The 144179-nt window shown below is 41.7% G+C and overlaps 3 protein-coding genes across 13 annotated transcripts in view; 2 read left to right on the forward strand and 1 right to left on the reverse strand.

The window, feature by feature from the left end:
• The window catches only part of pnpt1 (polyribonucleotide nucleotidyltransferase 1, mitochondrial), an 87474-nt gene extending 75398 nt beyond the window's left edge, over positions 1-12076 (forward strand). For both annotated transcript variants that reach the window (XM_068044893.1, XM_068044894.1), the window contains exons 24-28: positions 3547-3653; positions 3751-3806; positions 5347-5425; positions 5593-5640; positions 7675-12076. In XM_068044893.1, the coding sequence (XP_067900994.1) occupies positions 3547-3653; positions 3751-3806; positions 5347-5425; positions 5593-5640; positions 7675-7830 (446 nt within the window). In that variant the 3' untranslated portion in view covers positions 7831-12076. The remainder of the gene's footprint in view (positions 1-3546; positions 3654-3750; positions 3807-5346; positions 5426-5592; positions 5641-7674) is intronic.
• A 10466-nt stretch (positions 12077-22542) lies between these two features.
• Positions 22543-102465, forward strand: LOC137376403 (serine/threonine-protein phosphatase 4 regulatory subunit 3). 5 transcript variants are annotated; one of them, XM_068044895.1, is made up of 17 exons: positions 22543-22631; positions 22786-23041; positions 23404-23459; positions 23815-23913; positions 42825-43448; positions 62287-62364; positions 62442-62558; positions 68230-68346; positions 72572-72703; positions 74695-74800; positions 80836-80880; positions 82839-82997; positions 89289-89458; positions 89619-89761; positions 92449-92636; positions 98558-98763; positions 99277-102463. In XM_068044895.1, exons 2-17 carry the CDS (start codon positions 22900-22902, stop codon positions 99370-99372), a joined length of 2478 nt encoding a protein of 825 aa, XP_067900996.1. In that variant the 5' UTR covers positions 22543-22631; positions 22786-22899; the 3' UTR covers positions 99373-102463. The 5 variants fall into 5 exon arrangements, with proteins under 5 accessions (XP_067900996.1, XP_067900999.1, XP_067900997.1 ...); XM_068044896.1 differs by lacking the exon at positions 23815-23913 and having other exon boundaries at positions 22566-23041; positions 99277-102464; XM_068044899.1 differs by lacking the exon at positions 42825-43448 and having other exon boundaries at positions 22567-23041; positions 99277-102465.
• Positions 102466-119735: 17270 nt separating this feature from the next.
• The window catches only part of cfap36 (cilia and flagella associated protein 36), a 134323-nt gene continuing 109879 nt past the window's right edge, over positions 119736-144179 (reverse strand). For all 6 annotated transcript variants that reach the window (XM_068044900.1, XM_068044903.1, XM_068044902.1 and 3 more), the window contains 4 exons: positions 137287-137389; positions 133180-133349; positions 125499-125657; positions 119736-122006 (listed from right to left, as the gene is read on the reverse strand). In XM_068044900.1, the coding sequence (XP_067901001.1) occupies positions 121923-122006; positions 125499-125657; positions 133180-133349; positions 137287-137389 (516 nt within the window). In that variant the 3' untranslated portion in view covers positions 119736-121922. The remainder of the gene's footprint in view (positions 122007-125498; positions 125658-133179; positions 133350-137286; positions 137390-144179) is intronic.

Here is a 144179-nt window from a genome sequence, read left to right on the forward strand (position 1 = left end):
AGGTATGTCCTCACAACTCAGCCTGCTTACTCAGTAGTGGTGCTACCGAGCCACTATTGGCGATGAACATTGAAATCCCCCCACCCAGGATATATTCTATGTCCTCAGTGCTTCTTCCAAGCGGTGTTCAACATGGAGAAGTACTGATTCATCAGCTGAGGGAGAGTAGTAGGTGGTAACCAGCAGGTTTCCCTGTCCATGTTTGACCTGATGCCATGAGTCTTCATGATGCCCAGAGTCAATGTTGAGGACTCCCAGGGCCACTCCCTCCTCACTGTATACCACTGTACCACCTCCTCTGGTTGGTCTGTCGTACAGGTAGGACAGGACATACCCAGGGATGGTGATGGAGGAGTCTGGGACATTGGCTGCAAGGTATGATTCTGTTGCTGACTAGTGTGTGGGATAGCACTTCCAATTTTGACACAAGGCTCCAGATGTTAGTGAGGAGGAGTGCAGGGTTGATTGGGCAGGGTGCGCCTTTGTTGTTTCCTGTGTCTAAGTCAATGCCGGGTGGTCTGTCCAGTTTTATTCTTCAGCTTTTCACTAGTGGTTTGATACAACTGAGTGGTTTGCTTGGCCATTTCAGAGTGCAGTTAAGAGTCAACCATGTTGCTGTGGGTCTGGAGTCACATGTAGTCCAGACCGGGTAAGGATGGCAGATTTTCTTCCCTGAAGGTCATTAGTGAATCAAATGAGTTTTTACAGCAATCCCAATAATTTCATGATTATTAATGAGACTTGCATGTTATTCCCGATTTATTCATTGATTTTAAATTTGCCCTGCTATCATGGTGGGACTTGAACTCGTGTCTCCAGAGCATTAGTCTGGGCCTCTGGATTACTAGTCCAGTAAAATTACCACAATACTACCGCCTCCCCTGTGGTGCAAGTAGTGTCGTGGGTAGTGCCTGCTGCGAGCTGCTCCCTTTTCTGCCTTCCAGCTGCAAGTTTCACAACACCAGGCTGCTGATGCTGGTCATATTGTTCCTTCTCTGGCATACAATCTAAGGCAGCCAAGGCACCGCCCATCCTGATGTGATTTAGAAAACCTCCCAAGTGTAGAAAGTAAATTCTCAGCAAAAATACTGTGAATAAACCCTTTCCCACTAGCAAATAAGAAAGCAGCTGTGAGTGCTGAGTGTTTATTTTAATAATTCCATGAGTTTTAATCAGCTTCCTCAATTACCATTGTATTCTCGCCTTGCTTTCACTGGCGAGTTTCAGGAGGCCTGGGAAACCTGTGGATGCACCATTAAATTTGAAAGTGAGTTGAAATCTTACTCCAGTTGAGCAACCTGCCTCTCCTGATGGGTTGCATGCAACCCGCTTAATGCACTTGAATTAACCACATAAGTCAGAAGGTTAGAGGCGGCTTCCCAGCACACTGGCAGTTTTGCCAGATTTTACCCCCCACCCGTTCCCCCAGGTGAAATTTCCCCCTGATGTTTCAGGGCAGGAAGGAGAAGCCATTGCTGGAGGTCCACTGACTGTATCTGAACAGGTAGAACTGGAACCAAGCAAGAGCAGTCCCCAGGAGTTGGACACTGAAGAAAAGGTATTGGAGAAGTGTAGCATAATCAACCATGTTGGATGCTATGGAGAGACTAGAAGTGTAGCGACCCCTTTAAATCAGGCACAGTACATGAGGTTTTAAAAAGGCACCTGAATAGCCTTGGCTAATGTCACTGCATATTTTGCTAAGTTTATCATGGTAGCAGGCTTCAGGAGGATGTTTCATACATGATTTTAAAATGTGATTGGTTTAGTCATGCATTTTTAAAATACAGTTGGAAGTTATCAATTTCGAACAAGCTTTAGCAACCTATCAGAGCCTAAAAGGAATAAACAAAATCAGCCTTGATATCAAGTTGAGTCAAACAAGCTGAAAGGCAGCTATATTTTAGCTAGCTCCCATAACTCAGACAATGAGTGGAACTGTGTGTATAACAGTTGTTTATAGAGAAATGGATTAGCATATGGATTCAATACACATTATTTTCGTTTTTGAGAAAAAGATGTTCTATTTTATATTCGCGTGCTTATTGTTGAAAATTTTGCTTAACAGTTTGAAATTAGACAAGTTTTGATGTGATGTTCAATCACTTATTGAAGGCATAAAAATTAGTATCCTGTTTGTTTTCCTGGGCACAGTTCTGAATGTTTTATCTAATTAGTAAGATTAATGAACTCGCAGGGAGCTGAAATTCACATTTGAGTGTGATTTACGAAAAGAGTCAAAGAAAAGTTATCTGAAGAAATTATTAGACAAGACCCAATAATGTAAAGTCCTCATCTATGCTTTTTTTTGACACCTTTTGGATTCAATTTCTCCACTGTCTTCTTTGCTGGCCTCCATCTTCTACTTTTCAGTAACCTCCAACTTGTCTGAAACTCAGAAACCTGTATTCTGTCCAGCTCACCCAACTCTGGCCTTTTGTTCATTTCCCCCCTCCATTTCCCCCACCATTAGCAAAACCTTTCAACCATTTTGGTCGTTCTTCACTGTTGCTGGGGCAAAATCCTAGAACTCCCTTCCTAACAGCAATGTGGGTATACCTACCCCACATGGCCTGCAGCGGTTCAAGAAGGCAGCTCACCACCGCCTTCTCAAGAGCAATTAGGGATGGGCAAAAAATGCTGTTGTAGCCAGCGACGCCCACATCTCATGAAACGAATTTTAAAAAACTAATTTCTGAAATTCCCTCCTTAAAACCCTTTGCCTCTCTTCTTCTTTCTACACATTTTAATAACCTTCTCAAAACCATCTTTTCAATCAGACTTTCAGTCACATCTCTTAATCTCTTCCTTGTGGCTCAGCATTCATTTCCTTTCTGTATTTTTTTTTCTCTTCTCTCTTCAAAGTACCTTGTGATGTTTTCTTCATCAGGTAATGATCAGGACTGGAACCTTGGTTAATGTTATTTTTCTTTGCCTATTCACTGGACACTGAAACCAGTTGTAATGGTCAGCACAGACTAATGATCAAACATGGTACTATCAACAACAGCAAGTATAGAGTGCCTTGAATGTAATAAAACATCCCAAGGCACTTCACAGGAGCGTTATAAAACCAAAATTTGACACCAAGCCACATAAGGAGATATAAGGGCACATGACCAAAAGCTGGTACAAAGAGATAGGCTTTAGGAAGCTTCTTAAAAGAGGAAAGAGATTTAGGTAGGGAATTCCAGAGCTTACGGCCTTGGCAGCTGAAGGAGCCTCCAACAAAGATGGAGCGATTTAAAATCAGGGATGCTCAAGAGGGCAGAGTTAAAGGAGTGCAGTTATCTGAGGGTTGTGGAGCAGGAGGTGATTACGATGATAGGGAGGGGTGAGGTCATGGACGGATTTGACAACAAGCATGACAATTTTAAAATCGAGGCATTACTTAAGTAAGAGCCAATGTAGGTCAGTGAGCATGGGAATAATGGATGAATGGCAAGTTAGGACACGGGCAGCAGAGCTTTGGATCTGAGAGCCTTCCGTAAATATCTTGAAGGTATTATTTATTAGACAAAGTTGTTTTTTCTGCTCCTTTCATAGGAGTCACAATATCTCAGGTAGATGAAGAAACATTCTCCGTATTTGCACCAACTCCAAGTGCTATGCATGAAGCAAGTGAGTTCATAAATGAACTCTGCAAGGATGATGTAAGTCTAAACATGAATTTCTATTTTATCCTATTTGTATGTTTTCTTTATTCTATATTAAAATAAATTGACCTTTTTCCATTGATTTGTTTCACAGCAAGAACAGCAACTTGAGTTTGGTGCAGTTTACACAGCCACCATAACTGAAATACGGTAAACTTATAATATAAAATTAGCATATTGTATCGTTATGAGTAGAGGCTATAACCTGTAGTGAACATAAAAACTCTAGATTTTGTATTTTACGTATATGTATGTCTGTTCCAGACAGTGTTGTTGCAAAAGATGATCCATTCGCAAAGGAATAAGAATTCCACGTTTATAAGCCATAAATAAATATGGCATAAATATAAACCTTGGATCTGTGTCTATTGAAGCCACCAGTCATGGATATGATGCATGTAATTGGTTTCTGCACACTTAGATTTACATGTTCTGTCACTGCCTGTGGCCCATTTTTGGCCAGGTCCCTAGTGATGGTGTCCTATGGTACTGGAATGCTGCTGTAGGAGGAGAAAAAGAACAACATTGCCATGCCAATGCGTGGCCCCTTTCAGGTATTCATAGAATAGCATAAGCAAAAGGCTGCATTTGCTGGCAACGCAACCAATAGCTGGCGCAGTACTGGCATATGCGCAAACAAGTCACTGTCTGTAATGTCTCAGGCAGCTGCCAGTAATAAAGATGGCACTGCTCAATTTGGCAAAAAAAACAAATTAAACCCAGACCCTCTCAATGGCTGCGATCGCCGCCTCCATCCCACCCCCAACAGTATCCCGCTCCCTCCTGCCATTGCGCTTCTCTTCGCCACACCCTCCTGCGCCCATCTGCTCGCCACTCACTCCCCGCCTTGCTGCTGCCTTGCCTCAGCCACTCGGTCCCGCTTCCCCCAACCCCACGCCCGGCCACTCGCTGCAGGCCTCACTGCTTCTCTCTCTCGGCCACTCGCTTCCGGGTTGCCCTGTCACTGCTCGGCCCCCACCTTGCCGCTCAGGACTCTTGTTCCCCGCCCCCGCCGCTCCTTTGGGTGGCGCGGCGGGGAGCGATGAGGGCAGGAGCAAGTGGCTGAAGGAAGGCAGTGGCGAGCGCAGGAGTGAGTGGCTGAGAAAAGGCAGCAACGAGGCGGGATGGAGCAGGAAATTGAAGGCCATTGAAGCGGGGATGGTGGGAGGGAGCGGAGTACTGTTGGGGGGAGTGGAGCTGGCGATCGCGGCTTTTGAGCGGTGAGGACATCATTGCGTGGTGACGTCAGTGCGCACATTCATACTGGCAAGTTGGCAAATGTTCGCACGCACTGATGACGTCCGTGATCACTCTGCATTGTGAGGAGTCACTGTGTAAGCAAAAATAATGGGTACAAACATCAACAGGTTGGAATGTCCAATCCTTCTGCTGCAGGAGGGATGTTGGCTGTAATGTGGCCAGATACAAAATAAAACTGTATCCCAGCGATGTGACTTAATCTGTACCCTCAGAAGAGCACTTTCTACTCCATTTTCCATTTCTTCTTCTGTAATAGTTTTATTGTGTGAGACTGCCAGTTCAGTGTTGAATTCCAGATAATTTGGCCTGTAGGTCTACACCCGCTGGGTCCTTTAAACCTGCCCCAACTAATCTCACCCTGGTATTTTACAGCAAGTAATGCCATTCTTGATTTAGCAAAGTTGACTATGTATAATTTTTGTTTATATAGGGATTTTGGAGTTATGGTCAAGCTGTATCCGAATATGACTGCAGTTTTACTACATAATTCACAACTTGACCACAGAAGGGTAAGAAAAGTCACAACTAATTACAATTCATATCATTGTAAAAATGGAGCATACGCATGACCGGACCAAGTATATAACCGTTCATGAATTCCATGAAAAACTCTTTGATTTGATAAAATGTCTGTTATCATAGGCTCCAAAGACTGTTTATTTGTTTCTTTTTACAGATAAAACATCCAAGTGCCATTGGACTGGAAGTTGGGCAGCAGATTCAGGTATTCTTTTCATATGTACATAAGAAATAGGAACAGGAGGTAGACTGTATGGCCCTTCAAGCCTGCTCTGCCATTCAATACAATCGTCTACCTCAACTCCACTTTCCCACACGCTCCCCATAATCCCTTGATTGCCTGAGACGCCAATAATCTGTCTATCTCACTCTTAAATATACGCAATAATAGAGCATTCACAACCCTCAGTGAAGAAATTTCTCCTCATCTCAGTCCTAAATAATCGACCCCTTATCCTGAGACTGTGCCCCCATGTTGTACATTCCCAGCCAGGGGAAATAACCTCTGGGTGTCTACCCTGTCAGGCCCCTTCAGAATCTTGTATGTTTCAATGAGATGTCATTTGGTAGAAGCTTCTCATTGAGACCAGAGTTCAATTTAGAACACTTTGATGTTTTAGAATGCCATAATTTGTATTGCAGATTGCTCTTGCTAGCAATATTTCCGAACCAAGTTTGCTAATCTATTACAAAGATTTAAAATGTAAATTACTTTTTAACGTGCATTGTCATATAGTTGATCTCCCATGGTATTATACATGAGAAGTCTAGACCAAGTGCAGCATTGAAGTCGAATGAGATTAGAAGATGGTGTGATAACTGGATCTAGGGGTGGGACAGGACCGAACTGGAGAGGAAGAAGGGAATGGAGGGACATCGGAGGTCCTCGAGCAGTTTGCAGTATGTCATAGATGGAAAGATTCCATGATGCTAGGAATGAAGTACTGTTCAGTGAGGGGTGGCAGACAGCTAAAGCAAATCTTTATCAACAATAAATGTAAAAATTGTATTGGTGAGCGGATGATTCGGAAGAACGTGAACTGGGGGCAATTGATTGTCTCACACGTGGAAACAGTCATAGCAGCAGCGGCACGTCTAACATCAAAAGCTGACAGAGAACTCATTCATAGATGGGAGAATGTTTCCAAGTCCTATGCCTTCAGGTGCACAAGAATTAACTGGTATAATTTTACGACTTTATTTAAGTTTTACATAGTAGAGCAAGAAATACTAATGACCCTACCAGCAGAATCAGTCCTGCACTATGGGATCCCAGAATGGGTGAGTTTATGACAGACAAGGTAGAACACTTTAGACATTTGAAAACTCCTTAAACAACATCACCTACAGATATAGCTGGTAATACAAACCATATAATGGGTTTGCCGACAGGGTTTCCATAAAAGTTTTCAATGATGTGCTGAATTTAATATATAATTGGATCTGAAGCTCTTTTTAATAACTAATAAATAAACCTGATATAAGAATGAAACCTGATATTACACCTCAAAAGCTGAATTCCAAAATTGCTTTAAATATACTTTTAAAAATTGGAAATGTCAATCTACTGTCGTTCAATTGTGACACATGCACTCACTTTACCTGTTCGGCACAGGGAGCACTTCACCTCTCAGTACAATTGGAAACATCGACCAGGCCCATTTTCAGCCATCTGTTATTTAGAGATGGCAAAATGAAGTTGCATGTGAGAACCGCTGCGGAGGATGCAGCTGAAGTACATAGAAACTTATTTTAGCATTATACTTCGTGTTGATAGTTTTATTTGTTCCTGAAGTTTTCTGATTGCATATATTATGGGGACGAGGGGGTGGTGTGGTGTGTTGTGGGAGGTGCTTACCTCAAAAAAGCAGATATTGCTTGCAGCTGACTGTCCGTCTGTTATGTTCCTTTCCCAAACTCGAAAAATAAAACTTTGAAAATCAGAAGGCCTATTTCTAAAGCTATTCAAGTGTATTCAAAGTTGTTCATTTATTTCAGTAAATGTTAATATTTAAAAGGATATGGAGTTGGCACTACTTTCACAATATTTCTGTCGGTTGACCAGGTGAAAGTTAGTACTCATAAGCAACCTAAACATTTAATTCATTTCTTGTTTAAACCTTTTTGCTTGCTGAAAACCTGAAAATTCGCAAACATGAAATCTAGGTGAAGAATGAATGAGTAAGTTGAAGTTCATGAAAGCATTAATATGAAGGAAAATATTTCCTTTGAAAAACAGGTGAAATATTTTGGTCGTGACCCCACAGATGGAAGGATGAGGCTTTCTCGCAAAGTGCTACAGTCTCCAGTTACAACAGTAGTTAAAAACCTGAGTGACAAAAATAGCATTGTAATCGGAGCAAGAGATTCTGCATCATCCAGTGCTTCCTCATAATCATGTTGAAACCATCAGAATCACATGTGGAAGCTTGAAAAACTCTTCAAGCTAAACAGACATTTATTTTAACATAACAAGCTAGAAATTATTGTAATATATATTTTCTATATATATATAGACCAGTACTATATAAATTCATTTTATATGTTCTTTTCCTCAATTGATATTGTAATTGTCAATAATGTTTTTGGTGTAATAAAATGTTGGTACTAGGAAGATTGAGCTGCTTTATGACAAGTATTTCCAAAATACCCAAGAAAATAGATTAAGATGAAGCAAAAAGATTTTAATTATTTTTATTCAGTATTATTTATATAATTTCAAAAACAGTTACTGGGGGCTGGAATTCTTCCCAGACATTTCTAGTTAATTCCACAAGTCAAAGCCCAAATTGGTGGGAGCGGCCCTAACTGGGCAAGCAGTAGGATCTGTATTAGTAATTTGTGTGATTTTTAGCTGAATAAACAACAGCAGAAACCAGTGCACACTTGGGGCAGGGTAGGGTTGGGAAGACAATCCTTAAGTATCTGGGCTTTGGATCTGCTGACCAGAACTCCTGCAGGTATAGATTTCTCTCTAGTTTGGTTTGAAGATTCTTAAACATAACAAGTTTTCACACATGTCCAAAAGAAACCGCTCACCCACCTGCCTATTCATAGTACTTCTTAACCAACCAGTTTGCCTGCCTGCTTGGCCCAAATCATTCCTGGCTCAGCTGCGCTCCCACCCAGAGTTTTTCCTCGCCTGCCTATTCGCTTGCTCACACACCCCTGCTGTTTCCCAGCAGCCAGCCCCAAGTTCTTCTTTTGAGCTGAGTTCTGATGAAAGATCACTGACCTGAAACGTTAACTTTGCTTCTCTCTCCACAGATGCTGCCAGACCTGCTGAGTATTTTCGGTGTTATTTCAGATTTCCAGCATCTACAGTATTTTGCTTTTATTACCCAAATTCTTCTCGTCTGTTTGGCTCTGTCCTTCTCGGCAGAAATGAATGTGAATGAGAAGTGGAGAAGAATGACTTTTTGCAGAATTGCCCATACAAATCTCTTCAGTGAGAAGAGGATGAGGGTTGAGTTTCTTTTTAGATTTAACCAAAATAAATAGAAAACTACTGAATTAGATTATATTTAGTAATAATTATTCTTGAGGATACATAAATGATGTATGACTTTAAACTTTCTGTGCTGCCCAGGTTCTAGTATGGAGTTATTAACCTTTTCAACTCATGTACAAACGGTTCCCATGCTAATGATCATTAATGAGTCACTGAATTAGCATGCAAGTGCAGATTGCCCAGCTGAAATTTTAAACCGTATGATTTGACTCCTGTTGCCTGACAGATTGTTTAGACCAGCAAACATGATGCCAATGTTTACATGAGGCTGACCCTGGAAATTTTCAGTTTTGCTGCTCATGGCAGTGGGTGGATGTGAACTGTGCTCCCCTGTACTTCTGATGGGGCTACAGTTGAATGGGCAATTCAGGCTTATATGTGTGTGTTTGTCTGTGTGTCTCCCTTTCTAACTGGCTGACCATTTGGTTTTTCTGTTCCTGTTTCTCTCACTATTTAAATGTCTCTTTCTAACTGAATAACTCTCTATATCTTTATCCCTTACTGTGTATATTGTTTTCCTAAGTCTATCTATCTCTTGCCCCCTTTCTGATAGTCTCTTCGCTAACCAGCTGTATGTGTATAACTGACTTTGCCTCCGTGTCATTATCTGCCTTTTTACTAGTCTCCCAGCCATTCTTTCTGTTTTTCTTGGTCTTCCATTCTTTTATAAACTGTGGCCAATTTCAGGAAAAGGTCTGAAAAATACTTCCCTGGTTCTTAAAGGCAATCCAAAAAGCTCTGGGAAGCAATGGCTACCCATGTTGTATCACTAGATATTTAACTAATGCTCCCCTCCCAGATATGTCCCAATTTCCAGATGAACATAAAACTGTACAGGATCTGAAAAAGGCACTTCTATCCATTAGACTAGACTCAAAGGTCACAGATTTGAAAGCAGGCCCTTATCTCCCATGCTTAAATAGCCCCATGTATCTATCACCCTCCTGATATTTATGATATCCTCCACTTCCATTGCATCTCTAGGTAGGTTTTTCCACACATCCATCACACTGAAGAATTTCCATCGTCATTGTTTGTTCATCTTTCTATACCTAAGATTGAATCCATGTTTCCTTGTCCTCGAGCTTGTTTAATGTTGAGAACCTATCTGGGATTTTATGAGATCCTTAACAGCTCAATAAGGTTACATCTAAGCTTCCTCTTATTTTTATTATTATTTAGAGATACAGCACTGAAACAGGCCCTTTGGCCCACCGAGTCTGTACCGACCATCAACCACCCATTTATACTAATCCTACATTAATCCCATTACCCTCTCACATCCCCACCTTCCCCCTACCTATACTAGGGGCAATTTATAATGGCAATTTATCTATCAACCTGCAAGTCTTTGGCTGTTGGAGGAAACCGGAGCACCCGGCAAAAACCCACGCGGTCACAGGGAGAACTTGCAAACTCCGCACAGGCAGTACCCAGAATCGAACCCGGGTCACTGGAGCTGTGAGGCTGCGGTGCTAACCACTGCGCCACTGTGCCGCCCATTGTAAACATCCCATAGTACAGTTGCCCAATTGCATTTATCAATTTAGTTACCATTCTTTGCACTTAAAATATATTCTATGATAATGCTTTGTTTGGTAAAAACGATTGATACAATAAACGGCTGTGATGATTCCTTGAATTGCATACACAATTTAAGACATATGCTTTCTTCCATTGCACGTTTTTCCCCATTTCCCTCCTGAAGGCAGTTATTTCAGGCCAGAGTACAGTTTCATTGGAGTCAGGCTGCTCTAGTACAGAGCTCAGTCAAGATCAATGTAGAGCTCTGAAATTACTTCAGATTTATTTCTGGAATTTCTTCTTATTAGCCGTTCATCAGTTGAGTATGTAGGCAGCAAGTGTCCTTCAATTATTTCACTGCTGGCAGGGCATCATGGCTAAATCCAATCTTGTTCACATCTGATATCAGCAGTCATGAATAGTGATCGAGAACAGGAGCCCTGGCAGGCTTTTTTTTTCCCCCTTCCTCCTACAATAGACTACTTAAAGGTTGCCTACAACCATCCTAGCTCAGCTAAGCTAATTCACGATTAAACCTAGAGCCTTTCTGGTTTGGATGGATTTATTCCAAAATTTTAAAATGAATCTTTTGAAAGAAATGTAGAATCACTTGCTTTTATATAGCACCTTTCATGACCTCATGACATCCCAAAGCACTTCAGTCAATTAAGTATTTTTGAAGTGTAGTCATTGTTGTAATGAGGAAAAATGGCAGCCAATTTGTGCACAGCAAACTCCCACAACAGCAATGAGATAATGACCAGATAATTTTTTTTAAGTGATGTAGTTGAGGGATAAATATTGACTAGATCTCTGGGAAGAATGCCTCTGTTCTTTGAAATAATGCCATGAGATCTTCTACGCCACCTGTGAGGGCAGAAGGGGCTTTGATTTAACGTCTCATCCAAAAGATTGCATCTCTGACAATGTATTGCACTCAGTATTGCACTGAATTGTCAGCCTAGTTTTGTGCTGGAGTCTCTGGAGTGGGGCTTTGGAGGAGGGTTTTTTCCTTGGCATGTTAGTCTCTGAGAAAGGCTGGTACACAAATGTTTGTGTAACAGCCCATTGTTAAGTTATGCACAATGTTGTGATGCAGCAGTCACATACTGGAATTGAGAGTTTTGGTTGGTTTTTATGATGGACTTTGCACTATGTGCCAGGGAAAGGCCCAAAACCCCTCGAGAAATCCCTCTAATTTTTAGTTAAAAGAAAAAGCAGATTGATCCCTTTATACAGCTGTCTGAAGGTGACACAATTGGGGTGTCCCTTTCTCTTTGGCAGCCAACAGTACCAAGTATCAAATCTCATGGGGCAAGTTGGGACCCAATGCACCATAATGGAACAGTTCCCACCATTTATAGTGGGTGCAATTGTGTGAACAATTTATCAGTGACATAAGATGGCCAGTATTATGTGATAGCACCAGCCTTACCCAGGATGCAGTCATCAGGAATCTGGAGGAGTAGAACTGTCATTTAAACAACCCAACCATCTAAATAGGGTAGTAAATTTCAGTTGTTGGGATTATTATGCATGAAGTTAAAATGTTTCATTTTGTTAAATGTAAATATATTTTATAAAGCATGCTTAAGTTTTTCATGTGTATTTCACTCATGCAATATTACAGGTGCCCAAAATAAATGGAGTACCTAAGACGTAATGTTCTAATTCTAATTCTAAAAAAAAAACCTGCAACTTTGAAATTAACATCAATGCAAATGGTTATCGCACTTTGGCCAGTATAGGCTTCTGCCCATTTTAAATGTGATAGTTTTTAATGGTGGGGAGTATCTGCTTGCCCTCCTACAAATCTGACTCTGCAGACACTGCAGGTTGCAATCCCAATGTAACTGCCAGGAGCATATCCTGAGAAATCTCAGAGCAGTTAAGTTTGGCTTGTGTGGTAAGAAGTTGTATTAAATGAGTTCACCATCAACTTAGTGGCTGTAGCTCAAGGTGTCAAATAATGCCAGACCATGCTCTGGTAGAGGTGGCCATCATTTCAGGGAGAAACCCTTGTATCCCCAGGAGGAGCATATTTTTGAATTTGTTCGACTAGGAGTAAGGGTTCCAAAATCATAGGCATGGGGTTTGGAATTTTCTGGTATGTGCCAGGACTGATGAAGCAGAACATTCCAGGCATTGTTTTTTAAAGTAAAGGAACACCCTGAACTCACTTTATGTGGTGTGTACTCTTTAAATGTTGTTCCTCAGCCTCTTCCTCCATCTCCACTTACCTGTGTATCGTTCTCTGAGGTATTGTGAATGTGTTGCAGCCAGAGAGATGCCCAGTGAAGAAGGTCTGCTCCTTCTGAAACAGGCCATACGATTGGTCCCTGTCAAGGACTACTAAGAGAATTTTGTTGCCCTAAGAACATAAGAACTAAGAAATAGGAGCACAAGTTGGTCATTCGGCCCCTGCAGCCTGCTCTGTCAGTCAATAAGATCATGGCTGATCTGATTGTGGCCTCAGCTCCACTTTCCTGCCTGCCCCCCATAATTCTTGACTCCCTTGTAGATCAAAAATCTGTCTAACTCAGCCTTGAATATATTCAATAACCCAGCCTCCACTGCTTTCTGGGGAAGAGAATTCCAAAGATTAATGACTATCTGAGAGAAGAAATGCCTTCTCATCTCCGTCTTAAAAGGGAGACCCCTTATTTTGGAACTGTGCCCACTAGTTCTAGATTCTCCCATGAGGGGAAATATCTCTCAGCACTTACCCTATCAAGTCCCCTTAGAATCTTATCTTTCAATAAGATCACCTCTCATTCTTCTAAAATCCAATGAGTAAAGGCCAAATCTGCTCAACCTTTCCTCATAAGCCCCTTCATCCCAGAAATCAGTCCAGTGAACCTTCTCTGAACCGATTCCAGTGCAAGTATATCCATCCTTAAGTAATGTACACAGTACTCTAAGTGTGGTCTTATCAGTGCCCTGTGCAAGATTTCCCTACTTTTATACTTCATTCCCCCCCACCCCCTTGCAATAAATGCCAACATCCATTTGCCTTCCTAATTACTTGCTGTACCTGCATGCTAATTTTTTGTGATTCATGTACAAAGACACCTAGATCCCTCAGTATCACAGCATTCTGCAGTCGACATGTAAATAAACTGCTTTTCTATTCTTACTGCCGAAGTGCACAATCTCACATTTTCCCACATTATACTCCATCTGCCAAATATTTGCCCGCTCATTTAATCTATCTATATCTCTCTGCAGACACTTTAGGCTGAATTTTACCAGCCCCTTAACATCGGGGGTCGTGTTGGAGGGGCCCACCATGACCCCCTTCGCTGAGAAGGCCCCGCCACATTTTACCGGCGGCAGAGAAGCCTCGGTGCGGCCCCCACTGCTGGGTGGCGAGGACTTCATTTACATATTTAAATAAATTAAAACAAGGCTAATTGCCTTTCCTGCTCTCGGCGGCCATCCCACGCCGATATTACAGGCGTCGACCGCAACTCACGTGCCTTTGGAACTCTGGAGTTCCGGGGCGAGACACTGGTGGGGAGGGGGTGGGGGAGGACTGAAATTATCAGGGCGGTGGTGGGGGGAAGGAGAAGGGAAAACTTCCTATTGGTTGCGGGGATGGTGGGAAGGGGTTGAGGGTCAAAGGTGCTGAAGTCCAGGAGGGGAAGTTCTGAATATCAGTGTTTTTTTGGGGGGGATAGGTCAATTTATTTATTGAGTACTCAGTGGGGGAGAGGGGATTCAATGTTAAATTAAACTTCATTGAAATTTTTATCAAAGCGGAACCTCTAAAAATGTAAATGTAACTGAAGGGCTTGAAGTCCTTTAAAAATGGCACCGGCGCCTGCGTGGTGGCGCCAGACCTGTTGCCTGGGACTCAGCGGCTGCCCCCTCTACGTCATCAGGGGTGGCCATTCTGCCCCCTCCATTTAAATAAGCCCAGTGCGTAATATTGGGGGGTCTCAGCGACGGCGCAACCGCGCAGGATGCACGCCACCATCAGAGTCCGTCACCGTGAATTGGGGCATACTCATAAAATTTGGTCCTTTGTGTCTTCCTCACAACTTGCTTTCCTACCTATCTTTGTATTGTCTGAAAATTTGGCTACAATACACACTCAAGTCGTTAATGTAAATCGTAAATAGTTGAGGTCTTAACACTGATCCCTCTGTCACTCCACTAATTACAGTTTGCCAACCTGAAAATGCCCCATTTATCCTGACTCTGTTTCCTGTTATTTGGCCAATCAACTCTCCATGCTAATATATTACCCCCAACACCATGAGCTCTTATCTTGTGTAGTAACCTTTTATGTGGCATCTAATCGAATGACTTTTGGAAATCAAAATACACTACATCTGCTGGTTCCCCTTTATCCACCCTGCTTGTTACATCCTCAAAGAACTCCAATAAATTTATCAAACACTATGGGCTAGATTTTAAGAGCCTGTCGCCGATCTCAGCGGCAAGCTCAAAAAATGGCGGCCCGACATGGGAACCGCATGCCAAAAAGCCACCGCAATCTCCTGCGCACTGACAAATAGCCAGGCAACCTGCACCCCCCCCCCCCCCCACTTCACGTGGAGGGGGCAGGCGGGCTGTCCGTCCCAGCAATGGCATCAGCTGCCTGTGCGCAGGCGCTGACGACATATTTAACGGGTAGTCAGCACTGCCGGCACATTTACATTTTTAAGAAGTAAACCCCCCAAAGTTAACTAAATAAATTTCTACCACTCCTTTCCCACACCCCCCCCCATAACAATTTGCCCTCCCCCCACTCCAAAACATTTACCTTTTACATCTGACCCTCCCTCCCCTGCAAACTGCACAAAGTTTAAAGTTCAATCCTTCCCACCATCTCCTACACCCATTACATGCATTTGACCCCATCCCCCGCACTGAAAATCTTACCTCCTCCCTATCTCCACCAGTGTGGCGCCAGATTTCCCCGGGCAAGGATTTGAAGGCGCAGTAGTGCCAGCGCTGAAGATCGCAGAGGGCCCTCGATTGCAGGTAAGTGTATGTTAATTCATTAATTTTATTGATTTGACTTTTTTAATTGTGGTCCCGTTACCCAGCGGCAGGGGGGCTGTCACTGAGCCTCGCCGCTGCTGGGAGGATTGGCCAGGGCCTCCTAGCTTCAAGGTCCATGGCGGACCCCCCCCCCCAACTCTGTCACGGAACCCGACCCCGGGGGTACAACAAGATCCAGCCCTATTTTTCATAAAACCATGTTGACTCTGCCTGACCGCAAATGGATTCTCTAAATGGCCTGCTACTACTTCCTTAATAATGGATTCTAGCATTTTCCCAGTGACAAATGTTAGGCTAACTGGCCTATAGTTTCCTGCCTTCTATCATTCTATCACCCCTTTCCCGGCCCCCACCCCCCCCCCCCCCCCCCCGCACTTTCCTGAATAGCGATGTTACATTTGCGGTTTCCCAAATCTAGGGAATTTTGGAAGATTACAACCAATACATCCACTATCTTTGTAGAAAGAGCACCTGTCCAAACCAAACAGTGACTCAGAACTCTCGACTGCTCAGAAGTGTCACAAGGTGCATGGCGTCCATGGAGAGGAACAGACAAGCGATGTCTGGCAGTATGTTTCAGGTCTTCCATAACAGTAGGCACTGGAGGGACTAGTCTGTAGCCCAACACGGCCAACAACCTTTTGATTTAATTTGCTGAGTTTCTTTTTTTGTTTTAATTATACGTTTGTGGTTATTGTTTATGCTGCTTTAAAATTGGGCAATTTCTGTTAAATTGAGAGCTGATTGATGACATCGTCATCTTAGTTGACAATTAAAAAGAGAAGTGTCACTAATCACAACATCCTGTGCATGGGTATTACTTTGCAATTCTGAACAGAAATTTGAACAGTATCAGCAAAGACCTTTGCTGCTGGACCAGCTCCTGTATTCCTTCCAAGGCTCCCTGGTTTCTCCCCAAGAGTAGAAACTGGCCTTGTTATGGTTCACAATATCAAAGCAGCTGTTAATGCAGGCTCTAAGCTTGTATGTGCTACATTTGATTCAGTGCATAACATGTCAGCAAGCATTTTGCAGAACCTCTCCATGGTACTAATCGGTTGGCTTGACTGGTCATGCACTCCTACATAGCAACTAGCCTTCATTCAAACTGTGTTCCATGGAGTTGAGTGACCTTTAATGCCCATAAATAATGTTCCAGCATCTCCATTTCAAGGAATCTTCTCTCAGTTCTTCATCCCCTAGCAATATAGGAGTGGCAGCAAGTAATGTAGACTTAAGTAGTGATAGAATGTGCCTTTGGGTTAAACTGCAGAACAGCATCATCATTGCAAATGACTGGCAGAATGTACATTTATTGCCTAATGAATATTGCAACAATACGTGTATATTTTAGAGAAAAGAGTATTAATTTGTGCATATTATCAATTATTAAATAGTGCTGAACTTGAAAGCATCTTCCCTAAATCATGTATGTTTCCAATTTAATGTTACTGAAATTTAAATACATTTCATTATGGATTGGAAGAAAACTAATTTTGAGGGGATGAGAAAGGAACTAGAGAAAGTAAGCTGAAAACAAAAATTGACAACAGCAATGGCACCCCCCCCCCCCACCCAACCTCCCACTCCAATTTATGCCCCCCCCCCCCTTGCCTCTCATCCTGCTGATGGGTGGGGTGGTGGGGGGCCGTGGGAGCGTAAAATTTCAGCCCATGCCTGGCATCAGGGAAGCAACTTATTTTCTACGATCCCACCTCATTCTGTAATATTTCTAATTCTGTTTCTCCGCCTCCTGTGCACCTAGTTTCTATATTTTAATACAACATCTTGGTGCTCAAACCCCTGCCAAATTAGTTTAAACTCTCCCCCACAGCACTAGTTAACCTACCCACAAGGATATTGGTCCCAGCTCTGTTCAGGTGCAACCCATCCATCTTGCTGCATTACTGGTCCTAGTGTCCCAGGAATCTGGAGTCCTCCTTCCTGCACCATGTTGCTAGCTATGCATTAACCTATCATGTCCCCGTATTTCTACTCCCACTAGCACGTGGCACTGGCAGTAATCCAGAGATTGAGATCTTTGCTTCTCAGCTTCCTCCCTAACTCATTAAACTGCAACTCCAGGACTTCAACCCTCTTTCTCCCATGGGTTCTGCGAATTCTGGATCTTCCACTTCCCCCACAGAATGTTCTACAACCCCTTTGTGATGTTCCGTATCCTGGCACCAGGGAGGCGGCATACCATATGGGACAAATGCAAAATACTACAGATACTGGAAATCTGAAATAAAGACAGAAAATACTGGAAATACTCAGATTTGGCAGCATGTTTGAAGAGAGAAACAGGGATAATGGCCGGGATTTTATGCTGGCAATGGGGGTCTCGACATCCGGAACAAGCGATGCCGAGATCCTCACGTCACCTCTTCCCCAGACGGCCCGCCGAATCTAGTGCCAAGCAGGCACTTAAGTGGACAGCGGCAGGCCTTCCACAGGATCAAGGACCCTGTCGCCAGAAGTCCTGCCCTTGGAGAGCTGCCAATCAGAAGCTGGCAGCTCTTCCACTGAGCAACGCCACCACAAAGGTGTGGCTGCTGCCAAAGGAGCACCAACGGGAGGTGCAGGAGTGGCACTAGACCCAGGCCACAAGTAGGTCAGGGTGGGAGGGGTCTCGTGGGGTGGGGGTTGCTAGCAAGGGTAGGAGGGTAGTTCTCAGCAGGCCCCCTCCGCCCCCCCCCCCCCTCCCCTCCCCCAGTTCCCAATGCCAGGTCCCTCGTTCAGGCACTAAGTGCCTTTTAATGAGGGATTCCCCCCGCCCCACACCACCTCCACAACCCCCCACCCCAGGAAGCAACCCACACGGTTTTTCGTGCCGTGCTTCTCGTGCGGCGACAGGGCAACCTGCCGCATGGCTAGTTGCAGCCATGGTGGGATGAAACCCTTAATTGGTGTTAATTGCCTAGATAAAGGCCTCCATTGGTGGCAGCGTGGGAAGGACGTTCACAGGCCTTCCGCTGCGGACTAAATTTTGGTGGAGGCGGGATGGTGGTGAAGTCCCCCTCCGCCACCATTCCACATGATTTTATGCTCTCCCCGCCTCCAAAACTGCTGCAGGGGACAGCATAAAATTCCCCCAACGTTTTAGGTTGTTCTGATGATGGGTCATTGACCTGAAATGTTCACACTGTTGCTCTCTCCCTAAATGGTAATATACCATTCAGGACTCATGTCAATGGTAGCAGAACTTCCTGTCTGTCCCCCGACTATCAAATCCCCAACTACTACTGCGTTCCTACACTTTGCTGTACTCCACTGTGTAGTCCTTTGCCTCGTGGTGCCAGGTTTGGGATTGCACTCCTTCAAGAGGCTGTCACTCTCACCAATGCTGAATACTGGTTTGAGAGTGCAACACTTCCAGAGGACTGCTGCATTGTCTGCCTTTTCCCACTCTTCTGCGTGGCTTCCCACTTGCAATTCTGAACTCTAGCTGGCCGTGGGGTGATCACCTTCTGGAACCTGCAATCCAGGAAACATTCAGCCATCTGTATGCCCTGCAGTGAATCCTGCAGCCCCTCAGCTTGAGTTTTAGTTCTGGAGGCACTTTTTGCAAACATGGGCCTCCAGAACACATTAACTGCCCTGAAGTTCCCACATGGTTCAGTAAGTGCAGGCTACCATTGCAACTTTCCCTCCCTTCTATATATAAACTTAAAAATACTCTTGAGATATATTCATATAATTGCAGTTCGCCAAATCTAAACTATTTTAATGTATTCAACTAAACTGCTTTTTTTTCTGTTCGCTCCTCAAAGCGAACTAACCAAAGACTAATTATTCAAACTTAACAAGAACCACTAGATCACTAAACACAAAGAAACTAAATGAGATCTCTAGGTACTTAGCCTAGATTCTTACCTTAGAATGCTTGAGTTCTGAGGCTCCATTCCTCCTTTTGAGTTGGGTGTGAGAAACTGTTTTCCTCCTCTCCACCGAATTCTTACGATCACCAAATTCTTAGAGTTCTCTTCTACTCTGATTATGATTCACCCTTCTCTCTCCAAGCTCTGTGCTTCTACAAATGGTGAACAACTCTGATCTCTCTTGTAGTCAGCTTTCTATCCATTTTCTACTTGTCTTTGGGAAGGAACTATAGACCAGTTTTCTTAATGTCAGTGGTAGGAAAGATAATTCAATCATTTCTCGATAATGTATTAGAAAAAGATCTAGAAACTAAAAATACAATAAAGAATAGTCAGTATGCATTTCAAAAGGGAAGGTTAATCTTGACCAACCTTGAATTCTTTGAAGTAATGGAGAATGTAGATAAGGGTAATGTAGATGTAATGTACTTGGATTTTCAAAAAGTATTACATAACATCATGATTAAGGTCAGAGCAGGCAGTCAGGGGACAAGTCGAAAATGGATAGCAAGCCAGGTGCAAAACAGAAAACAGAGAGTAGGGTTTAAAGGTATTTACTCAAACTGGAGGATGGTGGGAAGCAGTGTTCCCTCTAAGTTGTCCGATTGCACAGTCATGCAGGGAACAAACAGGCCATACATAAGCAACATTCCCTTTAAGATGGGCACATAGGTAATGATTTTAAAGGGAATGTTCAGTACAACAAGTTGGCCACATACAGCAACCAGCAATGCGAGGGAACATTGGGAAATAGCGTTCCACAGCGAATAGTGCTGGGATTATTCTTGTTTCCTGAAACCAAATCATTTATGTAAATAGTAATCAGAGGTACAATTTCAAAATTTGCAAATGACACCAATTTGGGGGAAGCCTGAGAGAAGGACTGCAACAAAATACAAGTTAATAAACTTGCAGAATGTGCATGTAAATAACACATGAATTTCAATATAAATAGAAGTGTATTTACATACTGTCAGGTAAGCCCCCCATCTACCAAGACTGAGGCACATATTATTTCACCACATGAACATTAAAACTTGAAATTACAAACCCTGACTGGAAGGTCATTTGCATAGTACTAGCAATGTTGGAACAATGGGGACCCAGTCGTTACTTCCCCAATACACAGAAGAAATGGTCAGACCAGTTTTAGTCACATAACTAACTGGCTGGTGCAGAGAATTTGGACTTCCACAAAGGATTCGAACTCCGAAAGCTCCTGGCTGCTGGTTTGATAAGGCTTCTCTCCTGTCTGCCCTCATCTCGCTCTCACCAGCTTCGAAAACCATTGAAGACACAAACTCAAAGAGAGAAAAAGTCTCCAACGTGAACAAGGTTTAGAAGGAACACTGGGCCCCAACGAAACGCAAGACCATATCTTCAATCAAGGACTACAGCGAGCTCAAAGCACAGTAACAAGAGATTGCCTCAAACTGTTCTACTTTTCTTCTGCTCTTTTCTGTCCTATTTGCATGTGTGTATCGCGTGGTACATGCTGGGCGTGAACTATATTAGAGTTTAAGGTTTAATAAATTTCATCTTAAAACCAGGATGCAAATAAAGATTTACCAGGATGATACCAGAACTGAGAGGTTATAACTATTGGGCACGACTGAACAGGTTGGGGCTTTCTCTAGAAAAGAGAGGGCTGAGAGATGACCTAATAGAGGTCTTTAAAATTATGAAGTGTTTTTAAGGGTAGATGTAGAGAAAATGTTTCCATTTGTGGGAAGTTCAAAACTTGGGGTCATAAATAAAGGATAGTCACCAAAAAATCCAATAAGGAATTCTGGAGAAACTTCTTTACCCAATGAGTGATTAGAGTACGGAACTTGCTATCACAAAGAATAATTGAGCCAAATAGGATAGATGCATTTAAAGGTAAGTTAGATAAGTATATAAGGGAGAAAAAAAAAAGAATATGCTGATCCTGGGGTTGGCATCCTTCCATCTGTGAAAGATGATGGACACTCAGCAAACAATCTATTTAGATGTGTCTTTTCTTGGTGCACCTTTGCTGATGGCCAATCCTTGAGAGGCAGGTTCTGCCAGAAATGCTGTATGAAGCTGTCAAGTGACGCTGTGAGTTGTTGTTTTTAACATTGGTACCTGTTTCCAAGCTGCTGTAATTGGTCATCGTGGGACTGCACACCAGTCCACAGGATATGTCACCATTTCCCTCTTTTACCAGCTAGTGAATCCCAAATGCGATAGTCGACATTTAGGACCTTCATGTCATGCTTGCAAGCATCCTTGAAGCCGGAGCTTTGGGTGCCCCACTGGTCATCTGTCCTCGGCTACCTTCCCGTACAGAAGGTCCTTGGGTATGTGACCGTCTTCCATCCTGCAGATATGTCCGATCCACCGAAGCCGCCTCAGTTGATTAGTGCCAAAACACTTGGGAGGACTGCTACATTTGTGATTTTGTCCTGCCAGGATATACCCATAATGCGCCAGACAGCGAAGATGGAAATTATTGAGCTTCTTTTCCTGGTAGCTGTAAGTCGCCCATGTTTCACAGCCATATAGCAAGGGTATGCTGATAGGATTAATTGAATTATGGTGAGCGGAGGCTCGTGTGGAGCATTAACACTGGTATAGACCAGCTGGGCCGAGTGTCCTGTTTCTGCTATTTAACTTCTATGGAATACACATATTTCTCTTTTGAAGTTTGAAACTAAGAATAGAGTTTACAACTTTGAGAAACGCTGAAATATGAAACAAAGCCAGGAAAATATTGGAAATACAGAGCTTTGCCAGCATCTGAAAAAAACACCGGTTCGCACTTCAGGTATAAACCCTTTATTTGTCAAACGTTAAACAGTCTTTTTATTTTCAGGTGTTGAGGTAAACTCAGCTTCACCCTTATCCTCGATGCCTATTGTAAATCCATGTTTACATGCTTCGGTGGGTCAAATTAGTGAATTATGAAAATGTAAAAATAAACTGTATAGAGGTTACTCTACAACATTTGAAGATTGTAAAGAAAAATTGAGAGATTTGGAATGTTTCTAACGGAAATATATGAACAATCCAAAAACCACCGACTCATAAACCGGGAGAAAAATGCCCATGAAACTAATTGGAAGGCTGAAGTGCGGTCTCTTTAAAAATGCAAATAAGGAACAAGGCCGCTGCCTCTTTAACCGCTGGTGACGTCAGTATTTTATAGTAGTGGAGCTGTGGCCCTGCTTTTGAGAACAGGAAGCCCCGTGCGCTGATTGAATCGCCCGGATCGGGTTACAAGATGGCGGATGTTGTGCTGTGGTGAGGGGAATTGTTGAGGGGAAAAGGAAGGAAGGAAGGCAGGCCGGCCTGGCCTACCTAACCCATACTACATTAACCACTTGTATTTAATTTCTTTTTCTTCCTTGTATTCCTTTATTTATTTGCAATAACATGTCGCACGACTCTTTACTAGCGTTTTTCACCATTGTAAAATCACGGCGGTAACGGTGTAGCAGAAGAAAAGCGAAAGAGGAGAACGACGGCAGCCCCCCGAAAAATAGTGATAAAGAAGGGGAAGGAAATAAATATGTCGGATACGCGGAGGCGGGTGAAAGTGTACACGCTGAACGAGGACCGACAATGGGACGACCGGGGCACGGGGCATGTGTCTTCGACCTATGTCGATCGCCTGAATGGAATGTCCTTGTTGGTGCGGGCCGAGTCCGACGGTAAGAACCAGGGCGAGAAAGAGGGAAACCGCCTCGGGCCGACCCGCTTCACCTATACATTGTATATGTAGTTATATCCCCTTTGTAAAAGGAGCTACCAGCTGGTTTTAAAAATAAAATCTTCGCTTTTTGATATACTCCGAGGCGTTTTTTTGTTTTACACAGTAATTGCGAGTTTTTAAATGACCCGAGTGAAAGATGAGCCAGATGTTGGAATTCTGGAGAGGCCAGGAAAGTGTATAAATGTGACGTGCGGGGGAGGAGGGAGTAGATTTAAATGATATTTACAATAGAAACGTAGTGTGTTCAAGGCATATGTTTTTTTTTAAATTGTGTTCATTCTTTGTGTTTCATCCTTCCAGGTTCGCTTCTATTGGAATCGAAAATCAACCCAAATACTGCGTACCAGAAGCAGCAAGTAAGTCATGTAAAATGTTGCTCACATTTGTAAAGTGTTTTTTTTATGCATAAAGGAAGATACGATTCATGGGAGCCACAAGAAGGCAATATTCATTTTGTAATTTGGAAGTCACGTGCAGAGGTTATACTAACTCAGTTAATTCAGTCACTTGGAGTTTTTGTTCATTTTAAATTGTACAATAAAAGGTTCCAAGTGTGTTCAGTTTACTTCATTATTTAAAAATGTGGCAATGCAGAAATCAGTAGCTGCCAGGTTACTCACTGCCTTTTGGTTTGATTTAATTTATGAAAAATTAGCTAAAATACCTTGCAGGTGAACAATCAGTTGTGACCTCTATCTTATTGTAAAACAGGATACATTGATTGTTTGGTCAGAAGCAGACAATTACGATTTGGCACTCAGTTTCCAAGAAAAGGCTGGATGTGATGAAATCTGGGAGAAAATTTGTCAGGTACTGTATACACTGCTAAATGAACTGGTACTGAATAGATAGAATTTATATCATTCCAATTTATGCTTTCTTTAAGAGATAAACTGGAAGTTTACAAGCAGCTTTTAGACTGATGAAATTGTGTTGGGTTCTTTCTAACCCAATGCATAAAATCAAACGTAAAGGGAAATACGAAATAAAAACAAAGTGCTGGAAAATACTCAGCAGGTCTGGCAGCATCTGTGGAGAGAGAAGCAAAGTTAACGTTTCAGGTCAGTGACTTTTCGTCAGTAAAGGGAAATACATCTGTTCTCTGCTATCTTTTTCATTCACCTTTGCAAAAAGATTCCTTTTGTGAATAATCTGTTGCATGAGCAAATGTTTCCAATCAATGTCTATAGTTTAGCGTACCAATTGTATTTTGACATCGAGACTGAAATTGAAAGCAGTTTATAAGCTTATCAAATTTATAGCTGTATCCATTCCTTATTAAGTGTTTTACTCCAAGTCTGTTCTTGTATCTGTTTTAAGAAGTCGCAAACTTCAGGGTTTTTCAGTGGCACAGCTTATGTCCTCAGTTGGTCAATTCAGGTTGATTCTCCTTTATTTATGAACACAATAGTGCAGTGGTTATGTTAATGAAATAATAGTCCACAGGCCTGGATTAATAATAGAGAACATGAACTGAAATCCCATGATGGCAGTTTGAGAATTTGAATTGTTTCTAAAATTTGGAAATTAAAAGCTGATATCAGTAATCATAGTCTGGCTTATGTGACTTAGTCCCACACCAATGTGGTGGCCCAGCAAGCCACTCAGTTGTACCAAATCTTGAACGGCTGCAGATTGTTAATGAATGCCGGTCTTGCCAGTAACACCCATATCCTGAGAGTGAATGACTTCTTTCAAATGTCAAACATTGCCATTTTTTAAATTTGGGTGATATTTAATTGAGGCTTAGACAATTGATCAGAACTTTTAATACTTCTGTACAGCATCTAACTAGTCTTGATTCCAACATTGCAACACTGACTATACTTCAAAAGTACTTCACTGGCTGTAATAAGCTTTGAGATATCCGGTGGTCGTGAAAAATACTATATAAGTGCAAGTGTTTTTTTTTATTGTCAGTACAACACTTAGCATAATCTTCTTACCTGCAGCTAATTGAAAGCTTTATTTATTCTCATATATGCCGAATAATTTGTAATCACGTAATGTTAGACCTTTAAGATATTTCCCGTTAGCTATGCAGCATCAGTTCAAAAGATTTATTCTGAGTGAATTAACTGAAGAGTTTGAATTTTATTTTCATTGGCATTCTATTGGTATGACAAAGAACCCATGCAAATTCCTTGGAGTTCTGTACTGGAAATGTCTTAATTGTGTACATACTCTTAATCTCCCATGCTATTGGATATGGTAAGTTAGAGAATATGGTCTCGGCTATTTTTGTTGTCGACACTCCAGTTTTTCTCTCTGCACTACCATCTTCCTCAACTTTTCCTATTTGGGTGGGAGGTGGTGGCTGGTGTGTTTGTATAAGGAGCCCCAGTTCAGAGCAATTTGTGGGAACCTGATGGTTAGATTGTTCAATGGCAGAATGATTTTATATCGGAGTATTGTGTGTAGTTCTGGTCTCCTTACCTGAGGAAAGGTATGCTTGCCATAGAGGGAGGGCAACAAAGGTTCACCAAGCTAATTCCTGGAATGGAAAGATTGTCCTTTGAGGAAAGATTAAATAGACTGGGCCTTTATTCTCTGGAGTTTAAAAGAATGAGAGGTGATCTCATTCAAACATACAAAATTCTTACAGGGCTCGACAGGGTAGAAGCAGGAAGAATGTTTCCCCTAGCTGGGAGTCTTGAGCCGGGGACACAGTCGTAGAATAAGGGGTCGGCCATTTAGGACTTAGATGAGGGATTTCTTCACTCAGTGGTGACTCTTTGGAATTCTCTACCCCAGAGGGCTGAAGAGGCTCTGTTGTTGAGTATGTTCAAGACTGAGATCGATAGGTTTCTGCATATTAAAATCAAGAAATACGGTGATAGTGCAGGAAAATGGTGTTGAAGTAGAGGATTAGCCATGATCAAATTGAATGGCAGAGCAGGCTCGATGGGCTGAATGGCCTACTCCTGTTCCTATTATGTTCTCGTGATTCCCATTAGAAATGAGTACATAGGAGTTTATGTTTGGGTGCTGAGGGAAAGAGTTAGAAAAATTTGGGCTTCTAACCTCCCTATTTTGTCCTTTAGTACTAAATTTTATGTTCCTTTTTTCTGACCGATTCATTGACTGACTAGTGAAAATCCACTTTCCTCTTTCAAACCTTTTCAGCCTCTTAATTGCTGTTCCAGTCAATGCAGCTTCAGTTTTTCAGGTTTCTCATCTAGGAAATAACCTGTCATCTCTGGTATAATGTGAGTAAATCTACATTGCACCTTTTTCATTAGTTCAATACTCTATAAGGGGAGGAAAAAGAGTGGGAAAGCTATAGTGATCGAATTCCCTAGTCATAAGGGGTACAGATAGATATTTCTGTGGCTGCAAACATGACTCTGGGATGGTATGTTGCCTCCCTGGTGCTAGGGTCAAGGATGTCACGGAGTGGCTGCAGGGTATTCTGAAGGGGGAGGGTGAATAGTCAGAGATCATGGTTCACATTGGTACCAATGACCTAGATAGAAAGAGGGATGAGGTCCTGCAACAAGAATTTAGGGAGCAGATTAAAAATCAGGACCTCAAAGGTTGTAATCTCTGGATTACTCCTGGTGCCAGGTGCTAGTGAGTATAGGAATAAGAGGATAGAGCAGATGAATGTGTGGCTGAAGACACTGTGCAGAAGGGAGAGCTTTAGTTTCCTGCATCACTGCGTCTGTTTCTGGCGAAGGTGGGACCTATACAAGTTGGACGGGTTGCACCTGACCCGGGGAATGGGACCAATATCCTTGCTGGGAGGTTTGCTAGTGCGGCGGGGGGTGGGGTTAAACTAATTAGGCAGGGGGATGGGATACAGAGTGGAGGTACAGTAGTGGGTCTTGCACAGCCAAATATAGAAGAGAAATTAAGTCAGTCTGGAAGGCAGCGCAATTATCGATCTGTTAAGGCACAAGCGAATAATGCAAGGCTGGATTGCATCTATTTTAACGCAAGAAGTCTTAAAAGTAAGGCAAATGAATTGAGGGTGTTGATTAACACATGGGAATATGATCTTGCTATCATGGTTGAGGGAAGGGCAGGACTGGCAGCTCAATATTCCAGGATATAGAATCTTCAAGCGTGACTGGGGGAAGGGAGGATGTAAAAGAGGAGGTGTCATTGCACTTGATCAAGGGGTCAATTGCTGCAGTAAGAAGGGGTGATATCTTAGATGGTTCATCAAATGAGGCCATATGGGTAGAACTTGAAAACAAAAAGGGGGTAAGCACTTGGCTGGGAGTGTACAACAGGCCTCCAAACAGTCAGGGAGAGATGGAGCAGATATGTAGGCAAATCTGAGAGTTGTAAACATAATGGGGTAATAGGGGATTTCAACTTCCCCAATATTAACTGGGATAGTCCTAGTGCAAAAGGCTTAAAGGTGGTGGAATTTTTCAAGTGCATACAGGAAAGCCTTTTGAGCCAACACTTAAAGTCCTACAAGAGAAGGGGTGGTACTGGACCTAGTCCTAGGGAATGAAGCCAGACAAGTGGTAGAAGTGTCAGTGGGGGAGCATTTTGGTGATCCTGATCTTAAGTCTGTAAGCTTTAAGGTAGGTATGGAAATGGACAAAGATGGACCAGTAATAAAAAGGTACTGAATTGGGGGAAGGCCGATTTCAATATGATAAAACAGGATCAGGCCGAAGTGGACTAGGAGCAGCTACTTGTAGGAAAGTCTACATCAGACCAGTGAGCGACTTTCAAAAAGGAAATAGTAAGAGTTCAGGGCCAACATGTCACCATTAAGGTGAAGGGTGGGTCCAACAAGTCCAGGGAACCCTGGATGTCAAGGGATATAGAGGATTGGATAAGGAAAAAAAGGAGGCTTATGGCAGATTCAGAGCACTGAAAACAGCAGAGGCCCTAGAGGAGTATAGAAAGTGTAAGGGGCGGGGTGGGGGGGGGGTACTTAAAGTAATTAGGAGAGCGAAGAGGGGGCATGAAAGAACACTGGCAGGCAAGATGAAGGAAAATCCCACGGCATTTTATAAGCATGTTAAGGGCAAGAGGATAACCAGGGAAAGAGTAGGGCCTATTGGGGACCAAAGTGGCAATCTGTGTGTGGAGCCGGAGGACGTAGGTGAGGTTTTAAATGATTACTTTTCATGTGTGTTCACTATGGAGAAGGATGATGTAGGTGTAGAGATCAAGGAAGGGGATTGTGATATACTCGAACAAATTAGCATTGAAAGGTAGGGTTAAAAGTGGATAAATCCCCAGGCCCAGATGAGATATATCCCAGGCTGTTATGTGAATTAAGGGAGGAGATAGCTGGGGCTCTGACACATTTTCAAATCCTCCCTGGCCACAGGAGAGGTGCTGAAGGACAGTGAATGTGGTACTATTATTCAAGAAGGGTAGCAAGGATAAACCAGGTAATTACAGGCTGGTGAGTCTAACATCGGTGGTAGGGAAAGTATTGGGAACATTTCTGAGGGACAGGATTAATCTCCACTTGGAGAGGCAGGGATTAATCGAGGATAGTCAGCATGGCTTTGTGGGGGAGATCATGTCTAACAAACTTGATTGAATTTTTCATGGAAGTGACTAAGTGTGTAGATGAGGGTAAAGCAGTTGATGTAGTCTATATGGACTTCAGTAAGACTTTTGGTAAGGTCCTGCATGGGAGATTGGTGAAGGTAAGAGCCCATGGGATTCAGGGCAATTTGGCAAATAGGATCCAAAATTGGCTTAGTGGCAGGAAGCAGAGGTCGATAGTTCAGGGTTGTTTTTGCGATTGGAAGCTTGTGACCAGTGGTGTGCCGCAGGGGTCGGTGCTGGGTCCCTTGCTGTTTGTAGTGTACATTAATGATTTAGACGTGAACATAGGTATGATCAGTAAGTTTGCAGATGACACGAAAATTGGTGTCGTAAATAGTGAGGCAAGCCTTAGATTACAGGACGATGTAGATGGGCTGGTAAGATGGGAAGAGCAGTGGCAAATGGAATTTAATGCTGAGAAGTGTGAGGTGATGCATTTTGGGAGGACTAACAAAGCAAGGGAATATGCAGTGGGTGGTAGGACCATAGGAAGTACAGAGGGTCAGAGGGACCTTGGTGTACTTGTCCAAAGATCACTGAAAGCAGCAGCACAGGTAGATAAGGTGGTTAGGAAGGCATATGGGATACTTGCCTTTATCAGCCGAGGCATAGAATATAAGGGCAGGGAGGTTATGATGGAGCTGTATAAAATGCTAGTTAGGCCACAGCTGGAGTACTGTGTACAGTTCTGATCGCCACACTATAGGAAGGATGTGATTGCACTGGAGAGGGTGCAGAGGAGATTCGCGAGGGTGTTGCCTGGACTGGAGCATTTCAGTTATGAAGAGAGACTGGATAGGTTAGGGTTGCTTTCATTAGAGCAGAGAAGGCTGAAGCGGGACCTGATTGAGGTATACAAAATTATGAGGGGGGTAGATAGGAAGAAACTTTTTCCCTTTAGCGGGGGTGTCAGTAAGCAGGGGGCATAGATTTAAGGTAAGAGGCAGGAGGTGTAGAGAGGATTTCAGGAAAAAACTTTCACCCAGTGGGTGTTTGGAATCTGGAACACACTGCCTGAAGGGGTGGTCAAGGCAGAAACCCTCAACATTTAAGTAGTATTTAGATGAGCACTTGAAATGCCATAGCATACAAGGCTCCGGGCCAAGTGCTGGAAAATGGGTTTCGAATAGATAGGTGCTTGATGGCCGGCATGGACACGGTGGGCTGAAGCGCCTGTTTCTGTGCTCTATAACTATAATGGAGTGTCCAAAACTCCTTGTTGTATTCAGATTGTGACCTATCCATTGTTTTCTACAGATTTATCACCACCAATACTGTTGTATTCGATGGCCCATGTATAAAACCAGTCAGGAGTGTGACGACAAAAGTACAATTCTGTAGATGATTTTGCACAGGTCAATTTTTTTTAATGGATAGAGATGTATATATTTGAAGTGCTAATGCAATCCAACAGTACTGTACCTCTTTGCCTTGCAACTTAGTTTTTGCTGTTTCAAGACTGCCAGGTTATGGTTCAGTTTCATTTGCACCACACCATTAGAGGATAGCAGGAATGCAGGAGCTGGCCATTCAGCCCATTGAGCCTGCTCTGCCATTCAGTACGATCATGGCTGATCATCCACTTCAATGCCTTTTTCCCACACTATCCCCATTGCCCTTTGTCATTGGTATTTAGAAATCTGTCAGTCTCTGCTTTAAACATACTCAATGACTGAGCTTCCACAACTCTTTGGGGTAGAGAATTCCAAAGATTCACAACCCTCTGAGTCAAGAAATTTCTCCTCCTCTCAGTCCTAAGTGGCTTCCTCCTTATTTTGAAATTGTGTCCCCTGGTTCTAAACTCCCCAACCAGGGGAAACATCTTGCTTGCATCTAACCTGTCTCTTCCTTTTATGTATTTTGTCGGTTTCAATTAGATCACCTTTCATTCTTTGAAACTCATGAGAATACAGGCCCAGTTTCCCCAATCTCTCTCCATAGGACAGTCCTGTCATCCCAGGAACAAGTCTGGTGAACCTTCGTTGCACTCCCTCTATGGCAATAATATCCTTCCTAAGCTAAGGCGATCAAAACTGCACACAGTACTCCAGGTGCGGTCTACCCAAGGTTCTATACAATTGAAGCAAGACTTCACTACTCCTGTACTCAAATCCTCTTGTGATAAAGGCCAATATACCATTAGCCTTCCTAATTGCTTGCTGCATCTGCATAATAGCTTTGTGACTTATTGTCAAGTAGCCCCAAATCCCTTTGTGTATCTACATTCTTACCATTTAAGAAATACTCTGCACATCTGTTCCTGCCAAAATGGATAATCTCTAATTTTTCCACATTATATTCCATCTGCCACGTTCTTGCCCACTCACCAAGTCTGTCCAAATCCCCTTGAAGCCGCTTTGCATCTTCCTCACAGCATACATTCCCACCAAGTTTTGTGTCATCTGCGAACTTCGTAATATTGGCCCGTTTATTCCTACTCTCTGCTTTCTACCTGTTAACCAATCCTTAATCCATGCCAGCATATTCTCTCCTGTCCCATGTGCTTTAATTTTGCTAACCTACCTCCTGTGGGGGACTTTATCAAAAGCCTTCTGGAAATCCAACTATACTACGTCCACTGACTTGGAGGCCTGCTATCCGACCTGGACCTGACGACACGTGTCGGGTTTGGGTCGGGTCAGGCCCATCTTCTGGGGCCGGCTTTCAGGCTCGGGTCGGGCTGGACACTCACGCTAAGTGCTCTGCTGGTAAGTATTAAAAATAAAAAAACTTAACCTGAGCTGGGAGTCCGGGACTAAACTGAGTCTGCGCAGTGAGCGAGTGACGTCACTATGACATCTCGCGCATGCGCTGCAGCTTCTTGCAGGTTCAATGTTTGGAGCGTAGGTAAAGGGATGGTCGGGCCGACTAGTGGCGGGGTCAGGCCGGGCTCTGGCAAAATTGGAGGGACGCGGGTCGGGCTCGGGCCCGCTGTGGGTCAGGTCGCGTTCTTTTTCCTGACCTAAAGCAGGCCTTGACCCCGACTCCCTTTTATTAGATCTGTTACTAGCATCCTCAAAACTCCAGGTTTGTCGAACATGATTTCCCATTCATAAATCCATGTTGACTATGCCAAGTCAGATTGTTATTATCCAAGTATCCATTGATCACATTCTTTAAAATAGGTTCTCACATTTTCCCTACAACTGATGTAAGGCTAAGAGGTCTGTAGTTCCCTGTTTTCTCTCTCTCTCCCTCCTGTAAATAGTGGGGTAACATTTACTACCTTCCAATCTGCAGGAACCGTTCCAACATTCTATTGATTCTGGAAGATCACCAATGCATCAACTATCTCCATAGCTACCCCTCAACACTCTGGGATGTAGAATATCAGGTCCTGGGGACTTGGCAACCTTCAGCCCCATTAATTTCTCCAATGCAACCTCTTACTAATACTAATTTCCTTCAGTTCCTCATTCTCCCTAGTCCTTTGCATCTCTAATTCTGGGAGATTTCTTGCATCTTCATCGGTGAAGACAGACACACAGCAATCATTTAGCTTCTCTGCCATTTCTCTGTTCCCCATTATAAATTCTCCTGACTCTGCCTGTAATGGACCCACATTTGTCTTGGCCGAACATTTCCTTTTTGCGTACCTGTAGAAGCTTTTACAATTTGTTTTTATGTTTGCTAGCTTACATTCATATTCTATTCTCCCTTTCTTTATCAGTTTCTTGGCCCTCCTTTGCTGTATTCTAAAATCCTCCCAATCCTCAGGTTTACTACTATTTCTGGCAACTTTATAGGCTCTTTTAATCTTATACAATCCTTAATTTCCTTTGTTAGCCATGGTTGACTGCTTTACCTTTGGGGTTTGTGTGCCTTGAAGGATGTATGGTTGCTGTAAATTATTTAGTAATTCTTTAAAGACTATACATTGTCTATGTGCTGTCATATCTTTTAATGTAGTTTCCCAATCCACCTCAGCCAATTTGAACCTCATAACATAATTTCCTTTGTTCAAATTTAACTCCGTCTTCAGATTGAACTACCTCACTTTCAAACATAACGTAAAGTTCTATCATATTGTCACTCATCCGTAAAGGTTCTTTTACAACAAGATTCTTAATTAGCCCTTTCTATTGCATAATACGAGATTTAAAATAGCCTGTTCTCTATAAAATAGCCGGTTCCTCAACATACTGCTCTAGAAAACCATCCCTAACATACTCCAGAAACTAGTGCTCATTAGTTCTACCCAGTCTATGTGCAGATTGAAGTCACCCCATAATTACTGTATTACCCATATTACATGCTTCTCTAATCTCCTGAGTAATACCATGCCCCACACTACCACTACTGTTTGGCCTATAAACAACTCCTACCAGTGTTTGCTGCCCCTTACTGTTTCTTAGCTCCACCCAAACAGATTCCACATTTTGTTCCGATCTGAGATCCTACCTTACTAATGTACTGATCCCATCCCTTATTAACACACCATCTCTTTTTTTTTTTTTCCTTTTTTCCTGTCCTTCCTAAATGTCATCAGATTGCTCAACTCTTGCCTGTAGGAGATCCAGATGCTTAAAAGTTATGAAATCCTCCTTTTTCTACGCAACAAGAAATTAGCCATTGTTCAATATTACATTTCACAGTCAAAGTTATGCTTCTGTCTAATGTTGCCAAATGTCATTTGTGCAATCAGTTATTGTCTATCTTAGATGTATTTTAGTGGTAACTTATTCAGGCTACTTTTTTAAAGTCCCGTGCTGAACATCAAATAGGACTATTCTAATTCAACTCTAGTCTCATTCAGCTGTTAATGGTTCGTTAGTTGCTAAAGCTGGATATGTCAGCACTGCTTTATTTGTACTAATACTGTTAACTAGAAACTCTTGCAAGGATATTTTGTATCCTGTCTTGTGTATAACTCAGATGTGGAGGATGTTTTGGGTGTCTGACCACTTCTGTTAGATGTGTGTTGGCACAGAAACCTCAATGTATACAGTAGTTATCAACAAAGTAAATGCTTTCAAACCCAAGTAATTGAAGATTATTCAAAAAAACTTGGTTATGTTTCTAGCTGTTATCTATAGTCTTTAGAACTGAGAATTTTAGCACAGGGCATTTACTTGGCCTGTTCACCCCTGTGCCATTGCTAGCCCTACATCTGCTCTGATCACATTTGCTTGTCCTTTTTTTAGTTATGTTCCAAGTGTTCTAATTTCTTGAATGTTTAATTCTGCTTTAGTAGCCACTGAATTTTCTGTCCCCTTGTTAGTGAGTCATTGATCAGTGGAAATATTTCACTGCTCATTTCGAACACTTATTTCCCCTTTTAATCTCTTCCAGTGGACATAGCTTTTTTTTTTAAAAAGTCTCTCATCCCGGCAATATCCTCTCTTCTTGGTATAATCCTAGTAAATCTACATTGTAGTTCTTTCCATGGCTTTAGTGCCCTTTCTATAATGTATCTAAAACTCTACAATTTTCCAATTGTGGCTTGCCTGCTGTCATAGATTTATCGCTACCATTACTGTTGCCTTCAATGCCCCAAGTATAAAACTAGTAGATTGTGCCCTTTATTATAGCCTTTTCAACCTGCAGTCTTGCTTTCAAGATCTGTGTATCTAGTCACATCACTGTTCCTGCACTGCATTGAGAATTTTATCATGTAGGGTACATTTCCATTATCTTTTAATAAAATGTGCTAATTCACATTTTTCTGAAGTCAGTCATTTAGCTAACTTGTATACTAAAAGACTAACATTGTGGCTTTTATAATGGCTTTTTCTTTATGTTGAAGGCACTGATTATGCTCCATGTGTGCTGATTTTAAAAAAAAATGTAAACTGACTTGGAATTGTGCATCTGATTACATCCATTTTTTTTGGGGGGGGGGGGGGAGAAATAGGAAAAGAAACTAACTTATCACATTTCAGAAAATCTGGTATTTAGTATTTTTCACTTAAGACTCTTGCACTTGAGGGGTAGTGAATTGTGTTTTTGAAGTTTTCCATGTAGGTAATACTGGCTGACCTTGGTGCAGTGCAAATCTGATAGCTAAATACAATAACGCAGTATTTCATTAAATGAGTATCTTGAAGTTTGGTTTATAATGTTTCAAAAAAGTACTCTAGGAATCTGTTGGAACCTATTTTATTTCATGTAGATTAATTTGGTGGCAGGATTATATACTTAAAATGTTCTTGAGACCATCTGTCAGACTTCATATGTCATATTGTCCACATTTTGTATTTATCCAAATCTCTTCCAAAAGAGGAAGAAAGGCAGTCATTACCTGTGGTTTTGTCTGGTTGAGAACCTGAAGTGGTTGTTGAAATGACAAGAGGAGTTATGCAGTTGCTTATCCAAAAGTTTCTACAATAATGGACTTGCCAGTAAAGTTGAAGCCCATTGAATAAACAGGATAGTGGCAGCAGGGATATGGAGTTGGCTGAGTGACAGGAAACAGTGGTGAACGGTTGTTTTCAGACTAGAGGAAGGTATACCAGGACCCCAGGGGTTGGTACTAGGACTGCTGCTTTTCTTAATGTATATTAACCCAGACTTGGGGGTACAGGGCACAATTTCAAAATTTGGAGATGACACAAAACTTGGAAATATTGTGAACTGTGAGGAGGTTAGTGAAAGACTTCATGAGGACATAGACAAGCTGGTGGAATAGGCTGATATGTGCCAATTGAAATTTAATGCAGAGGTGTGAAATGATTCATTTTGATAGAAGGAGCAGAGGCAATAAAAAATAAATGATACAATTTTGAAGGGGATGCAGAAGCAGAGGGACCTGGGGGGGTTATATGTGCACAAATCATTGAAGGTGGCATGGCAAGTTGAGAAAGTGGTTAGTAAAGCATACAGGATCCTGGGCATTATAATTCGAGGCATGGAGTACAAAAACAAGGAAGTTATGATCTTTTTATAATATTCAACTGGAATATTGTCCAAATCTGGGCACTACATTTTAGGAAGGATGTGAAGGCTTTAGAGAGTTTGCAGAAAAGATTTGTGAGAATGGTTCCAGGTATGTGGATAGATTGCAGACAGAAGATAGAGATACTGTTCCCATTGGCAGAAAGGTCGAGAACCAGAGGACACTGATTTAAGGTGATTGGTAAAAGATCCAAAGGTGACATGAGGCATGAGAAAACTTTTACACAGCGAGCGGTTAAGGTCTAGAATGCACTGCCTGAGTGTGGTGGAGGCAGATTCAGCCATGGCTTTCAAAAGGGAATTGGATAAGCACCTGAAGAGAAATTTGTAGGGCTATGGGTGAAAGGCAGGAAGTGGGTAGCTGAGTTGTTCATGCAGAGAGCCAACACAGATGTGAATGGCTGAATTGCTGCATTCTGTGCTGTAACCATTCTATGATTCTGACAGCCTCTAATTGGCCATAGTAAGAGATTGATAAGTTAAGGGAATAGGCAGATATGTGGCAAATGCAGTTCAATGTATACGCTACCGTGAGGTAGTAAACTTTTTGGGAGGTAAGAACAGAGATTGAAATATGTTCTGAATAGTAATGTGCATAATGGAGCTGTAGAACTACTGGATCTTTAAAAAGATGATTACAATTGCAAAAGGACATACGATATTCCGTTTTACACATGGGGCTTCTAATACAACAGTAGAAGAATATTGCTATATAGATAAATGTAGATTCGCTAGACTAATTGGGGAAATAAATTGAGACTTTAGAACAGGGCCTCGGGTTTGAGGATAAGTATTGAAAAATTTACGGTCTGCGAAGAACCATAAACTCATTTTAGTATTTGAAGCATGGAGATTTAGTAGGAATTTACCTATAATTATTGGGCTGTGTGGTGCTTTAGTATGAGGTAGACTTGATGGCAATACTTTCAGCAGGAAATAAATATTTGAAAAATAAATGTCTTTCCCAGTACTCAAAACAAGAGAAATAGGATTAAAGGAGGTAGCTCTGGGGTTTTCCACCTAATTTCAACCTAATGAATATGTACTTTAGCATTCAATGATTTTTGTCTACCAAGTCCGTTGTTATAACTAATAATAAATGCCACTCTGTAGTAAGGACTAAAACATGACGGTGGTTCTGTGGGTTAGATTTTTTTCTAAAAAGTTGGTCAGTTAATAAAGATAAATTGGAATTCCAAGGCTTTTTAACCTACTTTGAAATTTGTCATTTGCATGACTAGCTATGACTTTGAGGCGGCTGTGCTCTGGCAATAAGGGAAACAGCAGAATAACAATACTGCACCAAGTATACATGTAATGGATTTACGCTTGCAAGAATTTGCATTAGGAAAAGTCATATGCGTGATTTTCTGGTATCTGTAGGATCAGTTTAATGGGGGTGGGGCGCAATTATTTGGAAGGTCAGAAAGACTCTAAGTTCAAGATCAGAAAATCTTGCAAAGAATAAAGTTAAGAGGAAAGGGACAAGTACACCCAGGGCAGAACTTTCCTGTATAAAAGATGGAGAGAATAAATAAATGAAATCCCTTGCCTTACAAGGAAGTTGCAGCATTCTGAGGTTGATTGTACTTTAGCTTCTCGAGGTCTACAAGAATAGCTTATTTCTTTGACAGGGAGTGGTGCAAAAATTAATCAGCTTATATTAAATAAAGACTGCTGGTAGTTTCTTGGTATTAATAAAGTATATGTTGTGGGAAATACTTTACCAATTGTCTGCATTATCTATTAAATGTTCAGGTGCAGAGGATGTATTTTAGTAACCTTTTAAGCAACAAATTTTCTCACTTGTTAGAATTCACCTCATTTATTTATCATGTCCCTGTAATTCTCTTTCTATCACTTAATACAAAATTTCAAAGCAATTTTGCAATTAATGTTTTCTCCTATTAGTTCACATTAACAAATGGTACTGCTTATAAAATCTTATTGGTGAAGCTTAATTATCCCAAAATATAATTTAAAATTGAGGATTTGTGTATTTTGCAAAAATATAAAGATTATTTTGCTTGGTCCATGTATTCAACTTTTGTGTGTAATACTTGAGGTAATTAATATCTCAAAACATGTTGCCAAGGACAATGGTTGATGCAAAGATATTGTATATTTTTAAGCACTAACTAGATGCTTTAATATGAAGACTGTAGAATTGGTATTCTGATGAAGTGAAATCAGAGGCCACCACCATTGTACCCAATCTTGTAGAGAAAAATGAAATTCCTTGAAGTATAACAAATCACTAAGCTAGGACTGTGTTAGTACCAATGTGAAACGGGTCCACATTCATCTCCAATTGCCAGTGTCATTGAGACTGATGCTGACATGGGTATGGTCCATTTAAATCTACATATCAGTTGTCAACAGTTGTAATGTTTCCATGATTATGCCTTGTATAAAACATTTAGAAGCCATTTTTCTTTTCAAATTGATTGGATGCAAGGGTCTGTGATTCCGTTTTTCCCACACAAAGGTACTAGTCTCCGAGTTGCTGTGGAGAGAAAGATGTGGAACTGTGCTCCACAGAGTGAAAAGTCAAATTGATCACCCTTTCTGTAACACCTGGCTGTTTTATTTTGCTGTTTGTAGGACCTTGCTTTGTGCAAATTGCCTGCTACACTTTCTATTTTACAATAGTGACTACTTTTCAGAAGTACTTTATTAGCTGTAATGCACTTTGCAGTGTCCTGAGATTGTGAAAGGTGCTATATAAAAGCAAGTTCTTTCATTCATTATTTTTATAGATTCATATGATTTTAGGTTTGGAAGCATTACTAGCTGATCCCCTCTGGTATGTGACTTGGGAGAAAGCTTGAAAGGGAAAACACTTTAATAAATGGAGCTGTGTAGAATTGTCAAGTTTTCTTAAGCTGATTTGTGATTGTCTAATTCTTTTGAAGTGAACTCAACTTTAAAGTTCTGATAGGAAATGTAATTCTCTCATTAATGTCTGGTTAAGTTATAGTTTTTAAAACAGTTTGTCTAACTGGAATCAGTAAGCAACTCTTCTGGCAGGAAGGACAAGCAGATGACTCAGCACAAGGCCTGTAAGTGTGGATTTCTATCTCATGGGGAAAAGGAGAAGATTGGCCTGGGGTGATATATTTTCCTGTCATCTTCACAGGAAGTGCCTGGCCTTAGACTTCACACTTGTCAGCAGTAATACAGCTGCTTTCAGTTATTTGCCAAATTAGTAATTTTGGGCACAAACCTAAATACTATTACTCTGGGACAGTGTATTAGAGCTATATGTATAGCACCAGTTTTTATTATTGCAGTTTGCTTCTGTCCTGATCTTGCAGGACTGTTACCATTAATATTGTTCGTACAATCCTCCATCCTCTTTTAATTCATGTCCGGCTGTCGACAAGAACTCTACAAATCAGGAATTGAAGAAATGGGTCCATGTCATAATTGTTCATTCAATGACTGCCCTTCAGGAAATTTTATTTAATACATCTTAATGTTGCTACACAATGATGTTTCCAAATTATTTTGGCCCCAATAATTACCCAGGTATTGCAAACTGTTTGTAAAGTGGTCAAAAGTGGCAGTGTGTGTTCACTCAGCATACTTTCCATTGTCAACCACAATGTCCTAAATCTCTAACTTAAATCTTGCAAGTGAAAAAACTTAAAGCTTTGCTTACAAATATTCAAAAGAACATTCCCTTTGGGGAAAATATTTTAAATGTACATGCATGTGCACACACCCAAACCCCTTTTTGATTCTTGGTTCTGGCATGCGTCGAAATGTATTTCAGTGTGAGGTATTACTTTGGCCAGGGAAGAAGCTTTAGGGTATTTCTTTTCTTAGGCTTCTCAAATAGGATTCTATTCTTTTTAGCGTTACTTAATGGATGTTTCCATTGTTTTGGGTAACTGAGTCTGACGCACTGGACTGGATTCAAATAATTGCATGTTTGAAAATGATACGTTTGGACAAAAGATACTTTCTTTTGGCTATTACTTCTATGCAAAACTTTTATATTTGTGAGTGCATGTTGAGCAGTTAGATGATTGTCTCTATTTTGCACATGAAAAACCATGTTTGGTAATTGAGCAGACTTGTCAAAAGAAAAAGCATAATGTGATTTTTGATTTTTATCCCCTTTCTATCTTGTGCTCTGCACGTAGCTAACTAATTGAAGTGGGCAGCACCTTTTTCAGTATATGGTTACTGCCAATATTGACCAACTCTGGCTGCTTAAAATTTGATCCAAAAGTTGCACTTCAGACATTTTTTGTACTCTGAAGCAGAAGCTTTCAAACTTGCAAACAATGGTACTTCAGCCTATCCTTCCCCTTTGCCCCCTCTAGTCCTAATTTCCAAAAGATTCAGTTACTCAAGGAAAACCCCATTATTATAGAAAGTTTTTTAATTTGTCTATGATGCCAGTGATGCGCAGTGGTTAGCACTGCAGCCTCACAGCTCCAGGGACCCGGGTTCAATTCTGGGTACTGCCTGTGCGGAGTTTGCAAGTTCTCCCTGTGACCGCGTGGGTTTTCGCTGGGTGCTCTGGTTTCCTCCCACCGCCAAAGACTTGCAGGTGATAGGTAAATTGGCCATTGTAAATTGCCCCAAGTGTAGGTAGGTGGTAGGGAATATGGGATTACTGTAGGGTTAGTATAAATGGATGGTTCTTGGTCGGCACAGACTCGGTGGGCCGAAGGGCCTGTTTCAGTGCTGTATCTCTAAATAAAATAAAATAAACTATTGGCACATACAGAATACAAATCTGGTGACCTCCAATCTTGTGGCTCTCTAGAAACTTAGTTAATTGTCATGTTACAAATTTGGGCATTTTGTCATCTTAGAGATCGAATTTGGTCTCCATACCACAGTTCCCTCTTTTTGGAGAGTGTGGTCCCTTTAAATTTTGTGACCTTGCACACACAACTTAAAGGACTTGTGCGTGACCTGCACGGGAACTTTTAGGTTGCTGCGCAGCCGCGATACTTGAGGGGAACCATTGCTCCAGACTCACTCGATGATCAGCTGACCTCTTAGAGCACCCATCAGCAGGCAACCCATATCGAGCAAATTTCACATTCCTGCAGTCTGTGAAGAAATGTTGCTAGCAGCTGACTTAAAAAGCAGTGGAGTTGCTCTGGTGAATTTGGAGGCTTTGAATGATGGTCTCCACTGAAGTACAGAGATAATTTGATGCTTTTTTTTTTTAGCCTACTTTTGTAGTTTGCCAGAGTATAGAAGTAATGAAAATCAGTTTGAAGGTCTATCAACTCCTTACCTCTGCTATTGGGAGGTATGGGGTAAGAGATTATTACTCAAAATTAGGACTTATAGGATTGGGTAATATATTAGCATGGGTTGAGGATTGGTTAATGGGCAAAAGACAGCAGGAATAAACTAGTTATTTTGGGTAGATAGGCTGTAACTGGTGGGTTATCACAAGGATCAATTCTTGGGTCTTAACTACTTCCAATCTGTCAGTGACTTGGACTAAGTTTACCGTATACAAATTTGCTGATACAATTATGTGAGAAAGTAAACTTGAGACACAGGCTGCAAAATAATTTACACAGGTTAAGTGGGTAAGAGCATGGCAGATGGACTATGATGTGGGAAAATGTGAAGTTATCTACTTTGACAGGAAAATAGAGAAGAGGGATATTTTTAAAATGGTGAGAGACCTTGGATATGTTGTTCAGAAGGACCTTGGTGTCCTTGTGCATGAGTCACAAAGCTAACATGCAGGTACAGCAATTAGGAAAGCAGATGGTATATTAGCCTTCGTTACAAAGGGATTGAGTGTGAGTAAAGAAGTCTTAGTCCAATTATATAAGGCCTTTAGTAAGACCGCACCTGGAATACTGTGTATTGTTTTGGTTTCCTGACCAAAGGATATATTTGCCTTGGAGGGAGTGCAACAAAAGTTCACTGGACTGATTCCTGGGTTGAGAGGATTGTCCTATGAGGAGATATTGAGTAGAATGGGCCTATTTTCCCTGGTGTTTAGAAGAATGAGAGGTAAAACATATAACATTTTAAAAAGGCTTGACAGGATAGATGCTGGGAGGATGTTTCCCCTGGCTGGGGAATCTAGAACTAGGGGTTAACAGTTTGAATAAGAAGTCGGCCATTTAGGACTGAGATGAGAAATACTTTTCACTCAAATTTTTGTAATTCTCTACCCCAGAAAGCTCTGGATGATCAGTTTTTGAATATGTTAAAGATAAGGATCAATAGATTTTTGGATACTAAGAATCAAGGACAGGAAAATAAATTTGAAGCAGAAGATAGCTATAATCTTGAATGGCAGAGCAGGTTGGAAGGGTCAAATGGGCCTACTCTAAATTTCTTGTTTTGTGTGCTTCCCTAAAGGTAATGCTGCTGCTCTTACCCTGATGATTGAGTGTTGCATTTTAATAGTGTGGGAGATTATGGGTGTGGTCATATTGATCTGCAATTCAGTTCTCCAGTGCACTGCATCATCCCTGTTCTGCCAGTTCTTTTCTCCCCAGCCCAAGCACTTGTTTTAAGATTTAGAGTAAAATTATATTGAGCTTTGTCAAGAAACTGAGTTTTGATAGGTTAGGTGAACTTTGAAGTAATCAAGCCATTCCTGTTAGTTAAATTGAGGTTGTTATTAGAAGTATATGAGGACATGCTGAGTATTGAGGCAGTAATAGTGCTGTGCAATAGGAGGATATGGGGTGCAATCCTCCTCATTCCAGTTGGCTCTTGATCGGAGCAATATCGTGCAGGTCTTGAAGCTCATGGAGGGGCAACGTGCACATTGCATAATAGTAACCTAATAATGACCACTTCTGAGGAGTAGATAGAAGACTCCGTGCTACCTTGGGTGGGGGGGCGGGGTGTAACAAGGTTATATATTAACTGTCATGATGTTGCACACTCTGATCAATCAGCTTTTGTGGAACACATTTCTGAAGTGACACCCAATTCTTTTGCCAAACTTGTATTCATTGACCATGGATGACACCGCAGGCAATTTTACTAGTTATTTTGTGTAAATGCGTAGGATATCTAGCTTTTGTCATCTGGTTAATATAAATCATTTGAAATTGTACATAGCAACAGAATGTAGCACTGTATTTGTATTTTGAGATATTAACTCCCTATATTTAAAAACCTAAATGCTAAATATATTAAAATCCATACACAATTAAGACTAATTGTTTAGGCATTCTTTCCAGCAAGTTTGCAGTGAACAGTACATAAATATTAAATGCATTTAACTTGCAGGTTGCAGTAGCAGAATAAGTTTCAAATGAACCCTTTATTGGCATTTGCAGGTGCAGGGCCGAGACCCGTCACTAGATATCACTCAGGACATCATTGATGAGTCTGAAGAGGAGCGATTTGAAGAAATGCCTGAAACTACTCATACAGTTGATCTTCCACCATGTGAACTAAACAAACTGGAAGAGATTGCTGACTTGGTAACCTCAGTTCTCTCCTCGCCTATCCGCAGAGAGAAGTTAGCACTGGCTTTGGAAAATGAGGGCTACATTAAAAAACTTTTGCAACTATTTCAAGTTTGTGAGGACCTAGAGAACACAGAAGGTCTACATCACTTGTATGAAATTATCAGAGGCATTTTGTTCCTCAATAAAGCAGCACTGTTTGAGGTGATGTTTTCAGATGAGTGCATTATGAATGTGGTAGGGTGTCTGGAGTATGATCCTTCCTTACCTCATCCCAGAAAGCACAGAGAATTTTTGACCAAAACAGCCAAATTTAAAGAGGTTATACCTATCACAGACACTGAACTGAAGCAAAAAATTCACCAAACGTATCGGGTGCAATACATTCAGGATATCATTTTGCCCACACCATCTGTATTTGAGGAGAACTTTCTATCCACGCTGACGTCATTTATATTCTTCAACAAAGTGGAGATTGTTAGTATGTTGCAGGTGAGTTAATTTGCGAAGATTGTTAACATTAATTTGATTTTTGCAGATTTGGTTGTGGAAAACTTGACAAAGGTTGGACCTTGCTCTCCCATTCAGCCTGAGAATCTTGGGTTCTCTCTTGTGCAAAGAACGATCTACACTTTAGCAATAACAAATGATCGTATCATATAGGAACTTGTTTTTGCTTTATATTTTTGGTGTTTTTATGCTTTTTATACCTTCGATAAGTTTCCATTAGTTTTCCCCAATCAGTTGTGAGGGGTTTTTTGTGCTGTGGACCTGTATGAGAAATTGATTTTGTCCAAATGTATTGATGGTAAAGATTTTACATTGGAGAATGGAAACTTTTGTTCCAGCATCCTGACTTGAGCTGAATTTGCATTGCACCCTACTGGGGTGACACCAGTAGCTGCAGTTTTGGTTTAAGGAAGGCTGTTTGCACCAAAATGTAGATAGTAGCATGAAAGTTCTGTTCGACCGAGTCCTACGCGACAGAATGCTTAACTCAGGAAATTTGGCAAATGTGAGAATTCAGTACATTGAGGGAGGAGATGCTGTTCTGGTCTTTTACAGAACAGAGTGATTTGAGAGAGGGAGCTGGAGGCAGTGAGGGTTGAAGTCGAGGCGTTAGAGGTAAGCAGTTAGGTGATGGTAGCCATTTTAAGGTTTTTTCTTTACTAGGGTAGTGTTTAAACAAGTACTGGGGTGATACAAGTATGGTATTAAATTTTTAGCTTAACTAGTTAAACCACTTAATATAACTACCAATTATCAGTATTTCTCAACTTCAAACCTAATTAGTTAAATAAAACACAATAGAGATGGCAGGACAAGTGATGTGTTGCAGCTGTAGCACGTGAGAGCTGGTGGACATCAGTGTAATCCACTGCACCACATCTGCAGTGAGTGTCTGCAGCTTGAAGAACTTTGGCTCAAGAGTTGATGCGCTGGAGTCCAAGACTCTGACACTACAATGTATCAGGGAGGGGGAAAGTTATCTGGACACTTTATTCCAAGAGGCAGTCACCCCCACCCCCCCCTGCCTTAGGCTAGGTACTTCAGATTTGGTCTGTGTCTGGGGCAGGAGGGTGTGAATACAAGTGAGGCAGGCATGGGGATCCAGAAGGTAGAATGGAGGAGCCTCCGCCCTTGCACTTGTACAGCAGATTTGAGGTGCTTGCAGCTTATGTGGACGAGAGCAGGAGTTGCAGGGAGGATTAGCAAACTGACCACAGCACAATGGTATGGCGCCCATTCAAGTGGGAGAGTAGAAAGGAATGTAGTAGTAGGCGACAGTATCGTTAAACAGATCAATATTGTTTGTTGCACTGACAATGTGAGTCCCAAAGGCTGTGTTGCCTGCCTGGTGCCAGGGTTAAGGACATCTCGGGGCTGGAGAGGAACTGGGGTAGGGGTGAGAGAGTGATCCAGATGTGGCTCACGTGGGTACCAATGACATAGGTAAGACTAGGAAAAGAGTTCTGCTGAGGGAGTATGAGCATTTAGGTGCTAAATTAAAAAGCAGAACCCCAAAGGTAATTTCTGGATTGCTACCAGAGCCACGAGCAAATTGGCATAGGATAAACAAAATAAGTGTTGAATGCGTGGCTCACAGACAGGTATGGGAGAAATGGTTTTCGATTCATGGGGCACTGGCACCAGTACTGGGGAAAAAGGGAGCTGTACCGTTGGGGTGGCCTTCACCTGAACTGCACTGGATCCAGTGTCCTGGCGAACCGTATAACTTGGGCTGTAGAGAGGGATTTAAACTAAATGGGGTAGAGTGTTCAGGTGAGGGAAACTTAGAAAGTTAACGAGAAAGGATAAGGCAATAGCGCAGCGTAGCGATTATGGGTAACAATAACCAGAGTGTGATAGGAAGGGAAGGAATGTACAAAAGAGTACACAAGCAAATAGTAAGACCGAATTAAAGGCTGTTTATCTGACGTATGCAGCATTCATAACAAGATGGATGAATTGATAGCACAAATAGAAATAAATGGGTATGATGGCCTTAGAGACGTGGCTGCAAGGTGACCAAGGTTGGAAACTAAATATTCAAGGGTATTTGACATTTCGGAAGGATAGGAAGAAAGGCAAAGTAGGTGGTGTAGCTCTGTTTATAAAAAAAAAAAGGACGAGATCAGTAAAGTAGTGAGAAATGATCTTGGCTGGAAAGATCAAGATTTAGAATCTGTTCGGGTGGAGATGAGAAATAGCAAGGGAAAGAAGTCACTGGGAGTAATTTATAGGCCTCCTAACAGTAGCTGCACTGTAGGACAGAATATAAATCGAGCAATAATGGGGGCTTGTGGGAAAGATACTGCAATAATTGAGGGCAATTTTAGTCATATAGATTGGACAAATCAAATTGGCAAAGGTAACCTGGAAGATGAGTACATCGAGTATATTAGGGGGTTTTTCTGCGAACAAGACATTCTGAAACTAACCCAGGAGCAGGCTATTTTAGAACTGGTAATGTGTAATGAGACAGGATTAATAAATAACCTCCATAGTAAAGGATTCTCCAGGCAAGAGTGATCCTAACACGATGGAATTTCATATTCAGTTTGAGGGTGAGAAGTTTGGGTCTGAAGCTAGTGTCGCATAAGTTAAATGAAAGCAATTACACAGGTATGAAAACAGAATTGGTTAAAACGGACTGAGGAAAAGGTAAGACAGGAGAGAAGCAGTGGCAGCCGTTTAAGGAGATATTTCATATCTCGCGACAAAGATATATCCCATTGAGAAAGAAAGACTTTAGAAGGATGTACCACCATGGCTAACTAAGGAAATTGAAAGAAAAAGCATATAATGCTGCAAAGATTAGTGGTAAGCCAGAATATTGGGAAAAGTTTAGAAACGAGAAGAGGGTGACTTTTAAAAAAGGAAGAAATTAGCACGAGTAAACTAGCAAATATAAAAACAGTAAAATCTTCTACAAATATATAAAAAAAGACAGTAGCAAAATAACTGTTGGTCCCTTTGAAGATGAGACTGGAGAATTAATAATGGGAAACAAGGAATTGGCAGAGACTTTGAACAAGTATTTGTATCCATCTTCACAGTAGAAGACACAAAAAGCATCCCAAGAATAGTAGAAAGTCAAGAGGCAAACAGGAGGGAGCAACTTGTATTATCATTAGAGGAAAAAGTACTAGGAAAAACTGGTAGGATTAAAGGCTGACAACTCCCATGGACCTGATGGCCTGCATCCTAGGGTCTTAATAGAGGCTGTAGAAGGATACATTAATTGTAACCTTCCAAAATTTCCTAGATTCTGGAAAGGTCCCAGCGGTTTGGAATACCACAAATGTAACACCTCTATTCAAGAAAGGGGGGGCAACAGAAAGTGGGAAACTATATAGGCTGGCTAGCCGAGCATCTGTCATTGGGAAAATGCTAGAATCCATTTATTAAGGAAACAGAAGGACATTTAGAAAATGATGGGTAAGGTGCCACATAAAAGGTTACTACACAAGATTAGAGTTCATGGTGTTGGGGGTGATACATTGGCATGGAAAGAGGATTGTTTAACAGGAAATGGTTGGGATAAATGGGGCATTTTCAAGTTGGCAAACTAGTGGAGTGCCACAGGCATCAGTGCTGGGGCCTCAACTATTAACGGTGTATATTAATGACTTGGTTGAAGGGACCAAGTGTTTTGTAACCAAATTTGCTGCTGATACAAAGATAGGTGGGAAAGCTAATTGTGAGGACGACCGTCTGTCAAGGGATATAATGATGGGGGACCTCAGCACAATTGCTGAGTGGATGATCCATCTCGGCCTCCTCCTGAAGTCTTCAGCATCACAGTTGCCAGTCTTCAACCAGTTAGATACACTCCACGTGATATCAAGAAACGACTGAAAGCACTGGATACTGCAAAGGCTGCGGGCCTTGCCAACATTCTGGCGATAGTACTGAAGACCTGTGCTCCAGAACTTGCCGTGCCCCTAGCCAAGCTGTTCTAGTACAGCTACAACATTGGCATCAAATGGCAATGTGGAAAATTGCCCAGGTCTGTCCTGTACACAAAAAGCAGGACAAATCCAACCCGGCCAATTACTGTCCCGTCAGGCTACTTTCAGTCATCAGTAAAGTGATGAAAGGTGTCATTGACACTGCTATCAAGCGGCACTTGCTAAGCAATAACCTGCTCAGTGATGCACTGTTTGGGTTCCACCAGGGCCACTCGGTTCCTGACCTCATTACAGCCTTGGTTCAAACATGGACAAAAAAGCAAAAATCAAGGAGGTGAGAGTGACTGCCCTTGACATCAAGCATTTGACCGAGTATAGCATCAAGGGACCCGAGCAAAACTGGAGTTTTTGGGAATTCTGGAAAACTCTCCGCTGGTTAGAATCGTACCAAGCGCAAAGGAAGATAGTTGTGGTTGTTGGTCCGTCATCCCATCTCCAGCACATCACTGCAGGAGTTCCTCAAGGTAGTGTGCTATGCCCAACAATCTTCAGCTGCTTCATCAATGATCTTCCTTCAATCATAAGGTCAGAAGTGGGGATGTTAGCTGATGTGTTCAGCACCATTCACGACTCTTGTGATACTGAAATCCTGGAACTGCCTTCCTAATAGCACTGTGGATGCAGAAATGTAGCAAGACCTGGACAATAGCCAGGCTTGGGCTGGTATGTGGCAAGTAACATATGCGCCACACAAGTGCCAGGCGAAGACCATCTCCAACAGGAGAGAATCCAACCATCTCCCCTTGACATTTAATGGCATTACGATTGCTGAATCCTCCACTATCAACATCCTGGGGACTACCATTGACCAGAAACTGAACTGGAGTAGCCATATAAATACTGTGGCTACAACAGCAAGTCAGAGGCTAGGAATCCTGTGGTGAGTAACTCTCCTCCTGACTCCCCAAAGCTTGTTCACCATCTACAAGGCACCAGTCAGGAGTGTGATGGAATACTCTCCACTTGACCGGATGGGTGCAGCTCTAACAACACTCCAGAAGCTCGACACCATTCAGGACAAAGCAGCCCACTTGATTGGCACCCGTCCACAAATATTCACTCCCTCCATCACTGACGCACAGCGGTAGCAGTATGTACCATCTACAAGATGCACTGCAGCAACGCACCACGGCTACTCGGGCAGCACCTTCCAAACGCAACCTCTATCACCTAGAAGGACAAGGGCAGCAGATGCATGGCAACACCACCACCTGCAAGCTCCCCTCCAAGCCCCACACCATCCTGACTTGAAACTAGGCCGAATGGCCTACTCCTCCTATTTTCTATGTTTCAATTATCGCCGTTGCTTCACTGTCGCTAGGTGAAAATTCTGGAACTCCCTTCCTAATAGCACTATGGATGTACCTACCCCATAGGGTGGCGCAGTGGTTAGCACCGCAGCCTCACAGTTCCAGTGACCTGGGTTCAATTCTGGGTACTGCCTGTGTCTGCGTGGGTTTCCTCCCACATGCCAAAGACTTGCAGGTTGATAGGTAAATTGGCCATTAGCAATTGCCCCTAGTATAGGTAGGTGGTAGGGAAATATAGGGACAGGTGGGGATGTGGTAGGAATATGGAATCAGTGTAGGATTAGTATAAATGGGTGGTTGATGGTCGGCACAGACTCGGTGGGCCGGAGGGCCTGTTTCAGTGCTGTATCTCTAAACTAAACTAAAACAATCGAAACAATATGGACTGCAGCATTTCAAGAAGGCAGCTCACTACTACCTGATGGGTAATAAATGCTGGCCTGGCCAGCAACGCCGACATCCCATGAATATAAAAAAAAGTTAATTGGGCGGGCAAAAATTTGACCGATGGAGTATAATTGGGAAAATGAGAGGTTGTCCACTTTGGCTTGAATAGAAAAGCAGAATATTATTTACATGGAGAGAGACTGCAGAATGCTGCGGTACAGAGGGATCTTGTTGTCGTACATGAATCTTTCAAAGTTAGCATGCAGGTACAGCAAGTAATTAGGAAGGCAGATGGGAAGTTGGCATTTATTGCAAGGGGGCTGAAGTATGCGAGTAGGGAAGTCTTGTTACAACTGTATAGGGCATTGGTGAGACTGCACCTAAAGTACTGCGAATAGTTTTGGTTTTCTTATTTAAGGAGGGACATACTTGCATTGGAGGCAGTTCAGATAAGGTTCACTAAGCTGATTCCTGGGATGAAGGGGCTGTCTTGTGAGGAAAGGTTGAGCAGGTTTGGCCTATACTCATTGGAGTTTAGAAGGAGGGGTGATATTATTGAAAGATAAGATTCCGAGGGGGCTTGACAGGGTAGATGCTGAGAGGATGTTTACCCTCATGGGGGAACCTTGAACTAGGGGACACCGTTTCAAAATAAGAGGTTTCTCTTTTAAGATGGAGATGAGGAATTTCTGAGACGTGTTAATCTTTTGGGATTCTCTTCCCCAGAGAGCAGTAGAGGCTGGATCATTGAATATATTCAAGGCTGAGTTTTAGATTTTTAATCTACAAGGGACTCAAGTTATGGGGAGGACAGGCAGGAAAGTGGAGTTAAGGCCACAATCCGATCAGCCACAATCTTATTGAATGGTGGAGCAGGTTCGAGGGGCCAAGCGGCTTACTCGTGCTCCGATTACTTTTTTTTTATATAGCTGAAATGTTAAACTTTTCCTTTCTCTTTAGAGGCTGACCTGACCTCTAGTTTGTTTTTATTTCAGATTTCCAGCAATTGCTTTTTTATTTCACTTTGTTTACATTGCCTGGATGAAACTTGAGTTTTCTTTTCCAGGAAGAAATTTACTTGTGGCCTTAAGTTTTAACTAAAGGGAGAAGTTAAGTTTATTTAATGCTGATGCCAATGTCTGGCCTGTCTATTTGGTTGCAGGTAGGTTTAAAAGTGTACAGGTTGTCTAAGGAACCTCCAACTGCTTTTAAACCTAGTTTGTTTGAATTTGCACTCCATAGAGTGTCAAATGGAAGTCATGAGATTCCCTCTTTCCATCTTAATGCTGTTACTAGTCTGACCCTGATTCTGTATTTGCACTGGAGTTTTAGTGTTGACACAAAGTGGAAACTGATAGTGTAGCTTAATGAGGATGAGCAGGCAGGACTTGGTGGCAGACTGGATGCAGGCAGCTGCATCTTGGATAAGTTCAGTTTGCAGAGGATGCAAGGACAGCCAGAAAGCTAAGCAAATCTATGGTAATGAGCATAACTAACAGTTTCATGGGTGAAGTAAGACCATGCTTCAATCTGAGCACATGGTCAAAAAGTAGAGAGGAATCCATGGCAAGGGAGCAGAGTCTGTTGGACACAATTTTCCATAACTTGGTGTCTGACAGATTGCCTGGCAATAGAAGTTGTAGCAGGATCGAGGTAATGGAAAGGAAATTGAGGTGGTGTCAGCATACATATAGAGCACTGTAGATGCATTCAACAGTAAACAGGGTGAACCAGACCACATGAAACCTTGGTGTGCTGTTCAACTTGAACTTTATTGTCACGCCTCACTCTACCCATCAGACTACCTGCTACCATCTGCACACTGTTGCATGCTTCCATCCCTGCCTGATCCCCATTGCCACTGAAACCCTTATTTGCACATTGTCACTCCTGGACTCTTGTGCCAATGCCCTCCCATTCTCTACAAACCGCAACTTGTCCAAATCTGTATCTCGTCCCACTTGCTCATCCTCACTGATGTACGCTGACTGAAGGCTGAACCTGGGAAATGATGCCTGTTGGGATGGCAAATCTTTCAAAATGGATTGATTTCCTGGGGCCAGCTGTGGAGCAGCTGTAAGGCTAGTCAGAAGCCACAACCACCTTGTCCGCAGTGGGGCTACTTTGGATGTACAGTGTCTTAGGGTGAACCTACTCTGTTTTCCATGATAGTTATTTTTGATTTTTTTTTAAATGTTGGAAGCAATGGTCATGGTAGCAGTAGGAACATTTTGAGGTGATTGCTTAAGAGTATTTGACGAGAACTAAACTCCACATTTTAAATGGTATGGTGATTTTCTTTCCCCACACACCTGCTAAACCTGTTGACAATGCAGCAAGGAACATTTATTAACCACTGAGAATTGATTGACTCACAAAAGAAAGTTAATCTGTTAAAACATGATTTTTTTTTTGTTATTATTGAATTACAGTTTTAAATAAGTGTCAGATTTGTGATTTGACAGTAATGTTTTTAAACATGGTGGAATTATCAACGCTGTAATTCTTGGCAATGCATCTTAGTGTCTGTCTCGAGAAAGTTTGTTTATAAGCTCCCTTTATCCTTCTCTCTTCTTACCAAAGAAGTATTTTTTTTTAAAAAGGAAGGACTGTAAAGTGGGTTTACTTTTGTAGCCCATGAATCATTAGAGAACTGTTGGTTGACTTCCATAGTCTGTCTCTTGTGCTATGGGCTATCATAAATTTGAGGTATTAATGTTTGTGTAGTTGCTGTTCTTGCATTTTGAAGCTACAGTGTGCAATTAGGAATAAGATAGAATACCTTTTAAAAGACAGCTCCTTCCAAAAAATAAATTTTTTTTAGGATTGAAGCTACATGAATGGTTCTTTTGAATAGTAAAATGAGTCATTCTGGAAGAAAAATTACAACAATTGGCCTCAAAGTAGATCCTCTAAGTTTCAGATCCTGAAACCTGTATGTAAAGGGGCTGTGCATATCATTATTTACTTGCATTGCATGATATTGCCATTATAAGTTAACATTTTTGTGTTTGGCAATATTAGGTCGGTGCATCGGTGCAGACCCGATGGGCCGAAGGGCCTCTTCTGCACTGTATTATTTGATTCTGTGATAAGTGCAGGTTATTTAGTTGTAGATCCCCCCCCCCCCCCTTTTTTTAAAACCTATATTTTAAAGTATGCCTCATGATTCATTGCAATATCTGCATTATTTGTTTTTATATATTAGTGAAAGATAACCCCTTTGAAAAAACGGATTGGAGGAGCAGTTGAACTGAATTATTGGCCATATTTTGGTTAGCTGTTAGTTAGAACATAGAACAGTACAGCACAGTACATGCCCTTCGGCCCACGATGTTGTGCCGAACCTTTAACCTACTTTAAGATCAAACTAACTACCTACCCTTCATTCTACTATCATCCATGTACCTATCCAAGAGTCGCTTAAATGCCCCTAATGTATCTGCTTCTACTACTACCGCTGGCAGCGCATTCCACGCACCCACCACTCTGTAAAGAACCTACCTCTGACATCTCCCCGAAACCTTCCTCCAATCACCTTAAAATTATGCTCCCTGGTGATGGCCCTTTCCACCCTGGGGAAAAAGTCTCTGGCTATCCACTCTATTTATGCCTATCATCATCTTGTACCCCTCTATCAAGTCACCTCTCATCCTTCTTCACTCCAATGAGAAAAGCCCTAGCTCTCTCAATCTTTCTTCGTAAGACATGCCCTCCAGTCCAGGCAGCATCCTGGTAAATCTCCTCTGCACCCTCTCTAAAGCTTCCACATCCTTCCTATAATGAGGCGACCAGAACTGAACACAATATTCCAAGTGTGGTCGAACCAGGGCCTTATAGAGTTGCAGCATAACCTCGTGGCTCTTAAACTCAATCCCCCTGTTAATGAAAGCCAACACACCATACGCCGCCTTAACCCTATCAACTTGGGTGGCAACTTTGAGCGATCTATGGACATGGACCCCAAGATCCCTCTGTTCCTCCACACTACCAAGAATCCTGTCTTTAAGCCTGTATTCTGCATTCAAATTCGACCTTCACACTTTTCCAGGTTGAACTCCATCTGCCATTTCTCAGCCCAGCTCTGCATCCTGTCAATGTCCCGTTGCAACCTACAACAGCCTTCCACACTATCCACAACTCCAGCAACCTTCGTGTCATCGGCAAACTTGCTAACCCAGCCTTCCACTTCCTCATCCAAGTCATTTATAAAAATTTCAAAGAGCAGAGGTCCCAGAACAGATCCTTGTGGAACACCACTGGTCACCGAGCTCCATGCTGAATACTTTACATCTACTACCACCCTCTGACTTCTATGGGCCAGCCAATTTTGTATCCAGACAGTCAACTTTCCCTGAATCTCATGCCTCCTTACTTTCTGAATGAGCCTACCATGGGGAACCTTGTCAAACGCCTTGCTAAAATCCATATACACCACATCCACTGCTCTTCCTTCATCAATGTGTTTTGTCACATCTTCAAAGAATTCAATAAGGCTTGTGAGGCATGACCTGCCCCTTACAAAGCCATGCTGACTGTCTCTAATCAAACCATGCTTTTTCCAAATCATAAATCCTGTCTCTCAGAATCCTCTCCAATAATTTGCCCACTACCGACGTAAGACTGACTGGTCTATAATTCCCAGGGTTATCCCTATTCCCTTTCTTGGACAAGGGAATAACATTTGCCACCCTCCAATCATCTGGTACTACTCCAGTGGACAGTGAAGACGCAAAGATCATCACCAAAGGCACGGCAATCTCTTCCCTCGCTTCCCGTAATATCCTTGGGTATATCCCGTCTGGCCCCAGGGACTTATCTGTCCTCATATCATTCAAAATTTCCAACACATCCTCCCTCTTAACCTGTTCGAGCACATCAGCCTGTTCCACGCTGTCCTCACAAACGACCAGGTCCCCCTCACTACTGAATACTGAAGCAAAGTATTCATTTAGGACCTCCCCTACCTCCTCTGACTCCAGGCACAAGTTCCCTCCACTATCCCTGATCGGCCCTACCCTCACTCTGGCCATCTTCTTGTTCCTCACATAAGTGTAGAACGCCTTGGGATTTTCCTTAATCCTACCCGCCAAGACTTTTTCATGTCCCCTTCGAGCTCTCCTAAGTCCATTCTTCAGTTCCTTCCTGGCTACCTTGTAACCCTCTAGAGCCCTGTCTGATCCTTGCTTCCTCAACCTTAAGTAAGCTTCCTTCTTCCTCTTGACTAGCTGTTCCACATCTCTTGTCATCCAAGGTTCCTTCACCCTACCATCCCTTCCCTGCCTCATCGGGACAAACCTATCCAGCAGTCGCAGCAAGTGCTCCCTAAACAACCTCCACATTTCTTCGTGCATTTCCCTGAACATCTGTTCCCAATTTATGCTCCCCAGTTCCTGCCTAATAGCATTGTAATTCCCCCTCCCCCAATTAAATATTTTCCCATCCCGTCTGCTCCTGTACCTCTCCATGACTATAGTAAAGGTCAGGGAGTTGTGATCACTATCACCGAAATGCTCTCCCACCGAGAGATCTGCCACCTGGCCTGGTTCGTTGCCAAGCACCAAGTCCAACATAGGCTCCCCTCTAGTCGGCCTATCTATATATTGAGTCAGGAAACCTTTCTGGACACACCTGACAAAAACTGCTCCATCCAAACTATTTGCACGAAGGAAGTTCCGATCAATATTGGGGAAGTTGAAGTCACCCATGACAACAACCCTGTTACTTCTGCACCTTTCCAAAATCTGCCTCCCAATCTGTTCCTCCATGTCTCTGTTGCTATTGGGGGGGTCTATAGAAAACTCCCAACAAAGTGACTGCTCCTTTCCTGTTTCTGACTTCCACCCATAATGACTCAGTAGACAAACCCTCCTCGACGACCTCCCTTTCTGCAGCTGTGATACTATCCCTGATTAGCAATGCCACTCCCCCACCTCTTTTACCTCCCTCCCTATTCCTTTTGAAACATCTAAACCCTGGAACATCCAACATCCATTCCTGCCCATGTGATATCCACGTCTCCGTAATGGCCACAACATCGTAGCTCCAAGTACTTATCCATGCTCTAAGTTCATCACCCTTATTCCTGACACTTCTTGCGTTAAAATAGACACACTTCAACCCATCATACTGGCTGCAACTTTGCTCTGTCTAACTTTCCTCACAGACTCTCTGCACTCGGTATCTGCCTGTTCAACAGCTACCCCATCCACTGATCCGTAGCTCCGGTTCCCATCCCCCTGCCAAACTAGTTTAAACCCTCCCGAAGAGCTCTTGCAAACCTCCCGCCCAGGATATTGGTGCCCCTCCAGTTCAGATGCAACCCGTCCTTCTTGTACAGGTCCCACCTTCCCCAGAAGGTATCCCAATGATCTACATATCTGAATCCCTCCCTCCTGCACCAGTTCTGTAGCCACGTGTTCAGCTGCACTCGCTCCCTGTTTCTAGCCTCACTAGCACGTGGCACCGGTAACAATCCTGCGAATACTACTCTGCTCGTCCTGCCTTTCGGCTTCCAACCTAACTCCCTATATTCGCTTTTCAGGTCCTCATCCCTTTTCCTAGCTATGTCATTGGTACCGATATGTACCACGACCTATGGCTGCTCCCCCTCCCCCTTAAGAATCCTGTAGACTCGATCCGAGACATCCCTGACCCTGGCACCCGGGAGGCAACATACCATCCGGGAGTCTCGTTCGCGACCACTGCATCTCCTATCACTATCGCTCTCCTATTCTCCCTCCTTCCCTTCTGAGCCACTGGGCCAGGCTCAGTGCCAGAAACCTGGCCAATGTGGCTTTCCCCTGGTAGGTCATCCCCCTCAACCGTATCCAAAACAGTATACTTATTATTGAGGGGGACGGCCACAGGGGATCCCTGCACTGTGCGCCTATTCCCTTTCCCTGCTCATTGTTGGGCTCGGTTACTCCAAAGTTGCTTTTTCTCCCCCCATTCTTCAGACCAACTTAGTAATTATAACCTGGTTTCTCCTAGCCTTACGTAATTAGCATTCAGAATTTAAATGAAAACAAAATTGATGGATAAATAGCTAAAATTAATCACTTTAGATAATTGGCGATGGCAGTCTTGAGATTTCATTAACTGTAAATCAATGAAAATGAACTGGTGGCCATCTTCCATAGTTTATCTTGTTAGCCAGTCTGTATGACCAATTTGAGGTATTAATATTTGTCATTATTAACATGGTTTTAGCTTTGAAGTTTGCAGTCTGCAACTATGAACGTAATTGTCTTGGTTTTTTTTTCTCCTGTTGAAAAGGTCTTTGTGGCTGAAGCTGCATATCTTGGATTACTTAACAGTACATTACTTGAATGGTGTTAAAACTTGGCTGTTTTAAAGGGTTTTTTGGTATACTCAAATGAAAACCCATGTAAATTGATTATAGTTATTGCTTTTTTTAATGTTTGCTAAATTGCTGGTGAAAGGCAACCTAGGAGCAAACAATGGAACATTTTCGCTGCCCAATTTTGAATCTTGAACTCTTATTTCAATGCCATCCTGAATTTATGATGCCAGCTGCTCCATTTATGTGCTACGGGTGCATCCAAATTGGGGTCTTCCTGGGCATTGAATTTCTTAGAAAAATTAAGATAATTAGAAGCTTATAACATGCAACATCTCCTTAAGGGATTGCTTCTAATTGGACTGGTCACTAGTGAGGTAGACATGGTAGCAGTTTGGAATAATTTTGAGCATATAACAAGATATGTATTTGTGCAGCATTGAAGCATATTGGCTTAAATGTACGTTTTGCTGTACTGCATCAGTAAATAAGCCTAGTGACAAAGGTATTCATTTGCTTCATGCAGAGAATAAAGGAAAGATTTGCGCTTATAGCTTTCACATCTTCTGGATGTCCCAAAGTGCTCCTCCACCAATTAATTAATTTTTGAAAGTATGAAGTATAGCCACCCTTTTTTTGTAGGCAGCCAATTTCTGCACAACTAGGTCCCATAAACAGTTGAAATTAATAACCAGTTAGCTTGTTTTGTGCTATAATAAAAACAAAAAATGCTGGAAATTCTCCACAGACGCTGCCAGACCTGGAGTGAGAAGCAGAGTTAATGTTTCAGATCAGTAACCTTTCAGAACAAGCATCTGCAGTATTTTGCTTTTATTTTAGTTTGTTTTCTGCAGTTGGTAAAGAGATGAATATTTGGGACAGCAGTAAACTCCCTGGTGTGGGATCTTCATGCCTACCTGAACAGCGTGAACTTAATGCTCGGATTGTGGAGTGGCAGTTGAACCCACAGCATGTTGACTGAAGTGATACTGCTATTACTGAACCAAGCTGACACTTGAATCTATGCTGAGCATTTCACTACTTTTGGCATTCCAGTGTTTGTTTTTCTTTTCAAAATAGTGCTTGAAATTGTCTATGACACAAACTTGTCTAAGAGTGCCAGTTGCTTCAATTTGATTTGAACTGTTCTAATTTTGAAAATTAAATTTGGTGATCGGAAGGAAAGCATTTCCCTTGCCAAATAATTGCACTTTTTTGTCTTTCCCCTCTCCTCTTCCTCTCCCCTCAACTTGTCCTTTAGTGTGATGTGAATAATTTTACTTGGTTGAGCTCCTGTTCGAATTGGGGACTGCCTTGCGCACAGTCAGTAGAGGGTATCCCATTCCTGTTTAAGCACAGTGTGGGGGAAGGAGTGGAAATTTGCACGGTCACATCATAGATCTTCAAATGTTTGGGGGCAAAATGTAGGCAGATTTGAGATATACTCGCTATTTCCAGCATTGCAACAGTGACTACATTTTCAAGATGTTCTGTTGGCTGCATAGTGCTTTGAGACACCGAGGTTGTTACAGGTACTATATAAAGGTCTTCCATAAAAATGGGTGATTGCAGGGATTCAAAATAATAGAATATATATACATACATACACATGCATACATGACATTCTTGCCCACTCAACATTCATTTTTAAAATACTTGTTCACCCATAGCACCACCCACGAAGGTCAGAGAACCATCGCACACCCATCTCTGTGTCATTAGTCTCTTTTAAAGGTTCCCTTCCATTCACTATCCCTTTCACAGATTGAAATGGAGGCAAGGGCGCAAATGGGGTGGGAAGTAGTGGTTCAATATACTCGGGGCAAGTTTTAAAAAAAAAAATTTAATTTTCTAAATTTATGAAGTTTAAAAGGAGGCAGCGTTTACCTGCAAACTTGCATAGGGGAAAAGCAAGATGGCTGACAGCAAATTTTAAATACTGCCAGCACATTCAGTGAACAGAACCTGCAACTTCTATCTGAGTCAAAGTAGTTCTTTTCATATTGCAACTTGTCAAACTGGAATACTTTAATTGTAGGTTCTATTTGAAAACTTGAGAGGAATTATGTTATATTTCAATCCCATAGAGGTGTTTACATTGAATTTTCAAGGGAAGGCAAAAGAGGAGTAATTTTGGAAAAACATGCCTTTTGATAGAAAAAGTTTTTGCTGAAAGCCAACTGTTTAATAGCAAAGTCCTCAAGATTGACCAGTTCACATCTACAGCATGCTGAAGGTCAAACATCATAAATTATAGACCTTATAGCACAGGGGGAGGCCATTCAGCCCTTTCTGTCTGTGGCAACTCTTTGAAAGAGCTATCCAATTAGTCCCACTACCCTCCTGTAGCGCTATAAATTTCTCCTTTTCAAGTATATGATCCAATTCCCTTTTGAAGGTTACTATTGAATCTTGTGCATTCCAGTTCATAACTCATTAAAAATGTAGCATGCGGTTAGATATCTTCAAACATCTTTTGAAATAGGTAAACAATTAGTACAGTTGCTGTGCATTTCTAAACATAGTACTTGAATACCAACATGTCACCTCTGAGTTGGCTAGTTTGGTTTTGCCATTAAACTGCTGGTTCCTTTCATAGTGAAGTAGAGCGGACACTATAAGGTGCATACAATGCATCCGTACAAAAGTGTGACTTGCATTCATCCTTCTGAATTTTAAAGTTTTTAATTGAAGCTCCTTATTTGCAGAACTGGAAGCCTCAGTCAAATTTAGAAAATCTGAATACAGTATATATTTAAGTTAAGTTCAATCAATCGGGGAGGTACTGGTGTAGTGGTATTGTCACTGGACCAATAATCGAGACCCAGGGTATTGCTCTGGGGACATGGGCTGGAATCCCACCACGGTAGAAGGTGGAATTTGAACTCAATTAATAAATCTGGAATTGTAAAGCTAGTCCATGGTGACCATGAAACCATTGTCGATTTGCTGTAAAAACCCATCTGTTTCACTAATGTCCTTTTAGGGAAGGAATTCTCCATCGTGTTGTGTGGCACTACCAAAATGGGATAGATTTTGAATAGATCTAGCAATGCAAAACAGGGCATCCATGAGGCGCTGTGGGTCATCAGCAGCAGCAGAATTGTATTCAACCACAATTGTAACCTTATGGTCTGGCATATCCTCCACTCTACCATTACCAACAAGCTGGGGGACCAACCCTGGTTCAATGAAGAGGACAGGAGGGCATGCCAGGAGTAGCACCAGGCATACCTCAAAATAAGTTGTCAGCCCGGTGAAGCAACACCCCAGGATTGCACGCATGCCAAACAGTGTAAGCAGCATGCGATAGAGCTAAGCGATCCTATAACCAACGGATCAGATCTAACCTCTGCAGTCCTGCCACATCCAGTTGTTAATGGTAGGCAATTAAACAACTAATGGGAGGAAGTGGCTCCACAAATATCCCCATCCTTAATGATGGGGGAGCCTAGCACATCAGTGCAAAAAACAAGGCTGAAGCATTTGCAACAATCTTCAGTCAGAAGTGCTGAGTGGATGATCCATCTCGGCCTCCTCCTGAGGTCCCCAGCATCACAGATACCAGTCTTCAGCCAATTCGATTCACTCCACGTGATATCAAGAAACGATTGAAGGCACTGGATACTGCAAAGGCTAGGGCCCCTGACAACATTCCGGCAATAGTACTGAAGACCTATGCTCCTGAACTTGCCATGCCGCTAGCCAAGCTATTCCAGTACAGCTACAACACTGGCATCTACCCGGCAATGTGGAAAGTTGCCCAGATATGTCCTGTACACAAAACAGGACAAGACCAACCCAGCTAAGTACTGTCCCATAAGTCTACTGTCATCAGTAAAGTGATGGAAGGTGTCATTGACAGTGCTATCAAGCGGTATTTGCTTAGCAGTACCTGTTCAGTGACACTCAGTTTGGGTTCCGTCAGGGCCACTCAGCTCCTGACCTCATTACAGCCTTGGTTCAAACATGGACAAAAGAACTGAACTCAAGGTGAAGTGGGAGTGACTGCCCTTGACATCAAGGCAGCATTTGGCTGAGTATGGTATTAAGCAGCCCTAGCAAAACTGGAGTCAATGGGAATCGGGGAAAACTCTCTGCGCTAGGTACGACTCCAACCAGCAAAGGAAGATGGTTATGGTTGTTGAAGGTCAATCATCTCGGCTCCAGGATGTCACTGCAAAAGTTTCTCAGGGTAGTGTCCTAGGCCCAACCATCTTCAGCTGCTTCATCAATGACCTTCCTTCAGTCATAAGGTCAGAAGTGGGGATGTTCGCGGATGAGTTCAGCACCATTCATGACTCGTGATACTGAAGCAGTCAGTGTAGAAATGCAGCAAGACCTGGACAATATCCAGGCTTGGGCTGATGTGTGGTGCGATTGTTAATTGCCACTTAAGTGCCAGGCAATGGCCATCTCCAACAAGAGAGAATCTAACCATCTCCCCTTTAACATTCAATGATATTGCGATCGCTGAATCCCCCACAATCAACATTTTGGGGTTACAATTGATCAGAAACTGAGCGGGTTGGAACGTGCTGTCTAAGTAGCCATATAAATACCGTGGCTGCAAGAGCAGGTCAGAAGCTAGGAATCCTGTGGCAAGTAATTCACCACCTGACTCCCCAAAGCCTGTCCATCTACAAGGCACAAGTCAGGAGTATGGTTGAATACTCTCCACTTGTCTGGATGGGTGCGGCTCCAACAACACTTTGAAGCTCGATACCGTCCAGGACAAAGCAGCCCACTTGATTGGCATCCCATTCACAAACATTCACTCCCTCCACCATCGGACTGTGGCAGCAGTGTATACCATCTATAAGACGCACTGCAGCAATGCACCAAGGCTCCTTAGACAGCACCTTCCAACCCATGACCTCTACTACCTAGAAGGGCAAGGGCAGCAAATGCATGGGAACACCACCACCTGCAAGTTCCCTCCAAGCCGCACACCATCCTGATTTAGAACTGTATTGTCGTTCCTTCTCTGTCGTGGGTCAAAATCCTGGAACTCCCTTCCTAACAGCACTGTGGGTGTACCTACCCCACAAGGACTGCAGCGGTTCAAGAAGGCAGCTCACCACCACCTTCTCGAGGGCAATTAGGTATAGGCAATAAATGCTGTCCTAGCCAGCAACGCCACCATCCCATAAACGAATAATAAAAATTTCATGCTCCCATTAACTTGAAACCCTATTATCTTGAAACGGCAAAAAATTTTAAAACAATGTCTGCAAAGAATTTCAGTTCTATGGAGCATTGAGAGGGAAGTCTGTAGACAGATCTAGGAGATGAGTTGGAATAAGAAAATGTTCCTAAGATTTTAATTACTCACTCATTGACTGGAATTGGGAAGGAGTAAATTTGAAAAAAGGAAGTGAATTCCTAAAATATGTGCAACATTCTTTCCTCAAACATGCTATGCCCCCTCGAAGGCCAATATATTTTTCCTGAGATGCAGTGTCCAAAATTGAACACTCTACTCCAGATGGGGTCTAACCAAGGTTTTGTATGACTGAAGCATAGTTTCCTCTTATTTCAGGTTCCATAGTCCATTACGTTTTGTACTTGTGCACTAACTTTGTGATTTGCGACATGAACGGTCAAATCCCTTTACTTTTCCACAGTTCCTAATCTCTTGCATTGAAACAAATGAAGAGGTGCTGTGAGATTGATACGGTGGTAAAAGTATTTGAAATTAAAATACAATGTTCTCTTGATCTGTAAATGGAGCTATAATCGACATCCTTTTCTGAAACTCCAGTTTAAAAATATGTCAATCACATGCGTGCAAATTATACAAATTGTAACTGGTGAAATTGAAATACTGAAACTTTCTATTTATTTTCATACAGGAAGATGAGAAATTTTTGACTGAACTCTTTGCACAGTTAACAGATGAAGCAACAGATGATGACAAGAGACGTGAATTAGTAAGTTAACTGTTGCTTAAAGTTGTACGTTAGCATATAATAATATATTTCACGCATACTTTTTCTGAAACACACAGGTGAACTTCTTTAAGGAATTCTGTGCATTTTCTCAAACACTGCAACCTCAGAACCGCGATGCATTTTTCAAGACTCTGGCAAATTTAGGAATTCTTCCTGCCCTTGAAATAGTTCTGGTAAGAGTGGACCTTTTTTTGTCTTTTTAGTAGTAATGATTTAGTTTACATTTGTGTCTGAGCATTCTGCATACCAGGTTCTGATATCACTTGAGTTTTATTTCCCCACTTCTGAAAATTGAATCTGCGCACTCACACTTCTCAGGTGATATCTGATCACAGATGACAGACAGTTCTGTGGCTGTTTAGCAAAGCAGCCATGATGCTTTCATTATGTGACATTCCATGGTACCCATATGAAGAAACATTAGGTGAATGCCTCTGAAAGAGAACCGAACTGACCACTGCATCCATAGCTGCTAAACTCTGATTGAATATCTTTGCATTCTTTTGCTTATCCTTAGCTGTCACCTCCACCTTTTGAGAAAAGAGAGCCATGCATGAAGGAAATAAACTTCGAATCATAGAAAGTTTAAGGCACAGAAAGAGGCCACTTCGTCCATTGTGTCTCTGCCGGCCGAAAAATGATCCACCTACTGTAATCCCACCTTCCAGCATTTGGTCCGTAGCCCAGCAGTTTACGGCACTTGAGGTGCATATCCAGACTTCTTTTGAATGAGTTGAGTTCTGAGAGTTCCAGACTCCCACCATCCTCTGGGTGAAAAAGTTTTTCCTCATCTCCCCTCTAATTTTTCTACCAATCACTTTAAATATATGCCCCCTAGTCACTGACTCCTCTGCTAAGGTGAATAGGCCCTTCACCTCCACTCTATCCAGGCCCCTCAAAATCTTGTACATTTCAATCAGATCTCCCCTCAGCCTTCTCTGTTCCAAGGAGAACAACCCCAGCCTATCCAGTCTTTCCTCATAGTTGCATTTTTCCAGTCCTGGCAGCATCCTTGTAAATCTCCTCTATACCCCCTCTCTAGTGCAATTACATCCTTTCTGTAATGGGGTGACTAGAACTGCGCACACTACTCCAAGTTGTGGCCTAACCAATGAGTTATACAGTTGCAGAATAACCTCTCTGCTAATACCTCAGCTAATAAAGGAGAGGATTCCTTATGCCTTTTTAACCATCTTATCGACCTGTCCTGCTACCTTCGGGGATCTGTGGACATACACTCCAAGGTCCCTCACTTCCTCTACACTTCTCAGTATTTTCCCATTAATCGTGTATTCCTTTGCCTTGTTCGACCTCCCCAAATGCATCACCTCACATTTCTCCAGGTTGAACTCCATTTGCAGGGCTGTGGGATCAAGCAGGGGAATGGGACTGAGTGGATTTCTCTGGAGTCGGCATGGACTTGATGGGCCAAATGGCGGCCTCCTGTGCTATAATTGACTCTCTAGGACTCTATAATGAAAGAGTATGTGCAAAAAGGAAATATTTGTTTACAGAACTTCACATGGTACCTCGCGGGGCGGTGGGGTGGGGGGGTGTGTGGTGGCAGGAACAGCTGAAGCTTATCCCTTAGTTGGTGAGATCCCACAAGTTTGCTCTTCCTCTTTGCATGTACATACTTTCAATTTGCTACTGATATGAGTCTTCCAACAGCCAGGTACAGGGAAACTGGGTGATCAATGCTGACTATTTACTGGAGGGTAGCTTTACAGCTTCCAATATGGTCTCCCTCCTTTTGGTGCACTTACAACTTTACAACATCAAAGGGAGGGAGAATAATTAAACCAACAATCTGCTTGCTTCCATGACTACTTTTTATGGGAGCTGCAGTCCTTAACAACTGCATCCTTTATGGATTTACCCCAAAAATCACAGAATACAGCACAGCCTTCTTGACTTCCAGCATGTTGCGTGTGTGCCAGCTCAAGCCTTTTCAGCACTCCCTCGAAGTATTCCTGTGCTGTCTCTGTCTTTCCACCAAGAACAATTAGTTTGATCTCAAAATTAATTGTTCCTCCATTTTTCTTGCATGGTGTTCACCTCTGAGTTTTTAGTGTTGATTTTTCAACATTTGACAGGTAATTTGTTTGACTTGAAGCTTTGGTCAATGCACGCATCAAGCTTCAGTTTCTACAATGTTGGGCTTTACCAGTAAGTTGCATTTACCAACTGTCCTCCGTGGAAGCTAAGAATTTGAATATTACTTTTGACAGGCCATATTGAAAGACTAAAGTGCTAGAAAGTGATTAGTAAGGAAATTATGTTTTTGCTTAGTGTACATTCTCTCAATGGTGTAAACAGACTTGGAAATGTGATCTGCACGTTTTAAATGTTCAAAGTAGTTTCCCCAGTTCTGAGATGCATTTGGTTTAATCATGGTGCAGGAGACCATGAAGGTTGAAAAGAGAAGTAGTAGAGTAGAAAGAAATGATTAGGTGATGCCAAACTTTGTTTTGAAAGCTTGAATAGTTCAGGATAAAGGAAATAAAATTTTGTCACGAGTCATCCTTCTGTTCAGGAGAGAGCAACTGCCATTGGGATGGAAGAGGATTGGGAAATGCGGTTATAAGAGTTTTGATGAGATCAGAAGGAGCATGTGCCAGAAGGCAGGAAGTCAGTAGCTTATGCATTGCATATCTTCTGCAATTTGCATGAATTTCTGCTCTTAAACTCCCCGCTAATTGTGTATGTAAACTGTAACTGCACTGTTCAGTGGCACTATTTTCAATTTATACCACACTAATACTGATCAGATCAATTTGCTTGACTCAACCCAACAAATAACCTTCGCAAAAAGTGCTATGTTCTACTTTTGTAGTACTTATTTGCCATTCCAACCATTATTGGGGCCTCGAGAGTGAGATTTCCAATTTGTGCTAAATTATGAGTACTTTTGTGTTCATTTGTGGCAATTAAATCACATGCACAAATGCGGGTTAATTAAGGAAAGCCAGCATGGATTTGTTAAAGGAAAATATTGTATAACTAACTTGCTGGAGATTTTTGAAGAGGTAGATGAGAGCAATGCTGTTGTGGTGTACATGGGCTTCCAAAAGGTATTTGATACAGTGCCACAGACTTGTGAGCAAAGTTATAGCTCATGGGATAAAAGGAACAGTAGCAACATGGATACAAAATTGGCTGAGTGACCGGAAACAGTAGTGGTTAATGGATGTTTTTCGGGCTGGAGGAAGTTCCCCAGGGTTCAATGTTGGGACCCTTGCTGTTCCTGATGTATGTTAATGACATCGACCTTGGTGTACAGGGCACAATTTCAAAACCTGCGGATGATATGCAAATTGGAGGCATTGTGAACTGTGAGGAGGCTAGTTTAGAACTTCAAAAGGACATGGACAAGTTGGTGGAATGGGTGGACATCTGACAGATGAAGTTCGATGCAGAGAAATGTGAATTGATTTATTTTGGTAGGAAGAATGTGAGAGGTAATATAAAATAAAGGGCAGAACTCTAAAGAGGGTGCAGGAACAGAGGGACTTGGGTGTATATGTGCATAAGTCATTGAAGGTGGCAGGACAGGTTGAGAGTCAATAAAGCATACAGTATCCTAGGTTTTACTAATAGCATACAGTACAAGAGCAAGGAAGTTATGTTGAACTTGTTTAAGACACTAGTTCGGCCAGTTTTGCACAGGTGCCGCATTTAAGGAAAGATGTGAAGGCATTGGAGAGTGCAGAAAAGATTCATGAGAATGATTCCAGGGATAAGGAAAATCAGTTATGGAGATAGATTGGAGAAGTTGGGACTGTTTTCCTTGGAGACGAGAAGGTTGAGAGAAAATTTGATTAGAGATATTCAAAATCATGAGAGATCTGGACAGAATAGATGGGGAGAAACTGTTCCCACTCGTGAAAAGATCAAGAACGAGAGGGCACAGATTTAAGGTAATTGGCAAAAGAAGCAATGGCTTCTTTTTCGCGCAGTGAGTGGTTGAGACCTGGAATACATTGCCAGAGAGTGCGGTGGAGGCAGGTTCAATTGAGGCATTCAGAAGGGAATTAGTTACCTGAAAAGGAAGAATGTACAGTGTTATGGGGAGAAGGCGGGGAAATGGCAAAAGTGAGTTACTCGCTCAGCCGCTGCAGACATGATAGGCTGAGTGGCCTCCTGTGCTGTAACAATTCAGATTCTGTAATTCTTAAGAACTGCATTGAGTCAACCTGAACTCATTTCATAAGATCCTTAAAATTGAAGAGACTTTTATCCCGTTGGTCTGGGCTGAGTAAGAAGAATGTGCAAGCCACTGTCATCCACTTACTTCCCTTAACCATTTTTGTTGCATTAATTTTTTTGTCCTTGCAAAGTCCACTATTCTAAAGTGCATTCTGTACTCTGCATTTGTGTACATTTTTAAATCCAATTTGATTCGGTTAATGTACAGAATATTTGATCTAGATGTGCGCTATAGTAAGCATTTTTTCATTGTCAAAACTTTTGAAACCATGTCAAATTAATTGTTTTCAGCATAATATTCATTAGAAGTTTCAGCAAGTCTCGCTTTGTTCAGATATGTTCAATATTTAGAAACAGTTAGCAGTAGTAATAAGCCCTTGATCATTTTGCATGCTATTCCTTTTCTATTTTAGCAGAGTTGTTAACATCGTGTATGTTCTAGCAGTGACCCATGAGCCCTCGAGCAGTGTGGTCAAGGAACATTCATTACTGTGGAAATTATTTACCTCTTTGCACATTTCTTATTAGTCTGCCTGTTTGAATTTTGTGGGCTTGGAAGTTTGAAAAGCATTCATACTGGTATTGGCTTATTGGTGGATAAATGTTCAATAACACCACCAAGATCTGTAACAGCTTAAGAAATTTGCAAATTAATGGAATAATTTAAATGTTATATCATGTTTGTAGAATACATCGAACCACCCAGAAAAGTGCAAAGCTTTAAAGTTTTCATCCTTTTTTTAAAAAAAACTTCTGAAAAATTGTTAAGACAGTGGACTGAAGAATGTCAAATGTGCATTAAGTTAATACCACAAAATGTAGTTTCTGCACTAATGTGACGTCGCTGTTGCACTGCACTATTCATGAATTTATATAGTATACAATACATTTTCTGCAGTCTCATTCAGATGAGCAAATGATGTATATCAAAATGCTCCTCATTGAGACCAGATCAGTAAGAATTCCTGATAGGTATTGTTGCAAATACAATCAGAATTGAGTCCCCTGTTAATGTCTGTCAATATGGAAAAACTTTTTAAAATCTACCTTTATTATAAGTAATTTTGCCGCAGGAACTTTACGTCAAGTTTCTTTTGAGTTTTTAATGCTCTCTTTCTTCTGTCACTTATCCTGCCATGCCATTACCTGGTTCAGAAGCAGACAGAGAACCTATCCTTGAAGCTGTGCCAATCCTCTTTTGAGCTGGTTGCTAGAAGGATGGTTTACCTCATGCTGCACTTGCAATGTTCATTTTTATTTGCTGTTGCAATGTTTGTTTTATTTGTGTGCGGAAGAGTCTGGCCCTCCATTGATGGCATGGCAGAAATTGCAATTTTAGTTTGTGGGAAACGCCAGAGCAACTGTGTATCCTACATCTCTGGAATTGTGTATGGAAGTGGCATAGTCTAGTGGTTCATTGCTTTTCTTTAATGGGTGGGGAGCTGTGATGCACACTCTGAAATGTTTCATTGGTAAGTTAGTTGTGTTTTGTAGCCCTTACTGATAGAGTAAACGATAGAAGCCAATTGCAAAGTTCAGCCATTAGTTTTTGGGAGACTAGAACTCCTATTTATAACCACTAGGTATGCATTTGCAATTTTAATTAAAGCTTGCATTTATCTTGCTACTTTACAGGGTATGGATGACGTGCAGGTGCGAGCTGCCGCAACAGACATATTCTCTTATCTGGTAGAATATAGCCCATCAATGGTACGTGAATTTGTAATGCAGGAAGCTCAGCAGAGTGATGATGTAAGTATTTGTCCTTTTGTAGTGAATAAATTCTCTCTCTCAAAAATAAGAGCTAGAACAGGATTAGTTAGGACTGTTGATTTTTTTTCCTTTAGGCTACTAAATGTTTTAACAGACTGTTTGTTAACTTCAGTGTACTCTTCGTACATAAGTGATCTCAAAAGTCTCCCAAAAAATTTTGAGGGTAAGAAAGTCTGTTCAGAAAATAAGGCTTGTAAATATTTCATTGGCATTGTAGAAAAGCATCTACTCTTGAAATCTAATGGCAAGTGCTTCAAGTTAACGGACAAGATGATGTAATATTTGGTTCTGGTTACATACTTGCTCAGATTTTGTTATCCATTTTGTTGCGGATTCACGTCTATGATTTGTGCATCAGATATTGGGTGAGAAATTAATTTGGAGAGTTTCTGGCTTCACAAAATGTGCCTGAGAAATTCAGCTATATGGGAAATTGGTCTGGATTTTAATGTCTGCACACATAGAAGACGGTAGGGTTTCTATTTTTGTAAAATGAGGCCAAATAGGCTCATACGTTTTTACCTTGTGATATACTACTAACTGCATCTGATTTCTTTAGATCTTGTATTGCATTTTGTACATTTGCTTATGACGCCTGCCTTTTGGGTTTTCATGCTTCTGTAGTGGTATAATGGAAATACTTGAAATCATGAAGTGCCACTATGCACCAAATTTTTGCTGTCGTACTGTGTCCCTATACAATGATGGTGTTTTGGTCCAGACAAAGCTAGAGCAACCAACGTGTACCTGTTTGATATCCGTTCCTCTTAAATTCTTCTTGCATTGACCAAGGTTGGACTTATGCTGCTTGTTACATTAACGCCATGATTCAGAAGTACTTCAAATGGGGCCTGATCACATTAAGACCAGTTCAAAGCTTAGAAAAAGGCTTGCATTTATATAGTGCCTTTCACAATCATGAATGTCTCAAAGTGCTTTATAGTCAGTGAAGTACTTTTGAAGTGTAGTCACTGTTTTCATTTAGGAAATGTGGCAGCTGATTTGCACACCGTTGTCTCTCTCAAACAGCAATGTGATGATGACCAGATAATCTGTTCTTGTGGTGATTTAAGGGATTAAGTATTGGCCAGGAGTCTGGGGTTAACTCACCTGCTTTTGGAAAAGTGCCATGGGACCTTTTACTTCCACCTGAGAGGGCAGGTGGGATCTGGGTTTAATGTCTCATCTGAAAGACGTCCTCTCCGACAGTGCTGCACTGGAGTGTCAGCCTTGATTTTTTTTATGATCAAGTCCTGGAGTGGACTTGAATCCAGAAGCATCTGACTCAAAGGCAAGAGTGTTACCAACTGAGCCACAGCTGACCACTTGAAATTGGGTCTTCCTTCCTTGACAAATCTTGGTGAAATTTTAACTTCATTGGAAAATCAGTTTATATGTAGATTCCCTATAGTTCCATAAATTAGAACCACGAACAGCTAGCAAAATAGGCATTTGTTTCACTGTAAAATGCTGCCTAAACCAAATATTATGAATCACTTGCAGTGGAATTTGTATTTGAGCTTCTGAGATTCAACAAAAGAACAATGTTCATTTTGCTTTTATAAGCCCATTTGCAAAAGGGTTTCCATGCCATTGTCTGGAAGCTGAGGGTAAATTTCTTTTTCCTAAAGCACTGTCTTGAGCCTGTCAAGCTGAGGTTCATATATAGAATTACACAGAACCTCCAGCACAGAAACAGGCCATTCAGTCTAAGAGGCTCATGGGCCAGTATTTAAGCACCATGTAAATCTCCTCCCACCCTACTTCATCTAACCCTATCAGCTAGTCTTTTCTCCCTCATGTACTGATCTAACTTCCCCTTAAATACATCTAAAGATTTGACCAAATTCAAACATTTGTGAGTGTAATAATGAAAAGATGCTGGATTATTTTTGTTAAATCCATTCGGCTTAAATGCCCAGAGCACATGATTAAATGAAAAACTGTAGCCAAGCCATACCTGGAGTGCTGCGTGCATTCATGGTTATCATTAATTTAGGGGCTCATCAAGCCCTAATGAAGCTGATTTGCTTGTGAAAGAGGGATGAGCTAAGAGGCGTAGCAACATAGAAAATAGGAGCAGGTATAGGCTATTCGGCCCTTCGAGCCTGCTGTGCCATTCATTATGATCATGGTTGATCCAACTCAGTAACCTGTTCCCACTTTCACCCCATATCCTTTGATCCCTTTAAATCCAAGAGCTATATCTAACTCCTTCTTGAAAACATACAATGTTTTGGCCTCAACTGCATTCTGTGGTAGAGAATTCCACAGGTTCACCACTCTCTGGGTGAAGAAATTTCTCCTCATCTCAGTCCTGAATGGTTTACCCCGTATCATTAGACCATGACCCCTGGTTCTGGACTCCCCCACCATCGGGAACATCCTTCCTGCATTTACCCTGTCAAGTCCTGTTAGAATTTTATAGGTTTCTATGAGATCCCCCTCACTCTTCTGAACTCCAGTGAATATAATCCTAATAGACTCGATCTCTCATACGTCAGTCCTGCCATCCCAGGAATCAGTGTGGTAAACCTTCGTTGCATTCCCTCTATAGCAAGAACATCTTTCCTCAGATAAGGAGACCAAAACTGCGCGCACTATTCTAGGTGTGGCCTCACCAAGGCCCTGTATAATTGCAGCAAGACATCCTTGCTCTTTACTCAAATCCTCTCGCTATGAAGGCCAACATTTATTTATTTATTTAGAGATACAGCACTGAAACAGGCCCTTCGGCCCACCGAGTCTGTGCTGACCAACAACCACCCATTTTATACTAATCCTACATTAACCCCATATTCCATACCACATCCCCACCATTCTCCTACCACCTACCTACACTGAGGGCAATTTACAATGACCAATTTACCTATCAACCTGCAAGTCTTTGGCTGTGGGAGGAAACCGGAGCACCTGGCGGAAACCCACGCGATCACAGGGAGAACTTGCAAACTCCGCACAGGCGGTACCCAGAACTGAACCCAGGTCGCTGGAGCTGCATACCATTTGCCTATTTTACTGCCTGTTGGACCTGCACGCTTACCTTCAGCAACAGGGCGGCGCAGTGGTTAGCACCGCAGCCTCACATCTCCAGCAACCCGGGTTCAATTCTGGGTACTGCCTGTGTGGAGTTTGCAAGTTCTCCCTGTGTCTGTGTGGGTTTCCTCTGGGTGCTCTGGTTTCCTCCCACAGCCAAAAGACTTGCAGGTTGATAGGTAAATTGGCCGTTATAAATTGCCCCTAGTATAGGTAGGTGGTAGGGGAATATAGGGACAGGTGAGGATGTGATAGGAATATGGGACTAGTGTAGGATTAGTATAAATGGGTGGTTAATGGTCGGCACAGACTCGGTGGGCCGAAGGGCCTGTTTCAGTGCTGTATCTCTAAATCTAAATCAAATCAAAACTGGTGTACAAGAACACCCAGGTCTCGTTATAGCCTTTCAGATAATCTGTCTTCCTGTTTTTGCTACCAAAGTGGATAACCTTACATTTATCCACATTATACTGCATCTGCCAGGCATTTACCCACTCACTCAACTTGTCCAAATCACCATGAAGCCTCTCTGCATCCTCACAACTCGCCCTACCACCCAGTTTTGTGTCGTCTGCAAATTTGGAGATATTACATTTAGTTCCCTCATCTAAATCACTAATGTATATTGTTAATAGCTGGGGTCCTAGCACCGATTCCTGCGGTACCCCACTAGTCACTGCCTGCCATTTGGAAAAAGACCCATTCATCCCTACTCTTTTGTTTCCTGTCTGCCAACCAGTTTTCTATCTAGCATGACTAAGCTGGGGCCTATCTGAGATTACAAAGGATGAACCTTACAGCTTTTATTTGTATTGGGATAGAAAAGTAAACTCCAAACAAGACTTTAATATTCAAGGGCAGCATGACAAAAGGGCACTGACTAGGATTGTGAAGGTTATGCTTAGGATAAAACTTATTAAAGATGAGCCGGTCAGCCGATGGTATTGGCTGACAGGAAGGTCCGCATCCTTTAAGAATCAACTAGATCTAGCAATGGAAAAATGTTATGGTTGGTATTTTAAAGGGATGCAATCAGATGGGCTTAAAGGTTTGGATGAAGAATGTTTGTGATAGTACAAACTAATCAGTGCTTTATTTTGAAACTAGCTACCATTTTATGGCAGCTATTAATTTAAGTCTTACTTTTTTAAAATTTGTTTTTGTACAGGACATTCTCCTAATCAACGTAATCATTGAACAGATGATCTGCGATGCTGATCCTGAACTTGGTGGAGCAGTTCAGCTAATGGGGCTACTCCGAACCTTAATTGACCCTGAGAATATGTTGGCTACAGCAAATGTAAGGCACTTTATAAAAAAAAAAATTTGAACATTTAAAAAAAAAAGCAAGATTGCATTGTGTATAGCTGTTGGCTTAATTTGATTTTCAATTAATGATCTTGTGCCTTCATTCCTGTTTTTAAAGTGACATCTGAGTGGATTTACTACCAAGTTGATTTTGATTGTAATAGCACCCAAATATTGACTAAAATTGACTTATTCCACTAACTTGTGTAATATATTGAAATTTGTATTTTGTGAAGTATTAATTAGTCTAAAGACTGTGTAGAGGGTTGTGATTGGGAGTCCTTTCAAGTCTTAAATCCTTGACTAAATTACCTCTCCTTGGCCCATGCTTGTTGGCATTATTAATTACTCCCTTTGCTTAAACCCCATCCTTCCCCTTTCCAAAACCATCCCACTGCACAAAACGCTCAACTTCAACCTGTCCACCTATTTCAGCTACCACCTGCTTCTGACTTTCCTCTGCTCCTCGAACAAGTTATCCTCTCTCAACTTTGTACTAATCTCTCCCAAATTGTCCTCTTTTTAAATCCCTTTAGTTCAGTTTCTGCCTTGCTCATCAAAACTGCCCTGGACAAAGTTAGAAATGACCACAATATGTTATCCCTCCTTGACCACCTCAACCTTTGCACTGTCTTTGATATAGGTGGCTATGGCATACTGTTCTATTCTCATTTTTCTATCTCCTTATGATTACCCTTGCATGGTTCCTCTTTGTCACAAAGCAGCCAATACATCTCCAGCAGCAGCTTCTCTATGTCCCCAATTCTCTATCCTCTTCCTCATCTGTGTGCTGCCTCTCCAATCATTCACAGTTATGGAGTTTGTTTCCATACGTATGCTGACATCCGATCTCTCCTCCACTTCCCTAAACCTCAAAAACAATGTCAGACTCCCATCTGACAGTCAGCATTTCCTCTAACTGAACATTAAGATCAAAGGTATTGTTTTCAATCTCCACCATTCATTCAGCTCCCTTATTTTTATCCCTTTATTGGCCATTGCTCAGATTTGAGAAACTTGTAATGCTAACGCCTGTTGGATCCAGAGCAGAGGTTCAAACCTCTCGTCCTGTGTGTCAACCCGAACACTTACTTCTGCTTCCATTCCTACCCCACCTCCCCACTGGGAAAAACCCTTAGTCATATTTTTCTCACCTCAGAACTTATGCCATGTTACCCTTGATGGCCTCTCATTCGCTCTCCCCCATAAATTCTAATGTCCAAAATTCAGCTGCTCTTACCTAACCATACTAAACCCTGTTTACTTTCCACCCTGTCCTTGCTTCTAAAGCAGAGTTTAAAGTGTTTATCACCTGCAAATTTCTTCACAGCCTTGCTCCACCCTGTTTCTTTCACCTCCTCAAGCCTGCCACCCCTTCCTGCCTTGTCCAGCCCTCTGGCTATCTCCTTTGTGCCCCTTGCCGTTCTGGCATTGATGGCAGAATCTCCAACTGTCTCATCCCTGCTCTGGGACTTCTCTAACCCCTTCTTGCTCGACCTTCAATCTCAACTTGGTTGCACTGACTTTATTACTCAAATATATAATTGTCATCCTCATGGCATCAATAATTTTGGTTTTATACTCTGGGAGGAGCGACAACTTGCATTTATGCCGCACCTTTTAACATAGCAAAACATGTTAAAATACAACACTGGCATTTGTTGTTGAAGGCAGTTTTATTAAAGAATAATTTGTTGCATGGAGTCATTTGTTTTTTTTTTGTTGAGCTCTTTAGTGCAGATTACTGGATTTCTTTGTGAAAAACACGAAAGACTGTCTAATTTTTTTCAATTTCCCCAACATTTGACATTGAAACCTTTATTAAGATTTATCTATTTGTATGCCGAAACCTGATGTGGATTAAAGTTTGGATTTTGTTGCATAATCGCAAAGTCTGCAAGTAAAAAAAAAAAATTAGAATTTGTGATCAAACAGTTAAGGAACTGATTAATTACCAATATGTATTCTTGTCATCTTTCTCAGAAAACTGAGAAGACAGAATTCCTCAGCTTTTTTTACAAGCATTGCATGCATGTTCTGAGTGCTCCTTTACTGGCTAATACCACAGGTGAAAAACACAGTAGTAAAGGTGAGTTTCAAACTCATCTATATTAAAATCCATGTGTCTTGTCATCTGTAAATGCTTATGTACTTTCAATGTTAATTGTGTCTATACCCCATGACATTTGTAATTCCCTGTGCTATTTGTAGGTGACGCTGTCATTTTTTCCGCTTGGAGTACTTTAACCCTGAGACGCAATTTCTTTGACAGCCCAGTGACTGCAATTTCCTTATTAAAACTGGAGTATTCACAGAAGCCACTGTTGGCCAATGAGTTGTAGGCAGGGTGGGACTTGAGGCTGGCAGTGTATTTTACCAAAAAAGTAAAGCAATCCAAACTTTACTCAGTGAACAGTCTTTGAAGAGACGCCACAGGCTGCAGCAAATAGAACTCAGACTGCTGCCAATAAAAGCAGTGTGATTTCTGCAAGCTACAGTGACTGGAGGATAGTCACACACAAATGGTGTGTAAAATCAATCCCAGTAACAGTGTGGCCTGCAGACATGATTGGGGGAATTATTCAGTCGTCTCCATTCAGACCGGGAATAGTGGTGACACTATATGCAGCTGTTAAAAGCACTTGGATAGAATTTCCACTTGGGTGCAATTGGCGATCTAGACTCATTATGCTTTCTTTGAGGAGTGTGTTCCCCTCTACAATTTCTGCTCACTCATTTGTATATCGCATGCAAAATCTGCCATAAATCAGTGCAGTCAGGCAGTTTTCAGCTGTGATTTTTAAAAGAAATTTGCTTTTTAAAATGTCCTTGATTTGAGTGCTAATTGGTGCAGTTTGATTATACAGTTGAAAATGGGTTTATCTCTCAACAGGCATCTTTAATCAGTATCAATCCACGAAGTGCAAGTAACCGATTTTAAAATTAATGAAAATGGCTTGTTAAAATATACAGAACCATTTTCTAGTTATATTGGGGTACAGTAGTTTTATTTAATTTATTTATGAAAGCTTCTAAAACAGAACCAGCTTAATTTATAGCTTCCTCAAAGGCCTGCAGTCAAGTGTAGTTAGTGGAAATTCCCAACAGTGATTAACTCATCCTGAGGGCTTGGCTAGTTTTGTAGCTGGGGCCAGCCTCCTGCACAGTGTGTTTTTTTAAACTAGCTTAAAGATTGCAGAAACTCTTTTTGTGTTGAATGTGATTTGCTTAATTCTGTTATCTTTTGCACTGGTTATGCTGATTTTGGATTAATTAAGCCAAATAAACCAGTACAACGGAACGTAAACCCGACCCCTTGGTTTCAGTTTGTGTATACTTGCGTGCCCTCGGCACAAGGCAGTGTAGTAGAGCAGATTTATCGACTCCCCCTCATTTGAGAATTTTACAACCATTTTGTTTCAGTATTGGAAATTTTTAGTGTCTAAATATGGATTTAAACAAAATAAATTAAATATGTTTCACAACATTAAATTTATCCTTTGAATTGTCTTGTTATAATGTCGTCTTTAGCATTTTAATTAAGTCTCAGCATCTCAAAGTCTGACTGGCTAGATATTTTGTTGAGCTTTGACACTTGGCAATCACTGATTTTTAGGGATACTTTATGCCAATCTTTGAGCCTGCAACTTTGCTTCCCACCTGCCAAAATCCCTGAAAATATGGCCCCATGCCTATTCCTGTACCCAGAATATTGGATGTGAAGCTTTTGTTGTGTATCTCTGCCTGCTCTTGGAGACCAGTGACCTCTTTAGCCTGCTTGGTATTTCTTGTTCAAAGGCAGTTGTTACTGTTATCTCCAGCTCACTGTTCATAGGAACAGTGCCCTGAGCCTAGGCCTAGGGGTTCATTACACAACTCTGTGCAGTCTATTAAGGATTTTTTTGTCGTGGTTTTGTACAACTGAGTGGCTTGCTAGGCCATTTCAGAGGTCACTTAAGAGTCGCCCGCATTGCTCAGGGTTTGGAGTCACATCTGGGCAGGCCAGATAAGGACAGCATATTTCCTTCCCTAAAGGCCATCTGTGAACCTGATGATGGTTTTGTGATGGTTGTTACTGAGACGAGCTGTCATTTCCAGATTTCTATTGAATTTATGAATTGAATTTATTGAACTTCTACCAGCTGGCGTCGTGGGATTTGAATGTCCTCAGAGTATTAGCTTGGGTCTCTATTGCTAGTCCAGTGACATTACCACTACGCCACTGTCTTTCCCTCTTCTGAATGGAACACCCGACATTGATCTAGGCACTGGAAATGACGGCAAACCCAGCCCTGTCGACCCTGCAAAGTCCTCCTTACTAACATCTGGGGGCTTGTGCCAAAATTGGGAGAGCTGTCCTGCAGACTAGTCAAGCAACAGCCTGACAGTCATGCCCATGGAAACATACCTTCTATCCAATGTCCTAGACACCACCATCACCATTCCTGGGTTTGTCCTGTCCCAAAGGCAGGACAGACTCAGCAGAAGTGGTGGCAGAGTGGTATGCAGTCAGGAAGGAGTTGTCCTAGGAGTTTTCGATATTGACTGTGGACTCTATGAAGTCTCATGGCATCAGGTCAAACATGGGCAAGGAAACCGCCTGCTGATTACCAACTACTACCCTTCGTCAGCTGATTAATCAGTACTCCATCTTTTTTTTTAGATTAGAGATACAGCACTGAAACAGGCCCTTCGGCCCACCGAGTCTGTGCCGAACATCAACCACCCATTTATACTAATCCTACACTAATCCCATATTCCTACCAAACATCCCCACCTGTCCCTATATTTCCCTACCACCTACCTATACTAGGGGCAATTTATAATGGCCAATTTACCTATCAACTTGCAAGTCTTTTTGGCTTGTGGGAGGAAACCGGAGCACCCGGAGAAAACCCACGCAGACACAGGGAGAACTTGCAAACTCCACACAGGCAGTACCCGGAATTGAACCCGGGTCCCTGGAGCTGTGAGGCTGCGGTGCTAACCACTGCGCCACTGTGCCGCCCTAAATAAATTCTTGAAATCACTTGGAAGAAGTACTGAGGGTGGCACGGGCACAATGTACTCTGGGTGGGGCATTCAATGTCCATTACCAAGAGTGACTCAGTAGCACCACTGCTGACAGAGCTGGCCGAGTCCTGAAGGACATATCTGACAGACTGGGCCTGCGGCAGGTGGTGAGAGAACCAACAAGAGGGAAAAAACCTACTTGAACTTGCCCTCACCAATCTACCTGTTGCAGATGCATCTGTCCATGACAGTATTGATGGGAGTAACCCCTGCACAATCCTTGTTAAAACGAGGTTTCGTCTTCACACTGAGCATACCGTCCATCGAATTGTGTGGCATTTCCACCATGCTAGTTGGAATAGGTTCAGAACAGACCTAGCAGCTCAAAACTGGGCATCCATGAGGTGCTGTGGCCCATCAGCAGCAGAATTGTATTCAACCACAATCTGTAACTCATGACCCAGCATATCCCTCACTGTACCAATAACATCAAGCAAAAGGATCAACCCTGGTTCAATGGAGTTCAGGAGAGCATGCCAGGAGCAGCACCAGGCATACCTAAAAATAGTGTCAACCTGGTGAAGCTACAACACAGGGCTACTTGGATGCATGCAATAGACAGAACTAAGTGATCCCAACAGTCCTGCCACATTCAGGTGAATGGTGGTGGACAATTAAAGAACTAACCGGAGGAAAAGGCTCCACAAATAGCCCCATCCTCAATGATTGGGGAGCCCATTACCTCAGTGCGAAAGAAAAGGCTGAAACATTTGCAGTCATCTTCAGCTAGAATGCCAAGTGGATGATCCATCTTGGCCTCTTCCTGAGGTCCCCAGCATCACAGATACCAGTCTTCAGCCAATTAGATTCACTCCACGTGATATCAAGAAACGATTGAAGGCACTGGATAGTGCAAAGGCTAGGGCCGCTGACAACATTCCGGCAATAGTACTGAAGACTTGTGCTCCAGAACTTGCCATGCCGCTAGCCAAGCTATTCCAGTACAGCTACAACACTGGATACTGAAAAGGCGATGGGTCCTGACAACATTCGGCAATAGTACTGTGCTGCAGAATAACAGCATCACTAGCCAAGTTGTTCCAGCTCAGCTAAAACACTGGTGTGTACCTGACAATGTGGAAAATTGCTAGGTATGTCCTGTCCACAAAAGGACTAATCCAGTCTGGCCAATTACTGCCCCATCAGCCTGCTCGCGGTCATCAAAGTGATGGAAGGTGTTGTCAAGAATGCTATCAAGTGGCACTTGCATAGCAATAACCTGCTCATTGATGCTCCGTTTGGGTTCCACCTGAGCTGTTTTGCTCCTGGCCTCATTATAGCCTTGGTCCAAACATGGACAAAAGAACTGAATTCAAGAAGTGAGGTAAAAGTAGTTGCCCTTGATATCAAGGCAGCATTTAACCGAGTGTGGCATCAAAGAGCCCGAGCCAAATTGAAATCAATGCGAATCGGGGTGGGGGGAAATTCTCGTCTGGTTGGAATCATACCTAGCACAAAAAGGAAGATGGTTGCGGTTATTGAAGGCCAACCATCACAGCCCCAGGACATTAATACAGGAGTTCTTCAGGGTAGTGCCGTTAGCCCAACCATCTTCAGCTGCTTCATCAGTGACCTTCCCTCCATCATAAGGTCAGAAGTGGGGATGTTCGCTGATTGTATGATGTTCAGTACCACTTGCAACTCCCCAGATACTGAAACAATTCGTGTCCAGATGCAGCAAGACCTGGACAACATTCAGGCTTGGGCTGATAAGTGGCAAGTCACATTTGTGCCACGCAAGTGCCAGGTAATCTCTATTGCCAACAAGAGAGATCTAACCATCTCCCCATGACATTCAATGGCATTACCATCACTGAATCCCCTTACATCCTGGGGGTTACCATTGACCAGCAACTGATCTGGAGCAGCCATATAAACACTGGCTGCTGGAGCAGGTCAGAGGCTGGGGATTCTGTGGCGAGTAATCCACCACCTGACTCCCCAAAGCCTGTCCACCATCTACAAGGTGCAAGTCAGGAGTGTGATGGAATACTCTCCACTTGCACTCAAGAAACTCAACACTATCTAGGACAAAGCAGCCTGCTTGATCACACCCCATCTACCACCTTAAACATTCACTCCCTTCACCGCCCATGCACAGTGCAGCAATGTGTACCATATATAACATGGACTGCAGCAACTTCCCATGATTCCTTCAATAGAACCTTCCAAACCCGTGACCTCTTGCACCTAGAAGGATAAGGGCAGCAGATCCATGAACAACATCTGCAAGTTCTCCAAGCCAGACACCATCCTGACTTTGAAATCAAAATCCTGGAACACTCTCCCTAACAGCACCGTGGGTGCAACCACAGCAGATGGTCTGCAGCGGTTCAAGAAGGCAGCTCACCACCACCTTCTCCAGGGCAGTTAAGGATGGGCATGAAATGCTGGCCTTGTCAGCAATGCCCACATCCTGTGAAACAAAAAAAATGAGTTCCATATCTGGGAATGGACTAGTAAACTATATGCCCATTATAGAACTTTCATAAGTAGGTTGGATTAATGTCTGAAATCTTGAGTCTTCATAAATTTGAATTATTGCTGCCTTTTCCAGGTTCACTTTCTCTATACTACTCTGAGGGAGGGGCAAAAATGTAAAGACAAATTGACTTGACATCTTTTAGTCTTGTTGACAGTTGCCAACAAAGTTAGCATAAGCATCAATGGCACATGATTTAGGGATTGAACCATTTGCATGCAGATTGATCATAGAGCCCATTACAATCCTAGTCTAATGTCAATGATGCTTTACTACTAATAGAAGTTTTTGTTCGTTTTCCTAATATGGTGTTTCCTTGAGATGAAATGTAAAATTTAATAAAATATAAATTTAGAGCCAATATCAAGTTTATTGTGATCAGTATATGACCAGGATTGGGTAGAGTAGTGAAAGTGAAAATACTAGGATAACAAACAATATGTGCTACAATACGGATTACTTGCTGAATGTATGAACTAAGATTGGCTGAGTGGCTTCCTAATTTAATCTTAAACTATATTAGCAATGTGTGCCTTTAACATTACCTTTGCATTTGATTTGTTTATTAGATGCAGTAATAGATGGATCCAACAGGAATAGTGCTTTTTGTTCTGGTGAGTTGCATGTTATTCATTCAGCTTGGGGTTGGTAGATTTTATGTAGATGGAATAACCTCTTCATTTAGTAATATGTCCATTGTGGATTTTAAATACTAAAATTGCAGCAATTCATGACTGGTCACTTTGTTTCTGAAGAAGCCAGTTGTGTCCCTAAATGGCTATTGACGTAGTGGGTTAACAATTGCAATTCTTAACCATCTGTATAAAACGTCCATATATCCTGCAAGATCATTTTCTATTGCTGGGTGATTTTTGTACAAAGTTGCTTCCAGTAATTTTTCCAAGTAACGCATTGACTTGTATAGCTGGTATTGATTTCAAAGCAGGCGAGTTCTGTTTTGCATTTTGTACTTGAGTGGCAAGGACTGGTATGCCCCATAAAGACCTCTCGTATTCCATACTTTTAAGATATTAACTTTATTTCATGTGGACTCTTTGAAATTGACTTTTCCTTTTTTTTAAAGTGGACAGTGTGCTGCAAAGATGCCCTGGCCTGTGCATTCAAAAACTGTCTCTGTTTCTTAATGGACAAAAGGATACATTCCAGACTGAGGTGTCAACTGCACCCATCCTGAAACCATCAGGAGACATTCTTGGATTGAATGGGTTTCTTAGTGGAAGAAGGTGTAAAGTAGCCACATCATAACAGAGTGGCACCCATCCATATGTCAATAGGATAGCAGTGGGTTCCAGGTCCATTTTGTGTTGGAGGCCCATTATACCTGTACTAGCTCTTTAGTAGAGCTATTCAATTCATCCCACTTCCCTGTTCTTTCCTAATAGCCCTGTAAATTTTTTCCCTTTAGTATTTAATTCTCTTCCAAATGTTACTATTGAATCTGCTTCCATCCACCTTTTCGGACAGTGCATTTCAGATCACCGCAATGATTTTTTTTTTGGAAAAGGTTTCTTCATGTCACCTCTGGTTCTTCCAATTCCTGAAATCTCTGCCCTGCAGTTAAATGACCCTTCTACCACTGGAAACTGTCATCTTATTAATGTATCAAATCTCCTCTGAACCTTATCTGTTCTTGAGCAGAACAACCGCAGCTTCGCCAGTCTCTCCACATAACTGAAGTCCTTCATCCCTGGTACCGTTATAGTAAATCTCTTCACCTATCCTAAGCCTTGACATTTTTCTTAAAAGTGTGTCCAGAATTAAACATGATACTCCAACTGAAGCCTAACCAGTGTATTATAATTTAGCATAACTGCCTTGCTTTTATACTCTGTTCCTCCAATTAATAAAGCCAAGGGTCCCATATCTTGTTAACAGCCTTTTCAACTTGTCTTGCCACCTTCAAAGGTCTCTACTATTCCTGCACTCCCTTCAAAATTCAATCAAGTAGTCTGCCCATATTTCCTAATCAAACTCGTGAAGGAAGATGTATTGGAGAGCAGCCAGTATTTGTGGAACTGTACCCCTGCATGAGTGATGTCTTGGGAAAGTGGAGGAGGGGGAACTTAATTGTGGCATCTATCGTGGGAATATAACTTTATTCTTTGTTGTTGCATGCAGTGCCTCGTGGTCACATTAAGGATAAGTAAAGGTGAAACTCCATATGCAGTTTCCCAATACATTCTTTAATCAGATAAAATGTATCTCCTACTGCATCTACATAAAGCTTATTTGGAAGGCAGGTGTCCTTCAGCTTGTTGAGAGTGCCAAACCAAATGTGTGACGTTAAATTATGGTCTGTTCCTATTTTGTGACTGCCCACTGATTCCCCACTGAGATTGAGACTAGACAGACTATTTTTTGGGAGCCTGACTTATATGAAAGAAAGACATAAATTCTATCAGCGTGGCTTGATTTTGAACTTAGGTGCCAGAGGCTAAAATGCAGTTTACTAGCACACTTTAACACTCTGTCCCCCTGTTTCAGACTAGTTTTCAAAAAGAAACCAAAAATGTTGGTTACAAATGCATAACAAAGCTTTATTTTTTTTTAGATAACTTCCAGACAGCACAGCTATTGGCCTTGATTCTAGAGTTGCTCACTTTCTGTGTAGAGCATCACACATATCATATCAAGAACTACATCATGAACAAGGATTTGCTGCGAAGGGTTTTGGTACTGATGAATTCAAAACATACTTTTCTAGCCTTATGTAAGTTAACACTTGTAAAACTAATGACTGAATCTACATATGTCTTTTGCTGCCATGTTCTTTAACAGTTAATTCAGGATTTTATCACCTTTTATTAGAATTGAATAGCAGACATAAAGCCGTACAATAAACCCAGGCAACCCAGCTAAAACTAGGATTGGAAATCTCCTAGGGTAACGTCCTTTACTGTAGAACAGCAGTTTTCACACTTAGTTCTGGTGGAGTGGAGCTGGCAAATATCTCTAGTAGAGATATTTGATAACACCACTGAGTGCCATAAAGAGTGAAAAATGAGGTGGAAAGTGAGAAATGTGCCTCATCTAGGACTATACTGAGGAATTAGGATGAGGGTCTGACGAGCAGGGTGAGATGCTTCATAAAGCTGGTGGATTCTGAGACTTAGTTGAAAGACTGTATGTAGTTTAAATAGGCAGTTCTACTTGACTGTGCACTTCCATACTTTGTCTTTGGGCAATCCAGGCTATTGTGTCTCAAAACAGGAACATTCACCCAAACAGCAACATCATCCCTTGTTCTCTATAACAAACCAGCACCTTGAACTTCAGAGAGAAGTCTGATAAAAGTACAAATAATGGGGATGTGTATTTCTTTTAATCTAAAGTTTTGTAAGTTTGGTGTCCCGCAAGGATCTGTGTTGGGGCTTCAACCATTCACTGTATTTATTAATGACCTAGATGGAATAGAAAGCCACATATCCAAATTTGCTGATAACACAAGGATGGGTGACATTGTAAACGGTCTGGATGGAAGTATAAAACTACAAGGCTATATTGATAGATTAAGTGAGCAAAACTGTAGCAAATGGATTTCAGTGTAGGCAAATATGGGGTTTGCACTGAGTACCTAAAAAGGATAGAACAAGGTACTTTCTAAATGGTGAAAAGCTAGAGACAGTGGAGTGCAAAGAAACTTGGGGGTCCAGGTACATGGAGCATTAAAATGTCATCATTGGGAGCAGAACATTATCAAAAAGGCTGATAGAATGCTGGCCTTTATATCTGGACGACAATAATACAAGGGACAAGAAGTCAGGCTACAGCTGTACAAAGCCATGGTTAAACCACATCTGAAATGCTGAGAAGTTCTGGGCACAACACCTTTGGAAGGATATATTGGCCTTGGAGGGATTAGAGACCAAAAAGGTAACGCTTGTAGGTGAGGGTGGAGGATGTGGACCTGGCTCTTGAGTATCTTAAATCCATTTCCACAAAAGAGGGGAATGACGCAGATGTTCTAGTTAAGGGAGGAGTGAAATATTGGATGGTATAAGCATCGTGAGAGGAAATATTCAGGAGTTTTGCATTTCTGAAAGTGGATAAATCATGCTCTGATGAAATGTATCGCAGGCTGCCAAGAGAAGCAAGGGAGGAAATACAGGATCAGACCATCATTTCCCAATCCTCTCCAACTGCAGGCATGGTGCTGGAGGACTGCTAACATTGTACTTTTCCATTTGAAAAAGGGTGGAAGGGATAGCCAGGGTAATTGTAGGCTAGTTAGCCTAACCTTGGTGGTGGGCAAATTATTGAAAGAAAAATTGAGGGACAGTATAAATTCACTAAAAAGGCACAGTTTAAGAAAGGACAGTCAACAAGGATTTAAGGGAAGGCAATATCTGACTGACTTGATTTGAATTTTTTGAGGAAGTAACAAGGAGGGTTGGTGAGGGTAGTATGTTCGATGTCGTCTACGTGGATTTTAATAAGGCTTTTGACAAGGTACCACGTGACAGATTGGTTGGAATAGTAAGGGCCAATGGGATCCAAGGCCAGTTGGATCCAATATTGACTCCGTGGCAGGAAGCAAAGGATTATGGTCGACCGATGTTTTTGACGACGGCTGTTTCCAGTGGGGTTCCGCAGGGCTCGTTACTAAGTCCCTTGCTTTTTGTGTTCTATATTAATGATTTAGAATTAAATATGGGGCATTAATATATTTAGATGATACAAAAATTGGTTGTGAGTTGGTGAGGAAGAGTACTGTAAATTGCAGGAAAATATAAATGGACTGTCGGATGGGCAGAGAAGTGGCAAATGAAATTTAATCCAGAAGTGTGGGGTAATGCATTTGGGGAGGGCGAGGAATGCACTGTAAATGGTGAGATACTGAGAAGTGTAGAGGAGCAGAGGAACATTGGAGATCCCTAAAGGTAGCAGGGCGGGTAGATAAGGTGGTTAAGATGGAATATAAGAACAGGGTGGTTATATCAGAGGTGTATAAAACATTAGCTAGGCCATAGCAAGAGTACTGCATGCAGTTCTGGTCACTGCATTACAAGAAGGATGTCAGCACAGGTTACAAGGGACATTTAAAGTATGTTGCCAGGAATGGAGAATTTTAGCTCTGAGGGAAGATTGGATAGGCTGATATTTTCTTTGGAACAGCAGAGGCTGAGGGGTGATTTAATTGAGGTGTACAAAATTGAGCGGCCTAGAGAGGTTCTTTTTGTCCACTCTATTTCCCTTAGCAGAGAGGTCAATAACCACAGGGTTTAGATTTAAATTAATTGGCAAAAGGATTAGAGGAGTTACAGAAAGTAAGAAATAGGAGCAGGAGTAGGCCATTCAGCCCCTCAAGCCTGCTCCACCGTTCAATAAGATCATGGCTGATCTGTCCCAGGCCTCTTTCAGGCCTGCTCTGCATACTGCTCGACTCCCCGAGATTTCAGAAATCTATCTACCTCCTCCTTAAATACATTTCGTGACCTAGCCTCCACAACTTTGAGGTAGAGAATTCCAGACATTCACCATCCTCAGAAGAAATTCCTTCGCATCTCAGTTTTAGATGTGTGCCCCCTTATTCTGTAACTGTCTCCAAGTTCGAGAGTCCCCCATCAGTGGAAACATATTCTCAACCTCTACCCTGTCAAGCCCCCTTAAAATCTTATATGTTTCTACAAGATCTCGTCTCATTCTTCTAAACTCCAATGAATAAAGGCCTAACCTGTTTAGCCCTTCTTGATAAGACAACCCCTTCATCCCAGGAATCAGCCCAGTGGACCTTTTCGGAACTGCCTCCAATGCTAGTATATCCTTCCTTAAATACAGGGACCAAAACTGTACACAGTACTCCAGGTGTGGCTTCACCAACACCCTGTACAGTTGTAACAAGACTTCCCTATTTTTAAACTCTAACCCCCTAGCAATAAAGGCCAAAATTCCATTTGCCTTCCCAATTACTTGCTGCACCTGCATGCAAACTTTGTGTTTCATGTACAAGAACACCCAGATCCCTCTGTACTGCAGTATTTTGTAGTCATTCTCCATCTAAATGTGCCTTTTTATTCCTATCAAAGTGGATATCCTCACACTTTCCCACATTGAACTTCATCTGCCAAGTTTTTGCTCACTCACTTAACCTATCTATATCCTTTTGCAGATTCTTTGTGTCCTCATCACAACATGCCTTCCCACCTATTTTTGTATCAGCAAATTTAAATACACTACACTCTGTCCCTTCCTGCAAGTCATTAATATAGGTAGTAAATAGTTGAGGCCTTAGGACCGATCCTTGTGGCATCCCACTAGTTACAGCTTTCCAACCTGAAAAAGACCTATTGATCCCAACTCACTGCCTTCTTTGTGTATGCCAATCCTCAATCCATGCCAACACATTACCCCCAATACCCTGAGCTCTTATTTTGTGCAATAACCTTTTATGTGGTGCCTTCTGAAAATCCAAATACAATACACCTACTGATTCCCCTTTATCCACTCTGCTTGTTATATCCTCAAAGAATTCTAATAAATTTGTCAAACATGATTTCCCTTTCATAAAACCATGTTGACTGTTTGATTACATTGTTTTTATAAATGTCCTGCTATTTCTTCCTTAATAATGGTCTCTAGCATTTTCCCAATAACATTTTTTGAAACATTTTTTTCACCCAGAGGGTGGTGATGGTTCTGGAACCCTCAATATTTAAAATTGAACATTGAAGTGCTGTAACTTACAGGGCCACAGATCAAGAGCTGGCAAGTGGGATTAAGCTAGAGAGCTCTTTTTCGGCTGGCGCAGACAAAATGGACTGAATGGCTGCCTACTGTGCTGTAAAGTTTTGAGTGCATCTTGGGGCATAGTGTAAAAATTAGAGCCAGACCTTTAGGAAACACTTCTACACACAAAGGAACACTCTTGCAAATGATAATTGATGCTAGATCAATTAGTTAAAACTGAGTTTGAGATTTTTGTTAACCAAAGGTTTTGAGGTATATGAAGTTGAGTTGCAAATTAGCCATTGTTTCGTTGAATGGCACAACAGGCTCTGAGCTAAATGGCCTACTCTTCCTAGGTTCCGAAAGCTGTAAACTGAAATAATCGCACCTTTTCATGCCTTCATTGACATTGCAAATGTTTACTTCAGTTTTTATCTTAAATAAATTTACAAGGCACATGCAAAGTGCAGTTGTTTATAAACATACATGGTAAAACACTGCTGCAATTTTGTTTAGCACTCTAGATAAACATGGTTCTGGGGCCCACAAAGTATTTATATACTAGAGATGGAATTTTTATTAGGCTGTTGGATCATAGCTCAGAAGTCTAGGAGTTGAGTGGCATCAGCTCACTGATTCTATTTTCTCTTCTCAGCTCAGCTAAGAATAGGATGTCAATGATGTGGGAGTTTTCATGGTTTATCACCATTGGTATATATTGCTTTGGTGCATGATAATAGCCCAACACACAGTTTGGCTCAGTTGCTATCTTTCATCTCTCAACCTAGGATTCAAACACAATCTAGCCTGATTCTCCAGTTCAGTACTAGGAATATACATCACTCAACCAACCACTAAAGCAGGTCACTTATCTCATTATCAGAAAATTCTATAAACAGCAAGTTGGTTGCCATCGTTGCTCAATTTAATTTCAAAAGCATGTGCTTTGTGGAGGACTATAAAAATGTAAATTCTTTAATATAGAAGCTTTATGTCTATGTCCAGGGGAATTATTTTCTTCTCCCTTCTTACTTGGTCTGTAGGAGAGTCAGTGAGGCAAAGTGGTTTTAGTTGAAAATTCCAAAGGGTGGTAGTGTTTCAGTTGTTGGAGTGGAGGAAGCAAATATTGATCTGGAGTAGAGGAGCACATGTGAAAATGTGTGGTTCTGGCTTAGTTAAAATTTGTGAATATGGGAGATCAGGGCATTTAGAGTTGGCAATCCTTGGACATGAAAGCATGGATAAAAGGTTTCTGCAGTAACAAGTTTAAAGAAGGTGGTCCTGTTGGAAGATTTTGAGAAGGAAGCTTGGCTGGAAGGTTGAACAGGGCACAAAGGTTCTTAGACACGAGTTGGCCTGAGTGGGCAACCAGAGATGTTGATGGAATCTGAGTTGAAGCCACTTTGGGAGTCAAGAGTAGTCTCTGTTTTAGTGGTAGAGCTGAAAGAAATCCTGACTCATTCATGACTTGATAAGCAGGCAGTCACAGTATATTAAAAGCTTTAGAGTTGCTGATGAGGACAGAGCCAGAGTTTGGTGTCATCAGCATATGTGGAAGCTGATCCTGTTCTTGTAGGTAATGTTGCTGAAGGGCAGCATTTTAAACTATGAATGAGAGGAACCAAAGCTTAGTGTAACCATATGGCTTGGGAGGAGAAATATTTGAGGTATATGTTAGGGTAATTGAGTGTAACTACAAGGGAGGAGTGCATAAAGATGGTCTGAAGGGAGGAAGTGGAGGAGAATGGAGTAGGTAGCAGCATAGAGGTTCAAGAGGGACTGTGACCTAGTGGTCTCAACGATGTCATGGTTTTAGACTGCATGGCGTGGAAACTGGGTTGGAGAGAGTCCAAGGCTGAATGTGATTGGATGGCAATAAAGCCTTCAAAAACCTTGGAGAGAAAAGATAGGCTGGGGTCAAAGGTGTTCTTGGGAATGATTCATTTGAAAGAAGGGAGAATAATGCTGTTGGATGCAGATAATATTGGTAATCATGGGGCCAAGCAGAAGTTCAGTGTTGAGAAGATGGAGGAAGCAGATGCTGGGTTTTATGGAGATGAAATTGGTGAGGGAGAGTGGGAGAGAAGCTGCAGAGTATGGTGGGATGGAGCCTAAATCTGGAAGGGATGCTTGGAGATGGGGAAGTGGTCTGTCTTGGAATGCAGTCCATGAATTGCTCATGAACATATGATGAGTTTGGGATGGTTTGAGTCCATGATGGTTTTACAGTAATGGCAGTATTTGACCACAGAGCAAGAGCAGCAGCTGCTGTAGGTGGTCCAAACTAATGAGTTGTACTGAGATCTAAGTAAATAGTTACTTTTTCTGAAAACAGGCGCACTGCGTTTTATGCGGAGGATCATTGGACTAAAGGATGAATTCTATAATCGTTACATCACTAAAGGAAACCTCTTTGAGCCAGTTGTAAATGCCTTTTTGGATAATGGAACCAGATATAATTTACTTAATTCCGCAATAATTGAACTCTTTGAATTTATCAGAGTGGTAAGTTTCTGTTTTTATAATTTGAGAAAATTTTTATCCAGCTTGGATGCAATTTAAGACAGCTAAAATCCCTTGTATAAGCTTTCCTAAAACTTGTGATTTTCCACAGTTCTGAAAAGTGTCTTATCCATTTCTTCATTACAAATGTTCATTACCACAGGAGGATATCAAGTCACTTACAACGCACATAGTTGACAACTTCTACAAAGCACTTGAACACATAGAATATGTGCAAACGTTTAAAGGACTGAAGCTGAGATATGAGCAGGAAAGGGATAGACTTCAAAATCAGAAACTAAACAGGTAGGATAATTAATTGAAGTTCCTAAGCATTGTATGTTTGACTGTGGTAATTGAGCTTCACAGGTCACTTTTGAAATCTATTGAATCTAAAAATTAAACATTTAAATTCAGCAGGATTGTTTTTACTGTAGCATGTGGTTTATATGAGAGCAAACAGTATATATTCAAAAAGATTAGCCTTATTGTAGTTTAGCATGTAATGAAATGTTAGTTTTAAGGAATTCAAACTAATTTGATCACTGATCTGATGCGGAGTAGAACAAAATTCAAACTTGGCATGGGAAGAAGCTGAGAGTAGGAACAAGGACCTCAGGAATTTGTGCAGGGTGTTTAACTCTGGGGGCCCTGACACCAATTGTGGGTATTACATGGAGAGATGAGCAACCATTGCCAGTCCCACTATCAGATTACTGCATGTCACAGTGGCAGATATTTTTCGCTAGCTCACAGCTCCCTGTGGGCTGTTCCCAACTTCAGTGATCCTGCTGGCTGCACAGTGAGCATTTTTGTGTTTTTGTCAAATTGCCAATTAAATCTATACACAATACTGATGCTTGATTGGCATCCTGTAAGTAGCTACTAACCAGTAATTAAAAGTACCTCTGTAACAATACGTACAAACAGAATACTTAGAAATTGGTTTCTAATTTTTTTGAATTGCTAACTATCATTTTGTTCATTGGAGAGTCAGTGCACCATTCCTATTGATGTAGTCGGTCTGTAATCTGACGGGGTGAGGAGTAAACAGGGCAAAATAGAGTATAATTTTCTAATCTGCAGCTAAATTGGAGCTAGAACGAGATTAAATATTTAAACCTGAAAAACTTCTGAATTGAGCATAGCTATTAAATTGAGCATCCGCTTTAAAGACGTCTGCAAACGCGACATGAAATCCTGTGACATTGATCACAAGTCGTGGGAGTCAGTTGCCAGCGTTCGCCAGAGTTGACGGGCAGCCATAAAGATGGGGCTAAAGTGTGGCGAGTTGAAGAGACTTAGTAGTTGGCAGGAAAAAAGACAGAAGTGCAAGGGGAGAGCCAACTGTGCAACAGCCCCGACAAACAAATTTCTCTGCAGCACCTGTGGAAGAGCCTGTCACTCTAGAATTGGCCTTTATAGCCACTCCAGGCGCTGCTTCATAAACCACTGACCACCTCCAGGCGCTTATCCATTGTCTCTCGAGATAAGGAGGCCAAAGATATTTGTATGTAGGTTAGTTGAGCTTTTTGGATTTTATATATTGTACTTAAATGTTAAGTGTAAATACAGTTTGTTTTTGGTATCTAAGGTGTTGTAATTTAATTGCAGGTACTGATTTATCCAAGATTACAATGAAAACCTGTAATTTGCAATTTTAAACTATTTGCATTAGCATAATTACAATTGATTGGCACTGGTGATTGCTTTTTTGGCTTATTGTTCCACAGTTTTGAATTGGTAATAAAATTGTACTGCTATTAAATGACTGTATAAGATGTTAAGTACACTAAGCTACCAACAGCTTGGTTCCAAATAGCAAGCAATATGTGGTACAGTGACATCAGTAAGTTTTTACTATTCTACTGACAGAGGGCAATGGGTTATTGTGCTAGTTTGATTGAAAATTTTCAATTAGGGAGTAGTTTCTGTTTCTTTGTAAGGTAAAGTATTTTCATCAGGATTAAATGCAGATCCTGGCTGAGATAAAACTAAATTCCCTTTCACAATGCATTTGCTTAATTTAGTTTATGGCAGAACTTGCTTATGTACCAGCTCCGTCTGTTTACTGTTCTGCTTTCGGGAGCTGTTTTTGGCTATGAATGCCAGCTACTAGTCTACAGAAACTGCTGCACTGAAATTTGAACCAAACTATTGGCAATGGAAGGGAACTTTCACCGTAAAGTAAACCCAGTAAAGAAATGAGCATAATACTTTTGCACTTCAACATGTTAATAGTTTTCCAAAGAAAGTGACAAGTGTTGGTTTGCATTTGTTTGGGTAATTGTTTTACTGGATATAATGTTTTTTTAAAAGAAACTTGTTTGTATACATTATGATTAAGAGAAATTATATAAAGTATTTAAACAAACTTGGCAGTGTTGGTATTTTCTTCATTGGGTAGTTCATGCAGTCTCATGCAGCGCTCAACCAGGCAAACCAGAAAGTTCCACATTTTGATTTTCCCAGTTGTAGTAATTGATTTCAGCAGTATCAACTATGGAATGTTTCAATTGGCTTCCATGCCAGGGCAGCAAGAATTTGTGCTCCTAAATCTACTTATGAATTTAAGCTACAAAGTGCTTGCGTGTCAAGATCAGGTGAGCCAAGGATCAGCTTGGCTCTGATGCCTCCTGTAATAGAATGTTTGCCAACGTACACTATTTAGGTTCATGCATGAAGTATGACTACTTGGGCAATGTGTCGGACGGCTGCAGCCATCCACAAAGCCAAGCCACAAGTGAGGATCAGCATCTTCTGGAGAAGGGAACAAGGAGGGAAGAGGAGGAGAAAATGATTGTACGTGGAGTAAAATTGGGGCTTGACAGTTTGCATAACTCAGGTTAGCTGATAATTGTAATTATGTCTGTCTATAAACAAATATGTAACTACCTCAGTTTGGAAGTTGAAAAATTCAGCATTCCAGTTGGCGTTTTTGGACTATGGTAGAACTTGCTGACTAATGGTTTGTATTGTGTTTTTCAATTAAGTGTACCATCCATATTGCGTAATAATCGGTACCGGAGGGATGCACGAGCATTGGAGGAAGATGAGGAAATGTGGTTTAATGAGGATGAGGAGGAGGAGGAAGGAGAAGCTCTAGTACCACATGTAGAGAAATCCAAATCTGAGGATGACTATCCAGACAGTTATGGGAAATTTCTGGAGACTAAAAAGGGTACAGTAATTTTCAGCACTTTGGCAGTGCATTTTAGTTAGTACTGTACTTGAGTTTAAATATCTGCTGAATGCTTCCAGTACCAAGCAAAAAGGGTGGTTCATATGCTGCTCCCATGTGCACTTAAACTACCTTAGTTTCCAGATGGCTGGCCTTTGGCTTTGCATGTTGTCAGTGAGCAATTTATAGCTGTATCAGTATTGAGACCTCAATTTTCAACCAGTATTTAATGTAAGCAGCTCTGCATTTTACTGTGAATAACTTTGTCTTCTGTCAGCCTGTCAACATCCATATATGCTTAATGGTATAGAATTGAGCAAACTACTTGCATATATGCAAATTTTGTATATAAATTCTGGATATTAAATCATTGGAGTGTCCTTGACTTCCAAACTACATTTTTTTAATATGATCTGAGAAACTGTTACTGTGTAGATTTTTTTGGGAATGTTTATGTAGTTGGAAAAGTTCATTCATTATGATGTCTATATATACACCAATATAGAATATTCTAAATTCAAAATACGTATTTTAAATTTGGGGCAAAAACCACTGCTGCCCTAACCTTTTTGATAGTGATGCATTTTGTTGTACTTTATGTATTTGCTTATGAGGTGTTATAGCCTGTGTTTAGTATTTCATCCCTTTTTAAAACTTTGATCTCTGATTGAATAACCATTAATGCATTTTTGATTAAATTGAAGTTGTAGAAATATTACCTGTGCTGTGATTTAAAGTGGAATCTCCATGGTAATTAATTACTCACAGATTTAAAAACAATCTTTTGGGTTATTCGTTGTGTGAACCATTAGATGAGAAGGAAAAGAGAGGCTTTTAGCAAATACAAGGAGAGCAAATCAATGGAACCATTGGTGGAGTACAGAAAGTGTAGGATGGAGCTTAACAAAGCAATTAGGAGAGCAAAGAGGGGATATGAGAAAGCTCTGGCTGGTAAAAGTATGGAAAATCCCAAGATATTCTATAAGTATATCAATGGCAAGAGGATAACCAGGGAAAGAGCAGAACCCGTTAGGGACCAAGGGGGAAATTTGTGGGTGGAGCCAGAGGACATTGGTAGGGTGTTGAACGAATACTTCACATCTGTCTTCACCCAAGAGAAAGAGGATGTAGATATGGAACTTAGAGACAGAGACTGAGGTTCTTGAGCAAATTGTCATAGGGAGTGACAAGGTATTGGAGGTTTTGGAAGGCTTAAAAGTGGACAAATCTCCAGGTCTGGGTGATTTGTGTCCCAGGATGCTGTGGGAGGAGAGGGTGGAGATTGCAGGGGCTCTGACCCTAATTTTTAATTCCTCTCTGGCCACGGGGGAGGTGCCAGAGGACTGGAGAACAGCTAATGTGGTCCCACTATTTAAGAAATGTTGTAGAGATAAGCCAGGGAACTATAGACCAGTGAGTCTCACGTCAGTGGTAGGGAAACTATTGGAGAAAATTCTGAAGGAGAGAATCTATCTCCACTTGGAGAGGCAAAATTTGATTAGGAATAGTCAGCATGGCTTTGTCAGAGGGAGGTCATGCCTAACAAATTTGATTGAATTTTTTGAGCATTTGACCAGGTGTGTAGATGAGGGTAGTGCAGTTGATGTAGTTTACATAGATTTCAGCAAAGCCTTTGACAAGGTCCCACATGGGAGACTTATCAAGAAAGCAAATGCACATGGGATACAAGGTAACTTGATAAGGTGGATTCAAAATTGGCTTAGCTGTAGGAGACAGAGTGATGACAGATGGCTGTTTTAGTGACTGGAAGCCAGTGTCCAGTGGCTTACCGCAGGGATCTGTGCTGGGTCCCCTATTGTTAGTCATCTATGTCGTTTATATAAATGACAAAGATTGGCTGAGTGGTTAACCGTGAGGTGGAGTGTCTTGGATTACAGGAAGATATAGACGGGATGGTCAAATGGGCAGAAAAGTGGCAGATGGAATTTAACGCTGAAAAGTGTGAGCTGATGCACTTTGGAAGGAGTAATGTGACGCGGAAGTATTCAGTGACTGGCCTGACACTGAGAAGTTCCGAGGAACAAATGGACCTTGGCGTGTTTGTCCATAGATCTCTGAAGGCAGAAGGGCAGGTTAATAGGGTGGTGAAAAAGGCATATGGAACACTTGCCTTTATCAATCGAGGCATAGATTACAAAAGCAGGGAGGTCATGTTGGAGTTGTATAGAACTTTGTTAAGGCCACAGCTGGAGTACTGTGTGCAATTCTGGTCACCACATTATAGGAAGGATGTGATTGGAGGGGGTGCAGAGGCGATTCACCAGGATGTTGCCTGGGATGGAACATTTAAGCTATGAAGAGAGGTTGGATAGGCTTGGGTTGTTTTCACTGGAGCAGAGAAGACTGAGGGGTGACCTGATCGAGGTGTACAAGATTATGAGGGGCATGGACAGGGTGGATAGGGAGAAGCTGTTCTCCTTAGTTGAAGGGTCAGTTACGAGGGGTCACAAGTTTAAGGTGAGGGGCGGGAGGTTTAAGGGGGATTTGAGGAAGAACTTTTTTACTCAGAGGGTGGTGACGGTCTGGAATGCCCTGCCTGGGGGTGTGGTCGAGGCAGGTTGCCTCACATCCTTTAAAAAGTACCTGGATGAGCACTTGGCATGTCATGACATTCAAGGCTATGGGCCAAGTGCTGGCAAATGGGATTAGGTAGACAGGTCAGGTGTTTTAATGCATCGGTGCAGACTCGATGGGCCGAAGGGCCTCTTCTACACTGTATTATTCTGTGATTCTGAGATTCCAGCCTTGTTCAAACAAACAGAACTTGGGAAGCTACATGTAAATGGTGTAAAGCTTCTATTTTTCTTTCACTCCTGCCCTCCCCAGAGGAGTTTGGCATTTAAACTCTGCTTATCTGTACTTGCAACTTTCAGTTTATCTTTTTAATTCAGGGAAAGTTTTATTTGTGGAACTTGGCAACGTAAGATTGAAATTTCACTCATCTCTTTGTTGGGCTAGTTACAATGTAGATCTTGCGATACACTGATATGGTATAAATAGTTTAAGGGTAGCCTGTCATGTTTCACACTGGTTGTTTCGGGAGAGCCTTGGAATGTGACAGCCCATTGTGCCTGGTCCGCCTCTTTGAAGCTGCTGAATCTCCTTCCACCGCCCTTACTGGCAAGAGATTCCAGATCATAACTTGCTACTCCTCATCTCCCCTTTGCCAACTATCTTAAATCTGTATCGTCTGGTTACTGATGCCTAAGTCTCAGTTGGATGCTGAAATTGATACTAGGGGTGTGAATCACCTGAATGTTTGCCAACTGTTGGAACTGTTGGAACTGTGGTTCATTTCATTCTTCGGTGTATACAGTGCACTTAAGGTATATTAAGATAAGGTTTGTCTTTACTTCATCAAAACCCCTTATAATCTTGAGCACCTCTATTAAATTTCTCCTTGACCCTCTCTGCTTTAAGGAATACAATCCCAGCTTCTATAATCTCTCCATATAACTGAATTCCCTCATGTCTAGTACCATTCTGATGAATAAGAGCAAAATACTGCAGATGCTGGAAATCTGAAATGAAAACAAAATGCTAGAAATACCCGGCTGGTCTGGCAGCATCTGTGCAGAGAGAAACAGTTAACGTTTCAGATCTGTGACCTTTTATGGGTCATAAACCTGAAACATTAACTTTCTCCACAGATGCTGCCAGACCTGCTGAGTATTCCCAGCACTTTCTCATCATTCTGCTGAATCTCCTCGGTACCATCTCCAAGGTCTTGACATCCTTTCTAAAACGTGGTGCCCAGAATTGAATGCAACAGCCTTGTTGAGGCCAAACTGGTGATTTAGAACTGTTTAGTGTAACTTCCTTACTTCTGTAAAATAAAAGCAAAATACTGCGGATGCTGGAAATCTGAAATAAAAACGAGAAATGCTGGAACCACTCAGCAGGTCTGGCAGCATCTGTGGAAAGAGAAGCAGAGTTAATGTTTCGGGTCAGTGACCCTTCATCGGAACTGGACTACCTCGACTACACTTCTTCACACGCTACCTCCTGTAAGGACTCCATTCCATTCTCCCAGTTTCTCCGTCTCCGACGCATCTGCTCTGATGATGCTACCTTCCATGACTGTGCTTCTGATATGCCCTCCTTTTTCCTCAACCGAGGATTTCCCCCCACTGTGGTTGACAGGGCCCTCAACCGTGTCCGACCCATTCCCCGCACCTCTACCCTCACCCCTTCCCCTCCCTCCCAGAACCGTGACAGGGTTCCCCTTGTCCTCACTTTTCACCCCACCAGCCTCCATATCCAAAGGATCATCCTCCGCCATTTCCGCCACCTCCAGCGTGATGCCACTACCAGTCACATCTTCCCCCTCCCTTCCCCTGTCAGCATTCCGAAGGGATCGTTCCCTCCGCGACACCCTGGTCCACTCCTCCATTACCCCCACCACCTCGTCCCCGTCCCAGGGCATCTTCCCCTGCAATCGCAGGAGGTGTAATACCTGCCCATTTACCTCCTCTCTCCTCACTATCCCAGGCCCCAAACACTCCTTTCAGGTGAAGCAGTGATTTACTTGTACTTCTTTCAATGTAGTATACTGTATTCGCTGCTCACAATGTGGTCTCCTCTACATTGGGGAGACTAAGCGCAGACTGGGTGACCGCTTTGCGGAACATCTCCGCTCAGTCCGCAAGCAGGACCCTGAGCTTCCGGTTGCTTGCCATTTCAACACTCCCCCCTGCTCTCATGCTCACATCTCTGTCCTGGGATTGCTGCAGTGTTCCAGTGAACATCAACGCAAGCTCGAGGAACAGCATCTCATTTACCGATTAGGCACACTACAGCCTGCCGGGCTGAACATTGAGTTCAAAAATTTCAGAGCATGACAGCCCCCCATTTTACTTTCATTTTTAGTTATTTTTTCTTTTTTTTTCCCCCATTTTTTAACGTTTTTTACAATCTTTTTTTTGCATTTATTTCATTTCATCTTGGTTTGTTCAGTTTTCCCAGTTCCGATGAAGGGCCACTGACCCGAAATGTTAACTCTGCTTCTCTTTCCACAGATGCTGCCAGACCTGCTGAGTGGTTCCAGCATTTCTTGTTTTTATTCCTTACTTTTGTACTCTGCCTGTATTTATAAAGCCAATGATTACTTTTTTTAAGCAGCTTTATCAACTTACCCTAGGGTTAAAGATTTGTGTACATGAACCCCCAGATGAGTCTATTCTTGTACCCACTTAAATAGCATTAAGTTTATATTGCTTTTCCTCATTCTTCAAAGCATCACTTCACACTTGTGCACAACATTTCATTTGCTATATGTCAGACTGGTGAAAAGGGCAATGTTCTTCTATCTACCTCACTGCTTGCTACATTTCCAAATTTTATCATGTGCAAACTTTGAAACTCTGTTCGTTATACTCAAGTCCAGCTCAAAAAGAGAAGTGGTCTTAATACTGATCCCTGGGAGACACAACTTTATACTTTTCAAGTCTGAAATACAGCCATTCACCATTACTCCCATCACTTCACTTCGCTGACTTTGTATCCATGCTGCCACTGTTCCTTTAACACATGGGCTTTGATTTTGCTAACTCATTGCTTCAGCTTCATACCAGCTGCAATACAAAGCTGGTGTTTATCAGGCCTTTTAATATTTTTAAAAGCATCTTAATTTTACGTTCTTGTTGAGAAAAAGCCACTTCCTGTGTTCTAACAATCATTTTACTGGCGTAAGTTGCCTTTGAGTGCAACTCTGCATGTGTATAGGCATACCTGTGTGGAATTATTGCTTTTTCCAGAAGGTGATGGAAGCAGGGTAACATAACTTGGTAGTGTGCCATTCTCAATATAGGTGCTAAGGTATAAGACAAAAGACTCTAGGTTAACTGATACTACCATCTGAATTTGGTGTAGTCTGAGCCCATAAATGTTTTCTTTCATAGTTAAAGAAAGTGAGGACAAGGAAAACCTTCCAAAGCGTTCCTCGAGTCCCAGCTTCAAATTTACATTTTCACATACCTGTGCATCTGGTGCAGCAAATGGAACAAATGGCACCAACAATAAATCAACGGCAGCTCAGACAGCTCCAGCCACTTCCTCTAGTTCTTCCTCAAGGCATATCAATTCATCTACTGCAGTGACAACAAAGGTTTGGATTATCTTGTGTTCAAACATCTGCTTCAAGTCAGTCTATTGCAATGCTTTTTAATTTTTTTTAACGTATTATTTTGGAATCTGATGACTTCTAGGCTTTGATATTTGAAATCCTCAGTTTGCTTTTAGTTGGATGCAATAATTTTAACTGTTGCCAAATTTAAGCAAAAAGCACCCAGTAGACTACTCTTTGGTGGCATTGTTTTATTAGAAATAAACCTGCCCTGACTAGCTCTAATAATAAATGAAGGCAGTGTGTTGAAGTAAATCTGAATGAGGTGTTAAAATGGTGGTGTCATTTAACCTTGTTTTTAATCTTGAACTATTTCAAACAAATGTTTTGACCGATGTAGTGATAAAAGCCCTGGTTGGTGTAGGTTTATGTCTTGCAATTTAGATTGGGTGCAAATTATCTACTTTGAATTATATGCTTGATTGTGATGCTCTAATGTATTGTTGATAGGAAAACTACATGCTTATCTCTTTTTTTTTTTCTGAATTTCTCCAGGGAGGTCTAGTGGGTCTTGTAGATTATCCTGATGATGAGGAGGAGGAGGAGGAGGAGGAAGCATCACCAAGGAAACGACCTCGGCTAGGCTCATAATTGACACACAGATGGCTTACTTTGGGGTCTGATACAATGGTGCATCAGTTCCATAAGCTAAGGGTCTGAATCAGGAATGGCTGCTTCACTGTGGAAACAGAAGATGCAACACAAGGAGTAGCAAACAGTGTGCCAATGTTTCAACTGGAGGGCTTGAGTTCTCTGTGGCAGCAACATGCCACTGAGGAACTGGATCTCTCTGGAACAAACTTGGAAAGGAAAACCGGCCAATCAGCTGGCAGGGCTAGCAGTTAGTAATTTGGAGCCTGATTGACAGTTTCCCAAATGGGGAAGAGATTCAGATTTGGGGTGGGTTAGGGAAAGCTTGAGCAAGGAAGCAGGAGCTGCACAAAAATGATGTTTTGGAGTTCTTTGCCAGGAAACCAAAACTGGGATAGGCATATAATATCACTTGGAGACCCTTGCAGTCTGAAATGAATTAGGTGCTGTCCCATGTGTTTATCCTCATCCTTGTTTTTTGTTTGCCTCCAATTCCAAGTTTTAAATTGGGGGAAAGGAAACCTGCCAGTATCTTTCTAAGCAGAAGAATCTCAACCTACAACTGGGACCATAATGATGAGATTGCCATCATGTTCACTGGATCTTTGGGCATCCACTGGGCCTGTTAAGCATTTTCTAATCAAAATGGTTGGAAAAGCACAGAAGAATATGCACCTCAGTCAAGTACTGTACTACAAATAGACTGTTTCACAAGCCTGTGTATAAAAGCTGGTGACTGCTGCAAGAGTGGCTCATGAGCAAAACTGTTCCTTTTATCTCATCTACAGGTTGTACATTGTGGCAGTTCCCCAGGCCAAGTATGCCACTTAAAAAATAAAATTTTATCCCAATCTGATTTTTATGTATATTTTTGGGTATTGTATTGCAGGTTAACATTTCATTATAACTGGTCGATAAGTTACTTTTAGGGAACACTAATTTTAACAGCTGACTGATCTTAATGCTGGGGAGTTTAACTGAAAGCCACAACAAAACATGAATCTTAACTAGTCTGCCTTTGCCCTGTCAGCTACAGTTGTCTCTGTGCAGAAGTAATTAATATTCCAGCACAGTACAAGGCTCAAGTTAGGTTCCAGTTGCTTTTATTGCACAGTTTGGTGTTCCAGATAATTTTTAATGCAGTGGTTAACGCCGGTTGTTATACCAGCTGTAGCCAAATAGCCAGCTGTCAATCTGAGAGAAACCTGAGTGTGTTACAACTGAAATCAAAACTTTTTAAACTTTTTTTTTTGAGGTCATCTGCGTCCCTTGGTATTTTGGAGGTTTTGTAGCTCAACTTAAACATTCTTTGGAAAAAGTGGGCTGTCTGTCATGTAGATATGAAGTATAGTTTTTTTCCATAAAACAGAAGTTTATTTTGTATGGATGAATAACTGCCACTGTAACTGTTATTTTACACTGTTTGTATACATGTGTTGATATTAATGAGGCAATGTAAGATTCAGGAATTAAAATGTGACCCTGTAATTCCATAAACATAATGCTGTTGTGTCTATTTTCTGGTAAAGGTAACAGACTTTTTTAATGGTGCTGAATTGTAAACTGAATCAATTAATTGATCAATTGGACTGTTAGGACGTTTAGTTTTATTTATAGGATTATGCACAATGTTTTAAAATAAACCAAAGCAGCAACTAAATGTGTTCATGCTAATCAAAGTTAATTTTCAGTTGTCATTTGGCTTATTTAAATGTCTGTCTTTTATGGAGTGATGTTATGCAAGTGTCTGATTACCATATATTTAGGTCTCCTTTCTTCCACGCTGCTGTCATTCAGTATATTTAACTTTGGAAGATATACCTTCAGAAATGAGAGTTTCACTTTTAAACTATGCAGAACTGCATGAACATTCCTCCCTCAAATTTGATTTTACATGGACTGTACCAAATGTTCATGTAGTATATCAGGAGCTTGAATCTACACACTACCTGCACCCTACCAAATATACTTTTATAACTAGTTAATTTCGAAATGAAAGGGATGTTGATCAACTGTTGCTATCTTTGTAAATTAAATACCAGAGAGAGACTTTTAATTTGTTTACCAATTAAGCAATTTTAGGGCTTTTGCTTTTACTTTTTATTTCAAGCAATTCTTTGATAAGCCAAGAATATGAATTTTTATTTAAATTTGGCATTTTTATATTCAGTTACACGAATAAATTTTAACTTGTTTGTTAATGTGTATCCCTCTGTATTTAGCCTTTGAATCATAGTCTATTGACATCAGTTGAATTTGTCCAGTGATGGGCAACATCCTTTCACTTTTCAGACATTGTAGAATATTTGAGCTATCATTTAGGTAATGCACTTTAGCCCCATATCCCAATTGAAATAATCCCCAAACACTTGCTGCATTCTTGACACGTGCTACAGGTTCTCAACTAGTGGATGCATTGCTGTAAGCAGCAGTTTAATAGTCACTCATCAAGTTAGCCTTCACACTGTAAACCTGACATTAGAAATGTCTCCACTTAAACTGTTGATTATAATTAGTCCATAAAACTAAAATGCATTTCCAACTCCTTTAAGTAGTAATACAGTAGCTCAAGATAATGTGGCAAGTTGAAGAAAGAGAAAAATCCGAATTCCCATTTTCTGGCTGCACTTACTGAAATATTTCTCACTCTTAGCACTTTACAATTTGGATCGATTCTAAAGGCTGAGAGCACTGCATCCCATTATATTCCAACACTTATTAAACTGATTTTTCACCATCGCTGCACTTTATTGGAGGGATTTTGTGAGCATGGCTTACTTTTGTACTTTGTCCTGTTGAAATAAATCAAGTTATCAAATTTTGAGCAGTGATTTAAAATTTTAGTTATGTTTTTGTTTTATTTCATAAAATGTTGTGCATAATCCAATTAACCTCCAAGTGTTAGCCCAAGTACCTGTAATTGTTTTGGGATATTGTATTATAGTGCTATCTTTTTAGAATTACCTTTTGATTATTCCTAGTTAAATGATTTTATTGCTCTTGCTGTCACAATGCCAATCTAAATTATAGGGATTTTTTTATTAAATTAAAAATAATTTAAAACATTTGTTAAAATTTTCACTGTACTACTTGACACCCGTTTTTAATGAGTGAGGAATTAAGAGTAAATTGTTTCATAAACATCTGAAAGACTCATTACTTCAAAATGTTTCAATGTCTGAGTTGCCTGTTACATTTCAAATGTTTGAAAATGTATCTGCATGGTGCAGAAGGTACTTGCTAGGAAGCTTTCATTTATTTTGAGATTTGTCATAAGGATAAGTATACCCAACAATTTCTAAGTAAGTTCTTTTATGGTCTTACTGATGGCAGTCTTAGTGGGGCCAAAGGTATGATATTTATAGAATCTGACAGGTCAGTGTTTGATATATTGAGAGCTGTTGCTTGAACATTTTAGGGATCAAGGAGAGATTCAGACTTTTCCCTATGGATGTTTAGTTATTCACATTACTAAATTCAGTCTTTGTATGTTTACGTTGCTGATGGGAACAAAACTGATTAGCATCAGCAGCTGAGAAATGATGGATTTGCTTCTTCTGTAAATTTGAGTTAACAGATTATTTCATTATGCAGTCACCTCCCCTTCCAGGCATATATTGAAATGTCAGTTCTATGATATTGGGCAAAATTATTTCTTTAATACATTGTCACATTACATGCTCAAGTATGTCCTGAAATGTTAGCAACCAATTATGTTTGCAGTGTAGTTACTGTTAATGAAAAGAGTGTGGGGCAGAGAATTAGCATACAGCAAAGTCCCAAAGAGTTGCTAGATTTTTTTTTTTTTTTGTTTGGTTGGTTTGAGGATAAAGAAGTTGGTGAGGACGGTAGGAGAACTAATTTTTCCCCTCTAAATAGTGCCTTGATCTTCTAGGTCCACCTGAGGTGGCATATGAGGCCTTACTTTAATATCTGTTCAAAGGGTAACACAAGTAGTGTTGAGCTCAAGAAGCAAAAAGTGCAGAACTCCATGTGTAATTCTAAGTGGAGGAGGTAAAAAAGAAAGTTTATGTTCCAGTCCATCCTTTATGAATACAGCACAAAATGTGAGTATACTGTAAGTTCTAAGTTTGTGAAAGACCACCACGGTTGTCTGGAATTTGGAATCACCTATATGAAGCAGACCCAGACATGGCTGCTTCTTGGAGATGTGGTTACATAACCTAAAGCCTGGATTTGCAAACAAGATGCAAATATTGTTGTGACCTTTAGAGATTCATCAATCCAAAGGTAGATATGGCATGCTCCGGGAGTGGGAAAAATTGCATTTACAACCCTTCTATAGCATCCAATTAACATAGATGCAAATTGGCATGTTCCTAGCAAGGAGCAATATCGAGGCATCAGGAAAATAGGTTGTTGGCTTGGTTTTGTTAAAGCTTTCCTTTTTATAAAGCTATAATATGTTCAATTTTTGCTTTCCTAGAGGAAGATGGGTAGATACATGGGTTCATGCTATGTAGAATGTGCTTAGTTTATGAGCATTTCCCAGCTTCCAGTGATTTCTTTTTCTCTTGGAAATATTATCTGTCAATTTATACATTTTTCAAAACTTGCAAGTTTCAGGTGGAGAATGCAAGTCCAAGACACTTAGTCCTACAATTCTCTTGAATGTCAATATGGTGGAGTTTGGAGTAGGTTACACAATGAGGAATATGTTTGTTATGCAAGTGCTTTTTTTTGTAAAATGTTCTTTAAGGACTTGGTTGAATTATGGACATTGATTCATTTGGAAGCTTGAAGAGATGCTGAACTTTGTCAGCCGAAGGCTTCCTAGACTTGGCTTGTAAACAAGCCCTTATTGGAAGGCACCTGTTTTCAGATATAATACCTGCAGGGAGCTTCTTGTTTTGACTTAAAGAAGATGTTTGCAGAGAAGTGACAGGTCAAGATTTATAGAGGTCAGGAGGCTTGTCTCTCGTGACATTGTTAATGGCTTTGCTTTGGACAGTGAGTTGATATGTGGAAAATTATTTTGAAAAGATAGTTGGAGACTTGGAAGACAGTTGTTTTTTGCCTGCCAAGGAAACCCAGCTCATTTCTTTCTCCCCCTTTGAAAGTAACCCTGTGTGGTCAGTGTGTCAATCTCCTCTTTCCTCCTGTATTTGAAGAAACCCTGCATGACGAATGTGTGGGAGCTGAAACCCCTGTTGCCACATTTCTGCTGTAAGGCCTGTCTAAAGCTTCTGTAGCTGCATTTCTTGGAAAGCCTACCCAAACTGATCTTCAACATCCCCTGGAAAGAACTATTCTAGGAAGATTCCAGTGACAGCCATCTATACGCAATCGGGACGCCAAAATAAAACAAAGGACATCTATCCATATTTTTTTCTTCAAGAATAAGCAAGTATTGAGCCTGAGGTTTTTTCTTTTTTGTAACAACTGTAAAACTAATCATTTTATTTTTCTGGTTAACGTGTGTGTGTGTGTGTGTGTGTGTGTGTGTGTGTGTGTGTGTGTGTGTGTGTGTGTGTGTGTGTGGTGGTTGTTGAGGTGAAAAAGGAGCTGTTCTACTTCAATCTGTGTGTTTATGCTTGGCTACATTACTGGTTAAGACCTGTTTTATAATCTGATTTTGTTCATTAAAGAAACCTGGTTGGTTGTTTATTCTGGAAACAATAGAGTATATGATTGACTATATTGGTAAGTGGGAAAGTTTAAGTACATGTGACCTGTGGAGATGTGGAACTGGAATAAATCATGCACTCCTGCCTCGGTCATAACTCTAAACACAATTTTGAGACTAGGGCTGTTTAAAATGGGACACTGGTGTAGCCACTGACTGTTCAACACTTAATGATGATGCAGTGTTGAACAATCACATTCTTCAAATTGGTGTACTCCTCTACAAATTTGAGTTTCCAAACTTCTCAGAAATGGGTTCCTTTTTTTTGACATTACCCTCGAATGATTATACAGAGTTGTGTATTTTTCTGATTGAAGGCTGAGGTCACTCATGAGGTATGATTTATATGGAATGTGCAGCACAAAAATAGGCCATTTGGTCTATGCCAGTGCCCTGACATAAGCAAACTCTTCAAGAAAGGAGGGAAAGCTGGGAACTATAGGCCTGTTAACCTGACATCAGTAGTAAAGAAAATAATAGAATCTTAAGCATATGGTAACTATGCATTTGGAAAATGTCAGTTAAGCAAAGCTAATATGGTTTTATAAAATAAAAATTGTGTATATTTAGATGGCATTTGATAAGATTCCACACGAGGATTATTACACAAGATTAGGGCTCATGGGATTGGGGGGTAAAATGAATTGAGGAAGTGAAGATTTATTTGGATTCCTGAGATGAGCCGACTGTCTCATGAGGGGAGATTGAGTAGAACGGGTCTATATTCTAGAGAGTTTAGAAGAATGGGAGGTGATTTCATTGAAACATATAAAATGCATAGAGGGGCTTGATAGACTACTGCTGAGGGGTCATTTTTCCCTAGCTGGAGAGTCTAGAACCAGGGTTAATAGTCTCAAGATAGAAAGGATTGTGAATCTTTGGAATTTTCTTCCCTGGACGACTGGATACTCAATTGATGAGTATATTCAAGACTAAGAGCGCTCGATTTTTGGACACTAAGGGAATCGAGGGATATGGAGATTGGACAGGAAAGTGGAATTGAAGTTCAGCCACAGTCTTATTGAATGATAACGGTGTGGCCAACTCCTATTTATGTTCTTCCTACATATGCTGTTTTCCAACATATTGAGTGCCTTTTGGAGGTATGAGCAGACGATTGCAGAACGTGACTTCAAGCTGATGGTCCTTGGGTGTGGAATTCCTATTGCAAGAAGGAAGTCATTTAGCTCATTGTGCCTCCTAGCTGAAAAAGAGCCTAATCCCACTTTCCAACTCTTTGTCCCTTCGTCCCTAGGTTATGGCACTTCAATTGCATACCAGGTATTTTTTTTAAATGCAGTGAGTTTCTGCCTCTAAAACCCTTTCAAGCAGTGAATTTCAGACCCACCCCCCACAACCCTAGAGTTGAAATTTCTCAACTCTAATCCTTCTGCTTATTGTTTAAATCTATGTCCCCAGTATAACTCCTTTTCTCATTAGCTGAGGCATAGCATATAGGACAGCATCCTGTATGCCTTCTTAACCACCTTTTATCTTTTGTTCTGCTTTCAGGGATCAGTGGACGTGTGTTCCAAGGTTCCTCTGTTCCTCTACACTTATCTGTATCCTACCATTTATTGTGTATTCCCTTGTCTTGTTTGTCCTCCCCAAATGTATTACCCTACACTTATGGATTGAATTTATTTGCCACTTTTCTGCCCACCTGCCCAGTCCATTGATATTTCTGGCAGCCTACAGCTTTTTTCCTCACTATCAACCACACAACCAATTTTTGTATCATCTGCAAGCTTTTTAACTATGCTCCTGCATTTTAAGTCTAAATCATTGATATACCATGAAAAGGGACCTCGTACTTAGCCCGGTGGAAGCATGCTGGAAATAGCCTTTCAGTCACAAAAATTAGCTGTCAACTATTACCACTTGTTTCCTGACACTGAGTCAGTTTTGGATCTAACTTTCCCTTGGATTCCATGGGCTCTTACTTTTCTGACCAGTCTGCTATGTGAAACCTTGTCTGCTGTGAGACCTTGCCAAAAGTCTTGTTAAAATCTGTGAGCTCTACATCAAATGCCCTACCCTCCTTGAACCCTCCTAGCTTCCTTCTCTAAAATTTCAATGGTTTGACATGACCTTCCCCTAAGAAATCCATGCAGTCTTTGAAAAACTTGTACCTTTCTAAGTGATCATTAATACTGCCCCTCAATTTTTTCCAATAATTTTCCCAGCACTGAGATTAGGCTGACTCGTCTGTAATTGCTTAGTCTAACCCTTTCTTAAATAAGGGTACAGTGTTAGCAGCCCTCTAGTTCTCTGGTACCACACCTGTAACTAGAGAGGATTGGAAAAATGTTCAGAGCCTTTCCTATTTCCTCCCTTGCTTCACCATCTGAGAGAAATCTCACCTGGGCCTGGAGCTTATCCACTTTCAAAAATGCTAATCCTCTTAATATTTTCTCCCTCCCTTTATCGCATCTGATATTTCACATTCAATATTTCTCATTCAATGTCCATCATCTCTTTTGTGAAGAGCGATACAAAGTATTCATTCAGAACCATTATGACTTGTACATGTCATTTAGTCATGAATGGATAATCATTTATATGAAACCACTATAACCAGGAAAATCTTTCTTCCAAAAGAAAAATTTACTCTGGCTGCCAGATAACATGAGTTGTTAAGCGACCAATCTCTGTCAAGAATGAGGCATATTCATTTTGTCATGAACATTGCTTGTAAATAGTTACAAGAATAAAGAAAGGACTTGTTTATCAGATCATCTGTGGCTGGAAAAGACATTTGCATATTAATAGATGGCGTTTGGAATGACAAAGGCCCATTCCCTGACTCATTCAACCCATGATGGAATATAATCAAGTATTGTAAGAGGAGCATTTCAGAGACTGCTAAGGTGATGCAATCCAAGACGTGGTCAGACCAGTTAGTCACATGACCAACCTGGGTTTTTCTGCATTGTGCACACAGTTTGAACTCAGACAGACTGTTTGCTCCTGGACTGAGAAGATCCCTCCTGTCTGCTCACAGCTCTCTCTCATAAGCCTCTGAATCCACTGAAGGCACATGAACCCCAAGAGAGAAAAGTCTACAGCGAGCAAGGTTTAAGAAGAATGCTGGGCCCCAATGAAAAGCAAGATCTACCTACAATCAAGGACTCTACAGTGAGCTCGAAGAACTGTAACAAAAAACTCTTCAGGTATTGTCTCAAGCTTTTCCACTTTATTATTCTTTTCTGTCTCTATTTGCATGTGTGTGTGTGTCGTGTATGCATGCTCGCATAGGTGCATCGTGTATCCATAGTTGTCAACCCAATTAGGGTTTAAGTTTAATAAATTTTAACTACTTTAAACTTAAGAAAGCCTGTTTGTGCTGGTTTCTTTGCCTTATAATTGGAAAGCGGTGAACAAGGATTCACTAAGGGGGTGCTAAAAACACACTTTAAAAATAAAACCCTGTTGCAGTAAGACCAGGTGAAGGATGAAAGGGACGCCTAGACCTTTTTGTCACCTGGTCATAACAGAAATTTGGGTGCTAGTGTCTGGGATTTTACCTACAGACAAATGAGAGAAATTGGAAGTGGAAAGCCAAATTATTCCCAGTCAAAGAAAGAGCAAGATTTCAATACAAGTTTTCTTGTGGTTGTGTGTGCTAGAATACTAACATGTCTACGACTGAAGCTAGTAGCTCTCCAAGCCAGCGTGAAGTAACTTGGGATAAGTTAAAAGCACTGTCTATGGAGGAGTTGAGGAAAATGGCTGAGCAGTGTGGGATCACTGTACGTGGCAAGGCTAGGAAGTCTGAACTCCTAAGGCTAGTAGCCAACCATTTTTCCCTTGAATATGAAGAAGCAGATCTCAACAGCAAAGCTACAATTGGAATAGAGGAGCTGGAGAAAGAGAGCGCCTTCCAGAAAGAACGTGAAGAAAATGAAAGGCAGGAGAGGGAGAGAGAAAGAATATTCCGGAAGGAATGTGAAGAAAGAGCTGAAGCGGCTTGAGTTAACTAGGGGGCGAAAGAGTCACCCCAGTAAAAGCATAGCCAATATGGAGGACTGTAATTCAGGGCTGGGTACAGAATTGTTAAAACTAGCTAGGAGGATGTAGGACCATTGGTTGTGTCCTTTGAGAAACTGGCAAGGCAGCTAAAATGGCCAGCTGGGAACTGGCCTCTTTTACTTCAAAGCAAGCTAACTGGAAAAGCCCATGAGGTCTATTTCTTATTGCCAGATGAGAGTTCATCAAATTATAAACTGACAAAAAGGTGCTATCCTCAGGGCATATGAATTAGTCCCTGAAGCCTATCGCCAAAAGTTTAGGATCCACAAGAAGCAAGCTAATCAAACTTATCTGGAGTTTGAAATAAATAAGCAGCTGGCTTTTGACCAGTGGCTGAGGGCTCTTAAAGTACAGCTCAGCTATGAGAACCTCAGGAAAGTAATTCTGTTCCAGGAATTTAAACACTCTCTCTCCCACTGTCCATAAAGACCCATGTAAAGGAACAGTGGGTCCATAGAGCCCGGCAAGCAGCCGTTCTGGCCGATGAGTTTGCTTTAATTAATGTCAGTTTCCCAGGAGAGAACCTTTCCTAATCACCCCCACAAATCTGAAAGGGACAAAGGCCAAGCAATCCTGGGAGAGAAGGAAAAGCAGGAGACACTGGGTCCAAAAGGAAGGTGCTATGAGCAGGAGCGAGACCTGTGTGCTTCCATTGCAATAAAGCAAGGCATTTAAAAGCTGGCTGCTGGAAACAAAACGGAAAACCTGTAGGCTTAATCAGTGCACACCCACTCAGTGAAGAAACGAACCTGCTGGAAAGAGTAACAGAACAAGCTGTGGCTTTAACTGCAGTAAGAGTGAGACCCAGGAAGCTTATGGCTGCAAGTGCAGGAAAAGCTAATGGGATTCCTGAAGTTATCAGGGTTTTGTGTTTGAAGGGAAAGTAAGCCCGTACCCCTTGAGTGGGGCAAGCAAGCCCATAGTAATTCTCAGGGACACGGGCCACGAGATCCCTTTTACTGGGAAAAGGCCTGACCTTTCCCCCAGAGTGCAGTGAACACCAGAATGGTGGTGAATGGTATTGGAGGGCAGTGTATGCCTGTACCTGTACACTGGGTGCACCTGGAGTGTGACTTAGTTTCAGGGCCAGTGACTGTAGAGATTGTCCCTAGTTTGCCTGTGGATGGGGTTGACCTGCTCCTTGGTAATGATCTGGCAGGGGTGAAGGTTGTAGTACCCCCAGTAGTGAAAGGAAGACTGCAGGAGGTTAGAGAGACAGGGCAGTGGCAGGAGACGGACCCCTGCAGTTTCCCTGAATGTGTAGTGGATAAGGCCATGATCAAACCAGCACCCCCAGAGGAGACTGAATTGGCACTGCAGGCAGATGACCAGGTCAGTCTGTCTGTCTGAGACTTTCTTTGGAAAGTTAGGATGCCCAGGAAATGAATTAAATGGATTTTTCCTCGGTGAGGCTCAGCGAGCTGACCCAGTATTGAGAGAGATAGCACAGGCTACCCAATCTGAAAGTGAAGCAGAGGGAGTCCCTGACTGCTACTATTTAAGAAATGAGGTACTGATGAGGAAATGGAGTTCTCCTCACAGACCTGAGAGTAGTTCACCAGTTAGTTGTACCAGAGAGAAATATTAAGGGCCCACGAGACTACAGTGGCTGTACAGGCCGTATACGAAAGACCAAAGCCCATATAAGATAGCAATTTGACTGGCCAAAACGCCACAAAGATGTGTTGGAGTACTGCAGGAGTTGCCACATGAGGAGACCCTTCCAGCAGAGGACTGGTGAACTGCAAGGGGTCCCCACCAAGAACAAAAGGGGACCGGCAGGCACAAGGTTGGCAACAGTTTAGAAAGAGAAGGGGAAAAAGTACCAAGAGGACAGGTTAAAGGAAGTCCGGGAGGAATCCCAGATGAAAATCCCAAAAAATGTGAAAAGTTAGACCCCACATCCTCCTATGTCAATGCAGACACCGGAAGCACTCCACCAGAGTTGTGAACAGCATTTACAGGATCCTGCAGAGACAAAGAAAGACCTCTAGGGGGCAGAAAAACCATGAGGGTGATGTCTCATCTAGTCGAAGTGCCACAGAGGAGTGCAGTAGAGTCTGCACAAGTACCTGCAGGCAGAAGTGTCTGCTGGGACAAAGGGGAGATTAGCAAAGAATCCTCCCCCACAGAACCAAAGAGAACTACCCCTCCCCCAAAGTCAAAAGCCTTTGCATGACTCAGCAAAGTACTGAACGAGTTCAGGATAGACCTGCCCACTACTGACTCTCCTGAAAAAAAAATTACCTCAACAGGAACAAAGACCCTAGGCAGCCATGGAAATGGGCAAATGGAAGGGAAACCTTCCTGGGAAAGAACCACGTTTATTGGGATGCCAACAAAGGGGCGATTATAATATGTTTTAGGATTTGTGAAGGAATGAGAGAAATGCATGGGTTTTTTCTGTATCTTATATTTTCTCTCGACCCTTTTAATGAAATGTGCATTTTCTCATCGCATTTTATTCCGCTGGGTGTGGAGGTGTCATGCTATGCCCCCCGCCCCCCGCCGTCAAGAATGAGGCACATTAACTTTGTCACAAACATTGATTTTAAACTGTTACTGGAGTGAGGAAAGGACTTGTTCAACAGATCAGCTGCACTTGGAAAAGACATTTGCATATTAACAGACAGTGATTGGAAGGACAAAGGACACATTCAACCCACAATGGACCTTGATCAGGTATTGTGTGTAACAGCAGCATTCCAGAGACTGCCAAGGTGATACCATCCAAGACGTGGTCAGACCAGTTAGTCACATGACTAACCTGCTGGGCAACGATGGTTTTTCTGAATTGTACAAACAGTTTGAACTCAGACTGTTTGCTCCTGGGTTGAGAAGATCTCTCCTGTTTGCTCCCATCTCAAGCCTCTGTATCCACTGAAGACACATGAACCCCAAGAGAGAAAAGTCTCCGACAACAAACAAGGTTTTAGAAGAATACTGGGCCCCAACGAAAAGCAAGATTTACCTGCAATCAAGGACTCTACAGTGAGCTCGAAGAACTGTAACAAAAACTCTTCAGATAGTGCCTCAAACCTTTCCACTTTATTTTTCTTCTGCTTTTTCCTGTCTCTATTTGCATGTTTGTACTGCATATGCATGCTAGCATAGGTGCGTCGTGTATTCGTAGGTGCTAACCGAATTAGAGTTTAAGTTTAATAAATTTCAACTTTTCTTCTTTAAACCTTAGAAAGTCTGTTTGTACTGGTTTCTTTGCCTTATAATTGGAAAGCGGCGAATAAGAATTCGCCAAGCCGGAGCTAAAAACACTGTGTTGAAAAGTAAGCCCTGTTACGGTAAGACCAGGTGAAGGCTGAGAGGGACCCCTAGACACCTTTCTCACCTGGTCATAACACTCTCCATCAGCCACCGGTAAGTACATTTTATATATTTTGATATTTGCTTTTACAAACATGAAAATGGACAGGAAAAGACCAGTTTGTCCCTTATGCCCACTGTGATGCCTTATGCATCGTGCTTTGCAGCCCCACCCATCAGCAGGTTATATTATCTCCTTGGCGAATTAAAAAAAGGTATAAAAACCTAGTTAATTTAGAGGAAGCAATCTGGAAATTCCTCCTCCTGATCCTTAAGGGATCAAAATTAGTCCAAGAGATCACAGACTGTGATTTATATTAACCACAATATTGCACCAACCTTTTGTATAATGTGATGCTGCAGCCAGGAACCGGTTCAGCTTTTTTGAAAGTACTTGGTGAGGCTTGTTACGACCGAGGTGGGAGGAGTGCGCTGTTCATTCTAGTCCCACTTCTCCACAGGTCACAACATATATTTAAGTTTTCCCACTTACCGATATGGTCAATCATATACTCTATTTTTCCCAGAATTTTATTTTTTTAATTCGTTCATAGGATGTGGGCCAACATTTATTGCCCATCCCAAATTGCCCTTGAAAAGGTGGTGGTGAGCTGCCGAATTGAACCCCTGCAGTCCATATGAGGTAGGTACACCCACAGTGCTGTTAGGAAGGGAGTTCCAGGATTTTGACCCAGTGAGAGTGAAGGAATGGTGATATAGCTCCAAGTCAGGATGGTGTGTGACTTGGAGGGGAACTTGCAGGTGGTGGTGTTCCCATGCATTTGCTGCCCGTGTCCTTCTAGATGGTAGACGTCATGGGTTTGGCAGGTGCTGTTTAAGGAGCCTTGGTGCGTTGCTGTAGTGCATCTCGTAGATGCTACACACTGCTGCCACTGTGTGTCGGTGGTGGAGGGAGTGAATATTTGTGGATGGGGTGCCAATCAAGCGGGCTGCTTTGACCTGGATGGTGTCAGGCTTCTTGAATGTTGTTGGAGCTGCACCCAGCAGGCAAGTGGAGAGTATTCCATCACACTCCTTGCTTGCGCCTTGTAGATGGTGGACAGGCTTTGGGGAGTCAGGAGGTGAGTTACACGCCTCAGGATTCCTAGCCTCTGACCTGCTCTTGTAGCCACGGTATTTATATGGCTACTCCAGTTCAGTTTCTGGTCAATGGTAGCCCCTAGGATGTTGATAATGGGGATTCAGTGATGGTAATGCCATTGAATGTCAAGGGGAGATAGTTAGATTCTCTCTTGTTGGAGGTGGTCATTGCCTGGCACTTGTGTGATGTGAATGTTACTTGCCACTTATCAGCCAACGCCTGGTAATGTCCAGGTCTTGCTGCATTTCTGCATGAACTGTTTCAGAATCTGAGGAGTCGTGAACGGTGCTGAACATTGTGCAATCATCAGCGAACATCCCCCACTTCTGACCTTATGATTAACGGAAGGTCATTGATGAAGCAGCTGAAGATGGTTGGGCCCAGGACACTACCTGAGGAACTCCTGCAGGGATGTCCTGGAGCTGAGATGATTGACCTCCAACAACCACAACCATCTTCCTTTGCACTAGGTGTGACTCAAACCAGCAGAGAGTTTCCTCCCCGATACCCATTGCCTTCAGTTTTGCTAGTTCTCCTTGATGCCATGCTTGGTCAAATGCTGTCTTGATATCAAGAGCAGTCACTCTCACCTCACCTCTTGAATTCATGTTTGAACCAAGGCTGTAATGAGATCAGGAGCTGAGTGGCCCTGGTGGAACACAAACTGAGCAGGTTATTGCTAAGCAAGTGCCATTTGATGGCACTATTGATGACACCTTCCATCACTTTACTAATGATTGAGAGAAAACTGATGGGGTGGTAATTAGTCAGGTTGGACTTGTTCTGCTTTTTTGTGTACAGGACATACCTGGGCAATTTTCCACATTGCCCGATAGATGCCAGTGTTGTCGCTGTACTGGAACAGCTTGGCTCGGGGCGCGGAAAGTTCTGGAGCACAGGTCTTCAGTACTATTGCCGGAATGTTGTCAGGGCCCATAGCCTTTGCAGTATCCAGTGCAAAAAACACACTAGCTAGGTTTCTTTAATATAAAACATCATCAGTTTATTATAAAATAAGTCTTACAGTAATGAAGCAAATCATAAACGCACAGATTGAAATATTAAAGTTTCCTTTTTAACTTAGGGGTGCGCGCATGCACACGCATACCTGTAAACTGGAAGAATAAAGGGATTTTTGTTTTTAGAGCTATATTACAAACAAAAAAACATTTGGGCTGAATACTTATCATTCTTGAAGTAACAGCAAATGAGATATGTTGTGTTCCAAAACTGGCATAGTCTGGCCTCCGAGGAAATGTAGATGGGTCATTGGGATCTTTTAGAACAGTTCTTTTCAGGTGGTGTTGAGAATTAATTTAGCAGGCTTTTCTTCAAAGACAGGAGATGAGATGACACAGTGGACTTCTCAGGGTCTTTGAGAGGTGCTGGAAAGCTGAGCTGGGTTGTGGTCTTCTCTCCTCTCCTTCCTTGGGAATTCTTTTCTCTCCTTGGAAGTTCTCTCCCCTTTTATACAGTTCAACCCTAACTCAAAGCAATTTAAAAGCGAAACCGACCACAGGAGGTCACATCAACCTTGACCTGTTACTTCTTCGTCAACAACTCCTCTCAGTCTTCAAAATTCTCTCTGTATTGAGCTAAAGTCAAGTGGTTTCCCTGAAAGGCTTGTTGCTGGAAGTCAGGTGGTTTCCCAGATAGACATGCTTTCCTCACAAGACCTCTGTGCCCCTTTTTTGGAAAAACATATCCAGGGACTGTTTTTCAAAGTTAAGTGGCCTTTACATGACCCCCTTTGAAAACCCCAAAGTTTAACATTTCTTCAATCTTTCAGAAATGAATCAAAAAATATATTTAACAAAACAGAGACACTTTCGTAACCAGCTGTAAAAACTGCCTTATCATTGGTTGTCTATCCTCTGCCATCTGACCAATTTCTGCACTTGGTACTACATGTATGGTTCCTGGTTCTCCCTAATTTTATTAATTAACCAATCAGTGATGTGCTGGAAAGTCTTATGCCTGTCCCCCTTTGTTAATTAAACCTAATAAGCGTGGAGTCCTTGAGCCACTCAGGCAAAAGTTCACCACTAACATTACAGATTTTGTCAAATTTTCAACCCTCTTGCTAGCAATCTTGCATTTCTTGAGATTTTATTTCACAGAAATGGGAAATGATATTTTTGTGTTGCATTACATGTCACCCAAATAGTTTGTTAGGTGATAGCTTATACTAGTAAGGAACGTCTGTAGTATAAACCCATGTTCCTGGTGCAGCTAACCTAGAGGTTTTAATTAGTTTTTCTATAGCTTAAATTATCAGGACATGCTATAGCTAAAAAGGCTTGTCCCTTGTTCATGGATTCATGGTAGCTTTTGGTTGAACAGGAAATCAAAGTTAGAAGCAGTTTAGTTCAGTGTGAGACAGTGGCCAAGGAGAGGGCTAGAGTTGGTGGCATAGATACAGAGTTTGTGATGGGGTCTGAAGACAGCCTAGAAATTTGTTGGTGCAATGTCTGTTTCTCAGGTGACGATCAGGCGCACAATATGGTGGGCAGGGCACATGTATTCATTATACAATGCGGGCCATGTTGGTGAAGGTAGAAAAAGAGTTGGACAGGGCAACAGCTGAAACGGGTTCAGCACTTTGCATTTGAAAGTAATACCTGTTTGAGGCCCCCATGCCAAATTGGGCTGCTCGGAATGTAGCCAGCTGCATTGAAGAAAACGTGGTCCAGCAGCCAGGTTAATGGAACTACTGGAGTCTCTCACCAAAAAGGATACTTAAAAAAAACCTGAATGTGGAGCCAGGAGGAGCAAGAATGTTCCTTCTGGCTCTAGTGCAAGACAAAGGCTGCCCCCCACCGCCCCCGCTCCACCCCTCCCTTGACCAGTCTACGAGTTACCTCGCTATCACTCCCCTACCCCTTGCCTTCCTCTCGTAAAACCTGAGGGAAATTGAAATTCTCTTTGCCAGTGAGCTGCCTAGTCAAGCCCAACAGATGTTTGCAGTTTGCTGGTCTCATGTAAAAGAGGCCAGGAGTCAAATATCAAGTCTGCTTTCAGCCTACCTGTTCCATTGCAGGGATCATTCACTACACCCAGTTTGTGCCAGCCAAACCCAAATGAAAGGGTAATAAATCCAGGGCCATACTGGCAAACTCCCTATGTTACAAGCTGGGAAAATCTACAGCATCTGCTCAACAATTCTAATCTGCAATACACTGGAATGCATGCTGATTTTTGACAGCACTGATCATGGATACTACATTACAAATTGCATAAGATATTTTGATTTGAAAGAATTTGCTCATCCTATACCATCACTTTCATTAAGAAAAATTTATCTCATGCTTGTAAGGTCACTTTCAACTGCAGTTTATAAAGAAGCATTAGGTGTTAGATCCACATAAAGTATGTCCCCCACTGCCCAATATATGCCATGAATTTAGTTTTGAAAGCAATTGTTGACATTCGCTTTTGGCGAATCCTGTCCACCAACACTTCATGAAATCTAGGACAACAAAAATACAATTAAGTATGTCAGTATAGATGTTATGTCGCTGTTTATAGAGCCTTTTTAAAATTTTGCCATCACAGATGCAATACAGTAAAACATTACCTTATATAAAGCAGTGTGAAATACAATATACTTACAAATTACAAACCGGTAAATACAATTGGTGTACAACATGGTATTCTGCCATGAGGGATGGGAATGCTACAACAGCATTAAGTTTCCACTCTCGAGCAGCTATAAATATATAAAGTATTGCTCCAATTAGTCTTGCATCTCCCAGAATACAATCAGAGATTTCACCCCAATTACACTGAAGTATCTTCCAATGTTTTTATCTACTTTCCAGAAGCTTGGGCCACCACATAAAATGGAATAAACATTAGGCACTTTTTCTGTCCTTCAATTACCAGTAAGTTACAATCTATACCTCAACTTAACAGAATTTTACCAATATTTCTTATGCTTTATAAATTAACTTCAATTGCTCAAGCAGCAACCTTTTCTAGTCATATTGTACAGTGATGATTCGGAAGTAGAGATAAATTTGAAAGTATCAGTTTGCTCATTATACAAAGACGGGGAGATGGGAGTGGCAAACAATCAAGACCAAGCTGATCAGGTTGTTGCATTAAGAAATGGCAAATTACTGTTCAGTTTTGACAATTGTAAAGTGATGAGATTAGGCCAGAAGACTAAATGGAACTCTAAACCAAAAAGGGTGTTGGTCTTCAGGATACAGTACAGTAAAAAAGATTACAGACATTGGCAATGTGGCAATGATTTTTTTTGAAAGTCAAATAGAATCCTGGGTTGTGTAGTGCAATAGTATAAAACAGAAATCAGGGTGCAATCAATGCTGATTTCCTATCAGATGATCCCAGTGAGGTGTAGCAGTGACAAGAAATTACAGTCCTGCAGGCCTCAAATTTCTATTCATTTCAATGGACAGAAAACCAAGATCACAGGTGATTTCACCATCAGTACTTCCTACAAGGGTCATTCCTCATTGGAAGTGCCTGATCTGGCATGCAGTCCTACTGAACCCAAATAAGTATTGTTTCATTCCCTTATTCAGTTCTGATAGACTTCTTGTAATCTGACTATCATGGTGCTCGAAAAAGTCCAAAGGGCTACTTTTTGGATACTTGACATCAGATACCAAATGAAGAGAAACTAGAAAAGCCAAATTTGTTTACACTAGGAAAGAGAAGTTTTGAGATTCAATATTCAAGATCCTGAAGGGTATTGACAACATGAACCCTGAGCAACTGTTTACATAGACCCTGAGACTGGGGAAGTTGAATGGATGGACCAGATACAATGATTTCACTAAGGGTGGTGAATGTTTGGAAGAGACTGCCCAGGAAGGTAATCGAGGCTGATGTCATAAGGAACTTGAAGAGTGGGACACGCTGTTGGGTGAGAAAATCAATTGTGGTATTACAGTTAGTAAACTGTGAATTGTTTTGAACTCTTAGACCGACCAGATGGACCAAATAGTCATCTCCGGTCTTGCACAGTGCCATGTTCCTATGAAAGGCACGTACCACAATATATTAGGCAACATTGCATGGCTTCCATAGAGCCTGAATACACAATTCCTCTGAATCCTGGGTTTCCTAATTTGCTTTGTACTACAGTCTCCGTGAATATGAAAACATACAAGAAGAAATACAAGGATTTTTAAAACATTATCATTGTGAGTAAACACCTCCTTTTCTATTCCTGGTGCATTCTCCATTATTTGACTTGTACCTAGTATTTAGAACAAATCTAAGGAATGAGCAGCACAAAATTAACATCCATCAGCTAGTTGCTGTTCCCTGAACTGCAGTTCATAGTTTAGCTATTAGGAATAAGCCAAGAAATCCTAGTTTTGTCAATATTTGAACTATTCCAAAGCCTCAATTAGTTGGAAGTTTTAAATTATATGGAGTAGCCCTCAAGCAGCTACGCTTTCTTTGGTCACAAAGGTATAATGGGTGGTGGCTGTCTCCATCCTGCATTATGGCACAATTTGGAAGTTGAATTAGAAAGGCCTGGTAAGTAATTCTAGCAATTCTGTTTAAGGTTCACTTTTTTGTCACAAGTACATTTCATAAATTCACTGTATACGTTATATAGGAGACCTGAGATACAGAATAGAATTATAACAATCAAGTACCCTGTTCTTGACATTATGTTCATATTCAGTGTTCGATCCATCAGATAAAGACAGAACAAAATTCCTTTATTTAATAAAATCTTACAATTCAACTCAGAGGCACTTGCAATTTAGGTCCACTTTGGCTGTTTGGCAAATTTTAACCCCATCATCACAAGTGGGAAGGTTGTCGGGGAATGGTGCTAAAATCAGCAAATATTTGAAATACGACCCCATCTTGCCATGAACCCACCAACTTATGGTTTCAGCGTGGCAGGTTTGGGGATGTCCAAGTAATCTGCTGTGGCGAGGCGGGTCGGTGATTGTAATATGTTAATGAGGCTCTGTTCCTCAGATTTCACCAACCATGTGAATTTAACACTAGCTGGCCGGCTGTGTTTACAACAGCTTGGGAAACCTGCCAACTACAGGGAAGTGGGAGCAGGCGGATCAAGTAGTTATGTGCTGTTTACAGAACTGCTTGTAGGCCAGGAGAATCAGGAATACTTCACCTGGCCTCTCAAATTTTCTGTGATTGACAGATCATTCCCACAATCTGCTGACCCAGCGCCCCATCAAAGCCACCATCCCATGTCTGCTGCCCCACGACCCCCTCTTTCCCCTTTGCCCCCTTCCCCCCCGATTATGCCTGATTTTTTTTTTTCCATCCCTCTTTGCTACTGTGCTTCTAGGCCTACCCATCACGCTCTGATCTTTTCCAATTGCCTTCTACCACATCTTTTCCCATCTGGTAGTTAGCTAGCCTCTCACTCTGGCTGACTGCTGGGCAGGAAACTGAGTACGAAGTATTAATAAGGCCCAGCCAAATTTAAGGTATTCCCAGTTACTCTGGGTATCACCTCTATCACAAACATACGTCCATCCTCACTCCCTCCCTGTAAATTACACAATGATGTACCTTTTAACATCAATTTGAACCCCTAACTTATCCAGTTTTTTTAAATTCAGAAAATAATTAAATGGAGTTATGGCTCATGACCTGGACCAATTAAGCCAACAATGATCTTCTCATACTCACCAACAATTCCTAATAATTTAACTGCACAGTAATGTAACATACAAGGACTTAGTTCAGAAGCCCTTTTGTTTGCTGGGAGGCCTTAGGCCTTTGGGCTAGCCCCACGTGTGTAAATGAGTAGTTCAGCATTAAAACTTAAGAGTCACAAAGGAGTAACATGCATACCACAAAAGAGGAGGAAAGTTGTTTTAAACAACAGATATATGGGTGCAGACCATCACTTCTTCAGTAACCTTCAAAAATCCAGCTTAAAACCAAGTTTCACATGGCATATAATAATATCTCAACCTACCTCAAAACATATTCCCCTAATCTAAGGAATAGGGTATTACTGGCTTCTTATCAAAACCAACTCTGCTGATCTAATGAAAGAAATGGTCATATTATGTTAGACTATGTAGCCTTCAATAAAACTGACTTCTCCCGAACTACCCAAATTAAAACCTCTAATTTAGACAAAGTATTTGCTTTAAAAAAAAAATAATGATGGATGCTTGGGCCAATGGAACTGAGGGATGTAAATCTTCATTCATCTTCAGCAATGTGCTTTAGTCATAAACAAAGAACGCCTGCAAAACTAAATCTTTCCATTTCCCACAACTCTCCTGTAACTGCTTTGTGACTGACACTTAAATTGGCAATCTGTGTCCAATTATAAGTAGTTTCTACTGTGGATCTCAAATAAGGGTTGAGGACTGGGCAAATTAATTACACTTACAGCAAACAGAAGAGGAAGATTTTGGTTTGGATTAAATTCAAACCCTTCTGCCAAAGGGGAAAGGGTTGTGTGCTGGTCAGCTGTCACCTCCTTGCTATTTAGCTAAGATTTATAGTCAACATGGAGTGAAAAGAAATAGTCAGTGTAGTGGACAAAGACTCTACTCCATTAAAGAAGCAGGTAGATCAGTAAATCGTAAGGAGGGCAGCAATAGGCCATGTAACATTTTATGGGATACCTTCAATGGATTTAGGTATTAGATCTATTAAGTGTTTATAATATTTAACTGTTACCTAGATGACTTCAATTAACATCTTTAAAAGAAGTCTGAGCAAAATATTTCATTTTAAAGTCTACAAGAATACTTCAGTTATAGAATCTGTTCCAGACAAATAGACAGTGGAACAAATGACAGACTAACTATATGCTTACAGTTTAAATAAAATAATACTTGAAGATTGGGCCTCATCGTAATGTTATACTTAAATATTTGATTAAAAGATATTTTTAGTTTAACAGCATTCTATTTTTGAAAAAAAAGTGAATTTCTTTTCCAAAACTCATCAGGTTAATTGGAACTGTCAAATTCTCAGCATTTGCACAACACAGGTTTGGGCACATCTGGACACATGAACATGTAAGCCTTCTATGTTTAAACTGTTATAGTTTACATATCAGTCCTAAACTAAATCAAAAAGTCTGAACAAACCAGTTTATTATACAAGCGCACAGTAAATAATGAGATGGCTATTAATTCTGATGTTTTACAGGCAACAGTAGTTTAGAACTACAACATAACATTATAGCTGACAAATACAAAATTCAACTACCATTACACATTAAGTTGCAAAAAATTTCATTTTGCTGTTATAGCCTGTAAATATTTGTAAATGGAAGTAGAAGACTGCAAATTGTTGCTGTAGTGTTTCATTATCCTCTGCGAACTACCATTGGTCACAGTCACAAGTAATACAGTACTGCTTATACTTTAATGCCGATGAATCAAAGATCTCTATTAATCAAAATATCAGGTTTCGGATCCTTTCTTCATTAAGTGTGCCATCCACAACATTCTATTTTTTGATAACTTCCTGTTTAAGTTTTTCTGCCAAATGTTTCCTTTTCTGAATTTTCTGCTTTTCTTCCTCAGATAGGTTCTTAGATTAAAGAAATAAGAGTGTAAGTTATTGTGCTCTACGTTTGTACTTTCTAGATAATGCAGGAATAAAATCAGAATCTTCACAAGACTGTTGTGATGCTATTTCCCTTTTCTTTCCTGTTGCAACAATATAAACAGATTGCTTTCCCTATGATTTTATTTGAAGATCTCTTCACAGTCGTCAGTCACTCCATAATCTCCTCCAGTGCAGTCAGTGATGCTCTATAATCATCCAGCTGAAGGAATTGGCAATCTGGGAGATGAGAGATCTGAAATATGCCTTTTCTGCTCTCCCTACCCCCCTCACCAGTAATAGAACACTGTTTTGCAAAGTATTCCATGTAAACACCTGGCCACGAGCTGGCAAATGTCAAGTGCTGGCAAGTCAAAGTTTAAACGTCTTAGACACTGAACATGCAAAAAATTAACAAATGCATTTTGATCAAATAATGATTTCACAACTATTCCTAAATATATGGGAGTTTTCCTGGGCTTCTACTCTGCCATCGTAACCTCAGCAATATCGTAACAAAGGCCATGTACAATTTAATCTGTCAGGCATTCTACCATATTTTCAATCATTGTACTAACACAATACATTATGCTTCATAGAAGACAAGAACTTGTCACAGCAGAAAATGAACAAAACATGATCTAAGACATTGAAATAGATGTACAGATAGAGAAGGACTGGGATAAAGGAGTCACGTCAAACTTTTTCTCCTAAGGATGTGTTGATCTGTTGACCAGTAGTGTGCATTGCTATCTTGCTGTGCTATTTGTTACATACAATGTTTCTTCCAGCTGTGTATTATTTGCTGCACAGGGAGAATCTTTAGTACCTCCATTCTTCCAGCATGAAAAGGGAAATACACAAAATTTGAGTGGCAACAAATAACCAAATGAAATACTTTAGAAATTAAAACAAAATGATTACAAAAAGGGTCATTTATACTCTGTACCCTTCAGTTTTATATCATTTCGCTAAGTTATGAGAAATTTGAACTTAAGGTGAAAGTATTCAAATTTTCAGTGACCACAATAACTAAAGCTTCAATTAAAAGATCTTTTCCCCCCAGTTTCCTCCCTTTCCTGTCCTGAACATATACAACTATGGCACTCTATCTATCCAATTGATCCTTTCTTTTAAAAAAAAAAGCTCTTAATTTTGTCAAAATCAAATTGCTTTTAACAAATCCATGCTATCTGTCTTTGATTAATTCATGTATTTTTAAATGCTTACTAACTCACTCTCAAATTATGGGTGCTAAAAGTTTGCCAACAACTTATGTTAGATGAACTGGTCCACAGTAACCCTGTTTATCCTTCTCTGCCTTTTTGAATTTGGGCATTACACTTGCTATTTTTCAGTCCATTCTTCAGTCCATCAGGGTATACTTAAGAGGACTGAATAATTGTCGCCAGAGTCTCTGCTTTCTCCTCTTAACTCCTTTCAATAGCCTAGAGTATATGCCATAAAGGCTTGATGACTTATCCATTTTGAAATATGTATTTTCAGATCTAATACCTTTTTTGCATTTAACTCTGCCAATTGTTTCATATCCTTCTCACTTTCACTCCATTATTTGTAAAAACTGATGGAAAAATATTTCTTTAATATCTAGCCCTGCACGATATATACATTAGAGCACTAGAATGGTACAGAGTAGGAGAACACCTGCCATGGTTTGTTCAATAGCTGATCTCAGATGAACAAGGAAGAACAAGAGGCACAAGGGAAAAGCAACTGGGGAGTGGGAGGTGTTATCAATGGGCAACTATAAATGCACCTTGCAGCAACCAGGGCAATTGGTGTATTGGCCAATTGTTCTATTTCTTAGAAAATAAAAGAAAGACACTCAATACAGACCTGGCTCTGGTAATACGAAATGAAAACTGCATAGCCAAATGGGTCATCCTCCTTTCTGTTCCTGCATGTCATTCTAAAGCTCACAATTAAAAACTGTGCAATTGTTTTCTAACTCGACCAGCCAAGTGACTATACAGCACGTTACTGCTAATCTCAATTAGGCCAATGGAAGTGCTTGATTATTGAAACCACATAAATATCATTGAAGTGCTATACCGCATCTTCCTGACTTTATACTGCCAAAGTTCCATGGAGGGTGTAGACAGTGAAAGAGAGCTCTAACTCCACAGAGATGAGGTGAGAGGTGAACAGAGCGCAATCAGGTGGGGGTGGGGAGGGGCAAGCAATTGCGTGAGGGAAAATATCACGGGGGCAATAAGTGATCGGGTGGGGGAAATGAGATTGAGTGGGTGGTGAGATTGGGTGGTGGGCGGGAAGAGGTCAAGCAGGAGGCTGCCAGAGATCATGATCATCTGGGAGAGGTGGGAAAGGGATCATTGGACGGGGGTGGGGCTGTACTCTTGCTCCTCCTGGCCCACAAATGGTGCTGCAAAAACACTTACCTCCTGCCTCCTATCAGTTGCCAGGTTTCCTGGAAACCTGCAGCCATTAAATGCAAATAGCGTCCAAAATCTGATGCACTGAGCCTCATTTAAATATTGTAAATACCAATCCGCCCCTCCAGACAGCGATACCCTCCAACCTCAAACTTGCTGCAGTTAAACCAGATGCAGGCATATTTGCTTGGAGTCGCTTTCACATTTTCTCAGATTTAATTCAAGTCCCTGATCCTTTCCTGTCCATTGTGGGGTGGTTAAATTTTACCCCCTTTATTTCGGCAAAGTCTTCCTTCCTGCCTCGCATGCACCACTTTCCCAAAACGTGTATTTATCTAAGATGCAATCACTTGTGTCTTATCCTCATGAAATCTCACTTTGCCACCATACCCATCCTCATTGACCTGTACTGGCTATATGATCTCCAATGTATTAAAATTGAAATAATCATACTCATCTTCAACTCCCCCCACAGCCTCACACCCCTCCTCAGCTGGTACCTCCTCTCACACCATTCATTCTTAGTCCTTTTATGCAACACACCCCTCTCCACCACTTGTACTGTAAAATGGTAATTTGCAACATAAAGAAATGTAAACGATAAATTCGGTAAAGATCAAAATAATTAGTAAAAGTTAGAAGTAAATAAATGGATGGAACACGCAAATTAGATGTTGTTTTAATGCAGGTGTTATATGTTAAGGAACAGAAATAACATACGAACGATACAGCTTGATGCTCATCCCTATTTTGTTAAGCAATTAAGTCTTAAGGGCATTTATGTAGAGTCACCTCTTTCCCTTTAACTTGTTCCTCTCTGGCTTTGTTGCCTGAGTGGAACTTTTATGCTGCCATTAAAGCTCCGACTATGTACAGTCTTTATTTTGAGAAAGGAAGGAAGACCCTAATACAGATTCAAGCTAAATAGAAAGCTTTACATTTGGGGGTGCAGGTGCACCTCTGTTCTGTTCCTCTGATGTTGTCTCCCGCTTTGACAATGAAGCACACTACAGTTTGCCCGAAGCAAATGAATTTGCTTGACCGGATTATCTACTAACAGTACCTCTTTGGTTTCTAGTGTGGGTCGTAATGTCTGGCTTTCTTGATTTTTGGTTAGATGTTTCTCCCTTAGTTCTTTCTTCATAGCCACTAATTTATCCCGCTGTTCCTTAAGATACGTTGCTCGTTCATGAAGCTGCCTCCTCTCACTCTCAGTAAGTTCCTGCCATGAAGAATAAACAGCAGGTTTAATAATTTTGAACCACATTTCTGAGTCAGCCTGGCATGTGTGATTTTGTTTTGAGTGTGGGCAAATTTTGTTTACTGCTCATCTCTGCATACATTGAGGGTATTAACATTTCAACTGTGCAATATAGGAATTAAGCCACATGTGAGCCATTCCAGGTAGAGTTGGCACGACATTAGTGAACTGGTCTAGCAGAGTTTTAATAATCAATTACATGAATTCACACAGCAAGATTTGAAATAAAAACTAACAGGCTGGTGTACCTTAAAAGTGTAATGGCACTTTGGCTGTTAATGTCCTTCAGTTACTATCCAGTCACTATGTTCCGATCTATTGTACCTTAATTTACAGCGAGAGGTTGAGTTAAGGCATCCAAAGATATATTTTTTGAAAATATAGAAAGTAACTATTTTGGGAAATTATCTACTATAAATGAACATGTCATAATGTAAAATGCCTAAAAAAAGGCTCATCAAAGCATTTTGACTATTAGTGTTTTGATGAAAACTTCAAAAGTTTCTTTTTTTGTTTAAAATCCTTCGCATCAACAATGTAGTCCAAATTGCTGGAATGAAAATAACAAATGATTTCAGAAGAAAAATCACAAATGACTAAAGGTGATTACATGCTTCTTCACCTGCAAAAATAGCTGGCATAGATTCATAAAAGAGTGTCTACCCTGCACATTAGGGTAAGGGAACCAAAATCTCCTTTAAACTACTAACTAATAAGAAGCACTATAGCAATTTCATAATTTGTTCTACAGTATATAGACACCAAAATTAAATTGTAAATTAATGTACATAATTGTTCGTATACAAATCTAATCACCACATTGAAATCAGTGTAAAATCTATTGCAATTTTTTTAAAGAAAGCCGTCTACATTTTATGAAAAAAACAATACTAATGTTTTCCACGATGATTTACACAAGAAATAAATATTGATCAGTTCTTTCTGTTCTGGAAAAGTCTTCGTGTAAAAGCTGATGTATAGAGGGAAATTAATCAATAATATCAGTTTCGTACATCTCCACAGATAATGCTTCCACATTCTAAGAATTTAATTTGAAAACATCAATGTTGAGAAGTCCCCCAGTGCTTCAGTGATCATGTTACATAGGGTATATGGATTCAGCCAAAGAGACCAGGCAATTCCTATTATAAAATAAAAGCCAAACATTTTGGATGCTGGAAATCTGAAATAAAAATAGAAAGTGCTGGAAATACTCAGCAGGTCTGGCAGCATCGGTGGAGAGAGAAACCGAGTTAACATTTCAGGTTTGTGACCTTTCATCAGAACTGGCAAAGGTTAAAAATATAATAGGCTTTGAGCAAGTGAAAGGGGGGTGGGTGGGGGTGGGGTAAGAAGAACAAAAGGGAAGGTGTGTGGTAGGGCGGCAGACAGGAGAGATTAAATGACCGAGATGTCACGGAACATAAGGCAAAGTGGGTGCTAATAGTTGTAGTAAAATTAGTTCAGAGACAAGTGTTGATGGTAAAATGATGAACAGCTCTGTCCGAAAGCAAAACATGAAAAGCATGTTTAAGACAGGCACATGGTTAAAAAATAAAATATTTTAAAAATAGAAAAATTAAAATAAAAAGTAAGAATAATGGCAGTCATGCTCTAAAATTGTTGAACCCAAACACCCCTTCCAGGTGCAGCAGCAAATTACTTGTACTACTTTCAATTTAGTGTACTGTATTCGCTGCTCACAATGTGGTCACCTCTACATTGGGGAGACCAAACACAAATTGGATGACTGCTTTGCAGAACACCTCCGCTCAGTCTGCAAGCATAAGCCCGAGCTTCCGGTTGCTTGCCATTTTAATTCACCGCGCTGCTGTCACTCACATTTCTGGCCTTGGCCTGCTGCAGTGTTCCAGTGAAACTCAACACAAGCTCGAGGAACAACGCCTCATCTTCCAATTCGGCACTTGATAGCCTTCTGGACTCACCATTGAGTTCAACAATCTCAAAGCATGACTGCCATTAATATTATTTTTATTTCTCTTTTATTTTTTAGTATTTTTATTTCATTTTTCAACCATGTGCCTGTCTAAACTTGCTTTTCATGTTTTTGCTTTTGGACAGAGCTGTTCATTATTCTGCCATTAACACTCTCTGGAACATGGCGCACTGACACGGAACACAAAAGTCCGAGTGTATCAAGCCTGTGTCCTCAGTACCTTGCTCTATGGCAGCAAGGCCTGGACAACGTATGGCAGCCAAGAGCGATGTCTCAATTCATTCCATCTTCGCTGCCTCCGGAGAATACTTGGCATCAGGTGGCAGGACCGTATCTCCAACACAGAAGTCCTCGAGGCGGCCAACATCCCCAGCTTATACACACTACTGAGTCAGCGGTGCTTGAGATGGCTTGGCCATGTGAGCCGCATGGAAGATGGCAGGATCCCCAAGGACACATTGTACAGCGAGCTCGCCACTGGTATCAGACCCACCGGCCGTCCATGTCTCCGCTTTAAAGACGTCTGCAAACGCGACATGAAGTCCTGTGACATTGATCAAAAGTCGTGGGAGTCAGTTGCCAGTGATCGCCAGAGCTGGCGGGCAGCCATAAAGGCGGGGCTAAAGAGTGGCGAGTCGAAGAGACTTAGCAGTTGGCAGGAAAAAAGACAGAGGCGCAAGGGGAGAGCCAACTGTGTAACAGCCCCGACAAACAAATTTTTCTGCAGCACCTGTGGAAGAGCCTGTCACTCCAGAATTGGCCTTTATAGCCACTCCAGGCGCTGCTCCACACACCACTGACCACCTCCAGGCGCTTACCCATTGTCTCTCGAGATAAGGAGGCCAAAGAACAAAAAAACACTCTCTCTGGACTAATGCTTTGTCTTTTACTACAACTATCAGCACTCCCTTTGCCTTTTGTTCCATGACATCGCTTTCATTTAATCTCTCCTGCCCCTCCACCCTTTCACACACCTTCCCCTTTGTTCTTCTTCCCCTCTCCCCCTTTTCACTTGCTCAAAGACTGTTACATTTCTAACCTTTTCCAGTTCTGATGAAAGGTCACAGTCCTGAAACGTTAACTCTCTTTCTCCCTCCACAGATGCTGCCAGGCCTGCCGAGTATTTCCAGCACTTTCTGTTTTTATTTAAGTCCTACCTTTAATCCGGGTTAGTGCTAAATCTCAGTTGGGGTGATAGTATGGTAAAGCAATTGGACTCAATGACCTGGATTTTCCTTGCTACCCATTTTCAGGACGGTAGAGGTGGTCTGGCAAGTCTGTTGAACCTCTGCTCCAAAAAGCAATGCCCACAACCCTTCGCAAATCCCACCCTGATGCATGCAGATGAAATCGGGACATGGGGTTTGGGGCTCAGATGTGCATGGGATCTCTTTCAATTATCTCCCCCCACAAATCATCACTATTAAGGTGGTGGTGTTGGTTCCACACATGACCCAGAGGCAGGAAAGAATTGGTAAGGTCATAAATCACACAACATAGCAATCCTGAAATACTGGCCCCAATCTTAACCTAACCTGACCAGAAGGAACAGGCAATCAAGCAATTAAAATAGCAAACATTGACCGTGCCCCATTTCTGTGGACTGTCAGTTTAACTCTGGCATTGGCTCAGTCTGTAAACGCATCTCCTGGAAACAGGGAGGTGCCTCATTAATAAATACAAATCTGTGGTCCCATGATGTAATTAACACCACAACGTGATTTTAACTGGGCAGGTATGAAGTTTTGAACCTATTTCTAAGGCAGCCTTTTTTTGGCATGAATGTAAAGAGATTGTGTCATCCTTGATAATTGCTGATAGAATTTGTCTTTATTGGTATCTGTGGCTTCCTTAGTAAGCCATAATAATAAATATCTGTGCAACCTGCCATATAAAAGACCATCAGAAATAGAATGTCACATTGTAAATGTTTAACCGAACAATGGTCAACTCAGTTTGCTGGTTCAATCCCTCTGGAAAACTGTAGAAGTGCGTCTTCCATGAAATGATGACAATTATTTGCGAGTTTCACCTCAATAATTCCAGCAATTGCAATTGATGTGTCTCTTTAATTAATTGACTAACGATACCTGGTATTTGACCATGGTTCAGAAATTTGCAGATGGAAAATCTGGCAGCTCTTCTCAATGTTGCAGGTCATAACCTCATCAGTGGTACTGTTCCCAGAGGAAGTTTGGATGACACTAGTCATAAACACACATGTGCCATCACAGCACTAGCCTACCATTGGCATCTGTAGGTGCAAGGGCTTTAACCTTGGCGCCATTAATACTGTAGTTCAGAAATGTCAAATACGCCTTTACCTCAGTCTCCTTGGGATAGGGAAGATGTAGATGGGTGTTATTTTAAGGGGTAATGTAGAACGTCGCACTACTTAAGGGAATGACTGCACATGTGAGCATCAGGATTGACAATTGAGTCCCTTAAGTGACCTAATGACCGTCAATTAAGGGCCTCATCCCGCTGTCGCTGGGATCTTACCAGCAGTGGGGAGTGCCTCTGCCTTGCGGAGGACACCTTGGAAAAAGAGGTGCCCTCCCTGTGGGCTTGCGGGGAGGGGGAGGAAGTTCCCTCCGTCATGGGTAATTCATGCCACACGGAGGACCCCCGCACCCCACCCCAGGAACCCCCTCCCCCTGGATTGAATATTCAACCCCCCCACTCATCCCCTCTCGTCTGACCTTCTGGACTGGCCCCGGCGATCCCACCTCACCTACCTCGGGTCCAGAGTTCCAACGCTGGGCCTGGGTCTGAGGCCTCTGCAGTACCGGCAGTGGCCACTGCTCCTGGCGACGCTGCCGATGCTGTTGAGCTGCCGGCCCTCTGATTGGCCAGCAGCTCTTGGAGGCGGGATCCTGATCCGATTAAGTGTTTAAAGGGACGGGGATCTCGCCTCCTTAAACTTTCATCCCAAAAGACCGGAGGATCGCTCCAGCAGTCAGAAAAAATACAGAGGTGGGGTTCCCCCCATCTTTTCGGGCCGGCGCCAGGGGCCCCGTCTCCTGCATAAAATCCAGCCCCGAGATGCTGCAGAGATCTCCTAGATTGCCTCAGTCACCAGAATGTTCTTCATGTTATGCTATACCTCCTTTATAACACTGCAGATATGGTTCAAAGAATTGTCCAAGTTATTCACCGCCAGGAATACATGACAGCAGACTTCTCCAGTATCTGAATGTGAAATCTCTGCTCAGTAATAGATTTAAAGATTGGGCCCATAGGATCTTGGTTATTGGGCTCCCCAGCTGAAGGCAATTGTTGCTGCCTTCCCTGAAGAGAGAGAGCTGTTTCCTCATCATTTTCTCCCAACTCCTTCTGCTCACAGGTACTCTGTGATTCATTCTATAATATACCCTCTGTCTCACTATTTACCTCCTTGTGAGTGCATATACTTGGGCTTGTGCTTGAATGAATATGGGGCCATGATGAAGTGCATTAATCAGGTGCAAGAAGTGCACTTTGGAACTTCCATACTGCTCAGCAATCTTTTCATTTTTAAAGGTCTAGCACCTATGAGAGACATTCCTTCACCTGTGGCACTCCTTTGCCTGTAGTTGTGCACAGGCATCCTGCTTTCATTTCACCCAGGTATCTGCAGATATTCAACTGTGATAATGCTTTCAAGGTACAGGAATTGCAGTAGTTTTCACAGTTGCTACAGGAAATGTCATATGGGACAGTGCAGTGCTGGCGTAAGTAGTGGTGTGATTGTGTGGGGTGGGGAGTGGGGAGTTTTTCTGTGCATAATAACTGTCTTATTCGTCTCTTGTTTTACAAAGGTTGAGAATTTTCTTGGACTCGCTCCCACACTGTCACCGTAACTTCATCAGAAGTTTAGACAGAAATTGTTTACAAGTATAAACAAGGTTTCTGCCACACATCTGGGGAAGTTACTGCAATGGTAAATTACTGGCCAATGTATGGCCTTGGATGATGTGAAGGCGAGTCATGCTTCATGCATTTGCATGGGCACTCATGCCATCAATCACCTTAGTCAACCTGATAAGGTCATTAAAACTTTTATAGCACTGTTCGTGGTGTCATTGAGGTAGCCTGACCCACATCCTTCCAAACTTCCTGAACGTCCTATTTCTGGGGATTCCTTTCTCGGGTTCCCTTATCTCTTCCATATGACTTCCACTGAAATTTTGGAAAATTGTATGGCTTTGGTCATTGTACACCCTCCTGACATTCCTCTTCCTTTTTTCCATTGGAGCAGTAACTTGAGCTCTAGGCCAGGACACTCTTTCCTCTTCTAATCAAGCTTCCATACTCTGGCCCTTTAAGCTGCAGCAACCTTTGAGCTGATGTAGCTAGACCCAATCTCCCTCCCTTCTATCAACAGAGAACCAGTAAGGAATGTGCTTCTTACTCTAAACTTGTCCTGAATAACAAATAGCCCCCCACCCTACATCCCCACCACAAGGAAAATATGGTTGGGTGCCAGTAGCATCATGTGAGCAGGCAGAACGCCTCTCTCACTATTACTTCAATGAGCCCAGGAAAATCTAGACTATCAGTCAGAATTTCCTAAACCTCTGAGTGGTAGTTGATAAAATTTTAGGAACACAAAACTGACAGTAATTTTCTAGACCTCATTATTTGGTAGGATAGTGGAACAGCATACAATCGTGACTGATGCAGTCAAAGTATCTGAAAATAGAGCCAGAAAGGGAGACAGGTGGTAATGGTGTGGGTGGTGTTGCATAATAAAGCAGTTGTCATGTGGCACAATGAGGAAAAGTTGTGTGAGCTCTGATTCTCCCAGTTATGATATTCAAACTACCCATTGTACACAATAGATGATGAAGAATTAGGTTTTTCTGGGAAAGGGAAAAAAAATTAAGTGAATGCATTTCTTATCTGGGGCTGAATTTTATAAGCTCGCCGCCTTTGTAGAAGGCGACTTGTGCGCCGCTGAGCCCCCACGATATTTCGCGTGGGGTCTCGTTTAAATGGAGGGAGCGGAGCGGCTGCCCCCAATGACATAGAGGGGGCGGCCGCTCCATCACTGGCAATGGCATGCGGCACCACCGCGCAGGCACCAGTGCCATTTCTAATGGCTGCAAGCCCTTACCTGCAATTTTAATTTTTAAAGGGACATGGAGGGCAAATTAAAAGTTAAAACTTTATTAACCGATTGAAGCCCCTCTCCCACTGCCCCTCATGACCATTTAATGTATTTAACAGAGTTCCGAAGGTGCACGAGTTCTGGCCAGTGGCCGAAATATTGGCGTGGGACAGCCGCCGGGACAAGGTAAGTTAATTTACATGTGTTTAACTTAATTTTAATATTAAAATGAAGGGCCCGCGCCAAGTGGTGGGGGGGGCTGCACCGAGGCCTCGCCACCGCCGGTAAAATGTGGCGAGCCTCTCCCGGAAGAATTTTCTGGGCCCCCCCCCCCCCTGCCATGACCCCCAACGTCAGAGGGCTTGTAAAATTCAGCCCCTGGTTTCTGATTTTTAGATTTTACCTAAAATGGAATTCAGCTCTCCTGCACTTACCATAACAGAACCTGAAATTCCTGCTTCTTTTTTTGCCTGTTGCAGCCAGGTCTCTGCTGCATCACTTTGGTTCATCTTTTTTTCTGTTGATTCTGAAGGCAAAGGTTGTTCTCCTTTCACTGGGGCCCGCACTGGTCCTAATGCTTTTCTGGAAATTCCATTGCTTTGTCCTAGTAAGTAACCAATAAATCAAAACAAAAACAGTAAGTGAAAGTGGGAAAAATATAGAATAGCCATTTTATTCTTTGAATACTGAAGTGACCCTTCTGCCCAAAAAATATAATCATGTTTTCATCAAATTATCTTAATAAAAGATCATGAATTTTTGTGTCACTGTGGAAAGGGGATACCTGGAATGTACTAGCTGATTTTAGCTGTAAATTTAAGCACAAAGAATATTTTTTCCAACAAGTTTGGAGCTAAACATGTGCCATCAATCTGTACTAATTTGTGTGTTAAGACATTGACGACAGGTTTAATAGGATATCAGCCAGTCCATTATCAGAAAACAAGACACATTCACATGCATCACTTGCCAAAACTGATTCTCAGTGCTCATTCCTGTTTTATTGAATTTTGTTCATGCGGCTATGGAACTAATATCTCTACAAATGAAGATGCTACTTTATTAAGCCTGCTTCAAATTATCGTGCTTCTAGTAATTAATCTTTTTGCCTGTAATTTATGACTCCATTTTCAAGCAAGAAAAGGGAATTCTATTCTGAAGATTTTTCCAAGTCAGCCTGGTTACTGTCATAGCACCAGTGAGAAAAAGTCCACAAAAAGCAGCACTGATCGTTATCCTTATCGGAATGATAATCCTACTAAATTTTTTTAAGATAGTGTATGTTCTTATGCACAGATTAGTAACAGCCAACGGTGAGGGACCCCAAATATTGTTGGGTTATGCTGGAGTTTAATCATTAACATCACAATCTTATCAGTACAGATAAGCTTGTCACTGTTTGTGCAGCAAAAACTGTCCAACCAGTAGGGTACTGGCTTACAGGGTTACTTGGAGCTCAGTGGGAAGAATTTCAGCCTTAGATAATGTCTACCCCTCCAGGTCCCAATAATGATCTATGCTGGTTGGTCAATAATCAACCGAGACTTGCAGCACTGTGACCTGCCTGGCTTGATTTAGATGGGCATACCACAGAGATCAACTAAGTTCCAAACTCCCTTTGCCAGGTTTGTCAACTCGGTCGATCTTATAAGGTTATGAACTTAGCTCAGTTGGTAGCCTTCCTGTCCTTGAATTAGAACACAAGAACACAAGTAATCGGAGCAGAAGTAGACCATATGGTCATGGCTGATCTTAGGCTTCAATTCCACTTTCCTGTCTGCTCCCCATATCCCTTGATTCCCTGCAAGACCAAAAATTTATCTATCCCAGCTTTAAATGTATTCAATGATGGAGCATCCACAACCCTCTGGGGTAGAGAATTCCATAGATTCACTACCTTTTGAGTGTAGTAATTTCTCCTCATCTCATTCCTGAATGATTGTCCCTCATCCTGAGACTGTGTCCCCGTGTTCCAGATTCCCTCAATCTCTCAGCTTCTACCCTATCAAGCCCTTTCAGAATCTTGTATGTCTCAATTAGATGGCTTCTCATTCTTCTAGACTCCAGAGAATATAGGCCCAATTTACTCAGCCTCTCATCATAGGACAACCCCCTCATCCCAAGGACCACTTTAGTAAATCTTCGCTGCACTGCCTCCAGTGCAAGTATATCCTTTCGAAGAAGGGTCACTGACCCGAAACGTTAACTCTGCTTCTCTTTCCACAGATGCTGCCAGACCTGCTGAGTGACTCCAGCATTTCTTGTTTTTGTTTCAGATTTCCAGCATCCACAGTATTTTGCTTTTATATCCTTTCTTAAACGTGGAGACCAAAACGGTACACAGTTTTCCAGGTGCAGTCTCACCAAAGCCCTGTACAATTTTAGTAAGACTTCTTTATTCCTGTACTCCAATCCCCTTGCAATAAAGGCCAACATGCCAATTGCCTTCCTAATAGCCTGCTGCACCTGCATGTTAACTTTGTGCGTTCCTTGTACGAGTACCCCCAAGTCTCTCTGAACATCGACACTTACCAGTTTCACACCTTTTTAAAAAAAAATATTCTGCTTTTCTATTTTTACAACCAAAGTGAACAACTTCACACTTCCCTACATTCATGCCCCAGTCCAAACACTGAAGCATAATCCAGACTGACACTTCAGTATAGTTTAGAGGGAGTGCTGCACGGTCAGAGGCGCAATCATTTGGATGAGATATCAGATTCAAGCCCCCTCTATCCTCTCAGGTGGAGGTATATGATCCAATGACACTGTTTGAAGGAGGAGCAGCACAGGAGTGCTCCCAGTTTTCCGACCAATACGTATTCCACAACCAACATAACTAAAAACAGATTATCTGGTCATTTACCTCACTATTTGTGGGACATTGTCATGTGCAAATTGGCTTCCGTGTTTTCCTACTTTACAGTACTCACCAGACTTCAAAAGTAATTAAATGACATCAAGCACTTTGGAAGATCCTAAGTCTCTGAAAGGAACGATATAAAAGCAAGTTCTTTCTTTCTTAGGCCATCAGTTGGAGATGCAAAGCTTCAGTAGCAACTGCCTGCCTCTCTGCAACCCAATCATTGTGGATATCAACCTTAACTATATAATGTGTGTACCGTACAATGACTGATGCGATTTTGCTGCTTTCAGGAGCACTGTTCCAGTGCTTTCGTCTTCTCCAAAAGGGAGCTCTGCATTGCTCCTCTATCCTTACTAATGGTAAATAAATTATAATTGTTTCATTAAATTAAAACATTTCTGTTGAATATTTAATCTGTTTCATGGTCTAAGTTAGTTTCTGCTGCATCAGACAACACAACAGTTAAATATTTGTAACTTTTCAAACAATGCAAACAACAACAACTTTCATTCAAAAGCATTAAAGAAGGTGGAGAAAAAAAACGATTTGGGTGTTCTGGTGCATACATCTGTAAAGGTACATAAGCAATGCTGTGAAGTTATAGCTAGGACAAACACGATGTTAGGGTGCATTCATTGGACAATTGAGTATAAGACCAGGCCTACTATTTTGTCCTTGTACAAGACCTTGGTCAGGCCTCACTTAGAATACAGTGTCCCGTTTCAGTCTCCTCACATGCTGGGTGATATCGAGGTTTTGGAACGGGTGCAGAGGAGGGCCACCAGACTAATTCTCTGAATAAAGCATCTTAGTTATTAATATAGGCTAAAAGAGTTGGGACTCTACACTTTACAGAAGTGCAGACTTGGGGGTGACCTGAGTGAAGTTTATAAGATGATGAAGGGAATACATTCTGTTCCAATTGACAGTTTGTTCCAATTAAATCAAATTGCATAGGTTGGGGAGGAAGTTCTTTTCCCAGAGAATAGCTAACATCTGAAACAGGTTGCTTTCTCATGTGTTGGATGCTGAATTGCTGAATTTCATCTGGTTGAGATGGACGTCACCTCTTACAAAGCTAGGTACGTCAGGGTCAGAGTGATCTCCTGGACTAGTTTTGATTGCCTAGATAGATCAGAAAGAAATATCCCAGAATTTTTTCCCCAAATGGATTCTTTCTTTTTTGCCAATCCCAGGAGATCACATGGTTTTGGGTGGGTTGAGGAGCGTATATATCGTGATGCACAACATATCGCAATCCTGTGGGGCAAGCTGGATGGACCAAAGGGTCTTCATCTGTCTGCCATTGTTCATATATCACACCTGTCCCAAAGTACCTCATAGATAATCAGATACAAATTGAAAAAGTACCCAACAGAAAAGGAAGGAGGATTAGAGAGAAACCACAGAAAGTATTTATAATTCCTGTAAAAATCTTTTTAACAAGGCTTAAAGTTTTTAAAAAGCAAAATAACAATATTTATTTTTTAGAATCAAATAAATTAACAGGTATTTCAGATTTTTTAATTCTATGAACTCCATATTCAACTATATTATTTATTTATATATATATATATATATATATATATAAATTGAAATATTAGCAATCAGCCTCCAAAGCCATTAATAATATCAACAGTATCAATAACTTTACAGGTGTTATGCCTCTAGTTACCTGATAAGTTGCTTTGTTGATCATTGCCCAACTTGTTCCTAACTTCACATGAGGATACAGCTTCTGTAATTGTCTCTGCGGCTTTTTTTGACTTCATAACACCCTGAAAAATATCAGATATTTCGGCTTGAAGATTCAGAACATAAGTAGTTCCTCTACCCTCTCAATAGTTTCTATGTCTTGGGAGTTTTATTTCTTCCTTACTTGTGTGTTCATTGTGTGTCTATCCATCAGGACATTGACTTGTCAGCCTAAGTTTTCCAACTGCCATTATTTTAATGCTAATGGTAATTTATCTGTTTTACATGAATTATCGGCAGTTAAAATAACACCCATTGGGAAATCTAGGCTATTTCCAGCAGTTTGCCTCAGTCTCTGATTGAAGGGTTCCTGTGCACCACAGGTGACAGGGAAGTGAGCTGCTCAGTACTACGGGTACCACTACCCTATACAATTACTATATCCAATTATTTTGTATTGACAAGTATCTAGGTAATATTTTGATGATCCAGTCAGGTCATTTCAGATAATGTTGCTAATACACACTCAACAAATCTGCATTAGAACTCCATATTCCCTTCCTATTCCCAGGATGTTGTTAACTCATATAAAAACCTTTTATATGTTCAAAGTTTTATTTCATTTTTAGAAATAAACTCTTTGATTTAAAAAAGTTAAAGATTTTATAATTAAATAAATGTTTTCAAACACACATCAAAACAGAGAAAGTATTTTCTTTATTTAAAAAGTAGCTCGTTGCTAGCATACATAGATGAAGGGAGTAAACTTAGTTTGCTGCATTGTTATGGTCTTATGGGGGCAAAATTAGATAGCCCACAAAAATGGGTGAGAGGATTGGAATATGTGATTAACTTGCAACCGTTGCTTCCAATGCAGGCAGCATACAAACTTAGTGCTGCCTGTTCATTTAAATAATTGTAGTGTGCAGCCCAGTGCATAGTGTTGAGTAGCTGCACAGCTCAGCAGAGGGCCTAAGTTCATGTGAGGTTAGCACCACTTGAAGCTAGATTGCACTACTCAAAGCCAAATTCCACCTCTCAAACAGGGAGGTGCATTCTGGCTGCAGCAGGTGCCGGAAGTGGCTGGGGAAAGAGAGTTTGAGCATGAAAAAGAGTGACTAATGGAACAACAAGGGACAGAGTATGTTCCAAGGTTCTCAGATGGTTCAATAGGTGCTGGAAGGTGGTATTAGATTGGGCGGCTAGTTTTGTTTGGCCGCTGTAGTCACGGGCTGAATGGCCTCTTTCTGTGCCGTAATCTTTCTATGGTTCTATGTTACACTGGAGGCCTTGGTGTAGGAGGTGGAGAGGAGACGTCCACTATCTACAGGCACCCTCTAGACAAACACTGCAAAGGCAGTGGAACCAGATAGCCATCAGGGTCGATGTCAGCAGTCTATCCCCGTGGACCTACATGCAGTGCTGTGACATGTTCAATGACTTCACACAAAAGGTCAAGGTCAGTGAATGCATCTGCAAAGGCCATAACCTACCAACTGAGCCACTAGTCTCACACGCTGCTCAATTCACTACGCACACATCACTCCCTACCAACAATCTCTATTAATCAGGACTCATGCCTAATATTCATAGCTTCATCTCACTCTCACACACTTAGCCCTGCTGCAAGCCTCACACCCACATCTCACAGCTTGCACACACTGCCAGCTATTCCACCTGGATATCCACATCACCCAAACACACAGTACCCTCCCCCTCCCACCCCCCACACACACATTCCCTTTCTCTTGCAGGACAAGGTTGTGCATAACCGTTGGTAATAGCGCCTAACTGGTGGGAACAGGCAAGGTTGTATGTAGTTACCCCCAAGGAAGAGATGGTGCTCGCCATCTTTGGAATGGCCAAGACTGAAACCATCAAAGATGACAGCATGTACATACATAATCCTTCTTCTCACATCCCACTTTCCCCTTATTCCACAATGTCTTCTGCTTTATAAGCTACAGATGGCGTGAGCATGCACCTCTTGTTTTCCATCACTACTCTCAGTATAATATTACCCTTGTCCCTTGTGCCTTTCTCCTTTCAAATACCCAAGGACTGCAGCCTGACTAGGTAATGGTGGAAGAGAAAGAGGTGGCAGAGCAGGAAGACAGTGATCAAGAAGAAGCACCATCACTTGCTTTCACACTCGCAGCCACCAGCTCAGATAGTCACACTGCAAGTACTTTAGAGACTAGCTTAGAAGTAAGATCTGTACGTGGTGAGACACCGGTAGCACATGGAAGGTGAGGGTGCACACTGGTTCTGCTGTAGAGGACTCGGATGACAGCTTTCATGGGGCATTCTACAGAAGAAGACTGATGGGAATGCACAAAGAAGTGCTTGGTGCATTGGTAGACCTGCCAGAAAGCCTGCGGTCAAGGAGTATGGAGAGGTCCAGCACCAACTTGGTACAGGACTTTGTATAGAACATGGAAGTGGTGGCCAACTCTAAAAGAACACTTGCAGACACATTATTAAGGTAGCATCTGATAGCTGATGGCTTAGCTTCCTTTGCAGCACAAACAGATGCTATCCAAAGTCTGGGTGCTGCAGTTGAAGCTCAGACTGCTCTCAAGCAATAAAAGCAAAATAATGCAGATGCTGGAAATCTGAAATAAAAATAGAAAGTGCTGGAAATACTCAGCAGGTCTGGCAGCATCTGTGGAGAGAGAAACAGAGTTAACATTTCTGATCTGTGACCTTTCATCAGAAGTCAAACTGATGAAAGGTCACAGACCTGAAACGTTAATGCTGTTGCTCTCAAGCAAGCTCAGCTTGCTTCCATGCAAGCTCAGATTGCTCTCGTGCAAACTTAGCTTGCTACCACACAGGCTAAGACTGCTGACATCATAACTGTGGATACCACTGTTCAAAGGGGCTTGCAGGGTGTCACAGCAGTCCAGTAATCTGTCCTCCGACAAATTGCTAGGATAGCTGAGGTGCCACCCCAGGGGATAGCAGTCTGTGGCGTACAAACATTTAAAAAAAATTCATTCAGGGAATGCTGGCATTGCTGGATAGGCCAACATTTATTGCCCACCCCCATAACTGCCCTTGAAAAGGTAGTGAGCCACCATTTTGAATATAACTGATTGGCTAACTAGACCATCTCAGAGGGCAGTTAACAGTCAACCACATTGTTGTGGGTCTTTTATTCTTTCCTGGGATGTGGGCATCACTGGCAAAGCCAGAATTTGTTGCCCATCCCTAATTGCCCTTGAACAGAGTGCTTGCTGGACCATTTCAGAGGCAGTTAAGAGTCAACCACATTGTTGTGGGTCTGGAGTCACATGTAGGCCAGACCAGGTAGAAATGGCAGATTTCCTTCTCTAAAGCACATTAGTGAAGCAGATGGGTTTTTTATGATAATCTGCCACCATTACTGAGACAAACATTCAATTCCAGATTTCAATTAATTAACTGAAATTTTATAAATTAATTGAATTGAAATCCCACCAGCTGCATGGTGGGATTTGTACCTGTGCCCCCAGGCCATTTATCCAGGCCTCTGGATTACTAGTCCAGTGACATTACCACTAAGCCAACATCTCCCTGTCTGGAGTCACATGTAGACCAGACCAGACAAGGATGGCTGATTTCCTTCTTGTGGTAAACCAGATTTTTTTTTTAACTGACAGTACTGTAGTTTCCTGGTCACCATAACTGATACTAGCTTTTCATTCCAGATTTATTTAATTTTAATTCTCCAGCTGCTATGGTGGGATTTGAACTCATGTCTTTAGATCATTAGTGGAAGCCTCTGGATTGAGTCTTGTATCATAACCACCATGTTACCATACCTCTCAGCTTGACAGCATTCATCCTCCCAGCACTAACACTCTGCGAGTGCCCTTGCTGTTGCCTGTCAGCTAGCCAGCTAGCCTTGACTGCTGTTGCCCAAACCAAGATGGTTCAGTCTGAAGCCTACACGTCCAGGGCTAGAGGTGCTTTGCAAGACCATCTGCAGTCTCCCCCACTGAAAGTCAGTAGCCTTCCACCAGCCATCCGACAGCCACTGGGTAGCATTGTGTTGGAGCACTAGGACAGGCAAAGGCACATGGAAGACAGGCATTAAGGATATGCACAAGGATGATTAGTGGACTTTTATATTCAATTTCGGATGCTTTGATTTATTAACTTGGTTTGGAATGTTTGTTTTGTGGCTTTTATTTTAGCGTTGTGGCCAAGAGGACTCTGTGAGAGAAGGCAAGTTGTGGGACTTTTGGTGAATGGGGAACTGGGGTTATGTTCACTGGTCAATCACGGACAGCCTGGCCAGAATTGGGATGTTCGGGTTGCCTTCTCCCTTCTTCAGCACTTACTGCTTCTCCTCAGATAGTCTCTGTATAGCTGGTGGCAAGGGCTGCACCCTCATGATGGCAAAGTTAAGCAGCATGCAGCAGACCACCACGAGTTTTGACACACGATTTGCCGACTACTGCAGGGCTCCACTAGAATGGGCCAAGCAGCAGAAGCATTATTTAAGCACCCAAATGATCTGCTCGATCACATTTTGTGCGGGAGTTGTGTGTTAGTCGTGTATTGGAATCATGAGGAATGTGGTCTGCAGCTAGCTCTTGTCCCCTCTAGTTTGTTGTGATGGTTCAAATGCAGATGGTACAATGGACTGGCACAGAATGAAGGCATCTTGATTGCTCCCAGGATACCAGGCATTGACCTGCCTGGTATGCTGCATGTAGTCGAACACCAGCTGCACGTTGAAGGAGTGTAATCCCTTCTGGTTTTGGTACATCTCGTAGTTGACAGGCGGCGCCCGCAGAGCAGCATGCATACTGTTAATGGCACTCTGCACCATGGGGACGCTTGCAATCCTCACGAAGCTGCATGCTCGCTCCGCCTGCTTCGCCCTGGCAACAGAAAATGAAATGTATTCAGTTCTCTTTGTGTAGAGAACCACAGTGATCTCCATTGCGCAACAATGGATAGCAAGCAGATGTTGCAAATAATGCTTGCTCCAGCCTGGAAGGAAAGAGACGGATAAAAGGTCATGGCCATGGTCACCTTCACAGCCATTGGCAATGATGTCCTCGCCCTGCTCTGAGGCTGCAACTGTGGCTGTAGCAGGTGGCAGATTTTAGTGAAGACCTTCTTAGTGAAATGGAGACATCTGACACACTGCTCCTTGCTGAGATTCAAGTAAGAGAATTGCTGCCTGAACTCTGTCGGCAGACATGGCCTCCTCCTTCTACCTCTTCCAGCAGCTTGTCCTGCTCTGTGTCGCCTCTGCTCATTCTCCCCATTATGGTGTAGTCTGAGGGGATTGCATACATGTGCACTCATGTCTAGGAGCTACTGTTTTGTGCAGAATCCTTGCAGTCAGGACCAAGTCTTTCACAATCTGCCACAACACTCCCTGAAGACCTCAGCAACTTTAAAATACAGTACAAACCACCAAAAGCTTCTACAAACTCAGCAACAGGCAGCGGAAATCAAACAACAACTAATCTGAAAGTCATTGATAATGCCTTTAAAGTGCACTGGTGGAAGGTCCTCCCTGCTGCTGAAATCGTGTTTAGTCGTGTGTGCATGAAACCAGGAGGTAAATTCGGTGGGTCTGATTCTCCAATTTCAGCTTGAATGGGGCAATAAATTTTGACTTTCAGGTTTTGTGTCTCCAAGTTGAGCAGCGGCTGTGACATGCACCCACATGATGCAATCTCGAGTATACTATGTGAAGGGCCAATGCAGAAATGGAATTTGGAGCAGCCAGGAGATGTTTCGAATGAATGCCGAGAGAAAAAGACAGCACCCAAGATTTAAAGATACATTCATGGAATTACTGCTGGGTGCAGTCTAGAGCAGGAGGGACATACTTTTCTCTATTAATGGGAACAAGATACCTGCGGCTGTCACCAATATGACATGGTTGGAGGTGGCTGAGAAGTTGAGCAGCAAGAGCATTGTACTCTGGTGTTGGATGCAGTGTAAGAAACAGTTTAATGATCTAACTAGGTCAGGAAAAGTGAGTACAAAAATTGATTCATCTACATTCTGTGGTGCAACCCCATTTCCCCCACCAACCCCAACTCTGGCTTGCCGAGCATACTCCATCACATCACGCCTCACACCCACTTAAGTTTCAGCAGAACACTTTCTAAGCACTTCCTCACCTCGCCATGTATCCATCCACCATTGCCACTCTCCACAATCTTTATGCAATATGATACATCTGTCTAATGGCCACTCTCACTGAATGCACTGCATCCAATACGTGACTTTCAGTCACTCACAGGTCTGGTTTCTCACTCCTTGCAGCAGAAGAGAACATAAAAAAGCAACGGAAAGGGAGAGAACTGGAGGTGGCCTGCCACAGTTTGTGTAATGCACAGATGTAGAGGAGGATGTTATGAAGTTAAGTGTACCTCTCAATCAGAGATGGAGGGACTCGGAACTCACCGATGGTTCGTGACAGAATTACAAACATTTCTGACACGCATGCTGACCTTTTTTCATCCATGACTGAACTGTAAGAAGACTATGGTGATTGTCAAGATTATTACTTTGGCACAACTAATTTCTATCTCGTTCTTTCTGTGATTGTGCACTCTCAGAAGGAATGGAGTCCAATGAGGAATTGTTCTCGTGCATCTACAGCAATAGAAAGTGTAGTCGAGGTAGCTGTGTGAGTTGGTGGGCTTATAATGAATATTAGTAGAATATACACTTCCTCACACCCCTGCCTCCTGTAAGGGCTCTATTCCATTCTCCCAGTTTCTCTGTCCCCGATGCATCTGCTCTGATGATGCAACCTTCGACAATAGCGCTTCTGATAGGTCTTCCTTTTTCCTCAACCGAGGATTGCCCCCCACTGTGGTTGACGGGGCCCTCAACCGTGTCCGGCCCATG

Source organism: Heterodontus francisci, chromosome 13 (genome assembly GCF_036365525.1).
Source record: "Heterodontus francisci isolate sHetFra1 chromosome 13, sHetFra1.hap1, whole genome shotgun sequence".
In the NCBI taxonomy this organism is placed as follows: Eukaryota; Metazoa; Chordata; class Chondrichthyes; order Heterodontiformes; family Heterodontidae; genus Heterodontus; species Heterodontus francisci.

Coding starts and splice junctions, on each gene's coding strand:
- LOC137376403 (XM_068044895.1), top strand. CDS start 22,900: ATGTCGGATACGCGGAGGCGGGTGAAAGTGTACACGCTGAACGAGGAC. Junction 23,914..42,824: donor TCTGGGAGAAAATTTGTCAG/GTACTGTATACA, acceptor TGGCATTTGCAG/GTGCAGGGCCGAGACCCGTC. Junction 62,559..68,229: donor CTGCCCTTGAAATAGTTCTG/GTAAGAGTGGAC, acceptor GCTACTTTACAG/GGTATGGATGACGTGCAGGT.